The 144179-nt window shown below is 41.9% G+C and overlaps 3 protein-coding genes and 1 long non-coding RNA gene across 9 annotated transcripts in view; all 4 read left to right on the plus strand.

Annotated features, from left to right (window-relative positions):
- The first annotated feature begins 9669 nt into the window (after positions 1-9669).
- Positions 9670-35460, plus strand: ZFX (zinc finger protein X-linked). 5 transcript variants are annotated; one of them, XM_005231895.4, is made up of 8 exons: positions 9670-9759; positions 16874-16962; positions 17407-17973; positions 26819-26968; positions 27164-27307; positions 27400-27534; positions 30023-30163; positions 31625-35460. In XM_005231895.4, the coding sequence occupies exons 2-8, from the start codon at positions 16902-16904 to the stop codon at positions 32809-32811; spliced, it is 2385 nt and encodes a 794-aa protein (XP_005231952.1). In that variant the 5' UTR covers positions 9670-9759; positions 16874-16901; the 3' UTR covers positions 32812-35460. The 5 variants fall into 5 exon arrangements, with proteins under 5 accessions (XP_005231952.1, XP_055657583.1, XP_055657585.1 ...); XM_055801608.1 differs by lacking the exon at positions 9670-9759 and adding an exon at positions 10811-10942; XM_055801610.1 differs by lacking the exons at positions 9670-9759; positions 16874-16962; positions 17407-17973 and adding an exon at positions 19090-19159.
- An 820-nt stretch (positions 35461-36280) lies between these two features.
- On the plus strand, positions 36281-73003 carry LOC129784349 (uncharacterized). Its single transcript, XR_008746999.1, has 2 exons — positions 36281-36719; positions 70910-73003. It is a non-coding gene; the product is annotated as an uncharacterized LOC129784349 (long non-coding RNA).
- LOC101913646 (organic solute transporter subunit alpha-like) lies at positions 59035-70294 on the plus strand. Its single transcript, XM_055802752.1, has 8 exons — positions 59035-59636; positions 61218-61369; positions 61486-61559; positions 63100-63258; positions 66269-66380; positions 67281-67427; positions 68791-68896; positions 69378-70294. The coding sequence occupies exons 1-8, from the start codon at positions 59558-59560 to the stop codon at positions 69563-69565; spliced, it is 1017 nt and encodes a 338-aa protein (XP_055658727.1). The 5' UTR covers positions 59035-59557; the 3' UTR covers positions 69566-70294.
- Positions 73004-99735: 26732 nt separating the features above from the next.
- Positions 99736-144179, plus strand: part of PDK3 (pyruvate dehydrogenase kinase 3) — a 56345-nt gene continuing 11901 nt past the window's right edge. The window contains exons 1-6 of one of the 2 annotated variants that reach the window (XM_055801200.1): positions 99738-100045; positions 121659-121800; positions 129939-130010; positions 137646-137830; positions 139931-140020; positions 143507-143584. In XM_055801200.1, coding sequence (XP_055657175.1) covers positions 99940-100045; positions 121659-121800; positions 129939-130010; positions 137646-137830; positions 139931-140020; positions 143507-143584 — 673 coding nt within the window. In that variant the 5' untranslated portion in view covers positions 99738-99939. Of the gene's footprint in view, positions 100046-121658; positions 121801-129938; positions 130011-137645; positions 137831-139930; positions 140021-143506; positions 143585-144179 lie in introns of both variants that reach the window. The other variant, XM_055801201.1, reaches the window with a different exon arrangement.

Below are 144179 nucleotides of genomic sequence, written 5' to 3' on the forward strand. Positions count from 1 at the left end.
AGAGAAGCCTTTACTTTTAGAAGTTTAAATTAATTTGTGATTTACTTTGTACTTTTGCTCTATTCTTAATTGGAGTCCCATTGGTCCAACTCTGTATGACATGCATTTTTAAGTAAATGAGATAGGAGATTGCTCATATCTGTGCTGGAGGAACTCAATTTTCAGTTTTATGTAGGATCTTTTGCCTGAAGGTTTAAAAGTAGCCTTGTGGCTCACCCAGAGCACAGTGATATATATATCTCTATGTCTATATCTATATAGATATATATAAGATAGAGATATATAGAGATGATCTATATAGCTATAACAAGTCCTATAGCTTTGAAAGAGTTTTGCTGGAGAGAGCAAGTAACAAAGCTTTGAACTGACAAACACAACCCTAAAAATCAGTGTTGCCTTTACTGCTACTCTAGCAGCCGATTTTGCCCCTGTCAAAGTCTCATGGAAAGGAGGGTTTGTCCCTCAATATAGTGGTTTGTTTCGTAATGCCCTCCTGTCTTGCTAAGTTATTTATTGGAGAAAGAGGGAGGGGCTGCCACAGTCCTATTTCAAAATATAATGCTTATGAAGCACATAGCCCTCAGGGCCATCTACAATTTTATCAGCCAAGAAGAGAAAACAGAAATACCTTCTATCTCTTTGAATCTTCTTTAGCCTTTCTTTTTCAAGATCTGTCAGTGCTGAATTCCAGCAACATATCGGGTTGAATATTTACTAGTCCTTTTACCTTTATTACATGTACTCACCAATACTCTGAGGCAATATCTTTGATTCATGGATAAATAAGTCAAATGAAATGTAATCTTACAGAATTACAGGGTGAATCTTGGATTTTTTTATTTTTCACCTTTCCCCTCCTAAAACAATGTGAGCTTAAACTGAGAGGATGTTATCTGAAATTGTAGAATAAATAATTAACCTCCCTCCCCAATTAAAAATTCCTTTAAGCTTGCGCAGCACTTAATAAGGAAGTGATAGAAATAAAATTGCCTGTGAAACCCTACCTTTAACAACTAGTTATTAAGACATCTACTGAATATTTGTAAACCAAGGTATTTCAAAGATTTTAATGCAGCCAAATAACTTGTCTGTTCTCCACAGGATGCCAGGGACCTCTACCTGCTGTTTAAATGTAAGATCTTTTTTCATAAACTTTTTTTTTCGATTAAAAAAAAATCCCACCCCCCCCTTTTAACAAGGGCAAATAATCTGCATTTTTTTCTCAGGAAGAACACTGTCTGGAATCTTCCCAAAAAAATTCAATTCGATGCCAACACTGCTTATGGAAAATTTCAAACTTGTGAATGCTGGCAAAGTTTCACAAGCAGCTAAAAACCTGTATAATGCAAAATGTCAGACAGCTTCAAAATAAGTGACACACCACTGCACACCGCTAAATACTTTTAAACAAAGAGGTTATCCAAGAGAGATACACAGCTGTAGAGATTTCATATCAGCCTTACAACATTTTCACTGATTGAAACCTGCTAGGTCAGTTCAAACCTATTGACCTGGTGAAAAGAGACTGTAAATATCTGGACCTTCTGGTCTTGCTCTACAACTGTTTTGTGTAGCAGAGCACAGCCAGACCAAATATGAGACCTTTGCATTCCTTTTCTGGGTCCAAACAGCCAGAGGGTTCTTTATACTGGACACAGTCCTCTAAGGTGCATGGTAATACTTAAATAAAAAACATGTCAGTTGGTCATCAGCCTCCTATATCTGAACACATTTTTTAACTACTCTTTTTTTCATAAGTAGGAACCATTGGAAGGTCTAAATCCAAACGCATTTTCCAGACCCCAAGCAACACTGACAAATAATGCGTTCCCAGATCACGTTTCACTGTTCAGCCTGTGTATTTCCCACTCCTTTGCTACTCAGTATCTCTGGCTTATGAACTTCCTCCAAACGAACACCTTGCCGTGCTTCTTTTGTAGACTTTCCTCTGATACGTTGTTTTTCAGCATTACCCAGTTCCCAGCAATGTCTACCTGGGGACTTGGGGAAAATTGTAATTTATAATGCCATGAAAACCTTCTTTGAAAGACTTGGTTTATTTGATAAGCATTTTTAGGCAATTTCTTCAAAAGAATCTTGTGTGCTAATACACAATTGTTCAGGTCAATCTTTGTTTCATTACTTCATTCACTGCAACTATTTTTCTCATCAAAAGAAGGGATTTCTTGGAGCTTCATTCATCTTCCTTTGCGCTCAAGCCTTTGGCTCCCAAGCATTTTGGCCGCCTGTATGCACAGGCAGTTCAGCGAGCATCACTGCTTTCGTTGTCTGTATTTGCCCTAGGTTTGGATTTTGGATTGGCACAAATTCAGCCACACTGCTGACTAACACAGGAGGGTATTTCTGGTCTTAGAGGTGATTGTTGAGCTGTACCACGGGGTGGCTCAGCACCCCCAAGGGCATACGGTGCTTTTGACCCTAAGCTCCATGGGCTGAAGGGAGTTGGTGGCTTTGTGCCGCAAGTGTTGGTATGGGCTGCAATGTCCCTGTCTTAGTAGCCCGGCCATTTATTCTGACAAATGTCAGGCCAGATGCTATCCAAAACCCAGGTACCGTGGCAGCGTGGGCACCTTTCCAGCTCAGGTTGTGCTTTCCAAGCCTTGTTTCCCAGAAGCTATGTGAAGCTTCCCACGAACACCAAGCTAGCTCTCTCAGTGAGCATCGTAAAGACCAGCAGTGACTGGAAAAGTGCAGCTGGATAGGTCAAAACCTTTTCACAGCCTTCCAGGGAAAAGTGATGGGCAGCACACCAAGCCACAGCACTCAGCTAGTGCTTGAGCTCTGTGGTGAGGATACTGCCTGGTGGGAGCAGGTCACGCAGCAAACCCAGGAGGACTGCCAGTTGCTGAAGCTAGGGGATATGGCAGGTGACCATCCCGGGGTTCTGTGCTGATTTTCTCCTGTCTCTAATGAGGCACGTAACAGAGCCACCTGGAGAACAGAGAAGCCTCTGCCTGTGAGCAGCCTGTGACCACTTAGTGCCAAAGTCAAACCATTTGAACTGTGCATTGGGAGAGGAATGCAAGGTCGTAAAGCATTTGCCCTTTGCTGCCTATGGATCACATATGCATGGTGAGACCTGGGCAGTTTTATAGGGTTGTGATCTCCCACCCACAAGAAAGATTAATCATATACATTTCTCATTCCCCTGTCCAGCAGGAATGCCAAGCCCTGACTCCTCATAACATTTTTGGAGCACCTTGTATCCTTTTTGCCTGACTGCACCTGTCCGATAGGATGATTTTGCAGAATTTGATGACGTTGGTTCCCTGGCCATAGCATGATTTAATGCTTCATACTGTGGTTAAAACACCCTGTCAATTCCAGATGCTTGAGCGGTCTTCGCTTTTCTGTAGGCAGCTTTGAGGGACTTTGCTTCATCCATTAAGATTTGTGCAGGGCTGCACGCCTCTATCACAGCAGATAGCAATAACCAGCAATGCTTTGGGAGGTTCCAGCAACTGTTTTCTTGCCAGGTTTTTTGCCCCAAGGAAAAGGAATTGAAGAATGTCTTTTTCAGACCCACTTTGGGCACAGTGGCTGGGATCAAATCACCTCTGACACATTCCCTTCTGTGGGTCACAGCCCATTCTTCACTGGATGTTTCCAGCTCCTGCATGGAAACTCTTGATACCATCTAGTCTGGGACATTTCTAGTGAAGGACCAAGTGGTTGCCAGAAGATGCTGGTGATGGCAACCTGGTGGCAATATTCTCTTGTGGTAGCCATAGAAAGACCCCTTCCTAAAGCAGTCTGCAAAGAAAAACAGGAATAGAGTCTCAGTCTGACAGTAAAAATTGGCAATATTTAGAAATATTGATCCTGTAATATCCGAGTCTGGAGAGGGGAGAAACAGGCACTGCTGGCTGAGTGCAAGCACCCAAGCACCAGCACTAGAGGATTCTATAGAATTAAGCGTCTCCACAGGCTTGATTAAATAATTACATTAACTTACAAATGCAAATTAATGTCTGGAGAATTCTTTAGGAATTCTGAACAGACCTATGGGGACTAAAAAAAGGCACAAGAAGATTTTACTGTTTACTGCACAGGAACTCAGCCTGGGCATGTCTTGACAGAACAAAATGACTGAACTGAAACTATTCTTAGCTAGAAAATATCAGAATACTAAAAAATAGGACTTCAAGAAATTATATTCTAGATACCTGTATTTCCTTCCACTTCTGAAAGGGCAGGGCAGAACTGCCGCAGTTAGCCTAATATGAATCTCTCTGTGACGTAAGCCATTACATTTCACTCAGTCCTTTGTGAACCAAAAGACTTTGACTCAAGCAAAAATGCCAGAAAGCCATGCAACGTTGAGCTCAAGGCACTGAGGAGACGGGAACCCATCCTGTCCATTACATTTTGCTTGTGGTTGATCACCTTTCGCCATTTAGAAAGTCAAGTCCAAGATTTTAAATTGAATGAATCTTGTTTGATTTCAGTTACGTCTTTCTCTAGCCTAAAGTGACTTCCCATTACCAGGAAAGCACTGTATTTCACGTATCTCTCTTTTTTTCTGTTCCTGTTGTCGTTAAACAGCTAAAGAAAGTTTAAGCCTCCAAATCCTTTTATGAATCTTTGTGGCCTCTCCAGTTTTCAGTCTCTTTAACAAAGGGAACGCAGCAGATATAAACTCACCTTATTTCTACAATCAACTCCAGTAGTAGCATCCCCAAACAGCACTAGTCCTTTTTGTCCCATGTGTATACTAGATTCTTTTTGAGATGTCTTGTGATGGCATCCCTTTAATCTTATCTGAGGTCTCTGCTTTTCAGGATTCAGTAGTATCTTCTAGGTACATGATTTGTGTTCATTAATCCTAGATACAAATTTGCATGTGTACACATTAAGACATAACTTAAGTGGTTCCATTCACAAAGTAATCCAGTCTGTGTGATTGTTTTGCATTGCCTTTTTCTCATCATCCAGATGTACTCACTCCAGTGTCTTTGTCACAGCCACAGATAAAATCAGTGGCAATACTGTGATGACTTCTAGATCATGAAGGAAGTGTTGGGTCACAACTAAGGCTCCACCTCTGTAAACAGTCCAAATGTTTGGTTATTTCTTGTAATGTTACTTATTTCTTCAGATCTATCAGCCCAGCAGTCTTTAAGCCATTGAACATATATTGAAACTAAAACTTAGTGTGTGTAGTATGAAGCACCTTAACAAAGTCTACTCCATCTACACAATTTTGTGCTGAAGCTTCTCACCTACTCAAGTAACGAAGTTCGGGGTGTTTGCCAAGATCTTTTTTCCTTAAGCCACATTTCCTCATATTCGTTAAGTCCCTGCCCTTTTATTCTTTATCAAAGAAATCCCATGTTTTCTTTTCCGTTATTTTGCTGAGGACTGACTTTACAGGATGGGTTGGCTTATTAGTACCTGACTCATCCTGCTCAGACAAATGGGAACTGGCCCTGGTATCACCCTTTCTGAAATGGCTCAAGCCTTTTGAGATTTAAATTCATTACTGTAAATGGACCAGCCACCTCTGCTGACAAAGGCTGGCAGCTGTGTATTCTGAGGCATATACCACTCCACATTTTCCCTATACTTGTACTTCTCATGAGGCATTTTCTACTGATTGCTGACCTGAAACAGCTCATGATGTCTAACAGATTTTTGGTCTGACAGCCTTTCCTTTGTTACGTTCACTTTTAACACACCAGGGTTATCTGTAACTGCAGATTAAATAGTATCAATGGAATGACTGCTTATCCCTCATACTTCCTTCACTTTGTTCAGACAGACACTTCACACGTTTTTCACAGATTCCTTCTCAGTGTAACTGTCCCAAATACACTATGCATGAAAAATGCTCCTAGTACAGTTGTAGCTTATACCACAGAACACCACTTTAGTTGACATGACTTAGACCACACTCCTTTCTTCTCAAGTAGATTAATTCTAATAAAGGAACTGACCTTGCTAGCAAACCTATCCCAGCAGAAGTTCATAATCTTAAACCTTGCAGAGTCACTTGTGAGACCGGAAACTGCTTTATTTAATCTTCATGAACTACAAACACATTTTGCTGGTTTTGTCACATGGAAAACAGAAACACTTATTCTATCACCCCTTTTTCATCTACTGATGGAAATAGACATTTCCTAAAACCTGTTGTTGCTAACATACTACAAAGCTCTTTGTCCTCCAAAATCTTCATCAGGGGCAGTTTTAATGGTGATACAAGCAATATGAAAACAAGAATACTAAATACTTGGGTGTTTGGGTTCTTTTGAAATCCACCTTTTTTTAAAATGCATTGATATGTATCATGGGTTGCTTGGATGAACAGCTGAAATGTTACCAGTAGAGATCATTACTTTTTCCTGGATATCACAAGTGTTTTAGCGGATGGTAGTACTACAAGCACTGCCTCAGAAGCACATGTGCAAGTTCCTGTATTTAATGACACCAAACTCCTGTTTCTTGTGTAGTTTCCAAGGTGGACCACAGCCAGCTAAAATGGAAATTTTTTTTCCAACTCTTCCTCACAGTAAGTCCACAGCTACTACAGTTATGAAGTAAAACTTTTTACCACTCTTAGGAGCAATCTTGTTAATCCTCCTTAGTCATTCCTTCTTAATTAAATTATTCCAGGTAAATATTGGTGCATGTGCAATATTATTAACAACTAAACAGAAAAAGTAATGGAAGACTTTAGTTCCTTGGGTAAGACAACATATTTCCTTTTTATAGGTAAGTTTCAAATAGAAGCTGGAAGACAGAAAAATTATTTATAGGATTTCCATGAAAACGTATTTACAGAAGACTACTATAGGAGAAATTACAACAACCTCCCCCATTCTTTCCTACCCAGACTCTGATTTCCCTCATTCATTGTGGCCACATAGGAAAAACATTAACAGATCACTTCAGCAGACTCAGTAAGTTTACTGTAGAGTGAAGTAACCTGGATTCAACTCAAAATGACCACTCATAACCAGCTGAAGGATTCATCAAGGTTGAAAAATTGCTACTGTTAAGGAAACATGCTAATGTAACTGGATGAAAAAATAACTCTATTTCATTGTAGATCAAGAAGTAAACAACTTTACCTAAAGGGCTTCAAAACAGTCAACATAAAGCTGATGACGCTCAGCTTAGCATCTTATAACCTAGAGCTGTTAGTAATACAGCAGCTAGAGCTTGATAAATCTGGCAGTGTTGCTTAGCACACTGGTGTTTGCTCAGCATGTTGCCAATGCTTGTGAAGAGATGTGAGATACAAGATAAATGCGCAGAACTGTGGCTGAAAATGGCTCTTTACTAATTTTTATAGTTTATTCACAAGTACGTTATAAGTGAGATGGATGCAAACATTATCAGCCATACTGACTTACAGCCGTACCAGTTTTTCATGACTTGAAGGACTCTTCAAGATTACCTAGATGGAATCTGATAGTAACATCATAATAGCCAATGTAATAATTAAGTGTCCAAGCAAAAACCTACCAGCACTGATACGACCCTTCTTTTTTGTGATTATGAGAACTATTACCACTTCTGGTATCTTCAGAACTAACTCCATGATTACTAAGTACAAGTGTAATTTTAAGAGGACATTCAGCAAAAGCCACCAGCTTCACTTGCTTTTTTGAGGGCAAAGTCAGATACAGCATGGTGCCTACTGCTGAGTGACACTAAAACAAGCTCTAGAGAAAAATGTAAAGGAACACTGGGTTACAAGTAAAATTAAGAGTTGGAAGGCAAGGGCTCCGTTCACAGGACTGTGAACAATTGAGCTATAGACTTTTATATACAAGCTATACTCCGCCTCTGGTGTATAAAATCTGACCCAACCTAATCACTAATTAAGGTCAGAAATTCTACTGCTTACCGTGTATTTTTACCATTGATCTACTCTACACCAGCAAGTGCAAGTTACCAAAAAAAATATTGTGCAAGTATGTTAACTTACGTTGTTACAAAGTGGTGCAAGCATACCTAGGGTACCTGCGGTTTTCAAGTGCATTCTACCCTTGGACTCCTCCATTAGCCGTGAGAGCAGAAAGGGCTGTGAATATCAGTTACAAACATGGCTTCCTTTCTGGCAGCCACGCCAATGGGAGTTACCCTGTTCCTGGTCATACCGGGGTGTCTGTGGCCTACTGGAAATGATAGCGGCTGGGGACAACATTCAGGTGACGGCTGCATCAGGACAAAACATCTCCCTAATGACTCAAAAGATGCTCATATGTGGCTCCTGAGTAGTACAGAACAAGGGGATAAAGGTGAAACAGTTATACGCAGACAGGGCGAACGGCCAACCAGTCAAGAAGTTATGACTTGGGTCTTCACAAAACATCTAGTTATTTGCCTTTCAGTGGCTTCACAGCTTTTCTGAGGTCTTCCCCTGCAATGACATAAAAATTAGATATGCTGAATCGTTGATGGTAATGTGCCCTGTATTCCGGATTTCCATTACCTACGTGAATGACAGACTTGATTAAAATGTCCTTGGGACCAAACATCTTACAGGATATCCTGCTGTTCATAATTTTTAATGCACTTTACATTTGTTGGAAAAACTGGCTTAAAAATCATAGAGCCATTCAAATTGGAAGGTACCTCTGCACACCATCTAGTCAACCCTCCTGTTTAGAGTGGAGTCAGCTACAGCACGTTGCTCAAGGCTATGTCCAGTTGGGTTTTGAGTATGTCTGAAGACGAGACTTCACAATCTCTCTGGGAAACCTGCTCCACTATCTGAACAAATTCACATCTTTTTTTCCCCCCCTCCCTTATGTTTAAATTGAATTTCCTGTGCTTGTGCCATCATCTCTTGTCCTTTCACTCAACACCAGTGAGAAGAGTCTGGCCCCGCCATCTTTATTTCCCCCATCCGTTCTTCCCACACATGGATAAATCGCCCTGAATCTTCTCCACACTGAGCAGTCCCAGCTCTCTCAGCCTCTCCTCATACCCTAGATGCTCCAGCCCTTCTGCCATTTTAACAGCCTAGCCTCTATGAAAGCATTGTATAATACAGGCTATTAGAGACATGATCCAAACAAGGATCTTATCAATGTATAAATAAAAACACTGAATAGTTTGACCATTTTTTACTTTTCTGTATTAGATCTACCTTGCTGTTGATTATGAATCGACCACCATCTTTCTCTGCACTTGTTCCTTTGGCCTCTTCCATCTTGACAAGAATATTTACTTAAGACCATTTTACATTAATATCACACGTATGGTCAAGCTCAGCAATTCTTTTTCAAGGTAAGTATTTTAGGACCCTCTCCTGCAATACAGGTTTGGGCTGATTCTACAAAAGTTTAACTACAACCTTCATGGAATTAAATAAAAGCAATTAATCTCTGAAGTGTTATGGTTCCTCTTTCATTCTCAGTATCATGGTTAAAATTTCTACGGTGCATGGTACTTGTTTACCATACGCTATACTGAAATACAACTACAAGCATCGCCCAAATTACTTTTTAAGCCTGCGTGTTAAGATAGAAAAGACCAGTGCATAAGATTAAAGCTCAAAGCTGAACCCAAAGGCTCAGTCACAACATAAACACCGCAAGTATGCTGTTCTTGGCCAGATAAGTCACATTTGCATCATTTGATAAGCGGAGCAGCCAATTTCCTTCCAGTTTACTTAAATGGTAAGAATAGACACAGAACAGCCTCCTCCAGCCCTGACCCTGCAATTACACAAGAACTCCGACCAAATTGATGGTACTCTTCATCTCCGTGAGTTTACTAATGGTATGTCATTTCTGACGCCTTGAAAACTTTAGGATGTATCTTTCATGGGCCGACAGCAATTATTTTCTTAAAAAAATAATAAAAAAATAAATTCTGATTAACTTTCACGACAAGGAAAACACTGCTAGCCAGGATGGTTTCAACGCCACGTTATTTCAAATTTTCGACCGTCCCCGTCCCCCCCCCCACCCCGGTGCTGCTGCTCCCGGGGGGCGAAGGCACGGCGGCAGCCCCTTACATAGGCGCCGTCGGCCGCGGGGAGGGCCGTCCCGTCACGCGTGGGGGGTCTGCCTTCCGCAGGGCAACCCGGGGCGCCGGCTGCGCCCGCCGCCGCCCCTCGGCACCGGGCCCCGCCGCTTCGCCGTCGCAGCGGTTGTTGTTGTTGTTATTATTATTATTCGTAGTAATTCCCACTGGTAGCCGCGCCCCGCGCCGGGGTGACTCGAGGCCACGCAAGCCCCGGCCCAAGGCCCGCGTCCGCCCCACCGCGGGGTTTCCGCACCCTAAAAAGCCACCCCCCGGGCCCCCGGCGCGCAGACGCGAGTTAAACCCGCCGGCGGGAGCGCGGAGCCCGCCGGCCCGCACCGGGGCCGGGCCGCAGGCCTGGAGGCCGGCGCCGCGGGATGGCGGCCGCAGGAGGCGGAGGGCGGGGGAGGCTCGCCCGGGCGGCGCCAGCATGGAGGGGCCGGGAGGGGAGGGGGGTCCCCGGGGCAGCCGCTCCGCTTCGGGGGCGCACGCCGAGCCCCGAGCGGCGCTTCGCGGCCGAGCTGCGGCGGAGGCGGCGGCAGGAGGAGCCGCAGGGAGCCGAGCGCCGCCGCGCCTCCCCCCGCCCGCCGCCGCCGCGGCCACCACCCCTACCCGCGCCGGCTCGCCTCGCCCGGCAGCGGCCCCCGGCCCGCCCGGCGGCCCCGGCCCCGGCGGGCGGCTGGTCCGAGGCGGCGGGCAGCGGCGGCGGCGCGCTCCCTTCCGCCTTTTCCTGGGTCTCTCTCGGGCAGTGACGTGACGTGCTGACGGCGGGCCCGGCCCGGGGAGCTTGGCCGCTTCCACTCAGCTCCGAGCTCGGCCCCTCCCTCCCCTCCCGCCCGCCCGCCCCGCCGCAGCCGCCGCCGCCGCCGCCGCGCTCGGCCCAGTCGCGCTGAGAGAGGCCGCGCCGAGGCGAGCGCCGCCGCCCGCCATCCGCACGGTAAGCAGCCCCGGGGCTGGGCCCCGCCGCCCGGCCCGGCCCGGGCCTTCCCCTGCCCGCACCAGGCCGCAGCGCAGGCCCCGAGGAGGCCGCAGCTAGGCCGCGCCAGGGCTCCGGCAGAAGAGCGGGCCGCAGGGCCCGGGCCGGTGGGTTCCGCATTCCCGGTGCGGCCCTGGGCAGCGGGGGCGGCGGCGTGAGGGGAGCGGAAGCGGAGGGGGGCGGTTGCGGGCCCGGGGGGAGGCGGGCGAGGTCGGTGCCAGGCCCCGGGCCCGGCCGAGGGGGGTTCGGAGAGTGTCTGGAGGAGGAGACAAAATGGCGGCGCGCGGGGGGGGGGGAGGCGGAGGGCGCCGGGCGCCATCTTGAATTAATCGCTCGCCATAGCCCGTGCCTCCGCGCAGGCCGGGCCGGGCCGGAGGGGGGAGCCCCTGGCCCCGCTCATCGCAGCGCCGGGCTGCAGGCTCTGGAGAGGGAGAGCCTGTAGCCTCCCCACCCCCGCTTCTCCCTCCTCTCCCCCGCCTCTCCCTCCTCCCCGCCTCGGCGCCTGCCAGCCCGCGAGTCGCAGGGGAGCTCGGCGCTTTCCGGCCCGTGGCAGCTTCCCGTGCGGCCGCGCCAGGGCTGCCAGCCGTGCGCCCTCCTGCCGCGGCCCGGCGCGCCAGCCCCGCAAGCGCCTCGTCCCGGCCGGCCGTGACTGTGGGCAGCGCTGGTTGGGCGGCAGCGGGGGTTCGCCCTCAGCCTCCTTCGCCCAGCCGCCCGCGGGGAGCCGGGTGCGGAGGCGCGGGGCCCTCTCACCCCCTCGGGGCCCTTCTTCGGTGCTGGCTTCTCCCTGTCCTGCGGGGCCCACACCTGCGTGGAAGGTAGTTTCAGAGGGGGGCCTGGAACTGGTTATTTCCCTCATTTAGGTTTCGTTGAGAACTAGCTTAGGTGTCGTCTGATGCACAACATCCCTATGAAATCTGGAGGAAGTCCATTTCTTTAACCAGTTTCTGCAAAGCCCCACACCACTGAAGTACAACAAAGAGGAAAAGACTTGAGATTTTTTACGAAATCGCAGTGAAAACAACAGTACTGATTCTCCTGCCAAAACTGAGGGAGATGCATCGAGAAATAAACAGCTAAATGATTACACTGTCACATTTGTAAAATCGTTTTTATTCTACCATTTATTCACCTAGTAATAATGGGGGTTATTTCCAAGACAAGAATTAGGTACTACAGGAGTATTAATTAATTTTTTTTACCTTTCATGTGTGTGTGATTGAGAGCGTGTGTGTACATTGCATTCTCTGTAAGTGGGTCATGTAGGGAGAGTTGTGACACTGCAGCAATAGTGTAGACAACCCACAGTTGTCTCATAACCACCGCAAAGCTTTGGGTAGCTCGGGGCTCTAACCCAGTTGGGACATGCAAGGCGTGCTGCAGTTTTTAATGTGATGTAGCAAGGCATGATGGGAACATGGTTATGGTTGTACACTAAGTCATCTCAGCGTAGGCAGGGCCCGGGGTTTGGCCGTGGGGAATTTTTGCTATTTATGCCTTGATTTTTTTCTGGGAAGGGGCAGAATTTTGCTGCATGGGTAATTTGGTTTATGCTCTTACTGCAAATAAATAGATGTACTGTTCTTTCCTTAGAAGTAGGCAAAGGGCTATCCTACGTTTCTTTGTCATAAGGATCGTTTTTTTGAAGTTTCCCTTTTTTCCAGTTTTTGTTTTGGTGAGAGCAGAGACACTGACAGTTTCTGTGGCGTATAAAAGCTCTTTCTTCTAAGGACCTATTTTTAAAGTTGCTCTCTCTCTAAAACGTGACAGCTCTTCTATTTCTTTTTATTTCATCTTGATTAGCTTGATAGGCCTATTGAGTCAAGGATTTGTAATGTGGCAAGACAAGTGCACTGTCCATGTTGCTTCTCTTGACTGTACTCAAGGTTTGATTTATGGAAAATACTAATTTTTATTTTGGAAGGTTATTATATTGCTAATAGCTTAATACCATTTCTTCCATGAATATATAATTTTCCGTCAGTCCTTCCACTTGAAAATACTGATTTTCATAAAACCAAAACCAGCCAAGTCTCTGAATAAATAGGTAAAAATCAATTTGTAAGAAATAACTTTACAAACAGAATTATGCATATTTCAGAGCTCTATTAATTCTTGATCCACATGAAGTTGGCATAGACCCAAGCCGAGTAAAAGATGTAGATGTTTAGCTCTGTTTTAGAGGTATAAAACCTGGTTTTAGCTGCCTAGGCTTTTTCTGTGGTAGTGGTAGAGGAACAGTTACTGAATTACAGTGGTTTGGACAAAAAGCCATGTAGGTTTGGGTGTTGAGGAGGACTAAGTGTAGGAATGGCTGGGTACCTGCTTCTCTTTGAGAGTTTAGGTTCCCAAACTGGAACTGAAAATTGCTCCTGTCCGCTTCAGTGCCAGAACCTGCTCCTGCGGTAAGTGATGGCTGGAATATTTAGAAAGAACTGGGAGAAGTTTCAGCCCTTCTTGAAATCTTGCAGGAAAATGAACTGCTGGCATTGCTTCTTAGCTTTATGGTACCACAGAGCTTAGGGTGCTCGCCAAGAAATTTGAAGGTGTTCATTGTGGTGCCTGCAACAAGAAGTTCTGGTATTTCTCATGTTGCAGAACAGTGCTTTCAATACAGAACCATGTGGCATACCTTCCTTTGTGTGTAGCTGAATCTTGGGCCCCCTGTGCTTGGCCCACTGCTCAGAAGAAGAGCGAGCAGGAGGAAACGCAGTATTTTCTCATCTACTGGTTAGAATGTTCAAACCCTGAAACAAATTTTGGGAATTTTTTAGGGATTCCCCCCCTTGCCTGGACAAATGCCTTGAAATGCCCTTTTGCCTGCAGATTTTGATGTAGACACTTTTATCATTTTAGATAGTTAAATCCTGTTTTAAACACCTGCATCCTCTTCTAGTCCTTCTGCAGCAAATGTATGTGGGAGTGGCATCTGTGCCCCTTACTGGAGCACTTTTAAAGTCTTTATGGCCCTGCCCAGGGGTAAGAATTTGTGTATATTAATTTGTTGGCTGGATCTGGGTGCAAAAGTGAGTTACAGGAAAACTTCCTTAGGAGGACAGTCATTCAGGGTTGGGTTTGCTTCTTTGGAATAGATACCCAAGCGTAAGTCTGTGGCCTTGTTAAGACTCAGTCTTGAAAACCGATGTGCCCAGAAAACTTCCTCAGTTTGTGTAGAACCTGAGCCTTTGTTTCGCAGGTATATTATGCCCCTGTAGGTGAAAAGACCTTACCAATACAGAAGAGGTCATGCTGTTACGCAGCGTGTGCAGTTGAAGGTCTGCTGGGTTGTTGCTGCTGGTGGCAGTGTCTTTATGCAGCTACACCATCATGAACACTGCAGAGACTTGTTTGTTTCAGCATCTGTCACCTGGAATCTGGGCAGCAGTGAGAGTAGCAGTGAAGAGATGGCATCAGCAGGTGCATTATGGAAGCTGGGAAGTAGTGGTGGCAGCCTCTGGGTCTCTTGGGTGGAGAAGATAGAAGGACAGTGAAGGAGAGTCACAGTCATACAGTGAGGAATCTGGGGAGAGGATAGAATAGAGAAAGTACATGCATGAATCATAAGTAGTAGGAATTTGTCGTGGAGTGTTGGTCAGGTGGCTAATGAAAGCAGGAAGTGGAGAAAACGAATGCCAGTTCTTCCAGTAGCTGGTGGCAAACCGACACTTCAAGCTGGTTGGGTCCCAGCTGATCAGAGGCTAATAGGTGTGATAATACAGTCCTCAAAAACAGGCAGAAACAGACTTTCCTAGAGAGCTGGACAGCAAGGATTGTCTTCTTATGTCTGTGTTGCCCAAGGAGAGAAGCAATTTATTTCCACCAACCCTTAATCCCCCATGCCTCCTCCAAAAGAACTCCCTCTGAATTGCTGATACAGTGTTTGCTACAAATTGATGAGTAGCATGGTCTTGTGTTAATGATGGGGGTATGCTGTAGTGATGAAATGAGCAGGTGAGGAGGTAATGAACGTGATACATGTACAGGCATGGAAGAAGTTGGAAAAGAAGCAATAGAAAAGAAACTGAAGACTGAAGGCAATGCAGAAAAGAGGACAAGATAAATAGGAAAGACATCCGTAGTAGATTAGCTAGGTGTATAGTGAAAAGATGGAAGTAAACCAATTTGGCTATGAATAATTCTTGCTTAAATGACTGTATTAAACCTTGTTATTCAGTTCTTGGGTTTGTGACGTGGCAGAAGTTGATTGCTGTCAGTCAAGCTATGTCTTGATCTGAGGCTGAGAAGTGCTTTTCCTCTGTTCTTGATTCTGATAAAAGCATGGATGTGAAGAGCTGTTCCTGTTAATAGTGGGTGCTTCTGACAGAAACGCTTGACAGTCAGAATAATTGTGAGGTGATTTGTGTCCAGCTGGACACCACAATGATTTGTTAGTGCAGCGGCCTTTAAAATATAGGGGCCTTCCAAGTGAACATCACACAAACACGGGACCCCTTGGAAAATTATTAGACTGCACCTGCTTTTCCTCCAGTTCAATTTCTGGCTATGTTCTTCCCTCAACTTGTAAAAATACATTGTCTGATATGTAAATTAGGTGGTTAGCTGTGAAGAGTTGAGAAAAGTTGAGCTAGAAAAATGGTGAACTCTAGAAAATACTTGCTACAGATTATGAACGTAGCTTTGTGTTTTGGAGTAGTTATTTTTTTCATTTGTATAGCTGTTTCCCCCATGAAGACGTAATTAGTAGAAATGTTGGTTGACGTAGTTCAGAAAGGTTATGATTCTCATGGAAACCTTGGGCAGAATTGTAATGTTTTCTCTATGTCTTTCGTGAAAGTATCCCAGGAATGGGGAGATTCTGCCTGTCACTATGAAAAATGTTTGGAGGAAGGAGAAACAGCTTTCACTTGTACAGAAACACAAGCAGAAATGTGTAGCAACTTTCTGTTGCCCTTTACTGGGTTCTGCACTTAGGAAACTAGTTTGACTAAGTGCAAGGGAGTAGTACAAGTTTGTAGATCCCGTTTTACCCAGCTAGGTTTGCCTGATCCTAATTATAATGCACATATGTAAGCAGCAAAATTTAGATTGCAGTTTCAGCTTTTAGCAAGTATTTTAACTTGGAGGTCTTGTTTGGGTCCTTTATTAAGAAGATTGAAATTTTAAGTTGTTATTATGCATTATGCAATATATGTTATATACTGAAGAAATGTGGAGGTATTCTGTTCAGAGAAATTTGGTAGAATATGACATTTGGTAATTTTTTAGAACTGGTGGTACTTTTTTAATACAAAAACAAATAGGTACTTTGTCCTGAGGCAGGAATTTTAAAGATTCACCCATCTGGAGTTTGAAAACATATTATGTTAATTTCTGGAAGCCATTTACATTGATGATTTCAATTTCTATAGTGATATATGAGTCAATTTCTCCTGACTGCCCAACTACGAACACAGGGGACATTAAAAGCAGTGTGCATTTCAGATATTGGCTGTTAACCTTTAATTTACCTTGTTGAGCCTTGTTGATTTGACATTGTGGTATTCCCCACCATCCAAAAAAGACTTGTGTGTGAATTTGTCTAAGCTTTCTTTTTCTTTTTTTTTTTTTTTTTTTTGTAGGATTATAAGGAAATAATATTTTCATATCCCTTTATCAGCTGATTCTGTGTTTGTGGAGCTGTGGGGTTCTGAGAAACAGACCTAGAGTGTTGGAGCTCAGACTCCTATTATTCAGACCCTGGGTGTTTGGTCTTCTAGAGCAGTATTTCTGGAATCCCAGAGGTACCCTGAGTAGAATCTGGTCCATCTTAAAGTCAAGAGGTGTTATGTGTTAACTTCCACACAAACAAAATTTTTTGCTTTTCAGTGCACAGGCAGAGGCAGCTTTCATATTGTAATACAAGGTAAAATAACCTTTCTTCTTTACCTTCTACAGACACTGTGACTGATGAGAGTTAAAGGCCATGGATGAAGATGGGCTTGAATTGCAGCCACATGAGCCAAATGCATTTTTTGATCCAACAGGTCTGTCAGGAGATAATATGTAGATAAGAGCATTCACATTAGACGCAGTTCACTGTGTTTATTTTGTCTTTGCTTACAAGTACTATGCTGCATCAATGCTTTCGTATAGAGTAGTCACTTATGAATTTTGGTTATTTTTATTACTCAGAGCAATATGAATGAGCTACTGTTCTGTCAAGTAATAGTTTGGATATTGGGGAACAGTCTAAAAATTGGTAATCTTTTCCAGGAGAGGAAATGTTCGTCTTAGTTAGCATCTACTGAGGACTTGCTTTACGGCTCCGCATATATCTGCCTGTTTTAATTTCTTGTAGGCTGTTATGCCTGTTTTACAAAATTGCAGCATAGTGTAAAAATTGAAGTAAAATAGAAGTAACTTCAATTATTAACCACCTCGTCTAATTAGTTTTACAATTTAACTGCTATTTTAATTATGTTTTTCAGGAGCTGATGCAGCACATATGGATGGAGATCAGATTGTTGTGGAAGTACAGGAAACAGTATTTGTTTCAGATGTAGTCGACTCAGATATAACCGTGCATAATTTTGTTCCTGATGATCCAGATTCTGTAGTAATCCAAGATGTCATTGAGGATGTTGTTATTGAGGATGTTCAGTGCCCAGATATCATGGAGGAACCAGACGTATCTGAAACTGTCATTATTCCTGAACAAGTGCTGGACACGGACGTAGCGGAAGAGGTTTCTTTGGCTCATTGCACTGTCCCAGATGATGTTTTAGCTTCTGACATAACAGCAGAAGCAATGTCTATACCAGAACATGTACTGACAAGTGAGTCAATGCATGTACCTGAAGTTGGACATGTAGAACATGTAGTTCATGACAATGTTGAAGAAGCAGATATTGTCACTGATACTCTGGGAACAGATGTTGTTTCTGAGGAAGTCTTGGTGGCAGACTGTGCATCAGAGGCAGTGATTGATGCCAATGGAATCCCTGTAGAACATCAAGACGAAAAGGGCAACTGTGAAGATTACCTTATGATTTCCTGTAAGTGTTGGGGTAAAGCCATCAAAATTCCTATGATGTGGGCCTGGGTGGTGCTTGAAATATCTGAGGGAGGGCTTACAACAGTACCAAACCCATCTGCATCATTTAATAAAATGCAAATCTCACAAACGTACTCAAATGAGGGTATTTTTAGGAGCATGTACCAGCTAAAAATTCTGGTGAAACTAATGGAGAGAAATACTGGCAAATGCATGTCTGATTATAAATTATTTCTGTAGCTTTTTGTAGCATAGGAACAAAGGATTAAGAATTCAAGTAATCTAAATGCCATATACTTACTAAGAAATGAAAGAAAATAAATGTGACATTGTTAGAAAACATGTATATGCAGGTTACTAAGATTACTGCCAAGACATTAAGAGAACAATCCCGATTTTTCATGGAAAAGGAAAAGTAAAAAGCCCTATTTTTTGAAAGTCCAAATGACATTCTCGTTATCCTTATCTTTTTTGCTAAGACCCCACCCCTTCCACCCTATTGGTAATTAGGTGCAAGCAACGATAATGGTTTTCTTTGCTGTTAGGATGCGTTTTCTTCTCTTGATTAAGCAAAGGGCAGAGGTATGCTGCTAACAAAAAGAGTAGCTGTTGCTGCTCATAGCTGAGAAGCAGCCGTGAATATCTTAATCTTCCTTAGGAACAGTGCACAATCCATTTGAATCATAGTTGAAAAGACTTAAAGTAGAGAATGGAGAAAAACAGAGTATGTAATCAGTTCTTTTTCTACAGAGGATATCAATTTGCGTGAACTGGAGCTTACTCTAAATATGTTACTTACAATGATTACTCAGTGCAGCACCTAGGAACGTCAAGAGTGTCACTGCTGAACGCTTGTTTGTCATAGAAATAGAAAAGCGTTGTTAGGCTGTTTGTTTAATTGCTATTTTAGGCACTTTAATTTTGTCTAGCATTAAATGACTCCATTGATGAGGTATACTTCATGCTCTGCTTCAGTTACCTTTTTTCTTTTTGCTTTTTCTTTCCTTTTTTTTTTTTTTAACTTTGGACACTTTTTTGAAATGTATAATAACTTGTTTTAATTTTATATTCTGTACTCATCGATTTTAATGTTGCTTCTCCTTACCTAGGATCACTGCATTTCTTAATTTATCATCTCTTGAGTTCCTTGAGTAACCTTGTGCAGCCATGTTTTGAGTTTATATGAGGTACAGTTAATTCTCTATTATCTGGGAAAACAATTAAATGGGATAATGCAAAGTATGGATAACACAAAATAATGTAAAATTAAGCTGCAAGACCAAACTGAAGTGAAATAGGTCAGGGATGTTGCTCTCTGAAGTAGTATTTATCCAAACTGATAAATGCACTCTGTACATTATGGTACAGATAAAATTTCCAGATTCTGGACCTGAGTTAGATCAGATGAAAGCAGCTCAAATGCTTCCGCACCTGCATAGTTAGGCAACAGAGTGGATAATCCACCTATGGATAATTGAGACCTGACTGTGTAAAGACTCTGGTGGTGATCCTTACCTCTTTCTTATACCCAACTGTAGCTCTTGAAGATGCTGTTGCTCCTGTCTCTCTGCTCACCCTTCCTCTGCAGGTTCTTGTCCTGCAGCATGGGGAGCTGAATGAGGCCTCTGGGGCTGCTGTCATAGGAACACCTTGCAGACTGTGTTTGTGTAAATTCAAGTGAGAAGGGTGTGTAGATATATCTCCCATTCAGCTACTCTCAGTGTCTAAATGAGGACAGAATGTTTTGGTAGATGCCATATTGCATGATCCCTAAAATACTCACCTAGCTAGGAAGTCTTCTTAGAGGTACCAGTCATTAACGGGTGGTAACTGGCAGAAAACACAGGAATTTGGTTGTGCAGTTGTGCTGGGATATTTTAGGTTTTTAGTCATGTATTTCTGTGGTTTAGGTTCAGAACTTTAAATAAGCCAGCATTTAAAACGGTCGTTAGGCTACAAAACATGCATCCTTTCTATTTGTGTTTAAAATGTTAATTACGTTCTACGATTCTTTTTAAATCGAAATTCCCTGTTACCACCTACTGTGTTTAAAGCCTGCATAACAAGTTCTTCTGGTTGTGAAGTCAGAGTCTAGTGCTTTTCCACCAAGTTAAGACTATCTTGCCAAATAGTCTCTTCCTTGTATGGAAAACATTATTTGAATTATTTTCCTTTTTTTTTTCCATTGGTGGTGTATGTGTTTATTGATCTGTTGACTGTCTCATTTCTTCAGTTGACCTTAGTATTAGTGGTTTTTAAAAGTTAGTAACATTAAGCCTAGTTTTTTATTTTTTATCTTAACTTGTAAATAGGTGCTTGATTCTGGCAAACATCCCTGAACTGCTGGGGCAGATATTGGAATGTAATCTTGTCTGCCATTACAGTAGTCAAATGTAGCTGCTTCCCAGGTCTAGGAGTTAGATTGTGTTCTTCAGGATGCTTTTGCCTGTCTTTGTTTAGCTAGTTAATTGCAAAGCAGGAGATCACACTTGGTGTTCCTTCTGTTGTAGGTTTCTCAGTCTGTATTCTTCAATGAAAGTTATTGGCAGATTTTTGCTATCTTCTTCCTATCTTGTGGCTCCCTCTAAGCATTTCCGGTTTTGTTCCTAATGGACTGGGTCTACATAGATTTTCTTAATATAGGGTAATTTTCTTAGCTTTATCCAGAAAATACCTGTTTTGGAATGACTAATCCATTTGTAGATTTTTAAATGTGGTGTTTCTACCTTCTTGGTTTCGCTTGGTTTGGCTTTTCAAAGTGTACAGGCCCTGTGGGTCTCATTCTGTCACTTTGCTTCGGTAAACTCAGTATTTTATTTTTCTTTTCCCATTTAGATTTAATTTAGCTTATGTGTTGATAGGTCTTTCCTTTTTTCATTTCCAAGATAATGTTTCTTGGCACAGCTTACATTATCACTTACCTTTTCATGTACTCGCCTTTTTCGTGTCTTTGCCCTTAAGCTTCATTTTTCATCCATGGTAGGTTTGGGACACTTACGGCAGAACAGAATTCGATATTCATTCAACAAGGAATGCAAATTACTACGAGTTAGTAGCTTGAAAAGGGTTCAAGGAGGTCTGATAAATCAGTTTTTCTTTCACGTGTGCCATTACAAGCCAGTTCCTGAATTTGGTCAGGAAAGGATAGGTTGCCTTCTCGCTCACACTGGTACTAATCATTTGCTAGCAGATTTTAAGATTTGAAAATCATTTATCCATAAGAGAGACAGTAGTGGTGAGATTAGCTATTGTTTGGCAAAGCAACATCAACCCCCACCCTGCATTTACTAACCACGGAAAGTAGTGCCTTAACACCTGGCCATAAGATGGAAATTAAGATTTTTGCTTGTCTTGATTTCATTCAGTTTGGCAAAGTAAGACACATCCTCTGGCATGAACTCGTTCCATAAGACAAGAAGTTGTACTCTGGTATATTTATTTAATTGCAGTAAAAATGGTGAGGCACGGATGAGATTTGATGAGGGAAAGGTAGTCTTACAAAGTTTAAGTTGTAGTTTAGGAAGTTAAATGATGATTGCACATACAGGGGCTTTGTTATATCCATCTGTATCCTTACTTTGCTCCGAGTTAGACCTGGCTGTTGTTTACTATATCGGAATTAACACTTGCCGTGTCAGGAATCAGAACCCATGGTACTCAAAGAAAGAAAATAATGGTTATACCTTTTCATAGGTCTAGGTGAAACCTAGCTTTCTCATCCTTAATGGATGTTGTAAATTGAAAGCATTGGATCTGATCAACAAAGCCGTAAAGTGCATGCCTTGGTTAGGGCCATCCGGTAGACTTCTAGTCAACAAAACAAAATGGTTTTGTTTGGTTGTTGGGGGTTTTTTTTCTTCTTTAGCATAAATCTCTCCTTCTTTTTCCCTGGAGTTTCTTAAAGATGCAAGAAATCATGTTTTCCTTTCTGCGAGGTAGAACTTGCTGCCATGCTTCTGCCTGACTGCTGCAATGGCACCAGCAGTTGTTGCAGCCAAGGCCGCACAGGATGTCACTATGAGAGGTGATGGAGATGAAAGTTCCCTTGGGCTGAGTGATGTCCTGGAGCTTAGTTTGATTTGTGTGCTGGGGAGAGTAGGAGGAGAAGGACAAATGTTAGACAGCAGTTTGGAGCTCAGGAAGTTCTCTTCTGCTAGATTGCCGCCCTGAGGGGAGCTTCAGATGCATAGGGTATGTTGTTGCTCCTGTGTAATGGCAATGGCATTAAAAGCAAAATGGAACAGATTTCTGTTTTCTCACAGGTTAGGAAACCTGCTTTGATGTTTAAGAAATAACTGGATGGTAAAAATAACTTCTCTGGTGGACTAGGAATTCTCTGCTATCAAGTGAAGTACAAGTAAAATGTTTCTATCACAGATGACTGAACAAAGTCTGTCTGGGGAATACAGCATGCTTTTAATCTATTTTAGAGAAAACAGAATAGTTAGCAGTGGCCTTTTTCATTAAAAATGGTTAAATAGGGTTGTTTATTTTTTAAGCAGGTATGACAAGCATTTTTTTAGCAGCAAAGAGAATTATTTGGGAACATACAGGTTGACAGAATAGATGGCTCTTGTCTAATTGCTCCATAGACAGATTTTAAGATCTGCTAAACTGGAATAGAGACAGACTTTTTCTTAGAATGTTTATAAGAATTGTTTTGGTGCGTTATATAGCAATGAGCAGCATGTACTTGAAAAAGATAGAAGGTTTCTTAGTACTGAAGTGAATGTTATCTTTTACAATCCTTTTATTTTCCTCATGAATGCCATGTAGAGGAGAAATGGTAGCAAAAAATAAATGTACGTGCTTATAGAAACCATTAAAAAAATACAGTTACAGATACTTGCATTTTTCTGGTTAGGAATAAAAGACTGCAAGGCTACAAAGTCTGTGTCTGCCGATGCATTAAATACTGGATATAAAAAACTAAAAAAAAAAAAAAAAATTCTTACGGAAAATGTATTTGTTGTACCGTTTAAGCGAATGCGGTATGCAAGATCTCAGGCTAGCATATGGTCCTATATGGGGCGACTGGCCTCAGCTGGGTTTTAAATAGTGTTTTTATTTTATTTATCAATGCACAGGATCTTTTTTCTGTCCCAGAACTGTCATTGGACATATTTAATAGGAGGGTAAATATATAGGAGATGATTATTTGTTTGATATAATAGTTTATGACATTATATGGTTTTTTTATTAGATGTAATATTTTCTAGGAGGCAAATGCTGTCATCATGATAGAACACATATTAAACAATCTGTTGTTAAAGTTGCCTGATCTTTTATTTCTCTGCTCTGCTCTCTATTTTTTTTTAATCTGTTGGTCTCTTTCTGTTGATTTCTTTGTAATGTAAATGTTAATTAGGCAGGCTTTAAATAGGCCACGTCTTTCATGTTGTATTATATCTTTCCTGTCTGTGCTTTTAATAAAAATTAAAGCATTATCTTTATGTGGAAGCAATTATTGCAACATTGGAGAAGCACATACATCGTTGTTTCTTGCACGTCATAGTATGCAAAGAGCAGGCTGCTCTAATCAGTGAAGTCTGTGAAGAATGTCAGCAAACTAACCATAGAATGCATTTTTGCAATTTATGTTAAATAATGTTGTGTCTGTTACTTTTTCGGGGTTTTTTTCTTTTCTTTTTTGTTTTTAACTTGGAGAATTAATCTGAATCCACTTGTTTACTGAAGTAAAGCTACCAGCTAGTAGAGGGGGAAAAAATATCTTACATTTAAACTTTTTAGTGTTCAGTTAATAACTAATTAAATGCACAAGGTATGACAGCACTGGAATAATGCTAGTCTGAGCTTTGTTTGAGCATGTGACTTGTGATTAATTTAGTAACTGCCCAGTGTCTCTACTTGAAAGGAAGTGGTATCTTACAAGCTTAACTAATATTTTAAGTACTTCTGGGTTGGTTTTTTTTTTTTTTTTGTTATTTCAAAGAGAAGCAGTGTGAGAGAAGATCAGTCATGCATGGTATTTGTGGGATCCCTTGATAGGCTGTGAATTTGAATGAAAAATTCAAACATCATCATCAGAGTTCCAATTTCAAACATTGATCAGTGAAGTATTTATGAATATCATTTGCTCTGATTGTGAGACTGAGGTATGTGGAGAATGCAGAAACATAGGGAAAGAGTTAAATGGAAATAAAATTCATAAATGCTGCCAGAGCATCAGTGAATCAGTATAGGTTAATGCTTATGTAGCCATAGGACAAAAATGCTATGTGAAAATGGTACTTTGTGTGATAGATACCCATTCTTTTTCACTTGTTTGTCTCCTCTGATTTTTATCTTTTTTTCTACCTTTTTCTTTCCATCCCTTTTTTCTTCCTGTTACCTGTTTGCTGCCATACTGCAAATACTATTACTTTTCAAGCCCTTCAAGGACTTTAGTAGCATTATCACCTGTCAAGAGAAAAAATTTTTCCTTTTGGATCAGAAAAGTTACCCTAATAATCCTATGCATCAATTTCTTTACATTTCAATGGCACTGTTGAAAACTATTTATAAATTTTAAACCCACTGTTGAATATAGAGGGAAATCAGGGAATAAACTCTAGATTGTGCAACTTTTTTTTAAAATCATGTTTAAAAGATGACTTTGAACCTTGGACAACTTATTTCAAAGAGTAAATGGAGCATTTTTTTAAGATCTAGAGTTCTGTTGTGTGAATATTATCAATGGGTACTTCCGTATAGGCATGGATGTAAAAAACTGGTTAAAAGAAACCAGCTTGTTTCATATGGTGCGCGTAGGTTTGTTTCTGTCTTGATTGCTTCAGCCATAATTTTCCTTCCTTGAGTATGTTCCAGCATCAGTTTGCCTTGGTGGCAGACTTCCCCTTTGGCTTCAGCAGTGTAAAATCAGTCTACGCTGATTTAAAAGCCTTCCAAGTACACGTGCGTGACACTGGGAACAGCCATGTTAAAGGAGAACAACTATATAAATCTAGTGTAGGAACGAAAGCAAGTTTTCTTTTTGTGAGAGTTCTAGTGACGTTTGGGTTTTCATGCATATGCCAAAGAATTTATGAAAGTCTGCTCAATAACTGAATACACGTACTGCGGAGCTACGTTGTTAACGTGATTCAAAAAAACATCTTAAGGTTTTTACTTTTGAAATGCTTTGGGGTTTCAGCTACAAGATGTTCTGTTGTCCCATGACACAAGTAATTTTTAAAACATCTTACTGCTTGAAACATTCTTTATGGTAGTCATTGATCATAAACTTGGCGTAAGAGTGTTTAGTATTTTTTCTGCTGTTCTTGGTGTGGAGAGAAGTAGACTCACATTTCAGTGCTTCATAATTTAATGTTATTCGTAATTTTTTTTGAATAATTGTGCCTGGTTGAGAAATTGTACATAAATACAGTTATGTTTGATACATGAGACAGAACATGTGCTAGTTTATCTAATTTAAAGGCTAATTTATTGACTTCATGGCACAAAAATAATAGTTATAAAATGTTGAGCTTTTTTTTTTTTTAAGTAGATCTTAAAGCAGATGGAAGAGAGCTGCAGTTACTGAGTAGTAAAACTATGATTTTGTAATGAGAGTAGTTTAATGAATGCCAGTAAAATGAGCATGCTTTATTAAGTATTTTTTGTATGTGCTAGGCATTGTAGTTAAAAATTCTACAGCATTTATGGAATGGTTCTTATACTTCCTTTAGTATAAATGTCATGTCTTGTTGTCATGAATTAAAGTTGTGCATGGCTCTGAGGGAGCCACGTCAGCCTCCAAAAGTGACTTTATGAGCAATAAAGAAACAAATTAGAAAAGCATGCTGTCGTGTTAAGAATTCTTAAGTAATTTCAACACTCTAGAAACTTCTGGCACTTCTGAAACTGGGAAATTCTCTGAAGGCGTTGAGATGCTGGATTTGGTTTTCGTGAAGACATTTAGTGTATTTTTCTTGAAAATCCATGCTTGTTGAAGTAAAATGGTGTGTGTGCGCACACATGCCTGTGTAGAGTATGTCTTAAACATCAGAAATGTGTTCCTCATAAAGCTGGCTGTTAGCCATGTTCATGTGGGAGGCCTGTGCAAGTTATGGCAATTCAGGCTGAAGCGTGGTGTTGGTGCACTTCTGAAAGCAAGAGAACAAAATGTAAGACAATAGGAAGGAGAGTATGTAGGGCTACAGTATAAAATCCAGTGCAAGTCCCTTTCAGTAAGGGTGCTATGAACAATCGGTTGAGTAAGTTCAGTTCATCAGTGTTGTAGTGTCAGGGCAGTGCTTTGACACTGTGCTGGATCCCTCAGCTGTTGAGTCAGTGAGGAAAGTGGAGGGTTTTCTTCCTGTAGTTTTCATTTAGGTTTCCTCTCCAGTCGGTTGAAGAAGCATCAGTAACACCACTTTGCAAGGAACCAGGAAGCAGTAGTACGGCTTGCGTTAGAGACAGGGTTGAGCAATAGGTAATGCTTTTCAAAAAAACCCAGTTAATAGCTTATTAGTTGTGAAGGAGAAAGCAATTAAAACCAAGAATAAGTGAAATTATGCCACGGAGTAAGTACTAATATGCAGTTTCTTTCTACCATAATCTCGCTGCGGATCACTGTTGCCCTGTTAGCATTGCTTGGTGTGGTGCTCATGTTTCTAGTCATATCACTGCAGTACTCTTGCACTTCCCCCTTAAGTAGAAGAATCAGCTTGAATTTATTTTTGTGTTTACTGTCATTATTTTCAAGGATATGAAAAAAATATTTATGGGTAGGTTCTTTTGTCACAATCTTTAAATTTTAAACTGCTTCCAAATTTGAGTAATGAAGTCTTTCATATATGTCTGTCTGTATATGACTGGATAATTATGATAACTTGTTTTTGTAGTGGATGATGCTGGTAAGATAGAACATGAAGGTTCTGCTGAAATTACCATGGAAGCAGAGTCAGAAAGTGGCTCTTGTAAAGTGGATGGCATTTGTCCAGAAGTCATCAAGGTGTATATATTCAAAGCAGATCCTGGAGAAGATGATTTAGGTAAAATACGCTCATTTTAGAATACTCCAACCTGACGTTTGAAGTTTTGTGTGAGGGATTGTGGTTTCTCTCAAGTCATCTTTAAAGAGCTGTGGGTATAATGTTAAAGAGTGACAAAGTTTGAATTTTCTGCAGTTTAGCACAGAATTTTAACAAAGTGTATTTAAAATATTTTGGTCTGGTCTTTTCCATTAGGGGGCACAGTAGACATTGTGGAGAGCGAGCCAGAGAATGACCACGCAGTTGGATTACTTGATCAAAATAGCAGTATTCGTATTCCAAGGGAGAAAATGGTTTACATGACCGTAAATGATTCTCAGCATGAAGATGAAGACTTAAGTAAGTAGGTGGCTTTCATTTGGGAGCAGGGGTTTTTACTTTCAGTGGTGCAGTGTTCCTATTAATTTTTTCTTGACTTCTTTTTCTCTTAGATGTTGCAGAAATAGCTGATGAAGTTTACATGGAAGTGATTGTAGGAGAGGAGGATGCAGCAGTGGCCCATGAACAGCAAATTGATGACACTGAAATTAAAACTTTCATGCCTATAGCTTGGGCAGCAGCTTATGGTAGGTAAATACTCAGAGAATTCTTCCTGATGACACTGTCTATAGCAAAATGTTGGGAATTGTCTTTTGGATGGTAGCGGAGTATTTGTGCTTTTGTGTTTCTTTTTAAAGTTTTAGTGTAAGAATGGTTTCTTGGCATAATGAGCTTTAAAAAGAGAAGACGAGAAGCTGTAAGGCAGGCTGCTTCTTACTGCTATTTTAACAGGCATTTTCCTTTATATTTTCATGATGTGGTTGAGTTTTCAGCTGAAAAATTGCATCTGAAGTACATCTGTCCTTTGGAGTTTTAGGACCCAGTAATAGCTGTCTTGGGAACAGAAATGAATATTTTTATTTGTCAAAGGGGAAGCAGATGGGAATATGTAACAGTGAAAAGCAACACTGACCTCTAGCTTGATATAAGTGCTTTCTAGAAGGAACATATAAATATGTGATTTCACTAATGGAAATAATTCATCAACAAAAAAAGAAGCTGGAGGGAGACATCTTAAAATTATAGCAGAACCTTGAGAATATTTCCAGCATGCAAACCCAGTTTTCTTAATCGTTAGCATCTGAGCACCAACTGGTGCACAAACTGATTACGTAAACTGGTAGACCAAAATCTCATCTTAGAAATGTTTCCATATTGCCCTTTTCTCCTAAACAAAGCAGAAGAAATAGCGGAGTAGAGGACAAAACTTAGGTTATATGTCTGTGTGGTGTGGATTGTGGTGATGGTGCCAGGGAGGTGAATGGCAGGGAAGTGCTGAGGATGCGATGGGGGCTGGAATCAGGGATGTAAGTCAAGGGAGGGCAAGCTTTCAGGGAGCAGTGTGTGTTCAAAGTTGTTTCGGAGATGGATGGTAGCGTACCCAGAGCCTTATCTTTGGCCATACAGCGGTGAGCACAGTTTCAGTGGAGCAGAAAGGACAGAAGCCAGGTTGAGAGGGAATTAAAAATTAAGTGAACTTGAAACAACAGTTGTAGACTGAACATTCAGTCATTTTGGAGGAGGAGGAGGAGAAGAGTGTATTAAGAACGGAGAGATGGAATTGAGATGAGAATTTAAGAATGTGGGCAACAGTGGAATTGACTGTTTTGTCAGCAGTAAGCAACCTAGCACACAAGGTGAGAGGTGGCAGGAAGGGGAAGAAATAATAAAGCATAAAGCCATGAAAATGGCGGAGGTTTGTCTGCATTTCTTGGAGCTCTTCTGCATTTAAAGAGGGTTTAAGAACAGGTAACAATGGCATCTTGAAATGGGAAATTTGTTTGGTTGCTGTATTATAGCAAAGCCCAGTCCCACTGTGCTTTATATTCCAGCGAGTTTTTACAGTTTTATTCTAGTATTAGAAAATGTTTGAGGCCTGTTTTGTGTTGCACTCTAGGACTGTTCATGCACCTGTTGCAAACTGAGCTTCTACATGTAAGATGTGAAACAGGTTTTTGCTTTCAACGTTTGTCACTTGTCACGTTTGCTGTTCAACACTTGAGCTAGCATATAGAGCAGAATCTTCAGGCTCTGCACGTGCCTGCCTGGCTCTGAGTCTTCTTACGTTAATCACGAATATTCATTCATTCTCAGCACTCTACAAAGGGAACAGTTATTGAGCATGTTGAACTTTCTTCCACTTCAGTCTTTCTGTCTGTCTTGTGAGCTTCGCTTTGACTAGGAACTGTTGCTTTCTATTGATTCAGTAAAAGCTTAACCACGAAATTTATTATTAAACTTTACTTAGGCCCTTAAATCACCAAGGTTAAACTGATTGCCAGTAAATACCTCCCTGAATATATAGATATATTTAGTTGTAATTTTCATGTTTGTTTTACATCCAGTGATAGCATTTGTGTATTAAACGTGAAGCTCTGTGAGGCAAACAATTGCTTCCTTCTTTCTATTACACAATACTGAACATGTTCTTTGTTCCCACTAGAAAGAATTTGTAAGTGTACTAGGTGTGCAGATATTAAGTAGTGTACTTTGTGTGCAAATTTATGAGCTGTTCAGAATGATTCTTTGATTGCAGTTCCAGTTCTGAAATTTGGTCTATGAGAAACTTCAGTCAGGTGAATTCAGATGTCCAGAAGCGAGTGGGAGCTCACGCAGGAATGTATTTCAGGACTGAGAAGAAAATCAGGCACAGTAAATACTGCAACATGCTGTTGTTTACTGACGTTAAAACATTTTGGGCATAATTAGCAGCCAGAGAAATGCAACCCCCCCTGCATTTAAAGGAGAACTCTTTGTGAAATGGAAAACCATTAATTCCTGTAAATTGTGTACTCCTGTAAAAGTAGGTTGGCAAAGGCAGTGCTTCCAGGTTCGTAATGCCAAACATATTTCATAAGTTACATACAAAGTTTTGCAGCTCATCCTGTACATTACTATGGTTTGATTAAATGTCCAGATAATAGTTCATAATTTCTGTTATTATCATTGTAGAGTTTGTTGCTCGAATAATTTGTAGAGTGATGACAGTAGGTAACTTTTTTTAACTTTTCTAAGGTAATAATAATGATGGCATTGAAAGTCGGAATGGCACTGCAAGTGCTCTTTTGCACATAGATGAGTCAGCTGGACTTGGGAGACTGGCTAAGCAAAAACCAAAGAAAAAAAGGAGACCTGAGTCTAGGCAGTATCAAACAGGTGAGTATCTGGTGGCTGGCCTTACTCTGATTCCTCCAGGTGTTTATTCATGAACAAATGTACCTTGCTGATAGCATGTGCAGTGTCTTATAAAAAATGGTGATTATTTTGGGAACTATTTTGTTGACTGCACTTTTACATCATAAATGAGCGCATATTTTATTTTTAAGTTTTTATATAAATAGTTGGTTTGGGTTGTGGGTGGTGTTTTTAAAGGAAACCGTCTCTGACATAGGAGAAAATCAAGTGTCATAGCAAAAGGTTAAAAATGTATATACTTAATTTGCCATGCCAATTTTAATGTTTATTTAAACTTTTTTAAAGGGGAAGTTAGATAAACAGTGCTCTGTAATAGTACTTTTTTAAAAACCCTTTTTGACTTCATTGAAAATACATAGAATAATACATTTCATTTTATCAGCCTAATAAGCTAACTGGAAAATCTAAACATTATATATTACATTTGGTAGTGTAACGTCTATACTCTTTTCTGTTTTCATTGTGAAATAAATTGCCTTGACACTCACACCAGAGTTCTTACTTGTATCCGTAAGAACAGATGTGCTGCTTTGGCATTCTTTGGTTTCTGCTGTTACCATGTTATGGTGTGAATGCTTTGGTCTGATGAAGTTGAAAAAGCACATGGCTGTTTTCTTCAGTAGCCTTGCCTTAAATGACACTAACGGTTTCTTTCCAAGTTGTGACTTAACTGTAGGAGTTCTCCTTGTCTAGCACTGAATCAGAACACCAGGCAAATTTTAATCTTAAAGTTTGCTTTTTCTATTTCCACCTACCTACTCGGTTCTCCTTCTAAAACATTTTTGGAAAACGGAACTTTTTAGCATGCCTAGACCAATTCAGGGTAAACAAATCAGGCTGATGGATGAGTGCAAATAAGGGCACCTCAACGCTTTGGAACTTATGTGAAATGTGTTCTCATTGATTCCTGCTTGATACCTCTTTGGATTTTAACTGTGACAGATGGCACAAGAAGGAGGTGTTAGGTTGGGGACGTGAAATGTAGTCAGTGGTTGGTGATTGAGCTGCCAAATTAAACTTTTTATCTACAGATTCATGGAAAGTGAAGGAAAATCATGTGCTATGCTTACTATGCAATACTCGGTGTTGGCTGCTGTTCTTTGCACCAGTGTCAGTTCCTGTCTGTATTTAATGTGTGAACTCAGTCATTCAGAGTAGAATTATTTGAGGTGAAGAACAGCTGGGTTATGCTTTGGTTGTCTCTATCAAAAAACAGTATTTCCTTTCTGCTAATAATAAAAATGAAGTAGTAATTCCTTCCATTTCTTCTACCTAACCCAGTAACAAGCTTGTTTATTACATAGTAAAGCGTTACGCATCTTATCTTAATAATTAACCTTATTGTTAAGGTTGAAATACAACTTCTATTGAAGTGTCATATTGTTGTGTATTATTGATGAAGGGTTTTTTGTTGTTTTTCAGCAATAATCATTGGCCCTGATGGTCATCCATTGACAGTCTACCCCTGCATGATTTGTGGAAAGAAGTTTAAATCTAGAGGTTTCTTGAAAAGGCACATGAAAAACCATCCAGAGCACCTTCTTACTAAGAAGAAATACAGATGCACAGACTGTGATTACACTACGAATAAAAAAATAAGTTTACATAACCACTTGGAGAGTCATAAGCTGACCAACAAAACAGAAAAGCTTATTGAGTGCGATGAGTGTGGGAAAAGCTTCTCTCATGCAGGAACTTTATTCACGCACAAGATGGTGCACAGGGACAAAGGAGTTAATAAAATGCACAAGTGCAAATTCTGCGATTATGAGACAGCAGAACAAGGATTACTGAGTCATCACCTTTTAGCTGTCCACAGCAAGAACTTTCCTCATATTTGCGTGGAGTGTGGCAAAGGATTTCGCCATCCATCAGAGCTCAAGAAGCACATGCGAATCCACACTGGTGAAAAACCGTACCAGTGCCAATATTGTGAATACCGATCTGCCGACTCTTCTAACTTGAAAACTCATGTAAAGACTAAACACAGTAAGGAAACGCCATTCAAGTGTGATATTTGTTTCCAGACTTTTCCAGATACCAAAGAGCTACAGCAGCATACGCTTATGCATCAAGAAAGTAAAACACATCAGTGTTTGCATTGTGACCATAAGAGCTCAAACTCAAGTGATCTGAAACGACACATAATTTCAGTCCACACAAAAGACTATCCTCATAAGTGTGATATGTGTGATAAAGGCTTTCATAGGCCTTCGGAACTGAAAAAACATGTGGCAGCTCACAAGGGTAAAAAATTGCACCAGTGCAGACATTGTGACTTTAAGATTGCAGATCCATTCATTCTGAGTCGCCACATACTCTCAGTTCACACAAAGGATCTTCCTTTCAGGTGCAAGAGATGTAGAAAGGGCTTTAGGCAACAAAACGAGCTGAAAAAACACATGAAAACACACAGTGGCAGGAAAGTTTATCAGTGTGAGTACTGTGAGTATAGTACTACAGACGCCTCAGGCTTCAAACGCCATGTTATTTCCATTCATACAAAAGACTACCCTCACCGTTGTGAGTATTGCAAGAAAGGTTTCCGAAGGCCTTCAGAGAAGAACCAGCACATTATGCGGCATCATAAAGATGTTGGGCTGCCTTAAAGTCTCTTTCACAGACTTATGGCTGGAATTATAAAGGAATTTTGCCTTTCAGGCAGTTAGCTTATTTTAAAGCCAATCACCTGCGATCACACACAAAAAAACAACAAAAAAAAAACATACTGTGCATTTGATTTGTTGCTGTATAAAAATAGGATTATTGCTTCTAGTTGACTTTTATACCTTTTGTTCGATAGCGTGTTCTGAATTCTATTCAGTTTGTTTAATAAATGAAGAAAAGATGGCAACAATAAAGTTGCATTTAATAAAGTAAACCCTGTCTCTTACTGAATTTTTCAACCGTAATAGTTTATTTAAGTATATTTATCTTACTGACCTCGTTGATAACTCACAGTGTCCATGTTAATGCAGTTTTGTCGTGAATTTTAAAAATATCAAATTTCTCTTGATAAAATTGTCAGAAGTGTGTATAAAATGGGGAATTGTGATGTTGAAGGTAAAAGTCACTAGGGCCCACCTGATTGTCTTGTTTTGACTATACAGACTTTGTGGCAGGTTAACTATTTTCCATTTGAGGAGTTACACTTCTAACTTTATTGCAGAAAACCATTCTGCATTTTACTTCAGGTTTCAGGGAGAAGAAGTTTTAAAAAAAGGTTTGGGGCATTTGTTACCTATCTTTGACAATTTTGAAAGTATGCTCAAATATTACATTTATTGTTCTGTGCTTCTTTGTCTTTGGAAGGTTTTGCGTGTTACAAATGGTTTGGGTCTTTACGATTTACTACTGTCTTAATGTTGGAAACGTAAAATACTGTTCCATTTGCAGAGTTAATGGGTCACAACTGTCTGTACGTGCTGGTAAACGTACTTCAAACTTAATGCTTTTATGTGTATTAGTATTTCGTTGAAAGAGCTGTTTGTGGTTCAAGTCACATTTTTGATTGTGAGTTGTTTTAGAATGAAATTTAAGTCCAAGAGGTGCCTCGATTTTGGAAGTGAGATCTTTACAGTGAGAGAGAGCTTCAGAGGGGGATGGAGGGGAGCAGATGTGTTCATAAGGAGTAGAGATGTTTTAATGTAGATATCCTTAATAAGAAAAGTAACTTAATGATAGTAACAGGACTGTTTCTAAATTGAGTGTTTTTCCTGAGCTGTTAGCAGCTGTGTTAAGCCGCTGCTTATTAATTAGTACAGTATCCAGAATTAACCCGGTTCTTTTAATCTGTTTATAAACAGCTGGGAGAACATTACAATTATTACATGTAATTTTGCCACCTGAAGACTATTACAAAATAGCGCCATATCATTTGCTGATTGCAGCATAAATGTACCAGGCACGAAGTCATGCACCTTAACAACAACGGTGAAGTGAAAAAACCAAACTATTTAATTACGTGCCAGATTTTAGGACCAGGCCCCGCTCCCCTTGCTCAAATTCCCACTGAAGCCACTGGTTGAGGACAGATTGCAGAAATTCGGGCCCGGCTGCCTGCCAGATCAGGATAGATATGTAACCAGCAGTTCCCAAAGGAGGAAGGGTTCAGAGGCTGGCCCAGTGTTGGCTCTTGTTTCTAGGCAGGTAAACGTCCTGTTGAAGTCAAACAGGACTTTTAGTGGTGATGTCAGGTTTGGAGTGATAAAGGGACAGAGGTTTCCTTGCAGATGTGTGTCTTCGAAGCCTTTTGTATTTTGTTTTGTTACCGAGCCCTGCTGCTGTCGCTCAGCCCTTCTGTTTCACTGTGAGCCAAAATACTCGTGTTTGATTTGCAGTTCAGGAGAGTCAAATGCCATGTCACTACCTTTATTGTATAAAGTTTTTTTCTTTTGATGCCTGCTTGCTAGTGCCCCCAGATTTGTCCAACGTGCTCTTGTATAATACTGCTAAGAGGCCGTGGCCCCTTAGCACGTAATACCTAGATGTGCTGCACTGTGCCTTCATTGAAATCCCCGGTGAATCAGTGGGTTTTGTACATGGCCGTAGCCGTCTGTCTGTTGCCTACTGATTGCCAAATCAGACGCAGTAAAACCCAGTAGAGATTTTCCATTTGTGTCTTGCAAAGTACCCTCCTGCCACTTTTTTCCCCTCCTCTTACCTTCAAGCATTTTCTAACTGGAAACCTGAAAATTGTACAAAATCTGCATAAATTCCCGTATCATCGCTGAGGATGTTAGCCATTTTGAACTTTATTTTTTAAATAAGCTGAAAGACGAAGAACACAATTTTACACATTTTCTTTCTCTTACGTAGCCTGGAATCATACACACTTTTTTTTTTTAAAGCACAACGTTGAATTTTTTTTTTTTTTTTTAATAATTAAGGGTTTGGTCAAGTGGATTTTGTAAAATGTATTTGTCTGTATAAAGAGAAAATGAAATTATTGTTAATGTACTGACATTAGTTACAGGTTAGTTTTAATTCTTAAATAATTTGCTTAGCAAATGCTATAAAATGGATGTTTCAGTTTAATGTTTTAAAGGTACAGATTTTTACAAGGACATTATATAAATTATTGTTCTGTAGAAAATACCCTGTTAAATATTGTATACGTCCTTCCCTCTGTACACTTTGTAAAAAAGACAAAAGAAAAAAACAAAATACATAGACTCATATAGGGATGTGTGACATTACTGTAATTGTGTACTTGATAATAACGTGAAAAAATAAAATTCAAAATATTTTCCTTTTAATGAATGTTTAGTCTATTTGATGCCGGTACTGAGGTCAAGCATTGTTCTGAGGCACACGGTCATCTGCAACTCCGGAGCAAACTTCAGCTTATTTTACTGCTCCCGGTTTTACCAGCTCATTTTGGCTAGTGCTGGGGCACGGGGGAGTCCATCCCTTACGTGGTTGAAATGTACCTTTACAAGAAAGCCTGCACAAGCCAAAGGCAGGGCTGGCAGGACTTTGAAATCCATTTCAATGCCTGTTTTTATATTAAATGCATCAAAGGATTCCTGTCTGTTTTAACAGCTTGGAATGCCTTAATGTTTTTCAGCAAGGCGGTTACCTATTACACTGTCTCAAAAAGGCCCCACCCCTCCTCTAGCTGAATGAGGTGTATTGCTCTCATTGAAACAAAATTAATAAAATACGTTTCCCGGTGCCTCCTCTTCAGGTGTGTGAGCCCCCGTGGGCTGGTGGGACCTGGCTCCCTTCGCCCCGCCGGGCAGCGCAGTGCAGCTCAGCCAGGGCGATGCCTGTGCTGGGCCCCTGCCTGTCCCCGCCGCCCTGCCTGCCGCCCTGCCTGACCCTGCCGCCCTGCCTGTCCCCGCCGCCCTGCCTGCTGCCCTGCCTGCTGCTCCCTGGCAGGGCGGGCACTGGCCAGCAGTGGGGAGGGAGAGGGCTCACAGCTGTTTTTCCAGTGCTCTACCAGTGCTTCAGCGCGGTTTAACTGCACGTGTGGGAACTGCTGCCAGCTGAACATGAGCCAACCGTGTGGCCAGGTGGCCAAGTCGGCCAGCAGCTTCTTGGCTTTATCAGAAACAGTGTGGCCAGCAGGACCAGGGCACTGATCGTCCCCCTGTACGTGGCACAGGTGAGGCCGCACCTTGAACACTGTGTTCAGTTTTGGGCCCCTCACTGCAAGAAAGCCACTGAGGTGCTGGAGTGTGTCCAGGGAAGGGCAACAAAGCTGGTGAAGGGTCTGGAGCACAAGTCTGAGGAGCGGCTGAGGGACCTGGGGCTGTTTAGCCTGGAGAAAAGGAGGCTGAGGGGAGTCCTTGTGCTCTACAACTACCTGAAAGGAGGTTGTAGCCAGGTGGGTGTCAGTCCCTTCTTCCAAGTAACAAGTGATGGAACAAGAGGAAATGGCCTCAAGCTGTGCCAGGGGAGGTTTAGATTGGATATTAGGAAAAACGTCTTCACAGAAAGGGTTGTCAAGCATTGGAATGGGCTGCCCAGGGAAGTGGTTGAGTCCCTGTTCCTGGAGGGATTTAAAAGACATGTAGCTGTGACACTTATGGACATGGTTTAGTGGTGGACTTCAGCAGTCCTGTGTCAACGGTTGGACTCAAAGATCTTAAATTGTCTGTGAAATGATTCTATGATTCTATTTTGGTAATAGTTCATCTGACACAAGCTATCCCACTCCAGTGGTGCGTGTGACCAAATATCAACCCCTTGCTGCCACTGACCTAATGACCGAGGTGCTGTTGGGTGTCGCTGCCCTCTGTACCTGCCTGAGAAGGGAGGAGGTGAAACGTGGAGGTGGCGTGTCTGCTGGCCCAGATATCTTCGGGATGTTTAGTCCAATTAGTTCACTCTCACTGGATGCCTTTAGGAAATGCTGACTCGTGCACTCATCTTGGTTCATTGTGCAGCCAGACTGGCATTGGGCAACTCTTCACAGTAAGAAGCTGCCATGCTTAGTTACCAGCAATCTGCTTCTGATTTGATTTGTTTTCTTGTTTTATCCATCTACCTGATATTCTTCAACCACCCATCATGCAACTGTATGTTATGTACCAGAGACATTCAGGGCACTGGAGGATAAATACACCCGTTTCTGGCTGCTCTGAGGAAGAGCCAGGAGCAGTTACCAGTTCTAGCTCATGCAGACCAGCAAATCCCACCTGCCCCTTGGATCTACCACCCTTCCACTTGGATTTCCTTAGCTGTGAAAGCCTCCCTGCTTTGCTGCCAGGTTCTACTGAAGGCTCCTCAGCTTGCTCAGGTGCCTGCAGCCTGTGCAGGTGATGTCCCCTCACTGGGACAACAGCAGCAAAGGCACCCAGAGCCAGGAGGCCAACCTCAGAGTTCTTTGGCAGCCGTATTTGTGAGCCCAAAGGCTGTGCCACTAATTAGGAAAAGAAGCAGCTGGCTAACAGCTCACTGTGGTTCGCTGGCTTGTTAAAGGCAGTAATTGAAATTAAGTAATATATCATTAATAGGGAACACAATTAATCCATTCACAATTATGGCAGGTAGAAAACTGACCGAGGAGCGGCTGACTGGAACCAATAAGCAAGTCACAGGGTGGTCAGGGCCAAAGAAGTAGCTGTCAATACATGTCAAAGGCAGCATGGCCAAAACCTCTCACCAGGTGAAGTTTGAAGTGGGGTTTGATTGTTTTGGTTTCCTTGAAATGCTGATGCAGAAACAGGAAGCATTTTGTGTTTGGGTTTTTTGTTTGGTTTTTTTTTCCTGAAAGTAGCAGAAGTATCAAATGAGGCTGGGGATGTTTTTTTCCAGACCTATGGCAATCAAAACACTATTAATTTCCATAGGCGATGAGCACTTTAAAAACTGCAAGCACAGGTGTTTCAGAGGCCATGTAGCATACAGACTTCTGTAATATTTACCAGAATCCCACAGAAACTCCACAAATCTGGAAAATGTTACTGTTCTATTGAAGACAAGACTTAGCAGGTCATCTTGATATGAATCCAGGCAAAATATTGGGGTAAAGAAGTGCTGCCGTTAGGACCAAGAACCTGAAGGGAACAGAAAAAGAGGTAAACAGAACAAACGCATCCTGTATTACAGATGCAGGCGTATACATAATGTGCCTTAGCTTTGAAGGAGCTCACGGAAGACCTTGGGAGCGCAGACCTCGTATGCTGTCGCTGGTGTGAAAGCACAGCCCCCCGTACCCAAGCCCCATGTACCACCACACCTGCTCAGCCCTGCTCTGTCTCTCACCTGATTTCCCACTGCAGTTTAACCATGGATTGAGGCTGATTTCAACCGGCTCCACAGTGGAGTGCCATGAACTTCAGGAGAGGTGACTCCCATTGTGGTGCTTGTCTCTGCTGGCCTCCTGCCTGGGGGGTGCCTGTCCATCCTGCCACCCTGAGATGCCAGCACCCCCGTGCTGGCCGCGGGCTGAGGTGCCTGGCTGAGCATCCTGGACTCTATTTTGAGGAGCCAAGTGCTTGAAACCAGATTTTTGATTGAAAAACTTACATTCCATAATCAAAGCCCAAAACAGATCACCAGAGAGCACCGGCCCTGATGAGGGCGTTTCCAATGGGGACCGCAGAGGTGTTCAGGCCTTAGGAAACAGAAAGTCTTGGGATTGCCAGGTGCTACACTGGCCCCAGAGGGGACCCACACCTGGTGGCATGGTGCCCAGAGCATGTCCCATGGCACTTGGAGGTAGCAATGTCCTCCAGGGATGTTTCCTACTTGCACCCAACGGACAAGACAAGTCCTTTGAAACACATATGGATGAAAAGACACTTTTGTGACATGCAAAAAAAGGAGATAACACCAAGCTGATTTTTCTCTTGCACTGGCATGAATCATGAGTTTTTTTTAAGGCTGATACTGTAAAGCTGGCTTTACTAACTAAAAGTTAGACTGGGATGTGTTTTGTCTGGCAGGCCAGGAAAACAAGGAATGCCAGGATTGTATCCATTTGAAAGGATGAATCATAACTAACAAGCACTCACAGGTATGGGAGCTGGGACATTACACCAGGGCAAATCGCTGGCAGAAACAGAGAGCACTAAGAGGGAAGTACTTGAAACTGAGAAAACTAATATATACTTTATTTATTTACTATATTTGTTAACGTAATCATAGTATCATTAATACCATTTCACCTATCACGGACATACTAAGAGAGTACTTCAGTTTCCCTACCTCTTAGGCTTTCGGTGCAGCAGTTTTGCTAGGAAGCCTCTACAAAGGAGCAGTGTGAATTCTCTGTGGGCAGTCGGAGCTATGCTGACACTTGACCAGACCCACTGAGCTCCTTTGCAGCAGTACCCAAGGCTGTCACCTCACTGGTCAGTTGACCAGTATCACAATAAACCTGACATAGATAGATGCAGGGAAAAAAAAAATCCCACAACCCTGTATCGCCATACAACAGACCTTTCTATAGTATAGCATACACCTTGCAAAAACACACCAGCAAAGCTGGGGTAGTGGTACTACCTCATGGTAGCTGCAGAGCAAGGGGACCCCTGTCCCTCCTCTTTTTAGAGCAGTTCTGGGGCTTGGGGCTGTCATCACAAATTCAGATGCTTCACATGTGCAGGCACAGAGCCTGGGAAGCATCAGGAGAAGCCGGCCACTGCAGAAAGACAAACAGCCCGTGCTCTAAGTGCCCCGTGCTGGGATTTCCTTGCAAGCCTAAAGAGAAACACTGAAGGAGGGCAGGATCGGCTGCTGCCTGCGGCAGGAGGGACAACGGAGCCGTACTGCTGAGTCCGAGCAGCTCTTACCGTGAACATGGACCACAACCTGCCCCGTAATGTGGATGTGGAGCATGTGCTCCGGTGCAGCTGGTGCAGAGGATCCCTGTTTGGCTGCCTTCCTGGGAGTCCAAATCGGTTGTGCTGGGTCATGGGGCCTCCTGGCTGCTGTGCACTGGGAAGGAGCTAACCCCTAACCCCCTCTCCCCCTCTGGCTCCGGCTGGAGAGAGGGATGGCTGCTGGGCTAGCAAGAGTGGCTGAGAAGCAATTCCTTTTCTTACTGCATGTCCCTTTTTGTAGTTGAGAGCTTTTGAAAAGAGCTGCAGACAACCAAATGCAACCCAAGTACCCACTTGGCCACTTACAGGGGGATCGGTTACATAAAGGACTGGCTAAAAAGAGATTTCCTTCTTGCTGCAGGGAGACAAGGAGGCTGGGAAGGGGATGCCAGCAGTAAGGCACCAGCTACATCACATTTCCCAGTGCAGAAGACCCATTCCCAACAAAGAGAAACACCCTGTACTTGAAGGACCATCCCTGACTTCTCAGGGAAGGGAAGGACTTAATTTGCTATCTCTGTTCAAATAAATACAAGTGGGAGAAGGTAAGAGATGTCCCCCAGAACATACACCCACTCATGAACTACACCAGTGCTTGAAAGGTAAAAATATTTGGCAAGTAATGTCTGTTCAGCATGTCACAGGTCTTGCTTAAAAGAAAATCAAACTAACTTGATCTTGACTCTGAAACTTGAAAACAACCCCAGATTACAGAGGAGCCTCTTAGAGCTGAGCTTCAAGTGCCTAAAAATAACATTAATTCCGCCCCCCCCCCCCTTTTTTTTTTAAGAATGTACAATGAACTGTAATGTAAATGGCAGCTAACACGCAATGAAGGCTCTGCCTGCACTAACCAACAGGCTGGATTGCTAGAAGAGGACCTGTTGAGGAAGAGGGTCAACGTTGAGGGCACCATGTCCATCCTTTGGACATGTCAGTGGCTTTTGTACGGTTTGGATGCCCAGGACCACTCCTGGGCTGCAAGATCACCCCTGTGGTTCTGGGGGCACCTCAACCCCTGAGCCACACAGTGCATCCTGTGCCAGTACCCCCTGGCCAAGCACGTTGCCCCCCTGCAGGCAGGATTTTCTTTCCCATCACAGGATTAAGTACGCTCTTGTATCCAAAACCTCATCAGACCTGCCACTGCTTAGCTCATTAGCACTAAGAGGCTCGCCAGTCTTAAATCAATGATCTTGTCAGTGGGACCGGCAGTAGGAACCTGCAGGAGACCCGTTCCCTCTTGGGGCTGCCCAGTTCAAGGGACAGCAAGCACAGGGTTTTCTTTTGGTTTTCAGTCATCCTGGCCAGGATCAGGCTAAGCCCGGCTGACTGGCCAAGCGATGGCGATGGCAGGGTTCAGGAGCGCACAGCTTTTCCTCCATCACCACAGAGGAAGCTCCGTCAGCGCGTGGTGCTCCCGGCTGCAGAGACAGGGTTTGAACATCAAACCAACCCTGAAAACCGCCCCAACACTTTGAGAGCTTAGTGAGGAGGTGGTGTGGGGTGTCTCCAAATGAGGAGAAGACTGTGCAGCTTTCCTGGCAGACGGTGGATACTCGGGAAGCTTGTGGTGCTTCTCACCCGCCAGGTTCCAGCTGCCGGGAGCCTTTCTGTTCGGAGCTGTTCCGAGCAAGAGGCAGAGGGGGTGAGAAGTGGGAATTGCTCCAGTGGAGCTGGAAAGCCCCCTGAATGCAAAGGTTTCCCTAACTTCTGTGCCTGGGGTTGTTTAGTTTGGAGCAGAGGAGGCTCTGGGGGGACCTTATTGCTCTCTACAACTGCTGACAGGAGCCTGTAGGCAAGTGGCGGTTGGTCTCTTCTCCCAGATGACAAGTGACAGGACAAGAGGAAACGGCCTCATATTATGCCAGGAGAGGTTTAGGTTGGATATTAGGAAAAATTTCTTCACTGAAAGGGTGGTCAAGATTGGAACGGGCTGCCCAGGGTGGAGTCACCGTCCCTGGAGGTGTTTAAACCCCACGTAGGTGCCGCGCTTCGGGATGTGGTTTAGCGATGGACTGCGGCAGCCCTGGGTCAGCGGTTGGACCCGGCGATCTCGAAGGTCTTCCCCAACCCAAACGATCTGCGGCTCCCTGACACGGGCAGCGGCCCCCGGGACAGCACCGCGCTCCTCCACGGCACAAGCGCCGCGGCCACCGGCCGGCCCGGGCCAGCCCGCCCCGCGGAGGGGCTGCAGCCCCCGGCCCTGCGCGCCCAGGGGCACGGGCAGCGTCGCCGGGCTGCCCTGCGGCTGCAGCGCCGGCCTCCCCCGGCCCTTCCTCCGCCTGAGCGCTCCCCCCCGGCTTTCGGCCCAGCGCCGCGCCCCCCGCCCCCGCCGCCAGCCCGCCCGGGCAGCCGGCCGAGCCCCCCGCCCCGCCCCGGCCAAGGCCGCCCTGCGGGCGGGGGGCGCGGGGCTCGGGGGCTGGCCGCTAGGTGGCGGTGCCGGATCAGGCCGGTGGGCGCTGGCCCGCCGCGGAGGGGGCGGGCACGGCAGGGCAGCCCCCCGCGCCCCGGCCCTCCCCCCGTGGCTCCCCGCCTGCCCGCCGGGGGGCGCAGCGCCGCCGGGGCCCGCGTTAAACCCGCCGGCAGCCAGCGGCCGGGGGACCCCGCCGGCAGCGGTGTTTCACCAGGGCACGATGGAGGAGAGGCCGCCCCGCAGGGAACGGGCATCGCCCCCCCGGCACCAGCCGCCTGGCTCCGGGCCACAGGCCTGGCGCGGCTCGGCACTGGCAGCGGGGGGAGGGGACCCCCTGCCCGGGCGCTGCGGGCCGGGGGCGCCTGCCGAGCCCCAGCTGCCCACCCGGCGCGCCGCGGCAGCGAGCCGGGGGACCAGGGCCCCGTCCCGTGGGAAAGCCGGTGCCAGGGGTGCCGCCGATCCATCGGCGAGGGATGCTGGGTGGTGCGGAGCGGGGATGGGGTTGTGCAATGTCCCCTCGTACGGGTAAACACGTTCATCGCAGCTGTTGTTACAGCGAGTACCAAAAAGAATTAATGATTCACCACTTAATTTCCTCTTCTCCTACTCCCTCCACCTTTCTTTTGCTTTAATAAACTGGTCTGGAGCCAACTGCAGCATCAGGTTAGTAATGACTTTAAGCACCATTTATCCTGCTATCGTGGCAATTTAAATTGTCACTTTCTATTAAAAGGTCTAACTCCGAGTGGTTTTAGCTGAAAGCATCGGCGCTGACAGTGCAATTAAATAAAGAAAATCTTTTCTTGGGATGTCAGCGCACACACATTTTAAATAAAGGTTCAGAAGCGCCTTGCTAATTTAAACTACGGTATAGCTTTCTAGTGGAGAATAATACCTGATGCAGGAATCTTTTCCATGCTGTGTGACAGTTTTCATTGTCATCGCAAGAAAGATGCTTGAAGCAGTGATGTGCCAAAGGGGTCCAGCAGCTTTTGAAAACCTCTTCATGATAAACACAGGCAGTGCTGCATAAGCAAAAGCCATCATTTCTCAGCACATACCCATGAAAAGATACTCATCATCTTCCTAAAGGACTCTGATTTACAGCCTTGCTTTCCTCCAGACAGTTTCTAAGAACATATTGCTCTATGGGCATCCATCTGATTCTTTGTCTCTAGCTGTACCAGTTACCTGTCAGAAACATACTACATATGAGGCACTTTGGATGTCTCACATTCCTTTTGTCTATGGCTCTTAAGTCATTTATAAACCATATTGTTCTGTGGGAAAAGACACTCTCCATCTGTTCTCACCTCCACATCCCGTTCCTCAACTGGCTGCAAAGAAAAAGCACTTTTTTGCAAGCTCTGCGCAGCAGCTGCAGTCCCCGCACCAGGCTGGCCAGCCAGCTACTCCTTCCCCACCTGCTCTGCCTCCACACCGCCCTCCCTCCAGGTCTGGCCCCTTCCCTCTGCACTGGGCACAGGCTGGTCCTCTTTAGCAGACCCCTCTGGGCTCTGGATCTTTAACTGTACCCCACATGTTACACTGTTTATCTGTTGGTATTGAATAAAAATCCTTTTGCTGCAAGAATGTGCTACTATTTCACATGTAAAAAGTGTTACAAATTTTAACATCTTAACTGAATTACCTAGCATGAACATTATAAATCACAGCATCAAAAAATTATGTTTGCTCAACTTGGGTTGGTTTTCCTTATTCCTACAGAAGACACAGCCTGACAGCACAGCCTTTTTTCTAAAGAGTTACTAGACATCAGACAGAATAACACAACTGCAGTCTTTGGTGTCCGTGCCTTAAATAAGAAGTTGAAAAACACCTGAACAGCTTTAATGGTTCGTATTTGATTTTAATGGCTTTAAAGCTTCTCCAGTACATGAGAGTGTCCCTGACGTTATGACCACTATGGTTTCTCTGAAGTGTATTACATCTGCTGGAAATAAATGAGTCACAACATTTAAGCTCCCCCTGTCCCATTCTCAGTTGCTATAGTTATTGCTCTGAAGGACACAGACACATCTTGAAATAAGTATCCGTGGATGGTTATGGATATGATTTTTATGTCTACACAATTACATTTCTAGCTACAGAGCACTCAACATTTTACCACTTCACTGCAAAGAAAAAATGCAGCAAGAGAGACTGATTCATGGCTGACCCTTACAAAAATAATATGCAAGGGAATAGGATCGAAAGTAATTTTCTTTACAGAATTATGAATATTATTCTGCTTCATTTGTTTTTAAGAAAGGGAGAACAGGAAGATAAATTTACAGGTATTTTGAGGAGAAATGAAAGAAAGGTACTGCATAGTTGTAGAAGGGAATTGGGGGTACATGTGGTTAGGATTTTTTACTTAATAATCTTGTCATCATAGAAGTGGCATATTTGTTAAAATGAAAACTTTTTGTAAGAACAACCCTGATTTTCAGTTTCAGTGGAGTTCTTGCTTTGCACAGCTTTATGCAAAGCCCACACGCTGCCTCTCCCCATCATTTGTCTTCTAGCTAGTTTTTCTCTCTTCAGCCCTACTTTCAAAGACCTCCATTTTCCAAAGCTTAATTTTTTAAATTTTTTTTTCATATCAAAAGATTTCTATGAGGCAGAAGAAACCATTTACTGTCCAGGTCTAATTTTGGATTAGAGAAGAAAGAGATCTGGGAAATGTGATCAGACAGAAGCACTCTTCAAGGACAAAATAGTATATGCAGAATGGCTATGGGAACGTGAAATGCCAATGTGCTCAAATGTTAGTCAAAGCAGGTGAGGGAAAATGAAAGAAATTTGCAAAAAATAAGCTACCCTCTTCATTCTGCAAATATCCACACGGCTCTGAAACTTGGAGGCAGAGTGTGATAATACTGTATGGTAAAGCAGGGTGCTACCTTTGACAGCACCTCAACAGCACCAGGTGTTACCCCCTTACTGAGGAGCAGCACGGCTTCACCCACGCCCTCGGCTGGTTGAAGGGGGCTCCCATCTTCACAGACACGTTAGTAAACTAGAAAACTGGACCCGGGTTTCCCAAGGAGATCTTGTAGTGACAAGTTTTGTGTAGCCGTTTCTTGGGCTTCACTGTGGTTAGGTTGATCAAGTGCCTCCTCCCTCCACATTTCTATTCCCCAGAAAAGCCCCCAGGGGCTTTCCATCAGTGAAAAGTAAGCGAGGCGCCTGGTGCTGGGCCCTTGGAGCTGGATGCTGGAGGCTAGGCGAGAAAGGAGAGGAGAAGGGACTTCTTGGCACTTCATGTGTGATGCATGCACATGTGCAAACTAGCCAGGAGTGGCAGGGTGCCAGATATCCCAGCTGCATCCCTCCCCACCCCACTGCTGCTGCCAGCAGGTGCTGATGGATCATGACCGATGATAACGATGAGAGTTATGATCACTGTTGATGGATGCCCTTTGTGGGAGGTGGTCCAGCCTTGCCTTGTGCATGAGGTGGCCTCCATGTTGTAAGGCCTGGGCGTGGAGGTGTCCCTGCGCTGCCTCTGCTCTGGCAGAAACGTACCTATGGCATGGTCTTGGCCTCCTGGTGTCACCTCTCTTTCAGCGGCGGGGTTACAGCAGAGCCCTACAGCCTGGCCGTGGACTTAAGGGCATGTGTAGCTCCATCCTAGCTCAGCCAGGTTTGTCTGGAGGGGCTTCCCTGTCACCCAGGCTTAATCCCACTGGGGCAGGCAGAGGTTCACGTGTCACTGGCAAGGAGCTCGCTCTGGTTTTGGGGCTCTCCGCCCTTTACAGAGCACCTTCTACTTCAGGACATTACCTAGGTTACACAACTGATAGGAAATACTTGTTCACAGGCTCTTAGTGCAGTGAGATAACACTCCCAAAGAAGTAGCTAGACAAGATTGTACAATTAATGGTTTTATGATGATTCTGTCAGAACAACCTTGACTGCAGGGAGCGGTTCTGTCCTGTAATACCCAAGGAACCTGCTAAAATTAAACCAAGCCAATGGCTGCAGATAGGCAATCTAAATGTGCCTCCTTTTCCCGCCTACCCCTTCTGCCAGGACTCGGCTGGGAGTGCCATATTTAAATGGGGTCATTTGGCTCCCTTCTTCTACTTCTCATCCTCCATGAGAAAGTGACGCCTAACCATCCTCGTGCTCAGGGACTTCATTTTCCCAATTCATTCTCAGACATAAATCAATTGCCTTCACATTATTTTAGTTGAGGATAAAAAAGATAACATTTGCAGGTCAACATAAAGGGCAGCATAAGTTATCTAAGCTTACCTATAGCTTTTTTACCCTATTCTGTCCTCTGGTGGGGCAACTGTCACTGTGCCCTCCAGAGCAACCCTCGCCTGGGTGTTTGGAGCCATTAGGTGCTGTGGCTTAGGCTGGCACCCCAGCTGTGCCAAGGGACTTTCTCTCGGCCCTTGTGACATTAGCCACACTTTGCTTCTGCTGGTCCCAACAGACAGGAAAGCCCTCGTCTCCACTCTAATTTTTCAGACCACAAAAAGCAGCTCCAGCAGGTGTTTTCCCGCAGGTGGCAGGGACACCGGGGGCTTCCTCAGCTCCTCTTTCCTCGGGGCGGCACTGCTGTGCCCAGCGCTGGGGCTCTTCTTCCCATCCATTTACTGCCAGACATTTTGACAGGCCAGCTGACCCCGGCTCCTAGGCTCTGCTGCCATTAAAAAGCTTTGCTTCATTTTAAGGGATGGCTCTCAACAGAAATTCTTCTCAGAGCTAATGAAGCAGCATCAGCCACACACACATTTCAGGTCTGCTCACCGTTTTTTTCTTCCAATCTTCCCTCTTTCCTATGGGATATCAATAGGGCTTCCCTCCTTTTTTAGGCTTTCTTTCCCCTCTGAAATTCTTGCAGGGAATGGGGAGGGGTGGGGGTCACTTGCTTTAGAGCTTTGCCACTGAGGTTGTATCAAATACACAAAATATAATCTGAGTCATTTTTCATTACTTTTTCAGGTATATGGGAAGACCCTGCTAGTGTAGTTTACATCTTGTTGACCAGTATGTATCTATCTGCTGTAGATGCAGAGGTAAGAACATAATGACATTTTAAAATTATTGAGCATACAGAGCATACACAGGTACATTCATAAATCAGAGAAGTACCCATGTTCTATAAACACGCATCTAGAAAGATCCAGAATATTCCAGGGATGCAGCTGAGCACGTAAAATGGTTGGTGGGTATACATCACATGTATACACATGTACAAGGAGAGTCTGAGCAAGCTGGGACTGTTCAGCCTGGAAAAGACTCAGTGGGATCTTCTCCATGTATAAAAATACCTGATAGTATTTATATATGGTGTGTGTGTGTGTGTATATATATATATAAATACCTGATGAAATTTATAGATGAGTAAAGATTATGGAGCCAGATTCTTCTCAGTGGTAGCCAGTGACAGGATGAGAGGCAACAGGTACAAACTGAAAACTGGGAGGTACCACCAAACACAAGACACTTCTTTACTGGGAGGCTGGTCAAGCCCTGGCACAGGTGCCCGGAGAGGTTGTGGAGTTTCAATCCATGGAGCTATTAAAACCCAGCTGGACATGGGCTGGAGCAACCTGCTCTTGCTGACCCTGCCCTGACCAGGGGGGCAGAACAGATGATCTCTGAGGGTGCCATCCCTCGTCAGCCAGTCTGCAATTCCACGTAATCCAGCACGACAGCACGGTGTTTCTCTAAGACATCACTGTCTGCTGTTTCCTGGGTGCCCTGCACATGGGTGACAGGGGTGGATGGCGAACTAGTACTGGAACACAGCTGAAAGAGATGCTTGCCACTGGCCCACAAAGGCCATGAGTTGCTTGGACACAGGCATACCTTTAATTTGGAATAGTTACTGACTTTGCTGCATCAGGGCTTCTCAGGGACACTCTAAGCTCCACACGGTTTTATACAGGCCAATAACTTTCCAATGGGATAGAAACAGCTTCCACAAAGGTCACTACAGGCAGTGGGAACTGCAGGCAAAACGTAAAGGCAAAGAGACACCCTTTCTTCAACAACTGCAAGAATCAGAAGCACGTGGATGCATTTGGGAACCATACTGAGTATATAACAATGCTGTGCTTTATGTCTATCTATTTTTAAACAGCAGAGGCATTATACCTGACTTTTTAAAAAGGGAACAGGTTTGTCAAGTGTTACAAAAATAGCCCAAGAATCATTAAAAGCATGCTTTTGGTTTGAATACATTTTCTTCAGTATTATTGGACTAAGCTGTTACAAGCCTGGCTCACAGAAGATTGAAATTTAAAGAGATATATACCTTTTTACTGTATTCGGTCAGGGATTTTTTGGTTTCGTTTTTGTTGTTTGTTTTTTTTTAATCTTTAGGACATAGATCACATTTTCAATTTTTTTTCTGATAAAAATATCTTCAAAAATAGACTTATTTTGAGCAAAAGCTGAGATTCTTGCAGAAAATGAGACTTCAATAAAAATACCAATTATTAAAAAGTTTCCGTTCTTTCTAGAGAGATAACAATGTGGCTTTTTACAAGCATTTCACTGAATTAATTTTACTGATGTGAATGTTTTCAGCCATAGTAAATTCCAAGCAATTGTTGTCAAATGTTTATATAAATTACTTTCAGGCCATGCAAATGTTTGCACTGCAGAAATTGGACCCTAAGTATTACCTGCCAGTCAGACAAGATAATAATTTTCTGTCGTGAGACTTGAACACCACCCCCGCTCCCAAAATACACAGCTCAGAATCTGGGTGGAACTGATTCAGCTTCTTGCTTCCACTTACAAAGTCAGAATGAATTGCTGGGGAGTAAATATTGGAAAAAACTGTAAACTGACTACAGAGAATTGGGAGACAGAGGAAAAAGAAACAAAGGGCATCAGATAAATTATTCTCTGAAAATTATTATGTGGGAATGACAGTTCTGAAACAGGACAGATACCATATTATTCAGCTGTCAGCAAGGGCTGAAAGATGCTGGAGGAGCTGTGATAGTTGCTGTGTGAAGGTGCTAGTCAACTTGTCAGATGCTAGGAAAGAGGAAATTGGTGACAAGAGGAGATAATAGAAGAGGCAAGTGGAGGTAAATCAGATAGAAGTTAGATTAAGGGAGAGCTAACAGATGCTGCCATGGGAACTGCCAAGCAAAAGTAAGAAAGCTTGCTTGGGTCTCAGATAGTCCACACCCCCTGCAACTTACGCATTAACATGAACAATTTATCCTGTAAACCAAAAAGATACTCTAATAAAATAACAAAAATGTGAGGGGAAGAGACAAGGAGGCTATTAGGGATGTAAGCAGTATCTAAAAATATTTAGTGGATTCATCAAACCAAGAAAAAGATGTGCAGAAAAGGTCTCTCTAGGGGCTAGCTCATAGTATGCTAAAATTGCTTCTGCCTTTCAAGCCCAGTTGCAGTTAAGAAACTGCCTAAGGTTACTGTGTTTGAGCCATAAATTTTCTTGGGGAAGCAAATATATCTATTAAAATGTCACTGACACACTGCTGTCTCTGATGATTCCTCACATCTAAAAGCTCTTCTGTTTTTTCCTAGCTTACTCAGGCCAGCCTAATAAAATGATCTCTTCCTACAAATTTGCCTCACTAGCATGAAAAACATCTGGGTTTCTTTCTCTTTCCTATGAGTTTTTTTTTTTAAATAATCTCTTTATAATGAATCTTTGTCCCCTCAGGAACTCAGGAATATATCTATTGCATGTCCTGAGATGACATGATAAAATGTAAGAGGAATATGTGACAGCTGTTTTGAAAATGGTTCAGGAAATAAAAGGAAAGAGGCCAGGAGTACAGTTTCTAGTTGCTCCGAAGCATCTCCTTCCTTCCTGAAACAGACACTGATGAAATTCACCTTGGTAGACCATGTGTATTTACATTGACAGGTTTGTCTGGGAGAGTAGTCTCCTGGGAGAGGCGTTAAAAGAGGATTTGCTGGTACTAAAACAAGGTGGACAGCTGGGATACGCTGCTGCAGCTATCTTCAGCCATGCAGAAATGCCACGGAAATCAGCTGGCTAACTTCAGAGTAGCCTGGTAGCTGGGAAACTTTGGAGAGATGTGGGTGGTCTTCTACTAGATCTCAGCTGCTGGGTGAGAGCCCAAAGCAAGTCCTGCACCCTCAAGGTCCCAGCCCTCGCCAGAAACACCACACACATCTCTCCTGCTCTTCAGCCCCAGCCTTCATATCCCTCTTGAGTTTGCTGTGGAAGTGCCAGCGTAACTGTTCATACAATTAGAAGCACCGGGTGCTGTGCTGTGCCGGGGTGATGTCCTCCTCTCAGGTTACAAGCCTGCCCGTGCCAAGCTGATGCCACTTTGCTGCCATCTCTGTCACACATAGCACCGGTAGCTGGACCGGGATGGGCTGCCAGGCTGGGTCTGCGGCAGATCAACCAACCCCTGTGTCAGCTGCAGAAGTTGAATGTGCGAGGTGTACCCTGCCCAAAGGTGAGCTCCTTCAATGTTTCTTTTTTGCCCATCTCCCACCAGGTCAGATGTGGACCTTCTGGAAACGCAGGAGTACCAAAACCCTGACATCTGGAGCAGGAATTTCTTAGCTTGAAAGACACCATCTGGAACTTCCAGGCTGTCTACTGGAAGATACTACTTTTGCTTCCTTATGGGAAGACAGGCTCTGAGTTTCATCTAACGAAACAGGTATTGAGCCTTTGCCAAAGAAACTTCTCCTGAGTAAAGCCAGATACGATGTCCTGGAAGTCCTGCCCCGCAGTCTTCTGGCTCTGCAAAGCGGAGCCCCAACTCACAACCACTCAGGAGCCTGTGTCTCAGTTCAGGATGACTATGGTGTGCACCTGTGTCCTATGTGTGTATTTAGTCCTGACGGAAGAAGATAACAAATTAACACTTTGAACTACGTAGACCGAATGTGTCCAAGGGGTGAAAGAAAACTGCATTCAGATATGTGCCGAGTAGATGACAATACTCATTACACCTATTCCACTTCAAATTGCTTTTCATTTCTGGCAGGTCTTTGCAAATGTGCTTAATGTGTAAACTTCCATATCAATGGATCACAAGAGTTAACGTTGTCAGGAGTGTGTCAGCGTTGCCCAGACAGAGCTGCATTAAGAGAAGGCAGCACTTTTGTAGCATATTTGTTTAAAGCATCAGAAATTAAATCATGCCTACCAGACTCCATTGAAAGGTTTGAGAGGGCAGAAGAGCACAGAAAATGAAACTTCTAAATATAAATATACACTCACTACAGTGATGCTGTTTGTTTACTTTTTAAGGCTGGTATGAATCTATTCTTTCAATTATGTGGTGATGACTTTATATTACTTCAGACTCCACTCTCCTCTTTGGACAGTCAAAGATTTCTAGCTGTACCCCCTGCCAGCTGCTAAGATGATGTGACAGCTGCTGATAGGATGTGAATATTTATAGTAATTTGTGGTTCATTACGCCTAAGGAGTAAGCTGAGCTTAACCCACCTTTTGGCTAATACAAATACCAGATAATACAACTATGCAGTCTCTCTCTCTCTGTGAGGGAGGCCTTTAATCCTGTACTTTGGAATAAATTATAACGATTCTGCCTAGCAAAGCTCAACATTTGAATATGGTGATGACTTTTAAAAGAATCATTGAAAGATGATGCATTTCCAAATAGGAAAAGTATCAGAGGAATTCACTGGTCTACTTGTATGGTGATCAATAAACACTTTGGTGTTTCTTGTCCTACTGCAGCCACCACTGGCAGGACCCTTCCACCTCTCCGCTCTGCAGGCAAGTGCGGTTTTGCCATCGTACAGGCAAAAAAGCTGAGACTCAGACAGGCTGCTTGAGTTCTACAATAGGATGAAAGAAATCCTTGACAAAACCAGAAAGATACGACAGCTATTGTGAATCTCCTTCACTGCATTCACAAGACCCCTACTTCTGTCCAAATGCAGACACAACAAAACCAAAACATTTGGACTTGTAAGAGAAAACAACATAAAACCCCCAAACAGTACAAGTTATTCATTATTAAGGCAATACTAACATGATGTGAATATTTAGCTGTTGTATACTGAAAAACACAAGAAATGGCTATCCCTTGGGAAGGACCTTATAGTTTTCTCCAGTGCCCTCCTTCCCTCTGGCAGCCTGAACTGCCACTGCCCATCTCTGTTGAGCTGGGGGAGTCAGTGAACCCCCCTGCATGTGACAAGCTGGGTACACCAAACACACCAACTCCCTAAGGTGAAACCACTCGTGGGTTGCAGCAAGTTGTCAGATGTTGTAAAATCATCCAGGGGTCTTTTGCAAGTTAGTGTTTTGGGTACTTTTTCTATTCTGCAGAACCATAAACATTTTAGCAAGATTTGTAAGTGTGGCATATGAAGGCACAGACCACAGGTGAGATCCTTTATTGCATATATAAGTTCTGGTTATTATACAATTGCTTATCTACCCTGGAACATGCCTACCTGCAGCAAAGCACCTTTGCAACCAGTTCACACTCCACCGAGCTGTTTACTCCCTCCATGCTCACCTGAGGAGCTCTGCTTCCCAGATCAGGATTTAAGCTGTGGGAGGCTTTGGGCAGCCCCTCGTTGCAGACAGGTGGGCACAGAATTGATTTGCAGGTGAGCTCAGAGAGCCAGATTTAGTGCTAGTTGCCTCCTCACTACATTTTAAGGCATAGTCACCCTGCAACCTGGCACCCAGGCAATGAACAAAGCCTTTTTTTCAGAAAGAGCCCTTACGTATAAATCCTGAAGGGGATGAACAGCCCTAGCCTCGAGAGAAGAGCTGTCCCTGGCTTAGCAGTTTTATGGCTGAAGCATATCTGTCCAACAACACGCTCGGATCAGAGGTACAATCGTTTGCACAAAGAAAGGAAGGTGTGCTAGAAACAGCCACGCAGTCTCTCGCTCTTGCTAAGAGTTTCATAGTTTGGTTTTTTTCTGGTTTACTATGATCTGTATGTTATTTGATAGCATCTCAGACCATTCAGCTATTCCTGCCCAGTCTTGGTATCGGTCCAAAGCTGAACTTCCAGTTTTCATCTGCAGACAGTGTATCTTTCAGCTATTACAGATGTGTGCCTAGTGTCTGTTTGAAGGGGTTTGCTTTTCCTTTCCAGCCAAACTGTGTTCCAGATGGTCTTGCTTCTCTACTAAAATCTCTTCGCTTCCTTTTTTGGGTCTGTCTGTGTATGAAATGCAGGACAAAAATTCATAACGGAATGCCATTTGCAGGATGTTTTTGCTCTTCTTGCACCTTCACAGTGCAAACCCAAGACATTGCCTATGGCTTTTCAATGTGTTTTTAAATCCACGAATTTCCCATGCACGCAGGGAGATCTATGGAATCGAGATAGCTTTCAAAAACCACCAAACTGAAAACAACATATTTTTTTTCTGACTGTACTTTTCTTAATCTAATTTGTAGTAAATGCTTACAGGGAAAAACCTTAGGAGTGTGTGTCCAGCCAGAAATAAGGTTCATTTTGGAGGAAGAAGAAACAATATAAACACACACCGTAAGACCCCTAGCCTTTAATTATAACATTACTTGCAAACCAAGCTTTTCACAAGCTGTGTTTATATAAAGGTTAAAAGTACACTTTTAAGCTGTAGCACTGATTTTGTAGGTAGACAGTCCAGGATTTCGTGCGTGCCCAGGCTACTGGCACAGGCACTCTCACTGCTATGGTGACTAAAACCCACGTTAACAACATTTTGTATTCACACATGTATGCTTTTTCCTCCTTGCTTGCTAGTAGGTGGTCTGCTTGTTACAGAAAACAACATACCTCTAGTTTTGAAGGGTGTTCTGGTTTGGTTTTTTATTATTGTATTACAGTTTTACTGTTGTGTGTGCATGTTTTAGTTTTGATTTGGGTGTTTTTTTCTTCCCAGTCATAGCAATACAGAAGAAGCAAAAAATATTTCTGTCACGTAATGACCTGTGGGAAGAAATGCATGATCTGTCTTGCCCAGCACCTGACTGTTGTGGAAAAAGCAGACTTAGTCTCATTAATGGCCATGTGCCCAAGATGCCGTCTTCCAGTCAGAATAACATCAGTAACTTCTAAAGAGCCTCTCGCTTTCCCCTCCAGGAAACAGCTGTAAAACATGATCTCAAGCATAGTCATCTTGACTCTACATATCCTGTTCCATAAAGAGGTCTTTAGCTTTTTTTTATCATACTCTATAAAGAGGTCCTTTGCTTTTTTTTAAGGTCTGGTGTCCTGACTTAAGCTGAAAAGCAGAAACTTCTATAAACAAAAAATAAAGAAATCAATCTGTGTACAATTTCCTCATTTTGAAACACTGTATTTTGATTTCCATCACTTTTATTTTTTATTGTAATGAGTTTCAAAATGTTTCAAATTTTGAAATTTGCTTTGAACAATAGATGAAGAACAGTTCACATAGGAAATGTAAAACTGAAATGTTTCCACATGAAACAAAGTTAAAAAAATAGCTCCCTATCAGTCAATCCTTTAAAAATCATCCCTCTTATCAGAAGCTTCAGTTCAGCCGAACTGGCGCTTTTGGCACAAAAACGTCTCAAAATTCTTGGCAGCCCTCCTCTAGAATTTGGGATTATAAATCAAGACTAAGAAGGAAAAATCTATACAAATGCACCCTAGGGAAAGAACTTCTTAATCCTGATCTATTCTTTTTGATGCTGAAGATCTGTGAGGTTTATCTTTACCCATCAGTGCACTTGGACACATATGAGATGCTCACAAAATGCTCACCATTTACTTGGTCCTTAAGACATATTTGTCTCACTGCTCATCAACACTCCTTTGGGGAAAAACTTCTTCCATTGCTGAAAAGCTCTGCAATCAAGTATGTGTACTTTATCACAGCAATGGCAGAGAAAATGCACTACCTGCCTCTGTTCTCCCTCAGGATGCTGATTGTTGCCTACCCCCCTTACCACCAATTTGAGGTCCTAATTTCATAAGGTTCTTTCAGCTCTTTGTTCTACTACGAAGTACTGTGAATTTCCTTTTTGTTGTTCTACTGCCGCATCCAATTGCTCATAAGTTACTTTAGGAAGGTAAGACAAGGCAAATAATTAGTCACATCTGGATGGAAGTGTAACCAATATATTACAAAAGTAACAGTTTGATTCTGCCTCTTCATATTTCTCCCCTATATTGACTGCCAGGAACTGATTTTCTGCTTTGGAAGTGAGATCAAATCAAACTTGTTAGCTTCAGATTTAATGAAAGCCTCTCTCTTTTCTCTTTTATTGTTTCCCTACTGATAAGAGTCTTTGTCTAAGCTTTCCTCTTAAAAGTGCAGACATAAAGCTTCTGGCACACCTGATATTCTTTTTCATGTAGAAATTTGTCCATCTGAATAGGCACGAAAATTGCAATTTAGTTTTGTGATTTTAATTTATTTCATTGTAGTCACTGTATTTCTTTATTTTTACAGTTGTTGCCAGGATCCAAATAACAAGTAAATCCCATTATCAGTGTCTTTAACAGTGATATAGATGGTCCTTATCTTATATTAATGAGCCACCTTTTCTGAAATGGGTAGTTTATTACTGGCAGTAGATGAAAAGTCAACTGCTTCATAGTGGAAAAGGCCAAGTTGCATCTAAGTTCAATTGTATAATATCCTATAGCTGAGAAACGGGATTAAATTTCATTATTAAACCTGTACATGCCTTTAGAAGCTGGACAATTTTAGCTGACTTTTCTTAGCTGGTTGGATATCCAAACTTGTGAGAAATCTGTTGTACAGTCCTATGGCACTGAAAACTGATTTATTTTTCTAATACAAACTTTTCTTGTTAGCTTGAACTCAGCTGAACAAAATTTCCCCCCAAAAAAGAGGGCTGTATTTCCCATTTGTATTTCCCACCTGCACTGATGATGATGATGATGTCTGCTAGACTTCCCTGCAACCAAAATATGATAGCCTATGCTATATATCCTATGCAATCAAGTTTTGAGTTTGTCCTGTGAGACAGGCTGCAGGATCTCCTGCTCTTCAGTTTCTGAGCCGGGGCTGATATCAGGATTTCTGTCTATAGGCTTGTCCCACCAATATGGGATAAAGGGGCTGTGTCACCTTCTGAAGGCCAGTATACCTCCTTCAGAGAGAAACCACAGACAGCATCATCACCTCTGGACGGCACGCCGTGGGGACAATGATCACAACAGGCATCCAGTTCAACAGAGCTGAGAGGATCCAGTTATTCCTGCAGTGAAACAGGTGAAAATGAAAGTCACCATAAAAATGGAAGAGAAACATCTACAGTGTTCATTAAATAGCACACTGGCAGAAGCAAAGGGGCATGTTCCTTGAGACGAAACAAACATGAGCAGTACAGTATCTGGAAGGGGGCTGAACCACAAAATACTTGAAAGCCCCTGGTAAACAGAGGCAGTGAAAGGCATTCACAGGTGGTTTTTATTCGGAGGAACTGCGAAAATCTCTTGATGCATCAACACGGACAGGTGATCCATTTATAAATACTTTTCTACTGCTGAAGGTGTTTCTTGTGGCAAATATCATGTGTTAACAAAAAGGTTAAACCAAAAACTGGAATAGCAAAGCTGGGAGGAAAATATAATTAGTCTCCTGGGATTCAAAGGGTTTGCTGTTGGTGTAGAGATCTAGCATTTGGCTTAGAGGGCAGTGCGAGAGGGCACTGCTGAAGAGCCTGGCATAAGAAAGTGTGCACAGAGCAGCAGACCTCCAACTGTGGTAGCTGAGGGGTCGTGGCACGTTCTTCAGTTTGGTTTATTAAATTTAAGGACTGACAGGCAAATAATGTTGCCAAGACATAGCCTAGAATGTGAGGAAAAGGTGACGCACGCTGCCCTGAGACACACGGCAGCTTTTAAGGAAGTGGATCTAATGTCCAACCCAAAGATGGCAGGTAATGTTTCTAACAAAAAGGAATAGCAGGTTTGTAGTTTTGGTTTTAGACTCTATTCTGCACAAGAGACTCCGGTAGAAGAGGGAGTAGGATGGATCAGCAGCTGAGAATTGTTAACTTCTAAACTTCAACCTATTAATTTTCTATAGGGCTGAGACAAGAAGTTCTCTAATGCCATGTCCAGTGTATGCTGCAGTAATTGCTCCAAACTGGTCTGAAATATGACTGTCAGATCCAAAATTGTTACTGTGTGGATTCTTCAAGGAATTCTTAAGTCAAAGCAGACTCTGGGTTCCTTCTAAATATGGTAAAATAGCCATGAGTTTTGTCACCTCTACACTTCATGTGTGAATTTCTTTAACAAAAGCATTGACAGAGCTGCTTCATTCAAAAAAATGGATACGCAGGAAAGGGATTTTTTTTTTTTTTTTTTTTTTTAGCTTTCATGGAATACAAGGAGCTGGCAACCAAAATAGCAGCAGATGAGAATCCTGTTGTCTCTGACTAGGAAGAACCCTCAAAAGCCTTGGGGGGCATCTTTCCATCTCAGTAAATCATAACTTGAACCTTCACCCACATTTTTGAATATGTGATCACCTTCAAATAAATAAATCAAGCAAACTGGGTAGAAAATCTGTGGTCTGTTAAGGCTGTTTCCCCCTCTATTACCAACTGTGTCTGCAGGATGCATAAACAGATTTCCAAATAGAAAATAAGGTGGAATGATGTTTCAAGAATTGTTCCTGTATCTTTCTGCAGCTGGGCAGCAGCAGATGTGCTGGATGGAGGATGTGCTGGGCAGCCTGTCAAGACTGGGGAGATAACACTTCTACAGCCAGTTACTGCTGCATCCCTCCTGGTGAAAGCTCTCCCCTTCACCTTTCAATGCAGTGAAAGAAATGACAGCAATGCTGAGGAGGACTCAAGATAAATGGCTTTGGTCTGCAACCAAGCCCTCCTGACAGTAACAGAACAGGTTGCCAGCAGCCTCATCTGTCTTGCTCCCAAATCCTGCTGCACTGGAAGGGATTGGCCTTTTCTCAATCAAGTACCTGCTGGTGTTAGCCTCTAGGCAGTTCAGTTCTCTGCATCCCTGTGTTCTTAATACTAGCATTTCAGTGTCCGGCCTATCCTTTCCATAAAACCTTTGGGAATCATGTGACAACTGCACGATGGCAGCTTTTACCGCAAGGGCCCATGGTGCCTGCTAACATCCTACAGTCCCTAAATTCCTTGCCTGCTCTCAATTTGTTCAAGTTCCTGGAATACCACGTTGATGAAGGGAGGCCTCTCATATGTGTTTCAGCTGGTTTGTGCTTTTCCTTTATCTACTAATTTCTGGCATTCCTTTGCATTTTCTCCCATGCTTATTCCTCAGCCGTTGTTCCCGAAGACTATCCCACTGTGGCCCCAGGATCTTTTTCCTGAGTAGCAACAGCTCATCATTGCACAGGTACTGTCCTACTTTGCATTTATTGATACCGTGTGTCACCTGGCGCTGTAACCATCCCTCTGCTGCTTCTTGCAGCCAGGTTTCAGTGTGACTACCCACAACAGCTCAGTGGGTCACCGAAGTGCATCATTTCATTCCTCATTTCCTTTCCCTGGAAATGGCCTGAAAAGGCTCAGGCTGCATAAAAGACCCTTCCAGCAGGTGAAAAGTGGCAAAGCGGAGAATCCCTTGGTGTACTCCTACGCTTAGTGCGCTCTCCTTTGCCCGGTGCAGAGGATGGTGCACCTCTTCTCCTCATAGCAGCCAAGATTATCGGGACGCCTTTGGTGCCGGGCTCCACGGACAGTCCTTCGGAGGCCTCTGCGCTGACCAACCCGCCTCCCGCCTCCGCGGGCCCCGGGCAGCGCGCAGTGCCCAGGGCCGCTCCGGCCGGGCCCCGGGGACCCAGCCCGCCCCTCGGCCGGTCCCTCACCGCCCGCAGCCCGCGCTGCCGTGCGACACCCGGCTCCGGGCGCCCCCACACCCCGGCCCGCGAAGGAAGGGGACGGCGGGCGGCCTCGCTGGCTTAGCCAAGCGCACCTCCACGGAGGCCGAGCAGAGCCGCCGGGACGCGGCTCCCCGCAGACGGAGCGGGGGGCGAGGGGGACGCGGGGCCCCCCGGGCCCGCACTGCCCACCCCGGTGCGCGGGAGGCGGCGCGGAGGCCCGGCCCCGGGCTAATCATTAACCGCCCCGCGGCGGCCCCGAGCGGCCGGGCTGCATCGCCCGCGGGCACCGACCCCGCCGCCCGCCCCGCGTTCCCCCACAGCACGGCGGCAGGGGCCGGCGGCCACGCCGCCATGGGGGGCGAAGCGAACGGGACCGCCGACCCGTCCTGCGACGCCAGCGAGCCGCCCTACTCGCAGGAGCTTCTCCAGAGTAAGTGCGTCCGCCCGCGCCGGGGCGAGGCGTGAGGGGGCTGCCCGCTGCCGGCCGGCCCCTCGGCCCCTGCGCCGGCCCGGCGCCCTCAGCACCCACCCGCGGCGGCTGCCCCTGCCCCCGGCCCCTGCCCCGGTCCTGCCTCTGCTCCCACCTCCGCCTGCCCGGCCGCCCTTCTTCCCGGCGAGGAAATCCCCCGGGCGGAGGCAAGGGGGGCCGCCCGTCCCGGCCGGGCCGCCGCCTGCAGGGGCCCAGCTGCCTCGGCCTCGGGGAAGGGAGCGAGGACGGGACCCCCGTGCCCAGAGCCGCGGGCCGGTGTGTGACAGCGGGGTGGTGGGCGAGGGGGAGGGTGGTCGGCGGGGAGCGCCGGGGCCGCCCGGGGGCTGCCGAACCCAGCAGCCCCAGCCCGCGCCTGGCCTCGGGCTCCCCCGTGGTGGGATCTGCGGTGCGGGGTGCCGGCTGCGGTGCGGGATGCCGGCTGCGGTGCGGGATGCCGGCTGCGGTGCGGGGTACCCGCTGCGGTGCGGGGTACCCGCTGCGGTGCGGGATGCTGCGGTGCGGGATGCCAGCTGCGGTGCGGGGTACCCGCTGCGGTGCGGGATGCCGGCTGCGGTGCGGGGTACCCGCTGCGGTGCAGGATGCCGGCTGCAGTGCAGGGTGCCCGCTGCGGTGTGGGCAGCTCCGCCTGCAGCCAAGCCTGGTCGTGTTGGGGTTTTTCGAAGCAGGCTGGGTTCAAGAGGCAGGGGCAGGCAGGTTCTCACCTTTGAGACACTGCTCAGTATGCTTCTAGATAGGCTGTGGCCACAGCGGGAGTTACTGCTAGTGGTGAGCATGAACTTCTCCTAAGTTAAGCATGACTCCACTGGGGTGCTTGCTTCTGTCTCCTTTCTTGGGCAAAAATACACCTCAACCATCAGCCATGGGTAAAAGCTGGTAGCCATACCAAACATCAGTGGAGATGTAAAACCCATCAGCCATGGGTAAATGCTGATATCCATATCCAGCTTTAAGGGAGAAGTAAAAAAGAATTTGGTGAAGGCATCAAGTTTCATCTCAGCAAAAATGTCATGGGCTTATTCTTACATTGCCCCACAGACTCCCACCAAGCCTCTAAAAACTGCATGCTTAAGGAAGTTATGCACATACATTACTACGAACATACAATGGAAGCAAAGTACTAATACTGAGTAAATACATTTTTTCTTGTAGTCCACCTGGAAAAGTTCCCAGAATATGCATTTACTTTATTTACTTATGTATTATTTAGTTACATTCATCTAAGGACATTTCTTCTGGAACTCTGCATTTCTGAAGGGGACTTTTGCATCATGCTTTGAGAACATGGAGGTATATTCTTTCCATATGCTGTCTGTGGATCCTGGAAAGATGTAGTCATGAACTTAAGTTTAAGTATTTGAATCATCCTGTGGAGTCAATGGTCTATCTAGGTGGCTAAGGATGAGTGCCAGTCTTTGCAGGAATAGGGCTAAGCACCCCCTCAGAGATTGTTCCTTTACGTGAAATGTTTGGAATGTTTATGAAATAAACCAGAACTCTCTGTTTCCTTTTCACTCTTTGCAGGCCTTGACCTACCAGGGAGATTTCTCTTTGCAATCTTGACTGTGATGATGCTAATTGCCAATCTGGTGTTTATAGAGGAAGCGGTCTACATCTACCGGAAAATCCCCTCTTCCAAAAGATCAATCATCATTTGGATTAATGCTGCAGCTCCAGTAAGTTATCATGGAAAAGAGATAAAATTGAACGTTGAAAGTAGGGTTTCCCTGAAAATCCACATGAATCTGCTTTATCTCTGCCCTTTGTACAACCCTCCTCCCTTTCTCTGTAGGTGATCGCTACTACTTCATGCACTGGCATGTGGATTCCTCGTTCAACAATGTTTACAGATTTCACAGCAGCAGTGTGAGTATTCTGCTTGTTTCTAAACGTTGCCCCAAACCCTGAATTTCTTCCCTTTAAACATCTGCTGCTCTTGGTAAATACAGTCATTTTGTAAATTTAACAATTTAGTAATTTTTGGTTTGGGTTGAAATCTCTTGGCAGCTCTTTTCTGGGAGGTAGAAAATGCTGAAGCTGTTCCCGGTGCTGCAGTCCCCTAGTGTGGGAACCTCAGTGTGAAAGATCTGTGACTCGCATGTAATTGATCCCTCAGGCTGACAGCAGCTTTGAAGCAGTACTCTTTCTGTCCTCTCTCGGTGTGTCATGTGGAAAGAGATTCTGACCTGTGACCTCTTCTCTGTGCTTTTACTAATGATGAGCTATGGAGGTCTATTATTAATAGTGGCAAGTGAACCTCCGATGAGTATATCAATGTAAAAATGTTCCACGGTTGTCCTGATAAAAGCAATTTCTGTATGAGCATGACAGCTGTGACATGCGCAGAGAAGAAGTGAGAAATGTGGTCCTGGCTTTCTGGAGGTGATGGTGTGGCCGTGGTAGGCAGAGCCAGGTCGAGGGATGCTGTGGCCTTAGGCACTCCACAGTTGATTTTGGGATCATTTTGGAGCCCACTGCAGGACAGTATCACAGACTCTTAGGAACAGTCCCATCCCACATCACACTGCATTTACTAAGAGAGTAGAGTCAAAAATGAGGGAAAATACAGGAACAGGGAACACTGTTAGCATGCAGCAGTTTGTGCAGGGAGTGCAGATTCCCAGAAGCTTCCAAGGATCCAGTCCTGTGGCCCTTTTAAGCCTGTCTAAATCCCCCCTTCTCCCTTGCCCAAGCTGCAGGTTCCCTCACTTGCATCCACTACTATTCAGTGTCCAGCTGCACAGCAAGCTCCTTCAAAGAGGCAGTGCAGCTGAAGAGGACTTCTTTTATTTGGTGAGGCTGGATTTCAGTGAATCACTTCCCTAAATCAGCTTGGGACAGGGAGGAAAGGGCGGTTGCACCATCTGTAGTTCCTAGGAAGGGTTGAGAATGTGCAGCTGGTGAAAGGAGGGAGAGACAGGGTTGCAGCAGTCAGTGCTTGGTTCAGCTTTGGCTGCAGAGGAACCACACCCTGACGGGGCCAGCACATTACATGATAGCTAGCCATGTTTGTTGGTGGTTTGTTAGGTTTTTTTGGAGGAGGAACAGGACAAGGACTTGTTCTAAAAAGTTTGTGCCGGTCAGGACTAGAAAACTGATGGAAAAATATGGCCATAACGACCTGGGCCAGAAAAGCCTGGGCTTTAGTACTGACTCTGCCACCAGCCACCAGTGTGGCTTTGGGAGATTCCATAGCTGCTCTGTGCCTCGGTTTATTCCTCTTTTGGTGAAGTTTGGGCAGTTCTGTCCTCTAAGATGGTGGAAAGTTTTTCACAGCTACTGCTAGAATTTTTGTTGATTACAAAGCGCAAGCCATAAAAACCCTGGACAGACGGTGGCACTGGCCTGCGTGGGCATACGAGAGAGACACAGATAAAATCAAGCTGGCATTTTTTTCTTTTCCTAGATTTTTTGCCATAGTCATCCACAAGTTTTTGATGATGATGATTAAAGAGTGTGGAGGTCAAAAGCTGCTCCTCAGGCGGTTTGAAAATGATCATTTCAAGATTAGCACTGGTCCCTGCTGCTGCTGCTGCCTTTGCCTCCCTCGTGTGCGCATCACTAGGTGAGTTGCCCTTTAAGATTTCCCAGCTAGAAAACGGCTGCTGGAATTCAGCCAACTTGGCAAGGGCAGGCATACAGCAAAGGGCCTCCCTGCTTCCCGAAAGTCAGTCTCAAGCCATCTTTTTTTAAACGGTGCCATCACTTTGGGGCTGTACGCCACTGCTAATTTATTTCGTTTTTATAATGCAGAATTTTGCGTAAGAGTGGAGAGCATGAGTTCTCTCAGTCTAATCCAGTGCAGCGTTCCCACTCCTAGTAATGTTGAGTACTGTGTTACCTCCTCAACTAATCCTATTCTCTTCCAAGAAACCGTTTCTATAGTAAGCAGTGCTGTGCGGGAGGAGGAATTTCTACTCTAGAAAACCTAATAATTGAGATTTCAAGTTTCTTTTCATTCCAGAAGGGAAAAAAATGTCTCCAGATTGAGTATTTTTCACAAGCAGAATTGTCCAATTGAGGCTGTCTTGAAAGAAAATTTCTTTTACTTTGATAAAATTGAAGTGTTTCATTCTGATTTTGACTTTCAAACTACTTCAGATTAAAATAATTTTTAGAACAAAAAAAAGATGCAATGCGTGGAAAGCTTTGGTCTCAATGAAATGGCATTGTCTGGTAGGGCAAAAGCAAATATTTTTGTCTACTAAGCTTAGTATTAAAGCATATTTGAGAAGTGGCGTAGGGATGCAGAGCTGTGCCTGCGGGAGCCGATACACTGTAACATAAACCATGCTTCCTGTGAGCACTGCCTGCTGGAGCTCCTCCTCTGGCTAATGTCACCCTGTCATTTACACGCCTGGAAACCTCGTGTATTTCCCAGGGCTCTCCTATTGGCACGGAGTAGGAGAATGTTTCTCTCATTAACAGCAGAAGCTGAAGGACTAATGTGCAAGACAGAGACTTTTCTTATGAGGCCCTGGACATTAGTGTAAGAGGGACATTAGGGGCCTGGTTAAATGGAAGTGGTGAACAGAATGCAGCATAGTAGTTTGTGACGTGTTTGCAAACCCCCTTATTTTTTACTGTAATAATTCTTCCTTAAACTGCCTTATTCAGTATTAGAATTTAAACTCTTGTTGTGTAATTTTATTTTAATAGAATAACACTAATTATTTACATGGAGGTGGCACTGAGAAGAATACGTAGTAAACCAACCAAAAAATGTACCTCCAAAAATGGATGTCATACAATAGTGTAAAATCAGCAACTACTTATATGGATCTAAATGACTCCCACTGAGTTTCACGGGCATTGCTTCAAGCTCATTTCAGTGGTCAGAGCTGAAAAAATTCCATGAGGCAGAGTTGTGCTATAGATCTAACGTGTCATCAGTGTATTTGGTTTTCTTTCCATGTCTGTCACCCTCTGTATAGGTTGTAGTAGCTGGGAGCTTGGGAGAGGATCTTCTACTATTCCCTCCTGTTGGTCAGTCAAGTGATAGCTTATGCAAAATGATATTAGCTAATATTAACTCCTTTCAGGAGCTAGATAGTGCCTACTACTGCTGGGAGGAAAGACAGCGGTTTTTTAAAAAAAGGCTTTTGCTCTGCAGAGGGCTGAGGCCTCCTCCAGTGTCTGTAGCACTGGGAAACCTATCTGCTATCTTTGCTTCTGACTTCTAGCCTTTTCCCATTACAGGGTACAATTTTTTGAAATATGAGCAAGCTATACCAGAGAAAGGTTAGTCTCATATTCCTCCCACAGGTACCTTCTGGGTAAGCAGGGAGCTGCTCCAGTGGAGGGGTTCATTCTTTTAAAAAAGACATATACTGTCGAGCAGTCCTGGGAAACCTAACAAGATACAGTACACAGATGAGGCAAAGTAACAAGTCATACAACAGGGAGAGATGTGCTGGAACAGGTCTGATGGTCAAGAAAGATAGACCTGTGTTGACAAGGGAAACAACTTGTGGTGTTGCAGTGACCACACTGTTTGTCGTATTATTCTTTGAAGCCTTTTGGGAATAATAAATCTTTGAAAAGGCAAACACACTAAGTGGCTGGCCAGTTGCAGGCCTTTCCACATGTGTTTGTGCCATTCATAACCCTGTGGTTATTAGCTGTATTCATTGAGCAATTCCTATCATTCCCGGTTCATGGCTATATCCTGTAGCATACTGAATGGCAGCCTGTTGTCTGCTGAGGCATCTCTGATGGCAGTCTCAAGGGCCCAGGGAGCTACAGCGAAGACAACATTGACAGTATGGGAAATAATACACAGTAACAGACTAAAACATGAGCCAGCCATAGCAGCCACAGCTTGTCCTGTGAAGAATGAAGGAGAGTTCAGGCTCAGCTTTTGTGCCCTCTGTTAGAAAATGCATTTTCCCCTTTCCTGGTGGCCTTTAATGCTGGCTGGCCAGGTTGCTGTGTATGGGCTGTGTTCTGGACCCAGTAAGTAGTCAGGAGTAAGGACAGAAGTAACGAAATCCTAAGCTGTCCTGCTGGCCTTGTGCAGTCTGCCAAGTGAAAGATAGTTCCCTTCTTCGGTTAGAGTACAGAGGAACAAATCCAGATGCTTACATGGTAGTATTTATGATGCCTTGAAAAACTACCAGTCCTTTCACCTAGGTCTGTATGATTCCCTTTCTTGGTCTACCACAGGACTAGGAAGTGTCTGAACAGGAAGGCTGAATTGCCCCGTTTCATTGGAGCACTGAAATAGTAAGCCAACAAGGCAAGAGCAAGTGGCATTATTGTTCAGAAACCAGTTATGTTGCTACTGGCTCTCTGGTTAACTTCAAGGCAGAGAAAGGCATCATGTTTTGCCCAGCTCTGGTTAGTATGTGATTGCTGCAGAACAGGAAAAGTACTATTTTTATAGAGACTTTACAAAATAAACACTGGGTAATTCTTGGAAAGATTTTCTAATCTGCTCCTCCCTGGATTTTGACTACATGCTACAGGAGTGGAAAAGTTTTGCAGTTGACAGTATCCAAAAATGTTATTAAGGTTGCTAATGAGATCTTGATCTATGTAATTTTTTATTTTTACTTTTTTTTTTTTTTGGCCAGGCGAACCCTCTTTTGGCTAAAGCTGGGCACGTTTCAGTTTGTTTTCCTTCGACCCATGCTCATGTTTTTATCAATAGTGCTTTGGACTAATGGCAATTACACTCTTTACAATGTAAGTAAATGTTTTAATCAGAGATGCTCCACAAAATCCATAGGTTTTAGGGTTGACGTTACTATCTTAGCCTACAACTAAACTGTGAAATCTGGGAGTCACTTCCAAGTGAGTCCTTAGTGTATTCTTTTGAGACCCTGAAGCATATAATTTCTGCCTTCCTCCAGACTCTCCATTTCCTGGCTTCTCTTGGAAAGAAACTTGGCATCAGGGTGGGTTGGGCATCAGATCATGCTCCAATATGTTCCCCAGCTTGTATGGTTAGAACAGCAGGACTGCATGTTGCCCTGTGAGATGTGCCTGCCCTGTATTTTGTAAGGTACAGCCTTAAGAAACAAGTATATTGGCTGGAACATAAACAGGAAGCCTAATTCTATGTTTTTCTGTAAATCATGGTGACATTATATCTGTGCAAAGTAGAAAAGATAGTACTGTACTTCTGCTTTGTACTATATATGCTGCAAGATGGTGGAGAAGTCTGTGTCTGCTAATAAGTTTGCACCTCTTGGATAACTCAGTTTAAAAGTAATAGATTTTTTTGTGGTTTCATGGTATAAAATAAATGACCCCTCTGAGATGTCATGCTGAATTGCTGTCATGAGATGCTGAGCGTTTCCAGATGCTGCTGGGGTCAGACTGAGGGGCTGTGTCACTTGTTACCTTCCCAGGCTGAACAGATCGACATGCTGGTGCCTGCTGGGTGACAGCACTGTGCTAGCACTCCAGTTGGTACTGTGCAGTTTCCCCACGCAAACCCCAGCAACTGCTGATGCCATCAGCTTTCAAGGAGGTAGAAACAAGCATTTTAACATCTGCATCATCCAGTTCACAACTTCTTTCTGGAAATAGTAAAATGCACTGTAAAGTTTTATAGGTATGCTTGTTTGATTTGCTCCTCAGTTATCTCCCAAAGGAGCTGCAATATGGATTAGCTGCTTCGTTGGTGTCCTCACCATTATTGCTCTGTGGCCAGTTGGAATCATGTTTCAACAAGTTAGGACTCTCCTTATCTGTAAGAAGATCATCCCAAAGTTTGCTCTTTATCAGGTGAGAAGTTTAATATTTCTGATAAGAATTTCTCTTAACTGCTCATATAACACTGTCTTTCTAGTTCTTGATCCTTTGTTGAAAAGTTATAGTATTTTTTGCCCCCCATTAAATACACTGTGCATATTTTTACCTGATGGAAGCTGCATCCTGTTGAAGCACTCTCCGTGGCTGCTGTTCAGTTTCTGCTTGAGCCAATTTACCTCTAGACTCTCAGGAGTGCTGGAGATGTGAAAGCTGTGTAAAATTCCTTTATCTTTAGGCAACTGAAATCAAAAGAGCACCTTCTGCAGGTCTTGAAGGAAGCTTTGTAGATGCAGTATCCTGAAACACAATGTTAAAAAGCTGGTCTGTACTTTCAAAAGCTAGGAGAGGATGTGGAGCTTTGTGTGGGTGGCTGTTTGAACTGTTTTCAGCATGTCACAATGTGTTGACAGTATTTTTCTTGGCCGTTCAGCACTTCAGAGTTAGACAATAATGAAAACACTGGCTGGGAATCATTAAATATAAGGAACAGAACCAGACAGGTTAGACTGAAAAAAGCCAGAGTCAGGGCCATCCTCTTTCACATCACCCTGAATAGAATACAGCAGAAGCCTCGGATATCCATCCTTCTTGAACAGGACTTACAGAAAGGCTGGTGCATTACAATCTCTTAAGTAAATTATTAAGCACTCATAAATGCAATAAACAGGATAATCACATCTGCAAAGCTACGTTAGGGTGAATCCAGGTTTAGGATGGCAAACTGTTAATGCGAGGGTTTATACTCAGGCAGTTACAGCAGCAGCTAGAGAGACGCTTTGGTATCTCCAAGGCAGTGAAAGCCTAGCTCAGCAAGTAGCAGGTAATGCGATGTGTGATTGTTGCTGAACCCAAGCTGTTAAAGAGTCCTTCAACCCTTCTGGCAAAGAAAGCCAGTCTCGCATAACTTAAGGAACACCACATCTCCCTGCTGTGGCAAAAATTGGAGACAACAGAAAAAAAAGTTCTTTCAGGCCTTCCTGCACTAAGGGAGAACGTAAGCCCATAGGTCAGATTAACAGGAAGCTTTTAAAACATTGTTACCTATGGTTTACAGTCCCAGCTGGGAGGTCTGTGTGTGTTGCACCTTCCGAATGAAGGGCTGAGAAGAAACACTTTTCAAACAGAGGTTTAATTTAATACTCACATTCAGAGCAGTATTATCCTGACCTAAGGATGACTTCTGCAGTGGCAGGCAGCCTGCTGGTAGATGGGAGGAAAGGGAGGGCAAGAAGGGAGGAATGAGGCAAAAGAGAGTCTGTTATGAAAGCAGAATTGTTGTGTGAACTATAAACCTTTTTCTGGTAGCTAAGGCATCTGTTTTCTCTTTCTGGTGCAGTTTATTCTCATTCTGAACCACTTGCAGGCAGCTATTATCAACTTGTTGGCCATGCAAAGAATCATTCCCTGCGCTCCACCACTCTCCTCTTCAGCAAGAGGAGCATGTAAGTTCTTTTGGAAAGGATGTTCTTTTTTTACTTAATAAAGGTGCCAGTTCAGTGTTGCTAACTGCGTTATCTGGTGTTTTCCCAAAATACTGATCTCCTGGGATCATGTAGCTTTTGGAGAATCTCAGATTTTACTTAAAAAAACAATAACAGAAGTTTTACAGCTGTCATAGTCGCAGAGAAATACTTTATAATGAGAAGAGGTGGAATCAGAAATGAGAAGAAATCAACATGCATAATTACTATTAAATCTCTTGTGTTTTGGATGCATAACTTATTACATGCTTATTGATTGTCAATAGTCTAATTCTGTAACTGATTTTTTTTGCCAAGTGTGAAAGATACTCTGTGATGGGGACAAGATAGTAAAGTTTGTTCCTTTTGCACAGAGGAAAATTAATAAGCCAGGTATTCATTTTGTGTCTGATAGTTATTTCCTCCTCTGGGGGGCTTTTCTTTGCTTTCCTTTTTTTGGCAGATATGACCCAGCAGCTCCTCATCATAGAAATGTTTCTGATAACCCTAATCTCAAGGGTGGTCTATCGGAGAAGATACGATGACCTAGAGCCTCCAGACTGTATGGCTGAAGAAGCTGGGGAAAAGCAGCAGACTCCAAAGACTGTGTTGAATGGCACAGTTAGTGAAGATGGATTGCCAAGGGTTTAGAAGCCCTCTGTGCTCCTGTTCTGCCAGAGCTGGAAGCTCAGCTTCAGGAGCTCGTCTATTCTTCCACCACAATTAACCACTGTCCATGTCGGAACAACTTCTGACATGAAAGGCCTGTGAGCTATAGTACTGGAAGTACCACTAGTGGAAAGATAACCCTGTTTATTCTCCAGTGATAGATACATGGTGTGAGTGTTTTCATACCATGTAATTTAGTAAGATTTCATACCATGTACTTTATGCTGTTATTGAGCACTTGACGATAACCAAACTGTCTCACAATGTGATTTGATTTTATTTTTATTTTTTAGCTATTAGCATGGCTATAATTTAGTTAATTCAGAGTCATTCTTGTCCATCTCTTTTGACTTTTTAAAATCTTATTTCACCCTGGATTGCTGTCATATGTTCAACACAGCATTTCCCCACCCTCCCTCCATTAATATTTATCAGCCCTCACTCTGTGCTACAAGCTCTCCATAGCTAATTCTGACCAGTAAATACATTTGCATATGTATGTTTAGAAATCTCCAAACCTGTCTGGGCTCTCCACCTACAGAAATTATTATGTCTTTAGGGGGCAAGACTTTTCACATTACTTGGCAATTCACCTCCTAACTTGGTAAACACACAGTTGCTATTTGTAAATATGCCACTGGCAGATGTTCTTCCTAGGGACAGCAGATTCTCTCTCACTGGCCTGGAAAAAGAAAGCGAGTTAGAATCTGAGATGTTATGTGATGCTTTGTTTCTCTGCTTGGAAAATAGGAATAATTATACTCAGGATCCTTGTGCTAACAGTGTCTGTGAGGATGAGGCCAATTGAAAGGGCTATTGAGGGTGTTGGTTGACAGCCAGCTGAATATGAGCCAGCAGGGTATCCAGGTGGCCAAGAAGGCCAAACAGCATCCTGGCTTGTACCAGAGGCGGTGTGGCCAGCAGGACCAGGGCAGTGATCGTCCCCCTGTACGTGGCACAGGTGAGGCCGCACCTTGAACACTGTGTTCAGTTTCGGGCCCTTCACTGCAAGAAAGACATTGAGGTGCTGGAGTGTGTCCAGGGAAGGGCAACAAAGCTGGTGAAGGGTCTGGAGCACAAGTCTGGGGAGCGGCTGAGGGACCTGGGACTGTTTAGCCTGGAGAAAAGGAGGCTGAGGGGAGACCTTGTGCTCTACAACTACCTGAAAGGAGGTTGTAGCCAGGTGGGTGTCAGTCCCTTCTTCCAAGTAACAAGTGATGGGACAAGAGGAAATGGCCTCAAGCTGTGCCAGGGGAGGTTTAGATTGGATATTAGGAAAAACGTCTTCACAGAAAGGGTTGTCAAGCATTGGAACGGGCTGCCCAGGTAGATGTGGCATTTAGGGACATGGTTTAGTGGTGGACTTCGGCAGTGCTAGGTTTCTGGTTGGACTGAGTCATCTTAAAGGTCTTTTCCAACCTAAATGATTCTATGATTCTGTGGAATCTCTTTCAAAAAATTCTTACCTCCCCAGCTTCTTTACCCAAAACCTGACCTGCCCAGGTATCCAGTAGGACTTCAAGTATAACAGGATCTTTTCAGTTTACATTTGTTGCTCTGTTTTGCATAAACCATTTTTTACTTTTTGCAAATGATCCTGATGTTCTTGGATAAACCTAATTGCTTTGGTTTATCTCACTATGATTTATAAAATGATACTGTGTTTAGTAAGCATTTGGATATTCTGTTTGTTCGGATGGGAGGTACAGTGCCACATACTAGCACTTGTCTAATCTCATCTAGTCTGATCCCTAGAAGTAAATACCAAATCCACATGTCAAGAATCTTTATTCCATACGTAGGATGGGAAAAGGTTTCATGTTGGCAAAGTTGTTTGTAACATCTTTTACCCATATTGTATCAAATGTAATTTATCATCAGAGCAAAGTTAGGCAAATCATAGAATAGTTTGGGCTGGAAGGGACCTTTAAAGGTCATCTAGTCCAGCCCCCCTGCAACGAGCAGGGACATCTTCAACTAGATCAGGTTGCTCAGAGCCCCATCCAGTCTGTCCTTGAATGTTTCCAAGGATGTGGCATCTACTGCCTCTCTGGGCAACTGGTTCCAGTTTCACCACCATTGTCGTAAAAAATTTCCTCCTTCTATCTAGTCTGAATCTGCCCTTTTTTAGTTTAAAATCATTACCCCTTGTCCTATTGCAGCGGGCCCTACTGAGAAGTTTGTCCCCATCTTTCTTACAAGCTCCCTTTAAGTACTGAAAGGCTGCAATAACGTCTCCCTGGAGCCTTCTCTTCTCCAGGCTGAACAACTCTCTCAGCCTGTCTTCATAGGAGAGGTGCTCCAGCCCTCTGACCATTTTTGTGACCCTCCTCTGGACACGGTCCAAAGGATACTGGGGCTTTAATTTTACTTTACAGTGAATTAAAAAAATGCTTTCCGTTTGGGAGTTGGTGGAAGATGAAGTATTCTGAAAAGAGCTAGTGAACCATCTGAAAGTAGAAAAGGGGGCTGAATTAAACAAAATGGTTTTTTCTTTCTGACTGGGACCAGGAATAATATTTTCCTTAACAGTTGAAGGATTCCATTATAGTAGAAAAATTGAATTATTTTTGTTTTGAAGTGGTTGAAACAATGTTTATATTTAATCTTTTTTTTCTGAGCAGGCAGTCTGGGAAATTAATACAGATTATTGAACTACATTAATGTGACAGGATCTGCACTTTTCCCTTGAAAAATAATTTAGGCGAAAATTTTCACTCTGCATTAGACTGTGTCAGTAGAATTAACTGGGATCAGTTGACATATTCTTAACATGAGAAATCTGCTTAATGCATTTTAACGTTATGGCTATTAGCATATTCCTAGTGTTGCTTTATATCAGTGTAGTCTAGGCCACAGGTACATACGTAGACTTGCAGAGCAGTATTTAATTTTGTAATGGCATTGGGAATGGTTGGCTGTGAGTTCAAGCAGCTTCAAAACTGGAAAATAAATATTTTGAGCTAGTAAGGAATCTTTGTAAATTGCTGTGGAAAAGACTTTAATGACTAGAGCAAATGAGACAAACGAGCATTAGTGGAAAATGTTTCCAGTAGTGGTTCTGCAAGAGATGTGCCTCGGTGGGTGGCATCTGTGGCACAGAAGAGTAGATCCATGTGCCGTAGGGTGGACAGCGGATTTGAAAACAAATGGAGTGTATAGATAAGTGGTGGTCTCTGTAGGTCTGGCGAAAGCAGCTGCTGGGGCATAGCAAGTCTCCACTCATTGCTCTTGGTCCGGTATCTGTTATGTCTCTGAAGTGCCTATTAAATATATCTTGCAAACATCAGTGTGGGCCTGATTGAGCCACAGGTATGACCAGCTGTTACGCTTTTGGGTAGGTATTTAATATTTGTTGTGATCTTCATCTGACATATTTCAGCAATAAAATGTACCATACTGATTGTCAAGTGAACTTCAGATTTGGCAGCAAAGATTATTTTTTTTTTACGATGTATACTAATTCCAAAAACCACTTCCTTACAGCCTTTTCAGAGAAAAACTGGACATACTTTATCTTAAATGTGTGCCTAAGAGCTTTCCTGAGTTAAGCTTATGTGAATGAAGCAGAATGTATGGGTCTTATTGTACAGGTTTTTTTTCTTTTTCTTTTTTAATTAATAATTTCTTGCCCAACTCTGGCTCAGAGCAGTAGCTGTAGCCTGCCTAACCGAGGTGTGGCACCTAGGTAGGTGCCTGGGAGCCAGAAGCCGGGGGCAGCAGGTGTCATGTCATAGGTGCTGACATGTGGCCAGGGGGAAGGAGCCCTCCTGTTGAGTCACGAGGTTCAGAAAGGATCCCCTTGCTTTCTAAACCCCTTCTCAGAGAGGAGTGTACATGTGGCTGGATCCAGTCCTAGTCTCAGGTTCAGTTAGTGGTTTTAAGTCTAAAGGATTGTATATACACAGCCACTCATCGGAGTCAACATTTGCCTGTCAGAGTCCTCTTAAGGACTTTCACCAAAACAGTTTCACAAAGTTGAAAAGATAAATGATTTATTAAGGTGACAGATATTCCAAATCTGGAATTGCCATTGATAAAAGCACTTACTGCTCGACTTACAAGTTCAGCGCTTTTGTAACAATACTTTCCCAGGGAACATCCGACACAGTTGGAGGTGCAAGTCTTACCAAAGAGGCTTCCCTGCTTGGGGAGGAGAGGTGTCCAGACCCATTGTGTAGTTGGAGTTCTCATCCTCAAAACAGAGGGTTCTAAATGCTAGATTTATACTCATGGCGAGGTGAGACTAAGTCAATTGTGTGCTAATTGGCCCTTAGCAAGGATTGTCAATTCTGGAAGGCCAGTGAGGCCTGGCGGTTCAGCGCGGGTTGGGGGATTCGGCACAGATGTGTAGGGTCTTTCTGGCTTTTACTGAAGCAACACCAGGTTGTGAGGCCCCCACCCCTCCTGGGGTGTCACTCAGTCATTTTGATAGACTGCACCTGTCATGTGTTTTGTGAGATAAGCATGTCACTCAAGTCAAACACCCCCGCAGCCCCTCTGCTGACTGATGGTAACTTCTGTAATCAGCACCAACAACTGTGGTGCCCCGCAGTGCATTTGTTCAGGCACTCCTGAAATTAAAACATTGCAAATTGCAACCTCCAAGTTGGAGCTTAGGCAGTCTGAGTATGAAAAAACAAAACAGAAAGCCGGAAATTCCTCCAGTCACAGTTCTGATAAGGATCCCTTTCAGGTCAGTGAAAAAAAATAAACTGGCTTTCAATTATGTGTTTGTGATTAATGTATTTGAAAACATTTAAAAAAATCTAGAAGATAAATGTAGAAGGTAAATTTCACAACTCATTTTATACAGTGGCAGTAAAGTAATGAGCGTTAAGGTGAGCACATAACCTTTATGCTATGTTTGCTTCAGATTATCACATGAGGAAGGGTGAAGGTAGTTTTATTGTTGTCTATGATGATAAAAGGCACCAACACCATTAAACAGAAAGATAAGTATACACAGAGGTGTGTGATTGAAGGTTAAGGGACTTCAAGCCGTTTGGAAGCAATTAAGGAGAATACAGGAAAAGATGAGTTAGATGTTTTTGGTGGCCATGCACTAAAGACGCAGGTGTGAAGGGCAATACTGACCATGAAGCCTCCTGGGGCGTCATATAGGGCTGTGGAGCAGGAACAGCACACGCACACGGGGGGAGGACAAACGCTGGCACCTTGTAATGTTGCAGTAGTGGGTTGGCAAAGAAAAGCTGCTCAGTGCTCTCCTTTTTCATCTGTCATTCAAGCTATTATTTCTAAAACAACACTGAGTCCTTCCTGTTCCAGAAGACCATGGTGTGGGCTCCTGTTGGCTGCAGCACTGATAGTGCTGGAACCTTGAAGAGGTTTCCCCAGCACACCTCCTTGCAGTGGCAAGCTGTCATTCCCTAGGGCTAGCTATGAGGAGCAGTGAAGCCTCTATTTAAGTGCGTGCTTTTGTGTTTTATATGTCTCAGCAGCAAACACCTCATGATTTAATACCCAAAGGATTTGTTTCAGGTGTTAAGAGGGTGCTTTTCTGATTACAGATCTTTCTATCCCTACATCCCCCCTCCAACTGTCCTGTCCGTTCCTACGCCCTCACACATGCCCCTGCCTCATCCTGCTCAAAACAAAAACACTAATGTGGAGTAGTGCTCCTCAGGGAGGAGGTGCAAGGGTGTAGGCTCATGCCTGCAGACCCAGGGCAGCCAGATGACAGAGCCTACTTGCTATAGGCACTGTCTTTTTCCAAAGAAAGACCAAGAAAAAAAAGTCAGTACAAGAGCTGAACTGTGATCCCATGGTTCCCAGAGCTGGAGCAGGGGAAGAAGTCAGGTAGCACAATAAGGATACAAACAATGGTAAAGTGAACAAGTTAGAGAATGGGTAGATTTAGTGTAAGTGGTGGAGAAACCCAGAAGAAGACTAATGGATAACAGAGAGGAAAACAGTAGGCATTTGCTACACAGCTAATGAAAATGTAGAATAGGTCTGTTGCAACAAGTCCACCTGTTCGATACATTGCCTCATGGCTTCCTTACCCTTTTAAACAAAGTCTGACTGCTGCTGACAGTTTGAATGCTACTGCTTTTACTGATGGCCATTCACGTGTTCCTTCAGGACAGTTCATGAATCTGCTTGCACCTCCCTAGCTCCCAGGTAAAACAGATCACTATTTTTAAGACACAATTTGTGAGGAAGAGGGCTAGATAGCATACTGACCTTTTTACTGCTTTAGATCCCTTTGAAAGTGTTAACTAGATATTTCTAACGTGCTGTCTGAACTCAGCATGATACTCTTTCTTTTCGCAAAGGGGAACTGAGGCAGAGAAATCTAGAGAACTTGCCCAAAGCCACACAAGGGAATTTTATGTCAGCTAGGATCAGGCTGCAGAAATTACCCAGTCTCACCTCCCTGCTCTGAAAAATACTGCCTCTTAAACGTGGTAAGATCACAAATTAAGCTAAGAGTTTCTGAGTTAAGTAATGGTTAGGTAAGTTATATCATGGTTAGATAAGCCGTCCACCAGAACAATAAAATGAGTGGGTCTTAAGCTTTCATACCCTCATTTGAGTAAGAGCTACAAGCCAGAGCATCTCTTTGTCAATTGTGGAATTGGTGTGAAGAACAGACCTTTGTATTGTTGACTTGCAAGAGAAAGTAGGCAGAATATCTTCGATTATTTTTCTCTGCTAAACCACACCTTAGTATAACTCCCCACAGATCATCGTGCAGCCTTATGAGTAGGTAACCGCAAACTCTTCATTCTTTACTTCTCAAAATCCCAGTTCCCATCAAAATGTCTCTACATAAAGACAACTAAGGCACCACATTTAAAGAGTTCTGTTTTTCCAGAATGTTCTCTTTTTGCCATTTCTCAATTCATTACCCTTTCTTTACATTAAAAAAAAAAAAGCTTGTTACACCTACACCGATGCCACTTACTGCCAAATAATCAAGCAGTTGGTGTGCCAGCGTCGCACTTGAAGACACAGGAGCTTTGCAACATGCCTAAGGCAGCTTGAAGTTTCAGAGTATTCTTCATTGTTCTTCAAACAAGGAAAAGTAAACCCTGCTGCAGAAAGTGCACTGAAAAATAGGAGAGTTTATTGAATGATTTTTATGTCTCTGTGGGAGAAATCAGACCAATTTTGGAAATATTTTGGACATTTTTGGTCAGGTCTCAGGAGAGAGAAACATTATCCAAAGGCAATTTCCCTTTTATCTGTGGATGTCTCTTCCCTTCACAACTACAAAGAGGCCACCTTCTTTAAGCCCTGACTGCCCCAGCATCCATTATGCAGATAGGGTCACAGCGTGCGTAGAAAACTAATGGTAGGATAAAATGACTTTTGTTTCCTTTAGTGCAATTTAGCAGCTGAAAAATGTCAGTTTCCCCTCTAGAGATTCAGGCATCATATCACAGATGCCTTCTGGGATCTAAGGCTTAGTTTTGATAGAGCCTGAAATCGGTTCAGACATCTTCGAGAACTGCTAAGCTGTGAGAAAGCGCTGCAAGACATTCTGCAGAGCAGAGCCATAAGAAGAAAGGTAAGATTGCTGGCAAAGGAGAGAGTGTTGACATAGGGATAATTAACAGTTCAAAGGTTCTTGAACAGAAAAACCAGCATGAAAACCCAATAATATCCTACAAAAACAAACCCAAGTAGCCTGAGGATGGTAGCTCAGCAATGTCAACGATCAGCCCTTCCCAAGTGGCAGCAGAAGCCAGCCTTTCCCCTCCTGGCTGAAGGGCTGCCCAGCCACCATTCCTTGGCTGCCATATCAGGGGTGGCAAGTGTATTAGCCTGTTAGCTCTACCTATGTATCGTGTACATTGACGAATAGATCACATTTTACTTTTTTAAGCTGTTAAATCCTTTTTGCAGGGGCTTGGTACGTAGCAAAAGGCACCTGAATGAACTGACCCAGAGGGGGAAAGGTTACAAAACAAGGGAGAACTATTCACTATGGGTAGCGCTACTTCTATCAGTCTTCAAAAATCACTGCCTTAAGAACCAAAGGAGAGTTAGAAATAGCATGAAAACAACTTCCAAATTTATATTCATCCTTTATTGCAAATTACTGAAAAAGGTGAGTTTCTGTGTCTTCTTGTAACCTTGCCATACCTTGTTAGCAAAGGGTGTGAGCTAATTGTTAAATTCAGTTCAACAAGTTCCTCATTAGGGGGAAATTACCTGAGTTTGAAATCTGCTAATTTTCCAATCAGGGTGAGTGTTTGCACTTGTGATTTGGAAATAATTAACACAAAGTATAACATCAAAACCTATGTAAAGGCTAATGGTAGAAGGACTAATTTCCTTGGCATGAAAATGGTGTATGCTGTTTCCCTAGAACTCTATTGCTATCCTTTCAGTATCAGTATCTGCTGTGTAGTATTTATTTTGACTAATTTTCTGCAGTTATGCTTTCTTATCTTAATTTTGAAAAACTGAATCATTATTTTCAAAGACTACTAGTAATTTTGTTTTTTTAAAAGGTACTGCACGTATTTCTTCTTTTTCTTCTTTCTGTCAATACAAGCTTTCCCAGAATTACTTGTTCCTGCTATCTCTAAAAGGAGATAACGAACTGTCATTTTAGATTAGGGCTTTAGCCCAAGTTCTGCAAACGTTAAAATGCATGTTCCCAGGAGAGCCACGTTCTGATCCTTACAGGCATTCCTAGGAATGTGGATGCCCTGTAGTATTTAGAAAGAAAGGATGTCCAGGTAGGACAGTTGATCAGGAAAGCAAATGTGTACATGAGAGAAACAAATGTAGTTGGAAAACGCAAATGAATTTTCTACCTTGAAGTTTCAGCTATTGATATAACCCTGATCATCACCACTTCCATGTATTATCAGATATTATTAAGTGGTCTAAACCAGGTATTATTTCTGGTAAATGACCCTACCCTTATAGCTTAGAGCATGGCACTATTACAACTCAGTGCATTAGCAACCTCGCACCACAAAGTCTGCAAGGGAGAGGAGTGATTTACTCTCTGATAGCTGAGTCAACTCCACCTAAGGGTGTCGTTAGTCTTGTTGGCGTGAGTATACTGTGGCTTATCGACAAGAAGGGTGTGACTTGACAGCTACAGACTGAGAAGAGCCTGCTCCACATGAGCAGGCACCGCGCAGGTGAGCACAGGTATGTTATCTGGACTCACATCCAGTCTAGAAGCAGCCCAGTTTTGGCCACAGGCACAGTGATGTGAAGCGTGGTATGGGAGCTCTGCTTGCCCACAATTAACACGTGGGGCTTTTCATTGCCTTTTGTCACTGCACTGTCTTTAAACCCCTAAGACCTCCAAGCAGACCCTCCCACAAAAAAGCAAGCCAGCAAGGGTAGGGTAGCTTTAAATGGCATCTGATCTACTAAGGGTTCATCAAGAAGCATCCTTTAGGCAGAAGGCTGCCCCACGAAGCCCTGGGAGGGACATGTGGCTCTTTCTGTGCAGCCCGGTCTTCTCACATGTCCACAGATATCTATGGCAACTGTTTGCACTGAGATAGGAACTGTGTTTCAGGTACATGTGAGTCAGCACTCTGGAATTCTTTTACTGGATTAATATCTCTGACTTAGGTAACCTGTTCTGAGCACTTCCAGTATTTTAATTGTTTGGGGCTTTCAATTCTCAACGCATTTTTGGATGAATGTAAATAGAGATTGCGTTTCTTCTTTCACAGCAGAAGCATTTATGATTTGTGTCCATGCCCGTCAAGTAGCATTTATGCTGCCAGAAATGCTACACACAGGTAGTAAGGATTTGCATTTTCATGCGAGCTGATGATGACTTCCCTTCTTGGTCAGTTTTGCTTTTTATAGCTCATTGCATACGAGTTACTGTTGCTTCTGAATTTCCGGACTGTGATTCCCATATCCATTTTTCTGTTGCTCTATTTCTGTTCACCTGCCTACTTTTGTTCATGACATTAGCTGCTGCTGCTTCTGTGCTTCAGGAGAAATTGTTTACACCTGAATTGGTTGCTTTGGTTGTAAGTAATATTTCCTATGTCAGGTCCCCAGAGCTGTGAGGGCATCTTCTTTTCTCTTTCTTGTATGGAGCAACCCCCCTTGCTGCTCATATGTAATGTGAAAAAGAGCACGAGCAAGCGAGTCTGAGGGGCTAACATATTAAAATTCATGTTTTTGATTGGAGATGATTGCTCATTTTTTTCTGAAGCTATTTATTTTCCCCATGTACCTTATTTTTTACTTCCAAAAAGGATCGGATTTCAGGCTTTGGTCAAGTAACCCTTATTTCACAAGAAATACATTGGCCATTTTAGTCCAGTTCTTACTGAGCAGCTACTGTGTTACAAAAGACAGAGCTGGCAACTCAGGGATAATTTTTTTTTTTTGCAGTACCAGCTGCCTTGGGAGTTGCTGAAGAATCTACACTGCACAAGCAAGGAAGATCAAACCTGTTAGGTCACCTGCCAGACGGAGTCCTGCCTGTTGTCTGCCTGTGGATAACGTTAAAGAGATAAAGCTCAACCATTTCTTTCTTCCTCTCTTATCCTTTTGGTAACGTGCTGCTTTCTACTAAGCAACTTCTTCTGTCATGCTCCCTCCTCCTTTTGAAATTCTCTTCTTGGAGGCCTAAAGATCTCAGTCTCCTGCGCACAGACCGCCTGGGGAGAACGGCCCCTACCACCAAAATGGGAGACATCTGACAAAGTCCCCTGGTGAGGTGCTACCTTGTTTGGGTGCCTGCTGAGGATCCAAAGCAGTTCTGAGCCCTCAGGTAAGTGGCTGTGAGGGTGCGATGGGCTTTGCTGTCAGAATAATTATGTGTCAGAAAATCGGCTAGCTTCTGGAAGCTAACAGTAGTCTCTTAACAATAATAATGAGTTACATGTTAGTTGGTCTCTTACCAGCAAATTGTGGATGTCAAATGTAAATTACTTTGCTACCCAGCAAAGTAATTTACTTTGAAAATTACTTTGAAAAAATTTTTAAAATGCTGATTCTTGGTGATTCTCCCAGTGCGTGCGCACACACGCACAAATCCCTCCTATAATTTCTTGATTTTTGACCATTTGCACAGATTCAGCTGAGTGACATACAAAACTGGTATCAAAGCCATATGAAGTAACATATGGACACCATGCTGAGCATGTCAAATGGAAGTTTTTTGGGAGTTATATCCGATACAGCACAAAAACTATTTGACTAGAATTTTTACACCAATATTTACAAATCACCATCAGGACTATCAAGCCATTCTCTTTTTAATGTAAAGTGACCTGTTGTTAAGCGTTGGCCCAGCAGACAGCATCCCTCCAAAGGGAACGAAGGGAACGGGCAGGCGTGTGCTTTGGTCGGATCCTGCAGCTCCTAAACAGCCCACACCGCACCGGCAGCAGCTGGGTGGCATAAGAAACGACCTCTCAGGTTTGCCTGGCTTCTGCCATGTGGAGCCCTCAGCTACAGCTTCTTCAGTAAAACTGTGTTCGCCAGTTCCTTGCAAAGGAATGAATTAAAATTTCTCTTGTCATGATTATAATGGGATTTTGAATTGCTTTTGTCATGTGAAAGAAGAGACAATGCTAGGATCATACCAACACCCCTGTCATCATTTTTAGCCTGTCTCTCCCTCAAGGAAAAGAATGCTGATAAATGGAGAGAGATTAAAAGGATTTAATTTGGATTTATCATTCTTAACTTTCTAGACTCAAACACGCCCTTTGAATGGCTCTTATTGAGGAAGCAATCTAAATTAGTTTAATAGGATTTGGCTAATATTATTGACCTTATCCCATCCTCAAGCTGGATTTCCACCAATAGTCTAAACAGATTTCCCTGACACTAAGGCAAATCCTTTCTGTAAACAGTTGTAGCTGTCTGAGACAAGATTTGCTACTGGTGCTTTTCCTCTACAATGAGTAAGTAATTTCTGTTGAAACCCTCTCCTAAGGAGAGGTGAGACAAGTGTGACTAGGTGCCAGCTGGCTGTTTGCTCTTTCTTTAAAATCGCGTGATTAATTACTTCCAACTTTTCTTATCTTCTGCCTGTATTCTCTGCCACCAAAGCTGGGTGAAGAACCCCTGTAATCGTGTCGCACTGAAAAATTTGCAGGGAGAGATGATTACTAAAATTTGATCTACCATCTTCCCCCTGTCTGAATTCTGGTATTCCTGGGAAGCTACAGGCCGACTGCCCAGCAATGTGCAACAGCTCATCCTCGAGCCACTCGCAGTTTTCTCTCTTTTCCAGCTATTGGTAATAGTTGAAAATGGCAAGCCTGCGCAACGTGGCGTACCCCCTGCCTCTTGCATCTCTTCCCGCTTGTCCTATATTGCGGGTAGAAGGACACCTGGGTTTGTATTCTACACCGTTCTGTCTTTCAAATATTTTTTTAGCAGAGAGCTGATACACATTTTGATTTTGTAGGACACATCGAAGGACATATTACGACAGATATCATTTTTTTAAATTGTGAAAATAATTGTCAGAAAAGTAAAATACTTCTCATGGAAAAAAAAATTTAGCAACCCCCACAATGCTCTCAATGAGCAAAATGCCTCATTTCTTTTCCTGATGCACAACATCTGCATTGTGCATGTCCCCAAGAAAAGCCTGTCTGGTCTAGTCTTTGGTGGTTCTTTACATCAGTAAGAGTTATATCAGGTTAACTGGATTATTTTTTGCAGCTAGCATGTTTAGCTTTTCAGTGTGCCTGTGCAGAAGTGGCTAACAGAGCAAGGGAAGGGGAGCTACCAGAGAAGTGTCAGTGAAGGACCAGTCACCAAGGATAACAACTGTAATTCACCAACAGCCTCAGTCTCAGAGGTTCCAGCATACCACCCCTGGGATAGCAAAAGAGGCTGGAGCTTCTATATGTGCCTTGATGGGAAATATAGTTCACCCACAATTTAATTTATTTTTATTCTACAGTCTCTCCAGGGGTTTTAGTACTATACCTTGAGACGAAACTTCATTCCGCTCATGAAGTCAAAATCACTGTATTTGAGCTATTTCCCCACTCTGGTTAGAAAGGAAGGGGAAAAAAAAAAAGGAGTATGATGAAATAATTGCATGTCACACACACACCCCTCCCATTGCCACATTTTTTCAGAGCTGAGGAACTGAAAATAGCGCCCACAGGGTGAGGCGGTTGTTTCGCAGAAACACGCTGTCCCCGTGGAATGCTCAGCGACTCCGCCTCGGCATCCAAAGGCCGAACCCACTCCCTCTTACCTTCTCCACCAACCAGGTGACCAGCAACCGCAGTCTGAAGCCCTCGGGGTAACATCTGGGATACCCAGACGTTCTCAACGACAGGACCGTGAGGGATTCTCGGAGGCAGGCGCTGCGAGTCGCGACATCGCGGCGGGCAGCCCCACCACGCGCACGCCGGTCACTAGATGGCACGCTTCAACAGCGCAGCGCGCCGGCCTGGCCCAGCGGCGCCGCGGCCAGCGGCCAGCCCGCGCACGGGGGGCGAGGGGGTCTTCGGTGTGCAGTCTCGCCCCGTGTATATATTGTCATTCTGTGTTGCAGCTTCCTGCCTTCGTTGGTGAGCTTACAATTTATTATTACCCCGCAAAGCTCGATTTCTTTGCGTCTTTTATCTCGTTTCGGCTGCTTTGAGGAATGTCTGCAAAAAGTGATAACCTGGCTTGTCACTCCCGCAGCGGGCACACAGCTGCAGGGTCAGGGGGATCTGTGATTTATTTGTGGGGAAATAATGCATGGTGTGGCCTCTTCCGGGTGCTGGTTTGAAAAAGCAATTTTTACAGAATATTTGTATCCCTTCCGACATTTTACTTACAGTCCCAAAAATATTTAGTAGAACTTACTGTTGGTATCACTGCTACCAAAAGCATAAGCAGTAAGAAGCAAAACTGGTTTACCTTCTAACCATCTCTGTAGAAGAAAAATGCATATCAAACCAGGTGATGGGTGGCCATTTCAGTTGTTCTTGCTTGGATCCTACTGTATTAGTCCTGCCAGGTGGGCACTACATCTCCTATACCGTACAGTACACCTTTGTGTTGCAAAAATCACAAATTCAGTGAAGTTGCTCCTATCGCACCTTTTGCTCCGACTCAGCCTTGCCAACACAAGACTGCTTATGGGAAGTGAAGCTATATACACATACAGCTCTTGAACTCTGCCCTCCAAGTGGAGGCACTGATGCGGGGACCTTGGGCTGGTTCTCCAGCTTGTGTTGAAGTCTACCCCTTGCCTGGCACAAAGCAAACAACTCCTTAGGGATGCATTTTTACAGCTTGCCAGACTGGGTTGGTCTACAGTGACATTTTAAATTGGATTAGCATTTGTGAAGCAAATCTCCTAATCATGTTTCTGATGATGCCTTGGGCTGCCCAGGGGGCTGAGCTCTCAGCACTCTGGTGGGATGCCTTCTGGGGGAAGGTCAAGGGAGTGATGTGCTCCAGGAGCTCACCTAGCACTCAGCTGCCAGCAGGCTTCCAGCCCAGAGGACCAGGCTAGAGCTAGGCCAAAATGTGAATAATGGAGATATCAAGTCCTCAAAACAAACCATTGCACTTCACAGATATACCCTTATTGTGCCACACCACCTGCCAAACGTACGTGAAGATACTGTTCCTGATGTTTGATGTGGAATTTCATAAAATCATGGACTCATTTAGGTTGGAAAAGACCTTTAAGATCATAAAGTCCAACTGTAAACCCAACACTGCCAAGTCCACCACTAAACCTTGTCCTAAGTGCCACATCCTCCATGGATGGGGACTGGACCACCTCCCTGGGCAGCCTGTTCCAATGCTCGACACCCCTTCTGGTGAAGAAATTTTTCCTAATAAATTTTGCTGGAGTATGACCAAAGAACAGCAATGAAGCTGGTGAAAGGTCTAGAGAGCAAGTCTTATGAGGACCCCTCAGCCTTCATGTAAGAGCAGTCCTTGAATGTGTCCATCAGCCATCTCTATATTGCATGTAGTTTCCTTCAAATTAAAGCCTTCAGAGAATTTTGCCATCAATTAGTGGGAACGGGTCTACCGTGCCATATTCTTTTCTCCTCCTTTCTCCTTGACCCGGTATGAAGTACTAGTCATGACTGTCCCAGGGATTTCTTCTTCTGCAGCGTTGATGAGCATTGTACCAGCCACAGGGAAAATTCTAGTTCATGCAGAGAAGTAACAAAACCCACTGTCCCACACCACGGTCTGTGGTGCCTAGGGGTTGGAGCGTTTTAAAGGCATGCTGCAATTTGCCATCTAGGAGGATTCAGTCATACAGGGTAGCTGTTTTCAACCTTGCTGTTTTTCACCTTATAGTTCTGGTTTGGAATAGGATGTATAAAATCCAAGCTCAATCTGCCCTCTAGTGAGAGCCTATTCCTTCCTTCTTCTGGTTATAGAGGCACTGTCAGAATTTTATGCCCTAGTTTATTCTCCCTTTAAATATGGCTAGAGAGAGCCTGCTGATACCACTCACTAGTGGGAAAAAATTCTCCATGGCAACCCCTTCTGTTAGCAATACTATCTAGTGATGCATGTTATCCATCTCCATTTTAGCTGGTGGTATCTGGTAACTTCAGGTCTTGAAGTCTTACTGTGTGGCAAGAAGAAATGAAGCAGGGGCAGAGGGAGAGGAAAAGGTGAGCCAGGACCAGCGCTTGCACCTGCAACCTCTTCTCAATGGCTCATTTTTCCTTGGGCACCTTCTACTATGCCAAAAGACTGCAAGGTTTAAAAGCATACAGCAACTATTTGTATCAACTAACACATACAGTACATGACTACAACTAAGAGGGTACTCAGCTAAGTATTACTCGAGCGCTAACTGTTACTTAAGTACTGAAATACAGGCTACTCAGCTAAGCATTACAAGTTTTACCAGGCAGGCAGCTGTTGGTCAGGAGGGGGTTTTCACTTCCATGGCTCTTTGAAGAGGACTAGAATCCCTTACCCAGCCAACGTGCTGTCTGCTGAGTCTCTGCCTTCTTCCCCAGGGTACTGCATATTTCCCCCCTCCCCAGTACTTTCCAGCTGTTACTGCCTCTACAATTTAACTTCTGCCTGTGCACTTACTTTCACATGGCTTTAGCTTACACTCCTTGCAGCTGGACAACTTCCTAAGCAAAACTCAGCCAAGGCGTCACAGCTGTGCTACCACAAGAGCAAGCCTTGGGCCACAGGCAGCTGAACACCTGGGCTACCGTTTAGCATTTAAGAGTTAGCTGCACATTCACATCACAACAAAGGTAAAGACATACTATTGCTCTCTGTCATGACACCTAGACTGGTGTTATACTGATCATTAACATTGGGGTTTTTTTAATTAGGATTAGGGCAGATTACTAACTCTTTGAATATTTTGGTATTGTCATGAAGTTCGGGCTAGACTGCTCATCATAACACAGCAACAGAGTCCTTGAACTAATCATTGATTATGTCACAGAAAGTCTTTCAGATAAACACACTGGTTTTGATTTCTGAAAAAATCTTATAGTGATAGAAAATGTCCCACAGGCTCAGACAGATTGTCCCGGTGGTTGCTTTAACACCTTAAGAGGGACCGAGTGCACCAGCATGTTTTCAGAAAGACATGCTGGTTTTGAAATAGGCTGTAAAAGATCTGAACAACAAGTCTGGTGGTGGAGTCTTTTGTAGAAAACAAAGAGAATATTAGAATCCACCTTTTGAAAGTTCAGATGTACAGGAAGAGGACCACGCTTTTTGGATAGCAGAGCAGAAAAGCCCCCAGATATCTGATAAGTAAAAGAAGCACTTACTTATCAGAAGCCACACATATGGAGAATGAAGAATGTGATCTTGGCAGGGCAGCTGGAAAAAAACCTCTCTGATTTGATGGTTAATCAGAATGTACTGCAGAGAAATCAATATAAGGACAATCTCATTTGATATTTATTTCTGGCTCATATTTTCACAGGCTTGGAAATATGCATTTCATCAGTCATCTACTCTGGAGAGAAATGGCATGAATTTCAACACTTCTGCTATTTTTGCCTGCAAAATATTCAAAATTGTTTCTGTAGAAGCTATGGGCAGCAGTGGGGGACATGTATTTAATGAAATTTGGAACAATGGATCACTAGTGATTAAAATAAAAATGGAAATTACATTCTGGATGCAGGAGGCAAACGGGTATTGCATTTACAATGCTTTGGCATTTAGCATGTATGAACCATCCCCAAGTAGCTGCATTTTGGAAATTTTGAAACCCGGCTGTCTTCTGAAGCTCTATGAAAAATGCAGATTCAAGCTCCTTGTTTTATGCTAATGTGAATAGGTGAAGGAAAATGCCAGTTTGTTGAAACAAGGGAATTAGCATGTGAATGGCAAGTATTGAATTTCACCCTCTTGAAAAGACAGCTTTCAAAGTAAAACTAGGATTTAAATCTCACACTGTGATTCTCATTTTTTCACATCCCCAAATCATGTTACTTGTACCGCATTAACAGCCTTTGAGCCGGTATTCCACCAGGCTACAGGTGCTGTCATTTTAACTAATAGCCATAATCTACAAATCTAATGGTTAATGAACCAACCTGTTTTCTCTCTCCCTTCCTAATTCTTTGGATCTCAGTTTCAGTTTTCAGGTTATAAAAATACTTGCAAAGTCAGAATGTGACTGGGACACCAGCCTGGACTCCCTCCTTCCTCGTAAAATCCTTTTTTTCAGAGGACTGCATTGTCAGCCTTGCCAGAGAGGTTTGCCTTTGGTGCTGATGTATTTCTTGCAAACAAAACAAGCTTGCAGCAGTATGTTGCTGAGTAAGCTAGACTGCAGTGACACAGGAGAATTAATGCCTACTGAAGGGAAAAGGTTTGTGGAAATAGTTTCAGCAATGTTTCCAGCACAGACAGCCATCCACATGTCTAAAACTGCACAGCTCAAACAACCTAGCCCCATACTGTAAGATGTCAAGCCTCCTTCAGCAGAGACTATGATGTTCTTTGCTCACGTGAAGTAAAAAGTCAGGAATCTCTGCTGTGAATGCAATTCCTCCATGAAAGCAAACTTTTTCCTTCCAAGCTCCTGTCCTCCTCCTCCTCCGATTCCATTCCCCCAAATGAGCCACAGTTAACCTGCCGTATGTTTCAAACACCTGCTTGCGTTTGTGCGATGGTGTGCAGGTTTGCTTTCCTTCACTGCATTTTATTTGCCTTTGATTAATGATTAAAGCAAAACAAGACCATTGTAGCTGGTTTTAAGTGCCTCCTTTAGCAGTGGAGCTTGCAGTATGTCTGCTCTGGTGGCATGACACTCCTGCCTCTGCCAGCACCAAAGCTGGGCCACTCGGACTGCTTTTGAGCCGAGTCCTGCAAATATGAAAAATTAGTCCTCTCACTTGTTTGGTATAATCACGGTAGTCATCTTATGAAGTAACACTGGTCCGAGCTCCATAGCAACTGGGTGTTCCCACTGCAGTACCACAGAACAGTGGCTAAAATCTGCTTCTGTTGCACTGCCAGTTGGAAAGGTAGCAGGGGGTGCAGTTATGTTATGTCGCTTTAAAGGTTATAAAGCTCTTCTTTCTCCTGGCAAAGCCAATGTTTGCCTTTCTTACTAAATGACTTACTCTTTGATGCAATAGCTGCTTTGCTCCTAGGAAGAACTCTAAGTCACTCAATAAAACAAGTGTTTACAATCATAATATTACAAAGGTTGTTTGGTTTTGTTTGTTTTTAAAATGGATGTGTACTTGTCTTGATTTCCCTACTGGGCAATAAAAGTTTTCTGATCAGTTCAGCGAAAACCTTGATGGGTACAGAACTGGTGGTGTTGCTGCCTTGTAGTGTCTCTCAAAAGGACTTACTGTAAGACATCTGTAATCTTCTCAAGGCAACTTAGGTGGTAGCTAGTGGGAGAGAACATGCTATTTTTCAGTTAAGGTCACCCTGACTGTCCTTTGAAAGCAGTAACTGGCTTCACTTCCTAAATCTGCTTTACAGTTTGCTGATTTCAATGAACCTGACTTCTGCATCAGAGAAACAGAACGCTACTGCTATAGTTAGTCAGGCTGTGCTTAAAGATGAGATGCTGTGACATGGCTGAACAAACCTTACACTAAGAGGAGCAGCTCTACTATTAATCCTGGTTCCTTTGCAGCTCTGGAGAGCATCTGTGACCTCTTCTCTTCACAGTTCTGGTGAGAATCGGGGAAGTAGGAGCACTTCTCTGCTTCTGCAGATTAACTCCCTTAGCTGGCACAGCCGGAGGATGGGTTTGTGCCCTCAGCGGGGCAAGGAGACATACCTGAGGGAGGGAGGTGGGACAGCCCCTTGCTGCTCTAGAGGTGCTTGTGGCAAGGTGTGAGCCTGATACAAGCCACAGCCACCGGCTGTACCTTTCACTTGTTAGACCAAGAGGCTCAAAAGTCAGTGGCATTGCAAAGCCCAGCCATTTGCAGGCAGCACTCCACAACTCAGGACTGGTTTATCTAGAGCCATTAACTGCTGGGCGCCCTTTGATTCGTAAGCCTGAATGTTTGCAAGGCAGCTGAGTGACTCTCAGCTGGGGTCAGGATGCAGATTCTTTCTCAGAGCTTCCTACCGTCCTCTAAATTGTTTACTGAGAGATGTCTTAAGCTGTTTTTATATGCCATGAGTATTATTTTTAGGAGTTCCTTTTGGTTTGTTCGGTGTGGCAAGGCAGAATAATGTGCTGTACTGAGCTGATGTTTTAAGTGCATACATTCTGCAAGCATATATGCTTATACAGACATGCCTCACATTTGTCTTTGTCTCTATGTGAACCTACATCAAATCATAAAGATTGAGTGGAATGTCTGTATTTTACTAGAAAGAAAAACAAGCCTATGCGATATCAGTATGTATAGCCATGAGACTTTTTGGCAAAACATTTTAATAAACAGTATTTGTCAAAAATTGAGAAGTTGAAAGAAATACATTAACTTTAAACAAATTCCCTGGTGGAGGGAATGGACTGAGGCAATAAAAAAATATGGGAATATTTACAAAAAAATTCTCAGTGTTAATGCCGAGTAACAATAAATATGAAAACTGACTTCATAATTCCTGTTCTATAATCACAGGATTACAGACTGGTTGAGGTTGGAACATACCTCTGGAGGTTATCTGGTACAACCCCCCTGCTCAAGTGGGACCACTTAGAGCTGATTGCCCAAGACTATGCCCAAGACATCTTTAAATATCTCCAAGGATGGAGACTCCACAACCTCCCTGGGCAACCTTTGCCAGGGCTCAGTCACCCTTATAGTGAAAAAGTGTTTCCTGGTGTTCAGAGGAACCCTTCTGTGTTTCAGTTTGCCAGTTGCTTCTGGTCCTGTCACTGGACACCACTGAAAAGAGCCTGGCTCTGTTCTCTTTGTACCCTCCCTTCAGATATTTATGTACATTAAGATCCACTTGAGACTTCTCCAGGCTGAGCACTCTCAGCTCTCTCAGCCTTTCCTTATAGAGAGATGCTCCAGCCCCTTCATCATCTTTGTGGCCCTTCATTGGACTCCCTCCAGTATGTCCATCTCTCTCTTGTACTTGGGAGCCCAGAGCTGGACACAGAACTCCACATGTGGCCTCATCAGTGCTGAGGAGAGGGGAAGCATCATCTCCCTCAGCCTGCCGGCAGTGCTGGCAATAGTCATAACAACTGAAATACTTAATTTATTTTCACAAATAACATTATTTAGAAGGATGCCACTAAATGATACTGTAGAAGAGAAACATTTTATGTTTAGGTTTTCTGATAACTTAGTGAACCCAAACCTGTAATATCAGATTTGCAACTATGATACTTATGAATACACATGAATACATGTGAGATGTGATTTGGAAGGGAGATGCAGTCTGAATGAAGAGGACAGGGAAATATCTTAGAAATGGTGTGCATTGCCTAATGTTTCTAGAGTCAGAATCTAATACCCTGCTGACCGTCACTGCAGCACATCTGAAACCCTTCACACACATAGTGGTCACATAATCAGTCTGTGTCACTTATAACAAGTCTGAGAAGCAAAGGGGCTCAGTTTCACTTGTATAGTAAGGCATTTATTTGGGAGCAACAATATTAATATTCTTATGGCATTCATTTTTCAGCTCTTACTGAATAGAAATGAAAACATTTTTCATGTAAAAATACAATAAAATAATCAAAGTCTGATCTTAACAGGTGAAAAATTACACAATAGGTCTAAGTGTAACAAACAAGCTGGTAAATATCATACCATTATAACCAGCGAGTCAGGAGACAAATGCAAAACACCTGAAAAATGCAGCCTTACACCTAATATTGTTATTCTTCCTTTCACTGTGCCTGGCTCAGAAAGCTTATTTTTCAGATTAACAGAACTGGACTCCATCTTTCGCTTAGATACCTTAAAAACGGAAAGTGAGGAGTGGCACTAGTTCCCCTACATCCCCCTCACAGTGAGGTGAAAATACCAAGGAAAGGACAATTTCTGAGAGCAACTCCCTCCAGTACTGCTTTATGTCAGGGGATTGCTCAACCCCAGGCTCTCTGGACACTTTCTGCAGAGAAGTCCAGTTCGTATTTGAATTTTCAGGTGAAAATTTTCTGTTAATGTTCTATGGTAAGAACCACAGAACATTCTGTTCCAATTTCTTTTCTGGAAATGTTAAATTCAATAGTTGTTCTCCTCCAAGGGTAACAGCTGTAGCACAAACAAGGCATGGTCACTTTGAGCTATAGGTTGTAGATATCTAGGCCTGCTTATACTGTAGCTTCATGCATGAGTGCACCTGATGAACTGGGGTTTTTTACTTTCCCCTCACTTAGAAGAGTCATCTTGTATTGGTATCTTATTAATTATGCATTTATAACATCAAACTGCCAGAAGTCAATACTGGTCAAGGGGTTAAGGGCTGGAGAACATCTGCTGAACACAACTGAAAATGGCTTCTACAGGGAAGCATTCAGCAACCTTCATAATAAAAATGGTCTGTGCTCTTCATTCTGCTTTTCTGTGTGTCCATCACACACCACTGCCAGCTTCAGCTGAGAAGAAAAGCATTAAAACTACATGGATGTGGAAATGTTGTTAATCATTTGAGTGTGACACCCTCAACTATTCAGGTGCCTAGTGAAGTGTAAAGATGACTTTGGACCATCAGTAATTCCATTCTTATCCATGTTTACATCCATACCCATATCTAATCTTTCAAAGCTAATCCATCCTACTATAAACACGTAAACCTGAGTGATGGTGCAATGTGGAGAAAGTAAGACTTTCAGGTAGTCAGGTCTCTGCACAGAATCATTTTTCACCTGAAGAATGTGATTTTATTACTCCTGTTATCTCAAAGCACACATCGGCAAGCAAACACTGAAGCAAAAGTTTTCTCCCCACCCATGAAGCTCTCAGGCTATGCTTTCCCACTGACCATCAGAATAATATGCGAAACAAGCTCCATATTTATGTTTAGTAGATAGAGCAGTTGAAAAAATATTTGTTGTTTCTCTTGCTAAATTATTTTCCGGGCTTCTTTGAGGAAGCTCTGTATAGAGACCCAGGATATTTTGCCAGATGGTGCCCCTGGAAAAGCCACCAGCTGTTGGCAGCAGGCCTTCAAGCCTGAACCGAGGCCTACTACTTTTACCAGGATCAGATGCGTGGATATGCATTGATAATATGATGCATTTACTTCTCCCTTGGACTATGTAAATAAAGACAAGTGCAAATGTTGTGGGATTCCTATTTGGCACTGGTCTTGAGCCCCACTACAGGCATGGATCTGAGCAACCACACATGTATCCTGATGTCACTCCCCACTGTTAAGAGGAACTGGAAACTAGGATCATGACGCAAGAACGGCTATACAATATCTACCAGAAAAGCTTATCTCTAACTAAAAACTAATGCTATTATAACCCAAACAAAGGTTTCTTGTATTAGCAAGGAGACACAAACTTCCTTTAATGGTTCTTTTCTTTCTCCTTGCAGAACTTCTTCTGCTTGAAGTTATGCTTAAGGGCTAATTTGTTAAGTCACTGAACATAGACATAACCGCTGGTTTTGCCTGTTTTCTCATCTAGACCAGTCTACAAGCTACAGCTTGCAAACTGTTACAGAAAATCAAGTAAAATATGTCTTGATGTTTACTCTACAGTGAAGAGGCACTCCAAAATCTGGCAAAAAGCAGCATCAGGTAAAGGTGCAAAAGTATATTTGAAGTTCAGGATGTCGCAAAAAGGTTAAAGGTGATGTTTAACTTGCGCTATGTAAACCAGTTCAGATTCTTTACTGTGCACTTCCAAATCAGTAATAAATAAACAGAATAAATATATGAAAATGGGAACAATAAAAGCTTATTGGTTGAATAAATGCAGAAAAGTGCTTTTAACAGAGAAATGGGAGAAGCTACAATCATTAGTTTAAACTTTCCATGGGCTCAAGTTGAGGCTAAAAAACCCACTAATTCCTGTGTAAATCTATAGAGTGAAAAAGCCCAATGAACGGTAAGAACCACAGGTTAATAAAACATATCAGGTCAGAAAAACCTGATACCCAAACCCACTGTAATTGCATGTGTATTACATAAGGCATTCTAGTGCACATAATGGTTATTGATTTTAGAGAAGCACCTGCTATGATACTGAGTTATAAAAGTCCTAGTATTGGGTGCATAAGATACAAGGAAATATCATAATGGGGTGAAAAGGAGACTGATCAATGCAGAGGAACAAAGTGATGTATCACTGCATCCTCAGAGAGCAGAGCTGCTATTGGAATGGAGGCTTTTCTCTCAACCCATTTTCTACAGCCAAGATCTGGGAGAGGAGGCAATCAGAAAATGCACTTGTGCTTCCCTAAAATATCATGTTCTTTTTCAGAGAGGAAAATGGCTGATAATTCATTACAAAGGGTGTATTTGGACTCAGAATTTTTTATTAATTTGTTTGTCTCTTAGCACACAGATACCTCTGCAAAGTGCAGCTCAGGAGCAGGAATTGTTCTCTGAAATATTTTTAACATTCAGAAAGCTCCACAATGACAAGCATGACAGCTCTTCTTCCCAGTTGTTTCTGGAGCTGAACTTTTATACTGTTTTGTTCAAAGAATCCCATGAAATAGGTGGTTCTCAGAGAAGAATGTTTTGATGTTTCTATAAAAACTATGATGTTTCCTGGAATCTTTAGTTCTCACCTTATGAGTTGCAGTGAAACCAGAAAGCCCCAGTTTCAGGTCAGTCCATACAGCAGAGCTGTGAAGGCTGGGCATGAAAGCCTCGGGAAACATGCTTCTCCAGTCCTCCAGCCTGCCTGATAGGGTTTAGAGTACCAGCATAGATGGAAAAAACTTCCTGTGACATTATGGTGATTTTCAGACAAAACCGGCAGTTTCTCTTTGAAGATTTGAGTGCATGGAAAAGAAATGTTCTATGAAAAATGAAGGAAAAGTGCATTTCTCTCCAGCTGAGAATTTTCAGAGCCAAGATGACTCAGATCTATTCCCCTAAATGGCAAATTTTATTCCATCTATCTGAGGATACAAGAACTTCTCCTGCTGTACAGTAAATTCCATGTAGCAAGAACTAACGCCTTTTCAGATTTTCCTCGCAAGGCTCATGCAGGCTTCAATTTCTGCAAACAAAAAGGTGCTGAGATGATTTCCCCAAAGACAGAGGTATGCCAGGGTGTGGTTACAGCAACTCAAATAAAGTTTTGCATTTCCCCCTAGGAGACTCCCAGCAAGGGAAGGAAAAAAAAAATCAAGAGACGGAATTTCTTCCAGGAGTACTCCCCTCTTACTAATGCCAGACTAGTGCTGTCCTCATCCTCCTTGAAGTAGGTTGACAATTCCATTTTAAAGGATCTAGTACCAATCCCAAAGATGTATTTCTTATGTATATCTAGTGACTCTTCCTCAGCTGGTGTTCTTGCAAGATGTTCCTGGAAGAGAAGATCAAATGTAAATCCTTTGCATAAGAGTACCAACTGCTGGTTAGATTCAGTTTTGCACATTTTAGATGCAAGCTGGGACCTGGATGTGGGTTTTTGTACATTTGTGCCACCCAATCATCGCTCTGACTCACTTGTTCCAAAGGTTGCTCTCATGGCACAGGTAAGACAAAATACTGTGGCAATAAGAACACTCCTGAACGGTTTCCTTGTTCCATTCTAACATCCTATCTGTTACGTTAAAATGGGAGTTTCCATCTCAATGACATTTTTACCTGCCTGCTGGGAGAACAGCCTCCTGCCACAGGAGCATTAGGTTTAGAACTCTGCTCATGCCTTTGGGGTGCTGGCGGGGCACTTCGACAGCCGCGAAGATTGGCTTCTGCATGGAACCCACAAAGACTTGCATCCCCTAAAATGCATTGCAGAAAGGGGGAGATGGAAACTCTGTTGGGGAAAGAAAGAGAGAGGAACACCCACAAAACAAAAGGAAAAAGCATGGCTAATGGTGTAGTGTTAAGTAACTGTGGGTAAACTCATAAACCTAAAAGTTAGATTTCCTCACTGCTGAGAGAAGTGGGTGAACTCTCTTTCTCTGCATTTACTCTCAGTTATTCCATTGGCAAGGATTTTCTCTCCTGTGTACCTTAACAATTTCAAAGGAAAATCACCTATTGGATTTTCCTTAGAGATGAAATTTTTATGGGCTATTAAAGAATAATGTAGCTCTGTCCATCAATATTGGACACGCAGATGGTGTCATCTGACAGTGAGACAACATCGCCACCATGGTGACACCAGCTCTATTAACTCCAAAGCAAATTACTGACAGTAGATATGTAATTGAAGGAGTCGTGGAGTGCATACTCTAAAAAACCCTAACACATCTGAGTCAGCTAATTATAAACACAAGCCATGGCATTTTAGTTTACAAAGAGTCAAGAATTTCTTTAACTTCCTAACTCTTAGATCTGCTGAACATGTTTTTCGATAGTCTCTGATGGTGTCTTTAGAAAGACTGCTGAATTTTGCTGGTTAACTGACTAGGATGGATGAGGCATCATAAATGCAATGACTACCAGCTTTTGCTGTCAAAAAAACTTGGTACAGAAACTTTGTTTTCTTGGATAACAGACAAGAATGGCTGCAAATGTAAACTGTGACAGTAACAGAATCTAATACTACATGTGCATTCCCAATGTAATGACCATATTTACTTTAAACTCACGCCTTTGAGTGCTATCAATCTTCTGACCATTATGGGTAACAGTCCACCCAAACTGACCCATCTGAGTGCCTAAATACTAGGAAGAGATAAAATATTAAAAATAAAACCAGATAATTTTTGAAGTTTAGGAAAGCTTTATTATTACCAATGTGGCTTTACATGATCCGCTCACTGCTCTACTTGAATTTACCCTTGAAAGCATATAACGGCAGGTGGGAAAACACAGCAGTGCTATTGAGAAAAATTAGTACTATGAACAGAAGGAATTTGTATGAAACACCACACTACCCCATACTAGTCTCTCCTGTTCTGTGCTGGTTTTCTCTGTCATCTTGTAAAACGTACTTCGACACTATAATTCTCTGTGTGAATTTCCCCCAAATAACTGTTATTGGTTACTGTTATTGTTAGTGTTTCAATTGTATTATACCTCTTCTCAATGAGTGCTACTGAACTTTAAGATATAGGGGTTACAATAACTTCAATATAGGTTTTTTTTGGTTAAAAAAATTACTATGAATTCCACAAAGTCAGTATGTCTAGAAAACACTAATAACCATGTTTTCTTGGTTTACAGTTTAACATTCCTTTTGCCCTCCTCTGACATCCATACAAAGAAGTTCATTACGCTGAATCCCCTGCAGATAGTTTATAGACCTACTGAGACTCTGCAGTGAAGAAAAACATGCTTTGTTAAGGAGATTATGGGTCTGGTGTTTTAACAATCTGAAATTCTCACTGCGAATAAATCTTAATTGGATGAAACATTAAATGCAAAAGCTTTCATCCCTGAAAACAGAAGTGCATGCAATATAAAGGTCCAGAAAGAACAAGATCTGAAAACGTACCAAAAATGTGTCTTCTAAATTGCCCAGAAGTTTTGCTACAAATTTCTGCAGGTGAATCTCTAATTGTAACTAAGCCCTAAGAAAACTCAAACTTAGGGAGACCTTTCCCTTCCGGTAACTTAATTTTCTGACTACTACTCATATAAATGTTCCATATTTATCCCTGTGGCTCTGCTGAATTAACATATAAAGACTAGTCCCATACACAGAGCAGCAAAGGCTCTTCCATGTACGCTCTGCCATTAGGATGTAACCCCCTTCCCCACCTACCCCTCCCCCATCATAGCCAAAACACAAAATTAGGGGAGGCCTTTTTAAATGCTAGAACTGAATTCAGTGGGGAGCAGTCAGCACGTAAAACTTCTCGAGGGTTGGAAACACCAAAAAGCTTTTGGTTATGTAAATATGCTCTAGGTCACATGCCCTGTTTTAGGGAACCACTCGGCAGCAAAACCTGGTATTGCTAATTTTCCCTCGCAAAGTTTCTGTGGTTTGGGAGTCAGAGGCATTCATTCTACACTGGCTCCAGTACAGAAAAGCAAGAAAAATATTTAAGGCAAGATTGGCTACTCAGATTAAATTGTCCATGTCCATTTTCACAGTGATGACCCAACAAAAACTGATCTGCTGTGTCAGGGTTCTGCGAAGGCTGGGGCTCCCTCAGAACTCCCTGGGGGGGGCAGGAAAGGGCAGTGGGGCTGGGTGGTGCCCTCGGGGCCGGGACACCATAGCCATCTCATCCTCAGCATAGGCTTCTGGCAAGTGTCCACACCAAGACCCCAATTTTCTTATAGGTGCTGAGGTTTCTGATTGCCTGCATGCCCAAATTTTTTAACTGAATGCGGAAGAATATGTTCTGGCTACTAAAGGGCCATATAAAACCGGGGCATCTTTGACTCCCAGCCTACTTTTAGTTATTCCAGCTTTGAATTTAACTGGAAAATATGAAAATAATACCCTTGATAAAAGGGAAATGCGAAGCACCCAAGAAATTCAGCAGTGTTATCTGTGTTATCAATGTTAAAATTAACTTCTCCTAAGAGGTAAATCCTTTCTTCCCTGCACACCTGTAGAGGCTCTTTACCATATAAACAAAAATTCAGGGAGGCACTCACAGAATGAGCTGCAGGAAGCATTTCTGCACCAGATGTGTGCTGAAACACATAAAAGAGGCAGGTATGAGGTATGAGAAATCCAAATGTTCCAAAACACCTGCTCTTAGCAAAACTCAGCTTACACTTTAAACTTAGGGATCTCAGTGAGTTTCTGTTTATCATGGTTTATCCACTAACTTCTTTATTTAGGCAGACTGTTCAAAAACTAAGTTAGGTGTATACTGGTTGTTGTCTTGCATTGGTAAAACAACCATAGATTTACCTAAGTGCATTTCGTGTTCTCCCAAGCAAGTTCTTATGCACAAGATTAGGCAGAGTTGTTGGGTGAGACTAGGATTCATATTCGTCTTAAATGTGTGTATGAACAGTTTTCAGAGAATTTGATCTATTGGTTATGTCATCAGTTCCTCCTGCGTCAAGAGAAGCTATTGAGTCTATTTGATGAGAAGACCACAGCTCTGTTTTCCAGTGGCTTTGCCCACATCTTCATTATGGTTTTAGTTTGTATCTGCACAGACAAAACAATTCCAATTTTCACAGGGGCTGGTTAATGTAGGTTTAAAAAATTCCCAAGAAAGTGATGTTGTGACACCGTTTATATTGCAAAATAGGTATTGCGTTTAGAAAGACAACACAGTAGTTAACTATTGTCTTGCTGTTTTTTGAGGCTGAAGTGAAATCACACTAGGATTACTTAAAAATGTGAAAGCTATATAAAACCAAGTGGCTTAAATTTTGACAGTGTATGATCCTTTGAAGTTGCTAACTTCATCTTAATTTGTGGAAACACTGTTCTGTCTTTAACACTAAATGGTATTATTTTCTGCCAGATAATTCCAAAACTCATTTCAGAGTTACGCTATAGATAAATCAAAATCAAATCCTGAAGAGTATATAACAAAAGTTTTAAAAGACTTTTCCTCATCTGCCAAAAAAGCCTCAGAATTACAAAAGATGTTTCATTTTGAAGTCTTGATTACATGACACATCTCTTCAAGGCGGTCATTTCTATAACCTGCAATTGAAGTGATTTTAAAACGTTTTCCAGCTATTACAAGTTATTTTGTACATTAGGTCAGGATTTCTCAATCTCAAATTCTATAGGGACAATCATGACAAGAAGGATGGAGAGAGACTTTTGGTAACTGCGAGCATCTGTATCTCTTGTGTCAGTTATAAAATTAGAGTAATATCTTGTACGTGCTGAAGTTTATATTGAACCCATTGGAGAAAAAATGACGGAATTTGTGACCAGTTATTTGTCCTCAGATGCATTTGGCATAAATGTACCTAAATGACATCGTAGCAAAGCAGGTCAAGACAGAGTGTGGTTTCATTCAGTGGTACGTTTTAGCTTTCAAATACCCGGCTTCACTTTTGATTTTAGCAACCACAATTAATTTTAATTGTATTCAGGTGCTTTCTCAGGTAAAAATGGACTTCTCAGGAAATTGTATTATCAAGAGTTGAAACCTGATGGCCATAGGATTGCCTTCACAGGGAGTACAGGCCGCAGGAGATTCACTAGGGCCCTATCTAAGGCCACGCTAGGCCTCGTGCTGCTGTATGGCGGAGCCTTCTGCCTCTCAGCCTTGTGCTCTCCATCGCTTAAAACTTGCTTTGTAACGCAGAGCCCTTCTTCTGCCAGTCATGCATAAGCCGCAAAACCCGTTCAATGCGGCTGCCATTAAGGCTGAATTTCAGGTTGAAGCCAACTGCGCATGCAGCATTTCACGGGCTGGCTGAGGCATTAACTGGTCAGTTCTACAGGCCAGCCCAACGCCCGCAGCTGGAGGGATGCCGCAGGGTGGGAACGGGCTGTGCCCAGAGGGTGCCGGCGACACTCCGCCATGTGGGGATGGCACTCCGACCCTTCTGCTCGGCCGGGCGCGCCCCCGGCCCCGCCCCCGCCGCCGGGCCCAGCCCCGCCCCTCGCGCCGATACGCCTGCGCGTGAGGGCGCCCCGGCCGTTGGGAGTGGATAGAGCACGGGCGACACGCGCCAGGCACTCGCGCCCGCCCCGCCCCTCCCCGCCCCGCCCCTCTCGCCGGGGGCGTGCGCGTGCGCCAGGCCGGGCGGGAGCGCGCGCGCGCGCGCGCGGGGCGGGCAGCGGCGGGGCGGCTTCCTCCGCTCGCCCCTCCCGCCGCGCCGGGCCGGGCCGGGCTGCAGAGGGCGACGGGCGCCGCCGCGCTGGGCGCGTCCCTGGCATGAGCGCGGGTGGCTGCGCCGCCGGCCCAGCGCCCTAGTGCCGCCGCCGCCGGGGAGGGGAGCGGAGCCGAGCGGCGAGGAGGAGCCGGCCGCGCCGCGCCATGCGGCTGTGCGGGGCGCTGCTGAAGAGCCCCATCCCCAAGCAGATCGAGTACTACTCCCGCTTCTCCCCCTCGCCTCTCTCTATCAAGCAGTTCCTCGACTTCGGTGAGTGGTGGGGCCGCCCGCCGCCCCCCCCCCCCCCCCCCCCGCCCCTCCCCGCCGCCGCGGCGGGGTGAGAGGGGTGGGGGTCACCCCGGCTCCCCCGCCGCGCAGGAGCCGCGAGGGCCCGCCCGGGCGGGGGGAGCGGCGGCGGCCGGCGCCTAGGCCTCGGTTCCTCGCCTGGCAGCTGGGCGGCGGGGCCCGCCCGCCCGCGGGCGCTGGGTGCGCAGTCGCGGCGGGGGGCGGCGGGCGGTGCGCGCTGCCGCCGCGGGGCCGGCCCGGCCCGGGCTCCCTCGCCGCCGGGGCCCGCGGGCTGGCGGGGCCGTCGTGCGCCGGGCGGGCTCCTGCGGTGACAGCCAGCTGCGCGCCGCCGCCTGCCTCGGCGTCCTGGGGCGGGGGCCGGCGGGGCAGGCTGCCTCTCCTTCCTTGCACTGCTCCCAGACAGCGAGTTCCGTGGGGAAGAAGGTCAAAATAGGGGGTTTTGTCCTGGAATATTGCGAGTTTAGTGACCGAAGGAGACAGTCAATTACCAGTCTTGAATGTGAGAATTTTAATCAGCCATGCAGAGATTGGCTTACTTAAACCACAGGCATGAACTCTGACAGTACTTGTGTAGAAGACCTGTTCGTGTGCTTTAGGAAGCATTGCTGATGAATAAACAGCATGGTTTGTTTCAGAAGCACTGGATGGAAACCCAGGAGCAACTTGTGTTGCTGTTAGAAAACTGACATTTTGATCTAGATAAGCACAAACTTCTTTTATTAGTACCAGAGGTTATTGGCTCCTGCTTGCTGACACAAGAGTTGTTTAGATTTTATTATCCTATGAATGTGGCTGGTAAATATAAAGGCTGCATGTAACACCATGAAGCTTAATAGAGTGTGCCTTCATTCCACTATTAGGCTAAAGGTGCAAGAAGACAGAAAAGACCCAGTGGTGTTAACCCAGGAAGTGGTTAAAAGTGGAAACAGTTGTAGATTTATGGTAATAGTATTAGTGAAAGAATGCTGTTAAGTATAAAGAGCCAGTGCTGGGCTTGCTACCGCATCTTGGTGAGACAGGATTTTCTTCCACTTAAAAAAAAAATAATAAATCATTCCTTGTCCCGTGTTGTATTAAAAGGAGACCCTGACAAGAACCCATGCTTTCCTTCTCAGGTCCCTGCTCATGTCAGTTTGTTTTCATTTCCCAATGTCTTCCTTTCTGGTGCTTGTGCTCCTTATGCTGTGTCTTTCTGTACTGGCAAGAGCAATGTCCAAAACCTTAGAATATCTTTATTGTAGCCCTGTCACTGAAGAAGTCATTTCACCATTGTCTGTTTGAAATTTGTGTTTGTAAATTGTTGCTGGGGAAGTATTAATGTTTCTGAGGCTTTTCAGTTGCAATTAGACAGGTGTAAAGACTTCAGTCTTTGCTTTGATGACTTGGGTGTTCTAAGTTGTCCCTGCATTACTACTTGCTTTTAGACATCTCTTGTCTGGCAGCCTTTCAGTAATGCTTTTTTTTTTTTAATATTGTAGTATCTGTATTACTTTATGGTTTGAAAAGTGTCTCATGGTTCTCCAGGAAGAAGTAGTCTTACTATGGTTTTAAGCCTGGTTTATGTAAGTGGAAATGAACAGAGTAAGAATGGTATGTTACAGCCTGGCCAGCTCTGTTCTCTGGATGTATTCCAGTCTGTTGTCACTGGATGCGTCTATGGAATCTTGTGTGCGCATAGGCTATATATTTAAGTGTATTTATGGCTTAGGACTGAGGACTGATAGGAAGCTACATAGTTGTTGATGTTTAAAACCTCTGAAGAAAAAAATGCCTGTGGTTTAGGCTTCTAAGGTCACCAGGAGTTTCTAAGATTAGTAGGTATATGTCACATCAGCCTTGGTAAAATTCAGCTCGATGTTAAGCCTTACGGGACACTTAACATCTCCACTTTCTCTTTAGTGCCTGTATTTACTTCGGAAGCCTCAAGTAGGAAGATTATGGCAGTTTAATCAAATTAAAACCGATGTAGTTACTTGTGTGATCCAAGGTGTTGATGGCTTTGGGTAGTTTCAGGGTTTTTTTGAGACTTCAGAGGCTTAGAGGAGAAATTGGAAACAAATCCTAAGATGCTGGTGCAAGAGTTTTACCACCTGAGGCATGGAAGGCCTGGGCAATATGCACTGTGTCAGGGAGCTACAGTACTTGCACCTGAATTACCCTAAAAAGAATTTGATGGTGGCACAGGGCACCGAGTATTCAAGAGAGCAAGTAACACCAAGCGTAGGGAGCATGATACTCAAGGTGCAGTTCAGTTGTGTTTACATAGTGTGAGTGTTTGATGGGAAGAAGACACTCTTGTAGTCAGGTTATGGAAGCTACTTAATGTCTTGCTTAAAAAGCATTTTTGTTGAGCTACATAAACGTAACACTTGTGTTACAAAAACATGACTAAACTTTGAAAAAATGTTAAAGAATAATAAGCCCAAAGGAAATGCGTGAATAACCTTCTCATGGTAGTCTGATTTTCTTGTCTGAGGTACACATGTTTATTCTATTTTTAAAAAAGAGGTATTTGCACTTACTGGAATTCAAATTTATTTGGAGAAGGATTTTTTACTTTGTTTCTGACAACACTGAAACTACTTTAATATGTCTTTATGTCTTTTTTTGTATTGATTATGTTGGTTTAAAGTTAATGGGCTTCTAAATTTGTCTGCAAAATCCTGGTGAGGGGAGAGAAACTATTTTTTGTGGGGCTGAAGAGTCTCTTCGAACACAGCTGGTGGCAATGTACATTGATGTGCAGCTTAGACTCCTTTTTTATTGCTAAGTAACTGTGGGTTGTATGGAATATTGTGTGTGTAGTAGGGCTGCAAAGTCTGTCCCTTTCCAGTGATATAAATTGATGTTTATTTTAAAACTTTCTCAAGTAGCTTAATTCAGTTGATTAAACCACTGTAAAAGACAGTTTGGCTGTGTAAGCTAACTCAGTAGTATTAAGAACCTGTGAAATAAAACAATACTTAAAGCAGTAATTGTCAGTTGTTTTTTACAGCTGAGTCCTATTTGTGTCTACATACTATGTACTGCTATACGTGATGTACTTTCTAATCCAGCTTGTGGCTATCTTCATAGCAGTTGCAACTGTGTGAGAGGTTACTGTGTCATGGGCTTGGGACCTCTGTGTCAAAGTATGAGTGCTCAGATTCTGTGCTGTTTTTTCCTTGTGTTTGTTTTCTGTTGGCACATTCTTCTTGAATACTGTTTATTCAGTTTCTTACAAAGTATGTTTCACAAGATTCTTGTGCAATCTCAATCCTTTACAAAAGAATGGCCTTCTGTAAGTGTGTCTTAATATAAACAAGTTTTGACCTTGTTTAATGCTAGCATGTCAATCCAGGTTTATGAAGGCCTCCATAATTATTCTGGTCTGGAAAAAAACAAAACCACCACCAACTGCATTCAGCAGTGTACTTCCAAACTAGGTAGTTACTCTGGAAGTTAATTTGGTAGATTTCCAAGTGCAGGTGTTCCTTAATGACCCAGTCTGATATAAGTTCATTTCAGAAAAGATATTTTAGTTATTATAAGTACACATGTGGTTTAACATTCAGGTATGTGAGTCTTTGTACGCTTTGAGGGCTAGACTGAGGGGAAAAAAAATGCTCGTACTGGAAATCCATATTCATACAGCATCTCAGTTTAGATTTGCGTTGGCTCTAAGGTAGACCTTACAGGATGATGGGTTAATCCGAAACACCAAATGATACTCATCAGCAAGTACGTACATGGGTAACCGATCGGTCACGTATGCCTGGGGAAGTTAAATAACCCATCAGACAAGTCTGTTTGAGGAGAGTAGAGTTTCTATGTGTAGGAGTGCCCTAGCATTTCAAAAAAAGACACAGAAGAGATTTGTAGTGTGGGCAGAATGAGCTCAGCCTGGCTTGATAAGGGGTAGGTGAGCCAAAACCCTTACAGCTGTACTAATGCTGAACTGTGCCTGAGCGAGCAAGCTCCATGCAACTTCTTGGTTTGCATCGTGTTGGGGTGCCTCAGCTGACAGTAAAGATACTAACAAACATTTCATGAAATGAATGGTTGTACTGAAAAGGTTACATATAAAATTAAGCACAAATAAGGACACAGATGAAATATAAATTGTGTAATCCTTTGATCATGCATGAAAGAGTAATTTGAAGTTGTGCTAGTGCTATATTGTGAATGTATGCCAGTATACTGTACGCATGTAATGCTCTTATTGCTATTGCTCAGCTATTGCTCAGTGCCTGAGACCTTTGTGAGTCTGAGGTTTGTTTCATAAAAGACATGTACTCTGTGCTTTGGAGCTTTTTTACTACTAAAGCTATCTTGGTCAGTTGTACTCAGCTATATTCGAGCCTTTTCTATTTTAAGTCTGAAACCAAGTGTTTTGGATTAATTTTGTACCTATGAGGTTAAACTTTGCTTTTCATTAACCCTTTTTAAATATAGGTAAAACTTAATGCACTTACCCTTCCTTATTTGTCATGTTAGTGTTCATGTACCACATAGTTACTAGTGAGTTTGGACAAAAAAAAAAAAGTCACAGAATCATAGTCATTTAGGTTGGAAAAGACCTTTAAGCATGTATATACTTAGGATAGTGAATCATAGTGAATTCTTGTGGAATGTGGCTTAGGCGATCCTGATTTCGTAGGTTATAATCAAAATACCTGTGGCAACTGCTACAGCTACTGGCATTGGAAAATATCACAAAGGTTGTAATTTGGTAATTTCACTGTACTGTGAACAGCTGAGCATGCAGCAGATAATCACAGTGAGTGCATGCAGTGTGGGAACTGTTGTGTCCTGGGGCATATCTGGAGGAAAGATGAGCAGTGGATCCTCCTCATTTTTACATACAGTTTTTGGTATGAAATTGTTTAGTTCATGTGGTACCTATTAAACTTAACCTGCCTTGAGGAAAAGTGCAGGCCTCTTGCTAAATGGATATAAAGAGTGAACCAGGTATTGACATTGCTGTTCATTGCTGTCAGTTGTACGTGCGGTATTAGATCAGGTTTCTGCAAGTGTTTACACTGCATGTTGTCTTGTTGGCAGCAGGCATGCATCAGCACTTGAACTGAAGATAAGCCAGGTAGCTAGCAGATACAATTTGAACAACAAGATGTGGGGCTAGGAAAGTTAGAGAGTGAAAGCAACCTGTCTCCAGACATAATAATTAATCTTCTGACGGAAGAAGACTATTAGATTTTTTTACTCAAAAAGGTATTAGAAGTTTCCTTTTTTTTTAACAACGCTAGTGGAGAGGCTGTGCATCTGAGACACTTAACAAATGTAGGGCTAAAAGATACCATTAAATAATTACCTGCCATTTATTGCATCCAGCTGTGTCTTTTCTACTGCTGTTTGTGCACTGACCTTAAAACCTTTACGCTTGGTTTAAATGCATCTTCAAAAAAAATTTCTTCTTCACATGAATGTTAACCGTTGATATGCTAACCACTGGATCGGATCAGAAAGATGAACGCTAGTCAGATGTTACTGTCTTTTATTTCCATCTGACTGGCTTCAGCTTCCAACCAGCAATTTTGTTAATAGCTTTTGTTGTTAGGTTGGGATCCTTTGATGCCTGGAATATTTTCACTATGAGGTATTTGTACATTGTGATGGAGTATTATGTCTTGGTTTTGTAAAGTTAAATAGATTTGTTAAATGAGTTATTTCAAGCCTTATGAAAATACCATGGAATTATTTTTTTTTTTGCTTTTCCAGGATTTTCAATGTTATTCTTCAAATATGTCTGTTAGAGCTTTAAATAGAATCCCAATAGGAGTTTTGCCTAGCATTGAAATAGGATCATTTTACTGCTGTTTTGTTTTTACCTTGAAAGGCCAGCCTTTTGTCAAAGTGAAAACTGGATGTGCAAGCTGGATTGTCTGTCTGGTTTTGTTCTTGAATTATTTTGGGCTTATTGCTTTTCTGTATTCAGTCCTTCATTCTCTGGATCTGAGCATGGATAAAGTTTGTGTTTCATGGTATAAAAAAGGGTCGTCTTCGGGCTGTACCACAGCAAGTAGCTGGAAGCCTTTGTTTGATGTAGCTGTTGCTATTTATAACCTTACTATTTACAACTCTGCCAGTCTCTAGCAGGCAGTGATATTCCAATACTGTATAGAATATTCAAGGGTTTCATAAGGCCTAATATTGATTGTTGTGAAGGTCTGGAAGCATCATTGTGGTTGGAAAACTTTGTTCAGTAGTCACTATTGAACTGTGATATGATAGAGATATGTATGTGTGTAAGTACTGTGTAATGCTAGATCATGATGCATTTCATTTACAGACTTATCTGTATCAGTCACTTTTGGAGGCTGTTTCAGGAAGAAAATGTGCTTGTTCAGTAGTCACTTTTTCAGAAAAGGTTTTTCTTTCAAAATTTACACGATTTGTTAAATCTTCATTGGTGGAGTTTTGCTAAGTTCAAGAAAAATGTTAGCTTTGGTTTAATTTTTTAACTGTTTTGATTATGCAATAAAGGAACACTTCATTTCTATGACTATTCGAGACTTTATGTATTCTGAATTCAATATTTTGGTATAGTTACAGTACAAATTCCATAAATTGCTGTGGATGATCCAACTGGTTCACTGAGGCAGTAAGTTTGGTTTTGGGATTTTTTTGGCTCTTAGAATGTCTAAGCATTGGAAAATCTACCTTCAGTAGGTGATTTGACTGGCCACTTTCCTGTAAGTGTAGACTAGTAGTCTGCAAGTGAGCATCCTCCAACTGATGGAACTGATTGTGTTTTGTTTCCCTAAATGGCATAAAATTTCTTAGTCTATGTTCTGTTTGTCTTTGGACTGACCGAAGGTGCTGCTACAATCCTCTCAGGTGCTCGGAAAGGGAGATGATGTTTCACTGCATGCACACATCTGTGCATACTCAGTTTTTTGGGTTTATTTTGAAGCCTATACAGTGTTGAAGCAAACAGCTGAATGTCTTTTGGTGAAATAGAGGACAAAAATGCCTCATCTGCATGAAGCAGTAAACAGTGCTAGGATTTTTTGGTTGGTTTTGTTTGTTTGGTTGTTTTTTTTAGCAAATAACAGAAGTGACAGAGGGTACAGTTTGACAGAAATTGAGGGCTTGCAAAACTACTTTCTGGAGGGATAAAAAGATGTTTGGGATACTTTTCCAGAAACTGGTAGAAATTGTTGAAGCGCCTGCTTTAGGCTAGATTTGGATTAATAGGGAGGTGCTTGAAAATCTGAAACAATTAAAATTTGATGAAAATTACCATGAATTGATAGCATTCTTTTCCCTCGAGAATGAAAGAAATGACAGCTAGTGATTTTAAAGTAGCGTAACTTTTACAAGCTAAGGAAATAGGTAGATAGAGTCTCTCCTAAGATATAAGGAATATAAGATGATCCAATAATTTCAGCAAGAGAAATTCTGATGCAGGCAAAAGATGAGAGAAGTATAGCACTGTTAGGAATTCCAGAAATACTGTTCACTAAAAAAAATCACATGAAAACTTGAGGCAAGGACATATGTATTGGGTTGCAGTACAAATAACAGCAAAGGTGAAAAGTCATGGAACAGAAAAGCAGAGAAAAAGGTGCTGTGATAGCTTAATCAAATAATCACTACACTTCAGAACTCTCCCCAATTACCATAAACTAAGTACATTATGATAAAGACTGCTGAGTTAATCTTTGCTTTGATCTTCAGAAGAAGATAAATTTTATCCAGCCACGTAAAGGAAATCACAACTTTCCCCTGTCCCTGATACAAATTTTAGATAAGCTGAAATAGTCTAGATCCTCTTGGCTGAGTGGGTGCCACTAAGCCAGTGCTTTGTGTTGTGGGTAGCTGAATACTTCCTTCTGCAGATACCAGTGGCCTGGTGTAGCACAGCTGTTGCTTACGGTATTTATGGAAATAACCAGTGGTGGTGGCCCCAGGATTGTGGAAGTAGGAAAATACACTGCTCGTCTTCCAAAGCAAAGGAAGAGGAGGATGTTAGAGTTCAGTCAGGTTGACTGAAGTAGCTGAAAAAATGATAGAGCTAATAATGAAGTAACATAGGTGAGCACCAAGAAGTAACAAGGTGGTAGAGACAATAAATTGTGTTGAAGCAGTCTGATTTGCAAGTTAATTTGATGTTTGCGAAGACAGCAGCAGTAGATGCTGTACCTGGCTTTTTATTAAGTTGTTGCACAGTCCCATGTGAAAGTCTTAATTTTAAAAAACACAGAAAAAACTGTGGAATAACTTTAAGATGAGATTGCTGTGTAGTAGATGCCTAGCGTTCTGGCAGGCTGATGCTGTCACGGCAGCTAAGCACCCACGCCGTGCTCGCTGCCCTCCTCCCACCCCCAGTTGGCATGGGGGAGAGAACAGGAAGGGCATGAGTGAGAAAACTTGTAGGTCAAGATAAGGACCATTTAATAAGCAAGGCGAGAGGAACAGAAACAAGTGATGCAAAGCACTCACTCGCTACTTCCCACGAGCAGACTGATGCCCAGCCGGTCTCAGTGTAATGGCTGTCCTGCAGCCTTCCAGCCTCTTACCCACCCCCAAACCTAGGGTAGTGGTTGAGTGCAGGAGAAAGAGAGAAAGCCTTCCTGCTTTCTCATGCCATTTCTATGCAAGTACTGTTCAGCAATAACCAGAACACAGGTGTGTCATCAATGCTTTCAGTTACAAATCCAGTGCACAGCACCTTATGGGTTTCTGTCAGGAAACCTGATTCCGTCCCAGCCAGACTCAGTACATGCATTTATGAAGAACACTTCATATTATACTCTTGTGTTTCACCAGCAGTCATTGATCTTCACAGCACTGATCTGAGGAGAATGAGTAGTATTTCTCCGGTTCCCCATGGCCCAAAACAATATATGATAGTATTAGTTTCGGAATTGTTTTATCTAACTCTGTAGTTACTGTATTAAAGCAGCTTTTCTTGATGCCTGTTATCCTTAATATATTAGTGCTTTTTAAAAGCCACCTTTTCCCCCAAATTGCTAAAGTATTTTGCAGGCAGCTGCTTGCTTAAAAATACATTTATGATTTTGTGTGTGTTCCTGGAGTCAGATAAATGCAATTTTTCTTCCTGGAGTGGTGGGTTGAAAGGATGGGTTAGAGCTGTGTCTCTGAGATTCTTCTTTTTCTGATGATTTGTGTGTTATAAGAGACTATTATACTGACACTTTTTCCCTCTGAACCTTTCTATGTGAATGTGTCTCTTAAATGTTTCTTTGCCCTGTTTAAATTATTGTCTTTGCTTGGGAAGGAGGCTACTCTTACCCTGTGTGTGTGTGTACAATTATATATATAAAAAAAATAATTGGCACATTAATTTGTAGTCAACGTAAAGTAACACAGTATTGTAAATACTTTCACTGACTTAATGGCTAAAATAGTACATTTGTGCAAATTTTAGTTGATATTTTTCAGAATTAGGTTTAAGAATGTGTGAATAGAGAAAGAGGCAAAGTTAAAAAGTTACAAAGCTACTTTTTGCTAAAGAAAAAAACCCTTACATTTTAACTGCTACTTCTTTTAGTCCTTGTTGATGCTTTTCTTAATTTTATGGACTGGATAAATCCATTAAAACCCTGGTAACTAGCAGTGGCATAGAGGAATACTCAAATCTTCTTTATTGCAGAGTGGTGTGTCAATCATCAGAGGCATATTGTAATAGTGTTTTAGTAGTCTTAATACATTTCACCTCACTGAGACAAGGGAAGCTGGACTGTGTGGTTATTAGAAGTATTTTTATGTAATTGATACTAACTGTGTGAGTCTTTGCTCATAAATGTAAATTTTATTTAGGTTGGAGATTTGGAATAACTTTTCCTTTGGCATGTTGACAGGGACTAAAGGATAAAGAGGAGATTTTTATTTTTTCTGGAACAGTTTGTGAGAATTGTGGAAGTTTACTGTAAGGGTTAGGGAGGAGGTTGTCAAAGCTATGAGAGCTGTTAAAAATTTGGAATATCTAATTGTAATCCTCAGTGTAAAATGTGTCTTCACCTTTTATGGGAGGAAAAGGTGGTTATAAGCTCAGAGGAGCAAAACTCTTTTCTGGTCAGTTTATTGTAACAGATGGAGAATAAAGTTTCCTTGGCTTGGTGTTTTAAGTCTCGTCTACATTTTAAAAAAATCAAACTTGTTTTAAAATTTTGAGACTTACCAGAACAAAACACTGAATGTGTTTTGTCCAGGATCTCCAGTTTGAAAGCCCTAGAGCCCCTCTGCAGTGAGGGCTGGGCTGACAGGCCATGGGGTATGCGTGCCTCTCCTGCGCCCAGCCTCTTCTCTGCTTGGGTCTCAGGAGCGCTGGTGGAAGAGGAGCTGATGTACTCGGAAGAGCCACTTTCTTTTAGAGGCTCCTTGTGCTTGGTTAGAGAGGGAGTCTTAGGGTTGCGTGGATAGCTCTAGTATCAGGCACCTGAACATGGCTTCTCCTAAGAACATTTTTGGCTCTTTGCCTGTCGTGTACTGTGAGGAGTGCCGGTGAAGCAGGCAAGACAGAGCTTCAGTGCTAAAATGATTCATCTGACTTTCAGCCTGCTCCCAAATTGCCCCAAGGAAAGACTGTGTGTCTAAAAAAATAATACAGCCTGTGGGTAATTGCTTGACCTGCTCTGCATTTTAAATGTTATAGATCCTTTTGATTACTGTCCTTTCTCTTTAGAAATGCTTTAAAATACTCAGTTATTTCATTAGAACTGAGTGGTAATCAGTTAAACATTAGTTTTAGATCAGGGATGCTTATTTTAAAAATATCTTGCTTTTATTTCAATTTAGGTTGTTTTGTATAATATGTGGTACTGGTTTATAGCTTTTACAAGTTGGTTGCCTGATAATCCATGTCTCTTGACAGAGACATATGTCTTCCCTTGAGTCTTTTCTAAGATAAGAAGGCTGTGGCTTTTAGTTAAAATTAATGATTGCAGTTTGGCTGAGACTTTGATAGATCTGCAGTGTATTGTGCATCTGTTAATTCCCTTTGTGTATCTGTTCTAGTTCAGTAGTAAGCTAAGGTTCTTTCCAGCTCAGTCAGTTTCAATCTGGAGGGCCATTTACTTGAAACAGGCAATGAAGTTTACAAGTTCTATATTGTAACTTAATACATATTATTACGATGTTATTTATTACATTACTGTAGAGCTGGTGTAATAATACATGTAGTGATTTTGTCCATGTTGAGCTATCCAGTTGTGCTAATAATGACAGCTGTCTGACATTTTGTCCTTAACCTGCATTTACCTGAAAATGTGAACTTTCTCTTGACATCAGTGGTATTCATCTATATGGCCATAGTAATTAATACACATATGACATAAGCAAGTTGACTCTTTCAGAGATTTTTGGAAATAAATGGAGATGGGTATATTTTTTCTGTATATAAATTGAAGAGTAGTTATTTAATTTTTAACTACTTAAGTTGAAGCCTAGACCTTTGTGAATGGGATTTGGACTGGTCATTTAGACAACAGAATATGATCTTGTGTGTTCTCATTAGTGAATGGTATCCTGAAATTTTCCTTCAGAACAGAAAGTAAATGCTGCAGTTGGCCTGGCAGTCAGAGAGTGCTTGAATCAGTTGTTAGCTGAATTGCATAAATCAGAAATGGTTTATTAAGCTCGACTGTTTCTGTACTTCAGCTCTGGTAATTCATCTGTATGCTGTCACATGACTGTTGGGAAGTTCAACTGAAACCCCATTAGTATGTCACTTTGCTAGTTTGGGTCATAATTAGCAGTGAAATGCAGAGTATGAGTCAGTGGGTGTACAACTAAATTCTCATCTATGAACTTAATTTAGATTGAGAAGACTCGAGCACCTCTGTGCTTCCCCTTAGACTGCAAGGATGCAACTTGTAATGGGTATTGGAGTGAAGGAAAGAAGTTTTGTGGGAAAGCTTACTTGCAGACTTCATTTCATCTGGTTTTCTGGCAGTAGTTTAACAAAACCTAATTGTTCAGACTTCAAAAAAGTGATACATTTATTATATTCAGTAGAATCTAAAAATACTTTCTTGTCCTTAATTCTTGAAGCTTCACATTTTTGTAACTTCAGAGTTTCTTGAGTTTTCTTATTTATAGAATACTTGCACAGAAATCAACCTCTGTGCTGGTCATATATGCTAAGTGAAAGCATGTCCTTGAAACAGGGCACTTTAGTGAAAAAATTGTAGGTGTTGGTGGAAGTAGCCTTAGAGAGCAGCGATGGAACTTGGGCTGAAGCTTAGGTCTGAGACATCCAGCGCCAGGCTGAATACCTAAGGTTAGTGTGAGCTGGATTCTTACATTTGGCTGTTTGCTGGTTATCCATGTTGCAACAGCTGTACAAGCTGTGGTGGTTATCTGTAGCACAACATGGTAGGTCAGACAAGGGAATACAGTTTCAATGTACAGCTTGGTTGGAGGCAGCCTGCGGTAGTGAGTGAGCATCAGCGAGAGTCAGCATCTCCAGTTATGTTGTGTGTGTTCTTTTCCCCTTTGCTTCATTGTCTTCATTGAGTTTTACAAAGTCCTGGCTTCTACCAAACAAACTCTATATGCTTTTTTGTGGGATTGGTATTTTTAGTGATTGGTGTGATAAATACATAACAGTATGCTGAAAATGTCTTTATTTCTGTTGGGGAGTAGGAATGCTTTTGGAGTTGGGGTTGTTTTGGTTGTTTGTGGGTTGTGGTGGTTGGTGGTTGTTTGGTTTTTTTTTTTTGTTGCCACATTTATTGGGGCTGTACAAGCATAGCTTGTTTGCCTTTTAATATGTAGGCCATGATCCTGAAATGGTGTATAACCAGTAAAACTAATTGATCCTTCTTTAGTTCTGTTTTCCTAGCTTCAGCAGCAGCAAGTTAATAATTATAGCCTTTGTTCAGTCTGCTCTGACGTCTTGATCTTTTTGCAAATTTTTTTTGAAGATTTATCCATCCTTGTGCTTTGCTTTTTTGTTTTGCTTGCCTGTACAGGAGCTAAAAAGTATTCTGGAAGCTCAAGAGGAAAGAGTAGATATGGTCCATTGCTCCCGCCTTCCTGTCTGTCTTTATTTTGCCATAGAGAAAAGAAATAGTAGTAGTTTCACAGGGATAGGTGACATGCTTCTGACCTTGTTTTTATGAATTCTGAATGGAGTTCCTCCTCAGATGTGCAATAGGTGGGACTTTCATGCTTTTGAGTCTTAAAGTAGTGTGCTATCTAATGTCTCAGCTTGGTCTTAGATACACAGTTAATGGAGAGAACTAGACCTCTGGGTGCAATGAAAAGACTAAAAAGAGCACTTTGTTTCTTATTTTCCTGTCTCCTCTGACAGATAAAGTGTTAATACTCGGAATCTACTGATGCTTTTATGATGGGACCTCAGCAGTCCAGTACCTGCTAGGGATGTGACAGCCATATTAGGTCTTCAAAGCAGGTGACTTTGATAATCACCTGTGAAGGACTGCTGCTCTAGCCTGTTCTCAAATGGGTTTTTCATGAATGTGGGAAACTGGCAGCTGAAGTGAGAGCATTTGATAATATTTTGGAGGAGCCAGAGTTCATAGTCTCATGCTGAGTTTCTGCCCCCTTCTGCAGCGAAATTGAGGTTTACGTGCAGCCTTCTGTATGGAATTAATCCTTTTGTAATCTGAATCTTGGACAGCATGGCAATTTTTAGAGTTTGCCAGAATTCAAGGTCTGCTGCATGTGTGTGAATAGCCTCTGCGTTGTTTGTGCCTCTTGATGCAGGACCCAGAACCAAAGTTTTCACTAGGACCAGCTTTGCAACAGTTGTCTAATGCCATCACAGGAAGGAACTAAAAAGATACTGGTTTAGAGGGAGCTCTGTGGTGAATGTTCATTCCTTCCAATTGAAAAACACTCTTTTCCCCAGCTATGTGCTACAGGCATATAATCCCTAGAGCCTGAAAAAGTGGGCCTTGTTTTCAACATCACATTTGTTCTCCATTTCTTAGCACTCTGGGATAGAAGGTGAAAGAGAAAAATGAGGAAGAGGTGAGTAAATCTTCAGAGAAGGGTTGAATCCCAGAGAGGGGAAAATAATTAGGAGAGAAAACTGAAAGTAGAACTCTGCTTCGCGTGTTTCCTTTGGATTGAAGGTCCACCAGTGATAATATTGATATATAAACCTTGAAATATTCCACTTTCAATCTTTTCCCATCTGATGGTATTGCATTTAGAAGACCTAATGTGTTCAAGCCTGCTTTTGTATGACCTGCGTTACCATGAAGTTGCTGGATCATATTTTATTTCTATGTTTTCTTATCTCGCCCCCCATCCTCTGATAACTAATTAAATAAATGTCATGATTTCTTTTTTGGGGGAAATGGTTAACATCTTTTCACATCTAAGAAAACTGATTTTTTTTTTTAGATATGAATACCTTCTGGGTGAACTTTTTAGGAAATCTGCATGTCTTACTGTCTTAAATAAGTTTAGCTATATTCTCAAACTTGAGCAAGGATAGTCAAATCCGTTCTTCAGGTGTGTTACACTTCACTGCAAAAGCTGATCCACCCTCATTAAGAGATACCCTCTCATGGATGGTGACCATTCCAAGTGCAGCAGTGTTTGTGTAGGTGCAATTCCCACTGTATTCTTACAAGCCCTGGCTTGTTTCTGTCACGTGTAAGGATGTTATATGGGGAGTTGTCCACAGAATGTTCTTCACTGACCTTAGTTAGATGTAAAGTCTAGGAGATCACCGCTTAATCCTTGTTTCACTAATACACCTTCTCATTTTCACTATGTTGAAGGCTTTACCTGTTGTAAGACTGTTACACTGGCTTGTATTTGAATGTACTTAAGAGTCTGAAGATGGGCATCACAATCTCTTCAGTGCTAGCTTTGAACTGTAGAATTGAAGGTGGCAGAGAGGAGGCTGTGAACATGCTTTTATATGTGATTTTTATATAGGGTGACTGATCAGCCTAGACAGGTAAGATTGTTCAGAAGACTGAAGATGGTAGAGCATTTATTAAACAACCTCTTTTGTGAAGTCTTTTTGAAGATCTGCTGTGGTGACATTTGATATTTCTTTCAGTTTTGTGCTAAGAAGGCATGCAGTAGTAATCACTTGAAGTAATTTGAAGATTACTTCCTTTACAAATATCTTGCTTTTTATTGCCATTTTTTTTTCAAAGTAAATAATTTATGCAATCTGTGCTGTGTTTTTACGAACTCTGACTTGCTTCAGAGTTCTTGCTTTTTGCTTGTTTCTCTCCCTATGGAAAATTGTACTTTCTTTTTGCAGGTAATTGATGATACATGGCCATCACTTCCTTTCTCTTGGGTTAAGAGAGAACTAGGGCTACAAAGAATGTTAGGCAGTGTTCAGTCTAATCTCCAGTTCAGAGAATGAATCAACTAGCTTAATGTAGTTTTGGGCAGATGTCTAATTTCACTAGTAAAAGAGATGGCAAAAAGGCAGAGCAAGTTGTTGTCTTTTACAGCATTTACATCAGGAGGTTTCTGTCAAATTTTCTGCATCTTCTGCAGTTTGAATCTAATACTTGTTTGGTCCTTCATAGACTAGGTGATTTTTGCCTCCTCTGTAGTGAATTGTAAGGCTTTGAAGAGTGTTTCTGTATTCTTTATCAATTTCTTCTTAGGTAAATCCAATTAAATTTATTTATTCCTTTGTCACAGACTGTTTTACTGTTGTAGTCATCTGGACTTCTGCTTGGTCCATCTACTTTTTCAGAACATGCTCAGAAATTGTGATTTACCAGTGTTGCATAGCATGGGTTATTTTATGTGTCTGTTTCCTTTGTCCTCTTTGGTCCAATTCTGGATTAAGTTGTAAGCACTGTAAGCATGATCTGGGAGTTTATTCACCAGCCTGAAAGTATAACTTTAAGAAGAATAAAAATCTTAAAATAATCTAGCCTCTTGACCCTGAATTAAAATCTAGTCCCTTAGAAAACAGAGTTACTTCATAGGGTTATTTTCTACCATGAAGAGTAGTGCGGGGCTGCTTTGTTCCCTGCAGTAGAGTAGACCTATAGCAAAGAGCTGGTACATTGCATGGTTTGTTCTTTGTTGCCTTAATCTGATACTCCTCAATGAAGGAAACCTGTTTTAGTGCCTGACTTAAGAATTTGATCTGCATAATTTTTCCACTTAAACCAACAAAACTGAATTATTGTTCAGTTGAAGTCAAGTATTGCTGTATTACAGACACTGGGAAATGTTTGTGTGTGTAAAATTGTGAACCCTATGTATCATGTAATGTCTTATTTTCCTTGGTTTGTGGATAGGAAGTGTTTCACTTCCCATGAGTCTTCTAATATTTCCATTTTCAGTTTTTTAAAAGCATGCTTTTAAAGACATGTATTTGCTTTGTGTGTTTCTGGGTATATAAATGTATGTGTATGAAATAAAATGGATGCTGTCCACTAGAATGTCCTTTTTTGGCTGTTGTGCTTGCATTAAATATTATCAATTTGGGTGGAAGGAGTTTTATAAAGCATAATTAATTCTAGAGATTACTTGTATACTTAATGAAAGGGTCAAATTTGCAATGTCAGCATTATATCTGCCCTTGATTCTTTAAAACATGGTTAACAAAGCAGAGTATTGCTTAATTCTTATGTAGAAATGTTAGTTCTTTATCTTTACAGAAATTAATGCAGAACCTGTGAAAACTAAAATAATTGCATTTCTGATGCACTGTTCTGAAAGGGTTTCCTAATTTTCCTAATGCAGAATCTTAGCTGTCTAATAGATTATATACCTCAGAAATGGTATTTAAAATCTTCCAACAACTCAACAGTTCAAGATGGGAACAGTTACTCTTGATGGATTTATATACCTCCGGAAGTGGGAAGGTTTCCTTCATTTTTGTTTTTTTCCCATTAATGTGTTCAGGACTAGCTAACCTATGCAGTGAAATTCTGTTGGGTTTTGAATAAATCTGAAGATTTGGACTGTTGTTCTGTGTTCTCATGGGTAGCAAGATATTGGAGGGTGACTATAACGCAGCTTACAGAAGCATTTCCAGTAGATATGTAGCTAGAAACAGTTAATTCAAGAAACAGCGTTCAGACTTTTTGGTAAGCTGTAGAGGATCCAAGACTTGCAGGTGCTGTGGTTTCTTGGATGTTCTCTCCTTTCTAGTCTTTCTAATCTCTCATATGTGGCATTGGGAACTTCAAACTCATCCTTGAGTTGGTGTTTCTTTCATTAGTATAGTGTAGCATGTGGGCTGATCCAGAAATGAGGTGCTGATATTGGAAACCTATGCAGCTGCCAGTCTAAGCATTATATCTAAGGATATAATTTTTTTAGCTGTTTTTCTTAAGATGAAAATAGTCCCAAACTTCTGACTTGCAGAAAATTTTCTGCATCTTGACATATTGCTCCAAAACTTTTAATCTGTTTTAAAATCTTTAAAAAAGCAAACAAAATGCTTTAAAATCTTCTCAAATACTTTACTTCTAAGTATTAAAACCACAAGTTGAACAAACAGCTTTTTGTTATGCTCATTTGTTACTAGTGCTTGAAATCTAAATTTAGGTATTTGACAAGTAAGCAGAAAGTACATAATTACCAAGATTGTAGAAAGAAACAGCTATGCTGTCTCAGCAGATCATTCTTCACTTAAAATGAATATATATTTGTTTTGAAATGCTTTAGGATGAAATGTTAACCTAGCTTTTATTCAAATAACTCAAACTCAGCATGAATATAAAAGTCATGCAGAAACCCTTAGTTATTACAGGTGTAAGACTTTAATGGAAGTACATCCGGCATTCAGAGAAAGTTGAATCTAAAACTTTGGAAAAGTGTTTGGTGGGTTAGCTCTTTTTAATTTGAACCTAATCATATACTTGGAAAAAGTATAGGTGGAATGCACTAGTAAAGAAAGTGAGATAACCCCTCCCCCTAATTAATCACTAATAGTTAAATAATGAGTAGTAATGGACTGTAAAAGTGGAGGCCTTGCCATAGGTTTAATTTCAAGGTGGGAATGCTGCATGGGTAGTTTTATTAGAACTTTTCTGTTCCTAGCAGCGTAGGCTTCGTTTTGTTTTCAGTTGAACGTTGAGGTCTTGCTTCCCCGTATTGCAGCTCAGGGTCTGTTTCTGCCCATTGACAGGATGGCTGTTCTAAGGTGGAGCCCCCAGCTTTTTGTTTCTTCTTAAGTCTTGAATGCTTTTGCTTTTTATATCCTGTCTCTGGGAGAAACTTACATACTGTATTTAATCAGTAGTTGCACTGATGTTTGTAGGACTACTCAAAATAGTAAGACTACAAATAAAATGTGTGAAGCTTTTCCTTTATGCCACTGATCATCATATTGCATGTTCTGACCATAGTCTTCTGCAGTATTCTTGTAGTTCAGTGATTTATAGGTGAAAATTCATGAGTCCTCAGAGTTAAAAATCAATGTTAATGTCGTATAATTTGACAAGATACATAAAGCTGTATTGTGGTGCACTGCTTCAAGTGTAAAAACAGTGGGCCTTCTATTAGTAATTCATAACAAAAGCTGTACTCCTAGTATATTATAGCACCATACTTCAACCATCATGTAACTACGTTCTGCGTTGAAGTCTGCTGCTACTGTTGGTCTTCAAGGTATTGTAAGTAAACAACTCTGTCCCAGCACCCATGGTTTTGGAAATAAAGTTAAATACAGCCCTTGATGCTTAGCGCAATCTGCACTAGGGCATGAGATTACTGTATTCTTTCTTCCATTAGAAGTCATACAAAGGTAAGCAGGTCATTGTTTTATATATTTATATTATTAACTTCTTGGGGGTTGCAGTGTGAATCAAGGAGAGATTATTCACAAGTTTCACTTTCACTTCAACCTTGAGAGTGACTTGAAATTCGCTTGAACTATAACCGATGTATTTAAGCTGACTTTAGAATACAGTGTTTAAGACAAGAGCCTGATTCTGGCAATGCATATTGATCCAGCAAGGGTGATAACAAAATCAGGAAAGAATGCTAATTTTGTAAAAAGGTGTAACAAAGCAAAAAATAAAACCAGCCTATAAAAACAATATCCGCCTGTAGGCTAAACCTGCAAAAGTGGCGTTACAGCTTACTAGAATGCTGTTTCTCGAAAGACCTTTAGAATTTAGACTTGTGTAGGATAAATTGTATTAAGTAAATGCCTAACTTATAGAGTCAGATTTTATTTTTTGCACTTAGTAGGATGTCCCTCATTTTGATGAACATGGTTGTATAGGTGTTGCTGTGCGGAACAGCAGCCAAGGAGCAACTGTTAGGGCTTGGTAAGCTTTTTGCTTTGGAAGCTGGAGGGTGTCTTAATTATTGCTGATCCTAGTGAATAGCCATTCTCTCTTCCCATGCAAGCGCTGTTTGGCAAGCTGGTTACAGACCTCTCACTAGAAGCCGAAGCAACTCTGTGGAGGCTCTCAGATAAATTGCATACAGCTAAGCAGCTGATACTGTGACTGTGTGCCCCAAATCAAAAAGAGGTACTGAAGTTACGGTGAAGCAAGCCTTCAAGTTCGGCAGGCTTGAAACAGAACTTCCTTTCCATTTTCTGCACTGGGCACGCAGAGGGACCCCAAAGAGCTCCGTACCTGAAACGTAGCTGTACGTTAGAGCAAGGCAACTCCTTAAAAAGAGACAGTTCAGAACTGCAGGGGTGAGACAGACTGAATAGAGGTGTGCCCTTCCTCTTGGAGCAGACGAAGTGGGACTGTGTCCATGAAGGGCCTCTGTGCCCTTTCACAGACTCCTGCAGGCTGTGGGTTCTTGTTCATCAGTTCCTCATTCTCTCTCCTGGGCTGTCTTTCATTCCTTTTGCCTTTTATTGCCTAGAAAATAACTGAACTTGCTCTCAGTTACTTCTGGGGAGAAGCAGTTGTTGTCTTTGTTCCTGAGGGTTTTTCCAGCCCGGAAGGTGTAGGGGTGACTAGTTGGAGAGCTTTTCCTGGTGTCCATCCACAGTCTTCCTAAAGACCTACTGTATATAGTGATTTGTGAACAAACAAATGCTGTAGGTACTTAATTGAAGGACTGAACTCTTAAATTATTACTGTTCTTTACAGAAAACAACAATGTGATGTCTTGTTTTCTTTGCCTAATTTTGGCAGGGTGTGTGTATTTGTAATTGAAGATGGAAAAGCGAGTAAGTGAAGTAGGTCTAAATATTTGTTGGAAGAACAGTAATAGAATTGCTGATGCTAATAGGATTTAACGATCCACTGATGATACCTAAATAAGCAAGAAAAAAGGGAAACCCGAATCCTTTGTGCATATTCCCCCAAGCTTGTGTTACGGTTTTGGAACTAATCCATCAATGCATGTTACCTATGCAAAGAAGGTGAAAACTCTGCTGTTCAGCTGATTATAATGGAACGGTCTTAAAAAGTATCACCTTGATTGTGCTGGTTGCATTGTATTTGAGTCTTTCAAATTGCAAATCTCAGTGATTATGTGCCTAGCAGTGCTTTTAACGCTTTCTGGTTTGCTTGAACATAATTCATAACTCTTGTATTATACCTTCACTCACAAATTTTGCAGGCAGTTGTACTGGTTATCATCACAAAAGGCATTTGCTGTCTTTCTAGACAAAAGCAGAATACTGACTGTTTACAAGCGAAACACTGGGTTTTTTGTTTGTTTGTTTTTTAAATTTACCTGAATTTTTTTAGAAATTAGTTATGGTGGGGAGTTCCCCCACTTGTGAAACATTGCAAAATACAGAAAAGTGTGCCAGGTCTGATCTTCCAATGAAACTATCTGGGCAAGAGTCTTAACATCTTAGACTTTAAAGTATTTGTAGTTAAAGTTTTACAGATATTTCCAGTAACTAGTTTAGCTTAAGAATGCTATTAGTCATGTCAGTCTTCTGGTTCGTGTAGGGTGACTGCAGAGAATTACCACGGTTACTAGGTCCACAGCAAAGTATTGTTATCTTATTGGATCCCTTTTACTTGCTTTCTGACTGGGTTTTTAAAATTTTATTTTTTTTTAAATACTGTGCTGGATAAAAACCTATTTTAAAAGTGAATGTCCAAGATAATGTCAGCTGCAGCTCTTCAAATGGGAATGTGACAAACACAGCACTTTCCTTCCAGGTAGTGAGTATCTTGTAGGCTGGTCCTAGGAGGGATGATGACCTTTGTTTTTTCCAGGTGCTGCTGAAATGTTTAGCTATTTAGTAGGTTTGAAGAGCTTGTGATGTGAAACATCAGCCAGCTGTTGCCATTCTGGTTTGTCCCTTTATTTTCACTCCTTTACCCTCCATCATGTGTGTGGCATGGACTTTTTAAAAGCTCACTGTAGTAGAAGAGTCATACTGAAAAAAGCTAGTATTTTGGGGTCTTATTTCCAGCTAATATCAAGTCTTTGGTATTTGAAAATTTTCATTTATAGGATGAGGGATTTTTATTTATAGGAGAGGATGAGATTATGTGAAATGAGGAAGAATGTCAGATTAAAGGGGTTAAGCTCTAGGAAGGTAAAAGTATATGTGTCTTGGAAGTGAATGTGAGTACTAAAAAATTATTTTTCAAATTTTTATTTCCACAAGTGATTTTTTTTTTTAACCTTCTAGCACTGCGAAGTCTAAACTTGATCTGCTGCAATGGGTATTTGTTTGTTTCCTTCCTTCTAACAGGTCGTGACAATGCATGTGAGAAGACTTCATACATGTTTCTGCGGAAGGAGCTTCCTGTGCGACTCGCTAACACCATGAGAGAAGTCAATTTGTTGCCTGATAACTTACTTAACAGGCCTTCAGTCGGGCTAGTACAGAGTTGGTAAGTTAAAAAAAAAAAAAAATTGGTGTAGAACTAACACTGTATGTGTTGCTTTACTTGTACCTCAGCTTGAATTGTCTTGAACTGAAGCCTTTTTTCTGCCTGGAATTGTTTATAATGTGTTTCATGTCAAATGAAGTTCCGTTTTCTTCTGTCTAATGCTAAGTAACATGGATCTTAGAGATAAGAATTTTTAAGTTAGTCTTGTAAGTTAGTAGTAAAAGCACACTGTTGTCTCTCAGTTAAATCAGACAGCAACTTCCAAGAGTGAGCTTTGTAAATACTCCGTACTGCATTGCACCTGTGACTTCTTGAAATAGCTGTTCTTTCTCCTTATTCTTCCTTTGTCAAAAACACTGAAAGAAAATTTAAACCTTGTCTGTTCTTCTCATTGCTGAATCTTTAAAAATATAACCTGGTATTCGGTGGAAGTTATGGAATGGGACAAAAATCTGTTGTCATCCAGTAAGTAACATTCTCCATTGTAATCTTTTCCACAGTAATTAATTTCTAACCTACTTGCATGTTCAGTGAGGTTTGGAGACTACTGCCTTGTATGTATTAAGGGTTAAAAAATTGTTGTACATGGGAAATGTATTATCTGCAGATACTTGATCCAAAAAGTTTTTTGTATACTGCAAAGATATTTTTACATAAACTTTCCTTTGTGAAAAACAGCTTATCAAACTGTAACAGCAACTAACGTTGTAGGCTTCTGTTAAGTTTAGTCATAGCCCTTAAGCCAAGAAATTCCACATTGACTGTACATTTGACTGCTGGGTTTAGTCTTATTTATCAGGCTTCAGACTTAGAAAATACAAATTAGGATATGTGATATTGTGTACTCTGGTTTAAATGTGTTTGTCTATGAAAGGTAATACTAGCTGTCTTGATGACCACTTCAAACATGGTGATTAAGTGCTTCAAATAAATGTAAGTGCTATGGAACCAGAGTAACAATCACTTTGTGATTAAGTGGCAGCTTGTGAGGTTTGAAGGCGTGTATTATCTGTGTGATGTTATCGGAAGCTGTTATGCCAAATAGGAAAGAGTGGATAATATACAGGCATTCTAGGCTTTTCTAATCTGCATGACTCGTGAAGCTGTCTTTAGTGAAATATGGACAAATATATGGATGAAGAAAATGAAGTAATTTTTCTGTGGTGACTCTGCAGTGTAATTCTTCTACTCCCAGTGTATGTTCTGTGGCATATGCTTCTGCCCTGCTAATACAGAATTGAGCAACATTTGGATCACTTCTGGAAAAGGAACTGAATGGGGTGTTAAGAGTGGATGCCCCCTTCAGAATTTTTGCTCAGAGGTTTGAGGACTCATGGGATGACTCTTACGGCTACAGTAGCTACTACTAATTAAAAAAAAAAAAAGTCTTGAGTGTATTAGTATATAATGACTGTTGTCATTACCTGTCCAAATTGTATATTTTATATGATAATGTGATTTGCACTATCACAGCTGTAGACTGATGGTTTTCTGTTAAAATGGGCCAAAATACCAGACTTTAACATGATGAAGTTGTTCAAGTGGGCAGCCAGCCCAGAGGTGGAAGTTTGAAATTGTTTGTAGTAGTGTTCTTTTAATTTTGATCCTCGGTAAACTAACAGCTTTTGTGGAAAGGATTATCTTCCTGAGTTTATGAAAGAATGTTTTTGTGATCCTGTGTCAGAAGTAACAAAAGTAACTGTAGCATGTTGTTTTCACGATTATGGATGTGGACTTTGAAGAGTTTATTTCTTATTTTTCTGTTTAGAGGTTTTAAATTCCTTTTTAAAAAAACATTTACATGTAGATTATAAGTCTTAGTGATATACTGGTGATGAGCCTTGGGCAAAATTCACTGTATCAGCTTCTAAAAAGGCCAAAATAAAAGAGTTTAACTTCAGCGTGAATGATCTTGAGTGTTATGCAGCTATGCTGCTAGCAGGTTTTGAAGCATATTTGTAATGTCCTAACCTAGTTTAGACATATCTAGAGAGAGATTTATTACTTTTATGCAGTAGAATAAATACAAACTTAGCTGTTCAGTTGTTTTGTGAACCTGTAAAATGAGGAAACCTCTGACGCGCTTGTTTGAAAAAAATCTTACCTGAAGTATCAGATCAGATTTCATGATCCTTTATTCTTACTATGCCATAGGTTGAAGAAGCTTGACAATTTGTTATTATGCAAAAAAAAATCTGATGTTAATTTGCCAAAAGTGAGCAAAGACGTAGTTTAATGCATTATTCACCTTTGATCTGTTTATTTGGTAATTTATGTAGTTGCCAGCGTATTTATGTTTTATATAACACTACCACTGTGCACTAAAAGCCTGTTTTTATGTGTATTTGGTGAGACTCCAAATTAGCTAGAGCTTTAAAATTTGAATTCCTAGTCTATTTCTTAATGCCAAAAAATGCAAAAAGCTCCTTATCTTTAAAGTAGGTTTGATTAAACTTTTAAATTAGGGTACACAGTGGCTCTATAAATAGATGGAACTTAGGTGTGGTGGATAAGAAAAAAAAGTAACCCCAGGCTGTATGGCATGGATCCTTTCCCATCAATCCTCTATCCAGCCAGGCAGTGACATTCTGGATTGCATGATTTTTCTTAGTCCCTTGTAGGTCCCTTGGGAAGCAACTTCATCTTGTTACTTCTGAGAATATGCTCCCTGCTGCAGACAATCCTTGTTCTCCTCATGGTTCTCTAATCCATCTTCATGGTCATGCTGTAGGCACTTTGCTTCCTGTACCGTGCTCCTGGACTGCACTGTGCTGCCTAACAGATCTTATGTTTGATTGCTCTCAGGAAAGGTGCATTATTTTTTTTTCCTCCTTCCTTTGTGGGTTACTTAGCCGGATGTGTGTAGCAGTGAAGATGGGCAAGCCAGCTGTCCTGGCTACTTAGCTACAGGGTTTTTTTGTGTGTTTGTTTTGTTTTGGGTTTGTTCGTGGGGTTTTTTTGCTACTTAACTACAGTTTTCTGAATAAAGCTGGCATTACCCAGAGAATGAACTATGAACAAAAAAAAATAAGTTTTGAATTTCAGTCTGTGTGAATGTAAAACATTGGTTCTGTCCCAGTCCCAAGCTGGTAACTTAGTTTGTGTATGTTTTGCATGGAGTAGCAAGGGAAGGAATGAAGGGACTCAAAATAATAACACAGTATGTTCTGGATGTGAACTGCAGTGATTCCAAATAACAGACAGATCCACAACCAGCGCTGTTTATTATTAATTAATTAATGGGTATAAGTAATGGGTAACTTCCTAGTTCCAAGGAAGTGGACCTTTTTTTAGGTCAGCTTTGAGAGGGCACTCTCTAGCTAAGGTACACTTGCAGGTAGGGTATTGAACATGTGGCAGAACTGCATAATAAAGGTTATCGTAACTAATGTGATGCATGAGGGAAAATAGTTACAATAAAACCTTATAATGGTTAAGGTCAGAGCTTGAAAAATATCTGTGAGTGTGAAGTTTGCACAATATGCCACTCAGTCATGTGTAAAATTCACATTTTAATTAATCCTGACCAAATCTCTGTATTTTCTTTAGTACTTCTCTCTAGAAAAGGCCATACATTTCCATTTATCTCCTTGGAAAGACCCATTAGAGAAGTCAGTACAGTTTGGGGATTAATAATGGGTTTTTCCTCTCTTTTTTTATGTTCAGACTATGCTAACAAGATTGTGCTACCATGGAGATAGGTTTATCCTTTCAGTGCTTTGGTGTTAGATTCTAAAGGAAAATCTTACTGAAATACACATAGGGAAAAAGCAAAGGTATATTGCATGAGTTAAAAAAAACCGGAGTTGACATTATGTGCACTTACAGTGGTTTTTTTTGTATCAAATGTGCCATTCTAGAATTACTACATTTGGCAGACTAAAAGAATTCAATCTACCTGGCAGTAATTAACAAAGGAACATGGCTAAAGAGAGCTTGAAACCAAAGAGCTTGCCCAATAAATTGTAGTGTATTGTGATAAAAAATTAAAAGGCAGCAGATTTGAAGGGCATAGGCTTTGACTTCTGCTTTTGATGAGTCATTGAAGATAGCAAATTATAACTGACATTCTCTTCATCATCTGTGCTGGAGTTTCATTTGTAGATTTGTGTCCTGTATAGTTGTATTCATTTATTAATAATATAGCAAGTCATCCATTATTCTGGTACTTCTCTCCTTTATTCTAGCTGGCTGGTAATTGTGTGTGAATTGTCTTGCTTTTCAGTGCTTGATAAATCCTGTAGTTACTACCTTCATTTTTCCATATCTATGGTGGATATCCATATCCACCCACAGTTCAGAGGAAAAGTCAAGGAAACTGATGAACTGTGTGAAAGGAGAATGACCTTTTCTGCACACACTAGCTATTACAGGAGTGAACTGCATTGCTAACTGGTCACCGTTAGGCAGATTGTAATGGTGGTGGTTAAGGCAATGTTGTGAATTTTTTATTACAGCTAAACAGAGTTACAAATTCTCTTTTAAACAAATTTTTACTTATTTTCTTTAATTTTGAGCTGTTCAGGAGGGAGTGGGGGGGGAATGAATTTTGTGTAAAACCTGGAAATCACAACTGGGTAAAAGAAAAAGACGTAACAGCATTTATGGCTCTGAGCTTTTATTTAGAGACTTGGGATAATATACAGGGTATTACAACATCCCAAGTTGGGTGATGTACAGTGGTAGTAGGCATTGGACAGTGGGTTAGATTTGTTTGATATAAGGTTACTTTTTTCTAGCTTCATTTAGTCAAAGGGATTGGAAAAAATAGAAAAAGTGATGGAAGAAATTTCAGTGACTTAGATTTGAAGTTAATTGTTTCTCTGAGCTGGTCCCTCTAACTTGCTGGGTACAATGTTTGTGCTAATGAACTTGGCTTCTGATGTCAATTTATTTTAGAATCAGGAGGAGACATCTAAATATTGTTGGTAACTAAAAGAAAAGCATTACCTGTTTCTGTAGTTTCTTCATCACCACAAATCAAGATAAATTACTTCTGTAAATTTCCTTAGAGCATTTAGTTTGTGTAACTGTCCTTTGTTTCAGAAAATCTCTCTTCCTCATTGGTGCTATATTAAACCTGCAGCATAATGGCCTCAGAAGTTTTTCCACCTGCTGGTCGTGCTGAAGGTTTGGCAGTTTTTTTCTGGTTGAGAGCTGCTTTAGTCTTTTTCTGACTGAGACAGTTTTCTGCACAATTTATTCCAGCATTAGATGAGTGAAACACTTGGCTTGCCCCTGCCTGATACTTGAGTGGTAAAGTGCTGATCCTTCAACACAGGAGTTTGTGATGTTTGATTCTAGGGGTCGCAGTCTTAGGATTAATGTCCCAATAAACTAACAGAGTACAAATCTCAGTACAGCATACCAGTCATGGTAGGCAACCAATGAAATCTGCACAGCACAAAAATCAGGCATTGACTACCTTCAGTACCAGAAATACTCATTGCAGTTTTATACTCAGCATCAGCACGGAACTGCTAATGTTAAGAGATTTTTGGTAGGAGGTCTGTAGTAAAAAGCACCTGCTGTGTTGCTTCTCAAGTGTGGTGGTTGTCCTGGATCTTCAGAAACAGGACTTTCGTAATATTATATGATGAGAGATAGGTGTGAGCAGCTTCCTGTTAACTTCCTCTGACTGCCACAAGAGAAGCTGTCACTTGTTTCATGACACAGGTTTATTGAAGCATCTTTCATATGGGAAGTGTTTGAGTGTGCTGAATATCTCCATAGAGATATCCAGCAAGCTGTCTGGACTGCTCAATCTGAAGAAGAGAAGGCTTGGCTGGCAGGGAGCAGATATTAACAGTGTGTATAAATGTCTGATGGGAGAGAATGAATGTGAGGGAGCCAGACTTTTTAGCAGTGCTCAGTGACAGGACAAAAGGCAATGAATACAAATTAAAGCACATGAAATTCTATCTGAATGTAAGAAAAAACTTCTTTACAGTGAGAGTGATCAAACACCACAAGAAGGTTGCCCAGAGAGGCTGTGGAATATCCATTTGTAGAGATGTTCAAAACCCAAATGGACACGGTCCTGGACAGCCTGCTCTAGCTGACCCAGCTTGAGCAGGGAGGAGGTTGGACTAGATGATTTCAAGAGATCTTTTTCAGCTTAAATGATTCTGTTCAGAGAATAAGGCAGCTTTTTCCAGTGAGAATTAATAAAAGGGGACTGTGTGCAAGGACACATCCTCAAAGGAGATTACTTTTCATTTGCTCTTTTAGAAACTTCGTTCCTGCTCCAGCTGACGGTCCTGATGATTCTTTGTCTGCCTTGCTATCCTCCATGTTGTGTGTACTGTCCCTGCATGGTTAGAACTGCTTCAGTATCTTAACTGTTAGATGTTGCACTTTTCAGGAACTCATCTTCAGTGGATAGTGAACTGTGGCTCCTTAAGTTACTGCCTGTTCCTGAAGTGACCATAGGCTATTTCTTGGATTCTTGGAAGCATGGTGTGATGGTTGTTCTAAACTACTACTGTCTCTTAGCAGTGTAAAAGAATGTGTTTTAAAATAAGTAGTACTGGAGACATCAGCTACTTCCCAAACTTGGAACTGGCAAACATTTGGGGGATTTCTGTAGTCATTCCTGAGGGCTGCAGGAGGGCAAAAACATACAGAGAGACAGAAGCTAGTGTTACTGTGCTAACCATGTTGAAAATGTCAGTCTCCCTGGAGAAATGTCACAGTGACCTGTGATGGCTGCAATTGAAATGGGGGGTGGAGTAGCAGCATGTGGTTCTGGAGGGAGTCATGCAGACAGCAGTGCTGTCTGAAGTTTTGCTGTAGTTGGAAGATGTAGGGTGAAGTTTAATAGCCTGCTTAAGCTGATCTTAACACAGAACTGCTACCAAAGAGTTTTTGTTGTTATGTGGAGTTGCCCAAGCTTCAGTCTCGTAGGCACTGAGCTTATGCATGGACAGTTCTGTTGAGCTGACCTAATGGATTGCTGCTACTGCAGAGGGAGAGGCAGGGTATTCGGTTTGCTTTTTCCTTAGGTAGGCTTTCTGGTTATCTTTTCTCTCCTGTGCTGGCTTTAGCTGGTTAGGCCTTTCAATTAGTTGCTTTCATGTACCAAAAAGGTTGGTTGGTTGTTTTTTTTTCACCATTGCAGGGAGTTGTAGCTGTTGACAGACATCTGATTAGCATTGATTTTATCATAGTGTAAATGGCAGTGCTTAACCAGGAGTGAAGGGAGCCCAGAAGGGAGGAGAATGACAGATCGTTTTGGTGACATTCAAACCCTACCTTTTATGTGTGTGTGAGTGAGACTTTGTGTGATTTACTTCAAGAATTACAATTCTGTAATCTGTAAAGCTATGTCTATACTGCTAAATGTACCTGCTGTGGGGGATACTACTTGGTCCTCAGGCCCAGTGACGTGCGGTAGTGGCATTTGTGCTGGTGTTGGGCTAGTTTCCTACAGAGCAGGCTGGCTGCGCTCTTGCTGAGTGCTGCTTCGCCTTACATCTTCTGTGTGTCCTGTGTGGTACCTCTGTGGCTCTAAGCCTGAGTTACTCTCTCACGTTACCAAATGTCTGAACTAGAGAGAGCTGTGTTGTGCAAGAGTGGTGTGTTTATGGAACCGAAGGTTGTCATGTGGCCTGAGGTACAGTGTGAGGAGATGTGGGAGTGTGTGAAGGGGAGTACCCTTCTGGAGTACTGTGGTAGGACCAGCTTGGTGCAGCCTTGTTATTGTGGCTCTTGGGCAGTGTTCCCTGGAGCTTTATTTTGGAAGGAAGGTTGGATTGCTCTCTGACGAATGTGGGAGCAAACTGACATCAGTACAAAGTGGATGACCAGGAAATCAAGATCTAGGAATGAACTAAGTTACCTGAAATTACAGACCTACAGGAGGAGGGGGTTTGTTCCTGTTAACTTCAGCTTGATTTATATAGCAGTTTTCCTGAACTGTGGGCTGCAAGGTTGTAAATAATACTTTTTAACACAATGTCATACATTGTAGTTGCTTTCTTTCCCTTCGTTGCAGTGTCTCACTTGATTTTAGTCTTTGCAGAGATCTGTGTACTATGCTTCTGTTTAAAATAAGGTTGTAGTCTTAATCTTAAAAAAAATCCTCAAAAGTAATTTAGGTTTAAGTATTTTAACTCCATAATTTTTGCTTATTTCAGGTACATGCAGAGTTTCCTTGAGCTTTTAGAATATGAAAATAAAAGTCCTGAGGATCCTCATGTTCTCGATGAGTGAGTAATTTTTCTTCTGACAGTTCATTTGAAAATAACCTGTCTCAGAGAAGTGTGTTTGTACTATAGGGTAACAGTGACCTTATTTTTAAGGTAGAATTTGTTCATCAAAGGCCAGAGCTGTAATCTGGAGCAAAATACAGGAATCGGAGTGCATCTTAACAATATATTTTTGCACATATATAGTATGATAGTTTATGAAATGTCATGAAATACTTCTTCCAAGGCTGTATTAAGACAACATGCATGTGAGAATATACTTGCGTATTAAATACTTATGGCTAAAATGTCATTTTAGTATATACATTGAGCTTAGTACTCTGATGTGTAATGTATATTAATGCATTCTTTGAATTTTTTCAGTTTAAAAACATTCAATGTGTCAGTCATTTTTTTTACCTAAAGGCTTTTTTAATGGACTTCAGTTATTGGTGTTCATCTACCTAATTGAATATTACTTACATTTTGAGAAGAAAGGAAAACGTACCCGATTTTCATCATCCACCAAATCATATTGTCATTAGAATGTTTCCTTGAAATTTGTATGCATAAAGTAGTACCCCTTCCCCCCCATGAGAGAACAACAGGTGCAATGTATGCATCAGACTTAAAAACAAACCAAACTGTTCCCCACCCCCACTCTGAGGTCTGTGGTTACCCTGTACTGTATAGCAGTCAGCTTTGTTTCAGGAGATTACTTCTTGCAGGTTTTTTGTTGCATTTATTAGTTTTCTTAGGGTAGCTTTTAAACTCTAATTTCTTTTTAAGCTCTGCAAATCTTGTCTGATCAAGGAGACCTTTGTAGGAGGTGTTCCATAAAACATCTTGCAGCCCAACAAATACTCTTACTTGTTCAAGATGTGGCCTGTGCTGTGCAAACATCGTGTTTTGTCTGCAGTTAGTTTCAGATACTTAACCTAACACACCAGTTAATGTAAGGGTTTTATTAGGTAATGCATTTTAGATGTTACACTCTTTTGGTTGTGGGCGTGTTATCTGAGATATTTGGTTTTTAAGTATCAAGCAACACATACAGGAGAAACTCAAGTGCGTGAGTACCAAATTCTCTGTGTGGCAGAACTGTTGAAGGAAGCCGTAAGGATTACAGACTGAGTGAATTGTAGTGCTGTTGAACAAGGGGAGAGTAACTATTTTCTCAGTATGAGTCCTAAGCTGGAATACTGTCTTCAGTTCTGGGTACTACCTATTAAGAAATTAAAACACATGTGGGCGGCATTGATGTGAAAGCAACAAGAATTAAAGACTTGGATAGTTTCACCTCTGAATAATGTTGAAGGCATTTGTTTAGACTGGCAAGAAGATTCTAGTGGGAGACGCTGGAAGTCAGTGTGCCAAAAAAAAGTTCCTTGTAATAAAGGATGATGTGAAGAAGTGAAAGAATAAAAAATGACTTGATTGTTACTAAAGTTGAGATTGCACGCAGGGCAAAAATTAAATTCTAATATTAGTGAGAACAGACTGAAAAAGACAATTTCAGAAGGCTTTACAGCTTCCCATCATAAAAGCTTTGAAGAATAGATGGCTTTTAGTGATGCTTTAGGCATGCTTATTCTGCAGTGGATAAAGTAGATGAACTTTTTGACTACCTCTAGCTGTTACATTTTGTGATTCTGTATTTACAGCCTGTTTGCTGATGGGACAAGGATTTGTGTTTGACCGGTTCAGCAGTGAGTTTTCCTACTGCTTGCCTTAGAAGAACATTTTGGGTGGGATTAAGTTACCGAAACTTAGGTGTCTGTTGCCTTTTGAGATGGCATAAACTGTCCTATACATCTAAGTGAGCCTGGCAAGTGTAACTGGATCTGCAGGTGGAGGCAAGGTGGTTATGTAGCTTCTGGTACCATCTTGGATATTCTCTGCTTAGGTAACTGAATTTCAGCTTTTTTATGGACTTCAGAGGTTCAAGGTGGATCATAATATGAACGTTTTTTGAAAGGTTGATGAATGGTTTTCTTGGAGACCTGTTTTTAGAGTCTGTTTGTAATTATCAGATGAATTACCTGATTCTGCCATATGGATAAACACATGTTCTTGATACTGTTTCACGGCAACTGGAAATACTGAGATGCTTTATATTGGTATGCTACACCAGATACTTGATGATGAACCAAATATTTACTCATTCAGTATAACTGTTAAAATCTTTGAAATCTTGCGATTATATGTACTTAATTACACATAATACAGTGATAAGGATTTTGAGAATTTTTGCTACCTACTGGGGTGAAGTCCAGCTAGGGACTTCGATAGTAAAAGTCATCTTTTTTACTGAGTTGGCCTGTGAGAAGAGACTAAAGAGATGTTACCCGATTAAAGAACAAATTTATTATTCTTGACAGTATTGGATGGGCTATCTAATATTAGAAAGTCAGACTTGCTTTCCTGCTCTTTGCATGTCATCTATTTCTAACTTTCTGAAGGCTATGGCATTTAACTGGGTATTGAGCTGTAATTAGCTATTTTCTTAATATTCTTTGCAAGCTGTGTCTTTCAAAAATACTCTTAGCTGTGTTCATATTTATCTTGTAATAGCCCACAGATAAATCTAACAAATTTCTCAACTCCTGTACCAGTATTCCATGTTGCTGCTGTCTAGCCCTATCCTACCTTTATGCGTTACAGTCAGAGGAGAAATACTGTGAACTGTAGTAGTTAGTGAACTACTTTTCAGTGGGAAAACCCCCATGTTTGAGTTCATTTATGTTTACATAACACTTCTATTCTTTTGTAATTGCATGTATCGTTTAATACAGAATTTGAGCCATTGTCTGGGACTGTGTGGGTGGTGTCGTTAGGGATGCATGAATAAGAATAGTACTTTGCTTCAACCAGATCGGTTTGTATAGAGGACATTGGAAGTTCACTCTTTAAGGTATGCCTGGTCCTTTCAACTAGAGCATTTCTTGTCCTGCCAGCATCTGTAGTGTATCTCTTTGAGTATCTTGCATACAGTAGCATATGAAGAGGTGCGTGGAACTTGCTTCAACTCTTCTGCTCAGCTGTCTCGTTCCCACATTGAGCACACAGTAGAAGAGTGCATATTGCATACTAGTATTACAGATTATATACTTCATATTACAAAAGACTCAGTCTTGTGTCTTTTGGTTGTCTGTAGTGCCCATCCTTGTTAATGCCCTGTATGGTATCAGATGACTTAACTGTTTCATGATGTCTCCCATCTCTTCTTCCTTTAGCTTCATTAGTATCACAAAACGTGAGACTAGCCTGGATGGACATACTTCTGTCCCAGTACCAACCCAGCAACTTTTGTTTGGAGCTGAATGGGGTGGCCACCTCAAGCACTCAAAAAACATGAAGACTTAGTGAGCAGTTGGTTTTGCATAATTGAATGAGTGCTTTGGTGGTCTTACTGTCAGCTGAGAAAGACTTCAGTTTCTGTTATGGCTAATCAAGGTAACAGTAGCACAAGAGAGAAGGGGAGCCAAAATGTTTTTTTAAAGAGGTTTGTTATCCACAGATGTGCTATATCATTGTTGGCAGTAGTTCTTCAATTTGTTGTCCAAAATGATGGAATAACTTTATCAGTTGAACATAAAACTGTCCCCTGACTATTTGTGTTATATCTGTGCTTGTCTGGGGAAACTGCTCTGGTATTCTTGGAATTCGGGCTTGCTTTCCGAGGAAACCATTTAATGTATCAGTCTTGCAGGATTATAGATGTTTTCCATGTACTGGCACAACTGTTCATGAAGCCATGCAGTGAAGCGAAGTGGGAAATTGATCTAGTAGAAAAGTAGGACACTTTCAGCCCTGTGATCCCCAAACTGTTACACCACATGGCCTATGGTAACAGGCAGCAGTGCCAACAGAACAGGGAGGGTGAGTGGTTAGGAGTTCAGTGCAGAGACTAAACTACAGCTGGTGTTTTTCAGCAGCCCGACTTATTCTCTGCTCTTAGTGTATGAATTTGAGGACAGATGTATGTTCGTATTACCTTTTTATGAATGTGGGACAAAATCCCTTTAAAGGGATTTCTTTTTGGTCTCAACGTTTCTGTGGTGAAGTGGTTCAGAGGTTTTTCAGGTTTTTTTATTACATCCTGTTGGTCAGCAGACCTTATGAGAACATAGTACAACAGTGCCATGTTACTGATACTGTCAGTAGTATGTGCATATGGCAAAAGATCGGGTTACTTTTGCATTTTTGATAACACAAATCTCTCCCTTCAAGCTGCAGAGTGGTCAGGGGGAAGTCTTTCTACAGTTCTGTCAAACAGTGTGATTGCAGAGCGTTAAGATAAGGTGTCCATACTTAGTACAGGGTGTAAGCTGGCAGAAGTGTTGGAAATTTCCCGTGATGTCAGTATGCATCTGGATAAACACAGAGGCAGAAGTTGTTTTTCAAAAATTGATGGGTTTATAAAACGTGCTGCTCACATGTACTTTCAAAGAAGAATTATGCCACCCCCCTGTACCTGTGAGTTTCTTTGCCGATTTTTTTCTTCATGGCACTCTTGTGGGAGGGTGTGTGTGGGAGTGTCCTGGAACTGAGCAACAAGTAGTAGGCTGCCAGTGTGTCTAGAGATAACACACACAAGAAACTTAGTAAACAAGAAGTAACTTTTTCTGCAGCACTAAGATTAAAATAATGATTCTGTTAGCAATTTAAAATAAATATTGGAGTAGATTTGATTAAGAAGGTGCCCTTTAGTTACTTTCAAGTAATGTGAAATGCTGCTTCAGTTACTTTGCACTTCAAAAGTAGCTACACTTTCTAGTAGAGAAATCTTTCAGAGTGCGAACTGGTATCTGTCTTGTCTGGTGACTCTCGGCTACCTGCTAGTGCTGCTTTTACAAAGAGCAGCCAATCAAAAAACCACACTGAATGTCTGTTGCATTTAAAAGGATTTTTTTCTGCAGTCTACTTGACACTTTCTTGTCTGTCTTCTTTCAGATAATACTATCAATAAGTCATAGCAAAAATTCCCTTTATCTTTATATTGGCTTTCTTACGACTTCTTTTCTTGCACTGTGATGATAGATCAAACTCGAATAATATATACAATTATTAGGGAGTTAAATTATACCTTGTGTTGTGACATTCATTAGTTGTCTTTGCAGAAGCCTATAGACTTAATTTATTTAGTAGCAATGGTAATGCCTTAAATATTGTTTTTGTTATACAGAAGCCACTGAAGCTCACCTGACTAAAATAGCTTCATGTTAATAATTCTCATCTGTCAAACCAACTGCATTATTTGTTCATTGTGGTTTTGAAGATGATATGCTGAATTTTGAAAAAACAGTCATTGCTAAATGAAATTTTCAGAGCTATTCTGGAGTATTCCCCTCCCAATCCAGCTAATCCCATGGGCATTAAAAAAATTCCTTGGTATGGTCTCCCACAGTCTGAGAACAGTAAAAGCTTTGTGTCTTTCAGGGGTGTGTGTGTGTGGGGGGTGGTGGTGGTAAGGAATGAGTAATAAGATCAAGGAAAGGTGTTTTGATTTCTGCCCCTGCTGCTTTGAAATGTGCCTATGTACTTCATGTGTTTGGTCCTTTAGAAGCATCTGCTTGATGGAAACACCTGAGTGAACTCAGTTTTATCTTTGAAGATAGAAGGGGAGGCTTGTTGTGTCTCTGGAACAATGAAGAATGCCTTTATGTGTATTTGCGCGCAGCTTCAGCTATGATTTGCTGGTCTGTAGCAGATAAACCTTCTAGTTCTTTGTTTGCCCTTAAGTACGCTCTGTGCATTGAAGCACTTAGGTAGTGGGATGTTGGTGAACAGTTTGCCCTTGTGGAGCACGTAGGCACCATATTGTATATATTGTGGGTAGCGAAGGTATTAAAAAAACAAATGGTGAAGCTGTCAGCAAAAAGCAGTTAGTGGAGAGCGTTGTCAGTTGTTTTTCAGATGTAAGTGTTGCTTCTCGGCTCTGTTTTTAGCTAGTGTCTTCCTGCTCTGAGCCAAAGAAGCAACATGAGTACAGCCAGGCACTGGTCTTGTCTCAAAAACTAACATATCTCAGTGGTTACAGATGACCCAGAATCAAGACTTCATAAACATAAAAAGTCTCCAAACTTTTAAAGTATATTTTAAGATGTCCAGTCAGCAAGACCAGTAAGAGAACAGTCATTCTGTACTGTTAGAGTATTTAGATTGGGGAATTAAGCAGTTAAAACTTCTCCTTTTCTATGCAACAAAATAGCGTTGAAAGACTATTGAACTATTCTAACAATGTTAACACACAGGCAAAAACTGGTTAGACTGAGGATGATGAAAAAACTATTAAGAATTAATCCTACGTTCCTTTGGAATTGGCAGTGTAGAATGGGAGAAGTGATTTTAAGTATATCACTTAAGAATGGTATGGTGTACTTTCAAATTATTGTCTTGGCTAAGTAATTATGAAAAGGAAGGGAGGGTCTGCTTTAAATGGGTTGACTAATTGGTAGTATTTTTTACTTTTGGTGTTCTTAACATTTTTTCCCTTGGCTATTGCAGCAGGATTCACTAGATGACCTTTAAAGGTCCCTTCCAACCAAACTATTCTGATTCCTTCCTTAGCTGGTATATTCTACTTTTGATAAAAATAATTAATACATTTATTTTCAGTATTTGTTATGAATCTGAGAATGCGTTGCTGTTGATCCTTTTTTGAAAAGGACCTGTAGAACTGTAGATACAGGCATAGATGAGCAAGTCTCCCAGCTGTGCTGTTTTTGAAAAGCTGCATTTCACTATGTGCTTTTTTTATCAAGATTATGTAATCACTGAGGTGCTAATATTAATTTAATGTTAGAGTATGTAGCAGAGTTGAGTAGTACTGATTTTTCATGTCTAGGCTTTAGAAAGCTATTAATAGTATCTCAAGTACGTATGAGTTTGCATGGAGGGGTGGGGGGGAGAGCACTTTGAAGATCCTAGGTTCTTGAGCTGCCTTGGCAGGCGAAAAGAAAATCCTCCAAGCTGGTTCAAAGCAAGTGCTTGTTAACAGATGCTTGTTAAAAGTAATGGCAGTGATACCCAAAGCCTGCCGAGCTGGCACGGGGAGGATCCCGGCTGAGCAGTCTTGTACGCGCTCTGCCATCCAGCGGTGTGAGAGCAAACTGAGCAGGAGTCGCCTAATAATTAACACATCCTGATAGTGAAACTCACTGGAATAGATGCCAAGTAAAGGAAATACATTCAAAAGTTACACTGCACGGCTTGACGTGTTGGGAAGAAAGTATGAAGTGTAAAACTTCTCCGGAAATTATCAAGGGCAGTCAGGTTGGTTTTCCTCAGTTTCCTTTTCAGTCTCCCAGCTACTGTTGCCTGCAGAGAATGAGAGTTACCATCATGCATATGATTGCAGTAAAAGAAATTTTTTTTTTTTGTTCTAAAAGGAATGTTTTGGGGAGGGATAACTTAATTGAAGGCCCTGAATGTTTCACAGACCTCATAAATGAGAGATTGACCAAATATTTTTCTTTAAATATGTTTGTTTAGGGACTGCTATATTTTATCTTCTCCCTCTGATAATTCTTTGTTGACTGGGAGGGATAGTAAACAGATAAAATGGTTATGCTATGGGCAGTTGAAAACAGAAGTGAGAGACTGAGTTTAGTTACACTTTTAACAATATGTTTCTAATTTTGTTTCCTCCAGCTTTTTAGATGTTTTAATTAAAGTCAGGAACAGACACAATGATGTGGTTCCAACCATGGCGCAAGGGGTGATTGAATACAAGGAAAAATATGGCTTCGATCCATTTGTTAGCAGTAACATCCAGTATTTTCTAGATAGATTCTACACCAACCGCATCTCTTTCCGTATGCTTATTAACCAACACAGTAAGTAACTGCTTTTTTAATCTTTGAGAACTCATTAGTTACTGCTTGTAAACCTGAAGCCATAGCTTTGTTTTGTGGGGTTTTTCCCATACTCATGGCTAATTCTTAATATTTTGTGCTAATTATGGTAAAAGATATACTGGCAACGGGTTAATTTGGTACTTTGCAGCTATCAGAAATGAATCCGAAACACCAGTATGCTTTCTTTTAGAATTGTCAGGCTTTGTCAGCATGGCTGTCACTTTTTAATTTTGTTGGCAGAGACAGCTTGTGTAGTGATACATGAAGTATTTTTAGATGGTAGTAGAGTAGCTGTATCTTTCTGCTCACAAATCTCGCAAGATAGTTTGTAGAGCTGACATTTATTTCATAATGAAATGCAGGGACACGATAAATTCTGAATAGGTTATGCACTACATATTTTTATTGTTGTTTTTTTCAGCAAGCTCTCTAGACTTTCTTGCTTTCTAAAGAGGTTGAGTATTTCTAAATTAAGCTTTCAATTATATCTCTTGTCTCCCTCTACTACTTATTCCCTGCTTATGAATGAATGCTAGTCATCCTTTATCATTAAGATCTGTTTAATTTCTTGTTACTAATAAACTTTTTTATTCGTATTACAGAGTGAAAGGAGTTACTTGCAGTTCCTATTAACCAGTATGTGCAACCATGCAGAAAATTATCTGTATAAAGTTAAGGGCAGTCCTGTGATCTAGTGTATTCCGTGCCTTTTAGCTCTAGAGCTTCATTCTCTGCCCAGTATTCTGCTTTTATGAGCTCTTAGAAATTGTAGTACGCTACAGAGAATGCGGATGCTAGAGTACTGTACTGTAAGGTATTTTACTACGAGTTGTGTGTCTTTCCAGTAACCTTTTATGTGACTAACAAATGCCTTGCTGTGTGGACACAAAACTCTTAATGTGGCAAAGCATACAAAATGACATAAATGTGCAGTTTATTCTTTACTTGTACCTGGGCAGACAAATGACAGATGTAAAACCAAGTTAAGTTAAAAGGCTGTCATAGAAGAGTTCTAGCAATAAGTAAAAACATTGTCCTAATAGAAGTTGTGGGCCAAGTGCTAGCATAACTTGCACTAGTTCTAAAATCTTAAACTTCTCATTGAACTGAAATGGCTTTTCCTGTGGACAATTTGATTATTTAAAAATGCCTGTAGATGCTTAAAGTTTAGTTAATGTTGTACAAGTTCTCTGTGTTAAGCAATGTTAGTGATTTGTCCATGATGGCAAACATTAATCTTGAAACACTGATGAAAAAGGCAATTGGAAAGCAGAATGAAGAAACGGAGTTTTATGTCGTTTGCATTCTTGTTTGATACATTATCGACAGACTGTTTCTTACAGCGCAGTTCTACAAGGTGCAGTGTGCCAGTGTATTAGTTAGCCATGACTGGAATAGGAAAAGCTTTCAGGTCCTCACTTTTGCTCACCTCATACTGCATCAGTTTCACATCAGGGCTGACTAACCTGCTAAAGCAGCAGAAAATCACTTCTGCAAAAATGTGTAAAACCTTTCTACTTCTTTGAGAGCTAAACTCTCTGTGAAGGATCTGGTGAGTGGCAGACCCTTGTGCAAAGGCGAGAGCAGGGAGTATACTGCTGAGAGTCAGGGAGAAAGTAAAGTGAGTTGAGACCTGTGTGCCAGCTGTGAAATTACAGGTTAGGTGAGTGCAAAAGGCTTTTAATGCTTAGAGTTCCTCAGTCCTTTTTACTGTAACATTTTCATTGTTGTGAGTGCTTCTGTTCTGACATAATGGTATGAGTGAAGCATTTTACAGTTTAGTTTTATCTAATTTTTAATAGTCCACTTTGAAATGCAGGTTTTCACTTTAACCCTCCCACACCAGTATTTGTTTTAATAGTCCTAGCTATACAAAAAAAAAGGGGGGGGGGGGGGGAAGGGGGGGAAGAGGAGGAAGGAGGCAAGTAGTCTTCCTAAACAAGGATTCTGACAATTTCCTGGAGAATCTTTTTACAAAATGATGTACTATCCAGTAGGTTTCAGATACCATCCTATTTAAACTTTCTGGGCTGCCTCAAGTGTAATACACAATTTACTGCCATTTCTTTTTCCTTTCAGCACTTCTTTTTGGTGGAGATATTAATCCTGCTCATCCCAAACATATTGGAAGTATTGACCCTAACTGTAATGTGGCAGAGGTGGTTAAAGGTAAGATGAAGTTAATTCTTCTGTTGATAAAAAAACCCCACAACTTAGAATATATCTAAATATGTTACTGAGATACAAGAGACTGAAGGAGATTTAAATTCATTTAATAAAATAAAAAAAGTAGTTCTGCAGTTGCTTACAGTGAAGTCATGGGTTTGTGGAGGCTTTCTTATGTGTTAATGAGAATAGAGAAACTTCTGTTATATTAACAGAACTAAGAAAACAACTGAAATTTTTAATAACTTTAATCTGTCCTTTTAAGTATTAAGTGTCTAAGTGTTCTGTTAAACTTTAGTTTTCTTCTGCCCTAAAATACATAGAAACGATTTCTCATGTACTTTTTTTTTATCTGATGCTGGTACTAAAGAAAATTGAGAGTAAGTAAAATTTTTCAATTTGTTTAATTAGCCCTTGCAGTAAAGTGTCCTCAAGAATACTGATATTCCAGTGAAACTCCCCATTGCTATGCATATCTGATCATGATCTGCCACAGCTGTGTTAGAAATCCTGTTTGCTTAATAAATCCTGTGTGCTTAGTGTTGTGAGTTTTCATACGCTTTCAGAACGTTAGTAAGTAGGCTTGAGACAATGCTGCTTCAAGAACTTGTACGTTGAAGGTTCACGCTCTGTGTGTGTCTCTTTACAAATACAGGCCTTGCTGTAGGAGTCAGTTCTATGCTCTGTCCTTTACTGATGTTGTGCAGCTGCAAGAGGGGAAGGATGTGTTTCTCCCCTTGGCTTTCTCTCACCCTTTGGTGAAGTAAGAGGGAGACCTTTCTGATGCCAGACTCTGACCTGTGTGATAGCTTGCTTTGTAGGTGCTTTTTACTGTTACAAAGCAGTCTTGGCTTCTAGCTCTTAAGGCGGCCTTTTTTCAGCAGTTTTCTTTTGGTTGATCTTACTCCACTTTGACTATGCATTGTATATATCACAGTTGTGTTGTTTATTTAGATATTCCCTTTAATACCAATGTTTGATCTATCTTGATCATCAAATTCATAGTTGCTGCCTTTGACAGAGGAACGCATAGTGTGAGAAGGTTCTCAGTCCAGTTTTTGAGCCAGTAGCTGAAATAGATCTTCCACATCTGAAGAAGTAATCGCTAACAAAACAAGGGCATCACAAACAGTGTACAGTATTGTTTCTCAAAGAAACAAAATGTCCTTAAAGATGGAGTGTCTAGAGTCAAGGTGGTTGAGGCCATTTCCTTGTAGAATTGGTGAACGGATTATCTTACATTCTGTATACGGTGCTAGCTCCAAAACATTCTGGTTCACAGGGAACATTCTGAGATATTTGTCAGAGTTAAGATGGTGATTTTTGGCACCATATGTGGCAGCCACGAGCTCTGTATGTCCTTCAGATATTGAAGAAATTATTTAAACAGCCAATTCTTACCTCAAGCAGCTCCACAAAGCATTTTGTCTGGAACTGTCTGAGGTGGGTCTTGGTATCTCGCTGACTATCCTACAGTAAGTATTTTGAGCTGACAACAAATGCAGGCTTGTTCCTGGAGTAAGGATTTTAGATGTACTAATAGATCCTTCACTCCTGTTGCTACCTGCCTTCAGCCATGACATAAAGCCTGCTATGAACTCTGCAGTCTCTTCTAAAGACTTAGGACTCTGTCAAAGAGTTGGCTTTTAAAGGAAGGTAAAATGTGAGACTGCACAGAGTCTGTCTGACACTGTTTTGCTCATGGATGGATGTTTTACTAGATCATGAAGTTATAGTGTATTCCCGTTCATCTCGAGGGTGGTAAGGTGGCTGCTTCCTGAAAATGGATGAGAGTTCTACATTAAATTTAGGTAGGCTAAATTGATTTATTCAGAGCCTCTTTGTTCTCTCAAGGTTTGCGTAGTGACTGTCTGCTCCACATCTGTGTACTGAGGGCTTTTGGGTTATTCCCATGCAGTTATTGGTTTGCTTTTTAGAGGCCTTGAAGTTTTTCGCTGCAATAAGAATCCCAACACCTGTCCCCTGGATCCCTACCTGGTTTTCACTTCTGTGATGTGGAAACTCTTTGAAATGTGCTATTGTATTCCTTTTTCCATGTAGGTGGAACATTGCTATCTTCAGCTTTTGATAACTGAGCCAATATTGTGGCTGTGCTTCTTGCACCCCTTTCTATTAAAGCACAGGGTTACTGCCAAGACCATCAGAAGTTCTGACATGATTAAGTCTAGGTATTCCAGCATCTTTTTTCCTAAATTATGCACATACCAGGCTGAGGTTCTTTGTACAGCTTTGGATATTAAATGGGATTTTGATCTTTTTACTAGGACACATTTTATTGTGTTAATGACAGGACTGTTTTAGAAAGTCTTTGGAGCTGACCATCTTGGCATAAGATTCCTATGAATAGCTGATTTTATGAGATGTTCTTGGTCAAGTCCTGGGAACATTTCCAGTGTTCATTAGCTCCATTTTACTAGACCTCAAGCAGCATTTGTGTTAGTGTTGTGTGATACATCCAGCCCTGCAGATGCCAGAAAAACTGGTAGAAATTTTTTTTCAGATAACGGGACATTATAGATTATTTCTGTAGGCATCTTGAAGGAGGACAATTACAGGTAACTAGCCCTTTCTGGAAACCAGTGATTTTACTTTCTTTGTGCTTGTCACATAGCTCTGAGTCTTGGCAGTGACTTGGCAGTAGTGTCACTTTGGGCAGGAGGAAGAAGGTACATGTAGGATGAGGTCAAATGCAATTCTTATGGTATCTTAGCAAGTTTCTCTCTGCTTACAGAACTGCCCATCTGTTTATCTGCTTGCTTTTAGCTCATGTTTATTATGAGTAAGCCACTTTTAAAGTAGCCGAAGCAATGTGGTTAGAACATCAAGTTTATAGCTTCTCTTTTAGAGACAAGCAGCAAGTCTTAAATTTTTGCAAATGATGTACCAGTGAATATTTAAGCTACTAAGAAATCTTTCAAACAAGAGGTGACTTAAATTTTCTTGCTGTGTTTTGACAATACGTCAAGCCTGATTTGGATTACGAGGAGGCTTTCTTTTTTTTGTTCAGTAGGAAGGAATGAAGAATCTTAATGATTCCAGCTTTCCCCTCAAAAGACCTTGAAAAATCAAGTATTGTAAACAGTATTGTGTTTAGAAAAACTGAATTTATGGTTGCAAGGTCATCCTTTTTTTTTATTTGAGTTGGAAAGAACAAACATTACAGTGTGATCAGGACATGACAAATAAGTACATATTATGGTCAGCTTAAGATTATACTCTCTGTTTTTCAAGCCCTGAAAAAAGACAAAAAATAGCTTCTCTCTAGTAATCTGCTTAGAGTTTTAAATAGAATTTGCCCTTTCTTGGCAAATGGGCTATAAGCACACAGAAAAATGGAGCAGAATGGATACTGGTTTCATACTTTAGTTACTAAAATGAGTGTTCTGCTTGTAGTCTTTCACGTACAGGATGAGTTTTGCTAGACAACTCTAGATGTATTTGATAAGTCAATGTTCTGTTGTTTTGTAGATGCTTATGAGACAGCTAAGATGTTATGCGAACAGTACTATCTGGTGGCGCCTGATCTGGAAGTTGAAGAATTCAATGGTAATTGTGCAATTAGTTTCCCATTTAAGTGATGTATGTAAAAAAAAAACAAAACAACACAAAAACAAAACAAAAAAAAGCAACATTTGTAACATCAGCGATTTCTAGTTTTGTTAACTGTAAGTTACGATTAGAACTCTGCAGTGCTATATGCAGATTTACTTTTCTTACGTGTCCGCATGGGCACCAGAATTACAGTTTATCATCATGGCACATCTACTTCTTGATGCTGAATGCAGTGTGCTATCTGCTGAATTTGCTGTTACTTAAAGGAAAATAAGGTGATCAAGAATCCTCATAATTGGGAAGGAAACATGCCTGTCTTCTAACTAATCTTTAAAAAAAGCTGAAATTTGCTTCATTTTGAAGTATGTTTATAAATTCCACTGTCAGTCTCTGCACCAGCGGTAAGCTTTTCTGTGTAAGATGGCAAAATTAGACATTTGTTTCCATGCTCTTATCTTGTAAGTCCTATCGTAAACTTCTCACATGAACATTATTTCAAGTTGATTGGAAAGATAAGGATTGGATGCTGTGAAATTGATGAGACAGTCCTTGTCAGTGTATGGACTGATTTTTGTTCATAATTTCTATT

This window comes from Falco peregrinus, chromosome 4, assembly GCF_023634155.1.
Source record: "Falco peregrinus isolate bFalPer1 chromosome 4, bFalPer1.pri, whole genome shotgun sequence".
Lineage (NCBI taxonomy): Eukaryota > Metazoa > Chordata > Aves > Falconiformes > Falconidae > Falco > Falco peregrinus.

Coding starts and splice junctions, on each gene's coding strand:
- ZFX (XM_005231895.4), top strand. CDS start 16,902: ATGGATGAAGATGGGCTTGAATTGCAGCCACATGAGCCAAATGCATTT. Junction 16,963..17,406: donor TGCATTTTTTGATCCAACAG/GTCTGTCAGGAG, acceptor TATGTTTTTCAG/GAGCTGATGCAGCACATATG. Junction 26,969..27,163: donor TCCTGGAGAAGATGATTTAG/GTAAAATACGCT, acceptor CTTTTCCATTAG/GGGGCACAGTAGACATTGTG.
- LOC101913646 (XM_055802752.1), top strand. CDS start 59,558: ATGGGGGGCGAAGCGAACGGGACCGCCGACCCGTCCTGCGACGCCAGC. Junction 61,560..63,099: donor ACAGATTTCACAGCAGCAGT/GTGAGTATTCTG, acceptor TTCTTTTCCTAG/ATTTTTTGCCATAGTCATCC. Junction 67,428..68,790: donor CAAAGTTTGCTCTTTATCAG/GTGAGAAGTTTA, acceptor TTTCTGGTGCAG/TTTATTCTCATTCTGAACCA.